Here is a 110,052-nt window from a genome sequence, read left to right on the forward strand (position 1 = left end):
AGGAACAGTAAATAGGGTTTGGAAGTTACTTCAGAAAGGATTCTGTATGCCAATCATTTGATCTGAGTTTGTTCAGTGAAGTTATACCTGCATTTGCACTGTGGAATTATTTCCAAGAACCTCCTTCGCTGAGGAGTGAAGAGCTGTGGTAGTGTGGTCGATGCATTCGTAGTTGTATAAACCCTTGTAGACTGACTTTCGTAACTGCTCCCATGCATTCTGGACCCATTAAAAATACAAGAATTGTACTGTAGGCCCACAAAATGCAGCTCACCAATCAAGAGGTTCATAGGGGACCGGCTACATATAGATGATGAGATGAAAACATAAGGCGATTAAACACCTCTCTGAAAAGCTTGACACTAATGAAAATAGAGGTGAGTAAGAATCCTGGGCCTAAAAAAAAAATTGATGAAGGAACGGTACAGTAGAATACGCCCTGAGACATGACGTTAAGACGGAACACATAATGAGGCTGTAATAGACCCAAGCTGGTCCAGAACTGTTATCTATTGTCTTCATTTAATTTGAGGATTTATAAACCACACCATATTATTGGAGAAACTTACTGGCTAATATTCACAACTATTTAACCACCCAAAAATGGCTCCTGGCCGGTTAAACAGTGCCTGGTAAGAGCCTATTTTAGAACAGAACCTAGGCACCTGAATTCTTACAGAATACTAGCGTAACCCAGTATCAGCTTGCCTACTACAACTTATACCAGCCAGTCAGTGCCGAAATGCAGTGAGGATTCGCCTAAGTTACAGCTGGGGACGCCATGATCGGGCCGGGGCAGCCCAGCTTCAGCGCCCGCCGCCGCCGCCCCAAAGGGCCCGCCTTTGCTTCCGTCTCTCCCGGCTGCTAACACTTGTTGTAGTATTTAGTGAAGGACGTCCATAAAGGCTTTGAAACGGATCGGATGAGTGTGTGCTTTTCTCTAAACCATGAGTGATTTACCTGGCAACCTATTTCTACTCAGCTAAACCTTTTACACCTAGGCATGCTCGTCAGGGACATCCTTTTGAGTGAAGGACGTCCATAAAGGACGTCCTTGGCTGTTCTGTGCATGCTCAGCTGGCCGACTGGCTTGGAAGAAAATCGCATGCAAATGAGCTGGCAGCGACCAGCTCATTTGCATGCGATTTCCTTGATGCATGCCCGTTTCTTACCGATTCGCTAAGTAATCGGTGAGGGAAGGGCTCTTCCGTGGAGTTTAGTGCATCTAGTATTCGGTAAGTTGCAGGCCTTGGTGGGAGCCCTGCCTATATCCTGCCCATTCTTTGCCCATGTATAGAGCCTTCATTTCAAATACATGCTATGCAAGTAGTCACCTATTACAGAATAGCGCTGCTACTACTACTACTACTATTTAGCATTTCTATAGCGCTACAAAGCATACGCAGCGCTGCACAAACATAGAAGAAAGACAGTCCCTGCTCAAAGAGCTATGTAATAAAAGTGAGCCAAGTATAGGACAATCAAGCCATTGTGACATCACTGATGAGGTTGGCTCTTATTGGTGGACTGAGGCATTATGACATCACAATATTAGCTCTGGTTACAAGAGATTACTACTACTACTACTATTTAGCATTTCTATAGCGCTACAAGGCATACGCAGCGCTGCACAAACATAGAAGAAAGACAGTCCCTGCTCAAGAGCTTACAATCTAATAGACAAAAAATAAATAAAGTAAGCAAATCAAATCAATTAATGTGAACGGGAAGGAAGAGAGGAGGGTAGGTGGAGGCGAGTGGTTACAAGTGGTTACGAGTCAAAAGCAATGTTAAAGAGGTGGGCTTTCAGTCTAGATTTAAAGGTGGCCAAGGAAGGGGCAAGACGTAGGGGCTGAGGAAGTTTATTCCAGGCGTAGGGTGCAGCGAGACAGAAGGCGCAAAGTCTGGGCAGTAGTGGAGAAGGGAACAGATAAGAAGGATTTATCCATGGAGCGGAGTGCACGGGAAGGGGTATAGGGAAGGACGAGTGTGGAGAGATACTGGGGAGCAGCAGAGTGAATACATTTATAGGTTAGTAGAAGAAGTTTGAACAGGATGCGAAAACGGATAGGGAGCCAGTGAAGGGTCTTGAGGAGAGGGGTAGTGCTCAGGCAGCACCCTGGGGTATGTTCGCATATGTGCGTACCTACCTGCGTTTATGCTAGCGTTTTAACCACGTGTTGACATTGGAATGTAGCATACTATGCCATACTTTGTATTGTTATTTGAATATTTTTGCTGCTGTAATTGTCTTTGGTCTACGTTTGTCTTATTCTTAATGTACACCACCTTGAGTGAATTCCTTCAAAAAGGCGGTAAATAAATCCTAAGAAATAAATGACCACGGATATTCAGTGGGAGATAACTGGTTATCTGCTGCCGAATATCCGCGGTTAGTGGCTAGCCGCTAAGTGGCTATATCACGCAACATAGCCGGGTAGGTACAGATATTCAGTGCCAAATTGCAGTTACAATAGGCCGTGTAAAAATAGCGGGCCTATCTTTAACCGCTAAGCACGTAACTGGTTAGTGTTAAATATTGACTTAGGGGTCCTTTTACTAAGGTGCGCTGAAAAATGGGCTGCGCTAGTATAGGTGTGTGTTTCGGGTGTGCGCAGATCCATTTTTCAGCACGCCTGTAAAAAAATGCCCTTTTAAAATATTTGCCGAAAATGGACGTGCGGCAAAATGAAAACTGGCACGCGTCCATTTTGGGTCTCAGACCTTACCGCCAGCTATTCACTTAGCGGTAAGGTCTCTCACGTTAATTGTGCGGTAATCGCCTCTGCGCGTTGTCAGAGTTACTGCCCGATTTTCACCGCGAGCCAGAAAATAAAATATATTTTCTGGCGCACATAGCGGACGCATGTAAAAAAAATGAAATTACCGCACGGGCCATGCGGTAGCTGGGCGCTAGCTCCAAATTGACACGCGTTGGGCACTCATAGGCACCTATGCGACTTTGTAAAAGGGCCTCTTAAACGGTTAAGTTGCTGTGGTCAAAAATTAAACCAGACATTCAGTGCCGGTCGTCAGAAATTTGCCCAGCATTGAATATCCAGGTTGAACACAGGTGGCAGGCAGTGAAAGCGCTGCCTGCCTTCGGCTGAATATGGGGGGGGGGGGGGGGGGGGGGGGAATAGAGTCCACGCGTTTGCAGTCTAAAATGATGAGAGGATACAGGTACACCAGGTAAATACAGATTGTGAGATCAGATATCGTTTTATTAAGGAATCCCTGAGAGAGGTACACATTACCATAGGCCTGGTACACTGTTCTAATACTCATTAGATTGAGTTGAGGGGGAGGGGGTATCTTCTCACATTTGGCTGCTTTGTAGAATGGGGAGATCTTGATAGAGGTTTCAAATGAGTTGTCTATTCTAGAAGAGGGGTTCTCAACCCTGTCCTCAGGACACACCCAGCCAGTCAGGTTGTCAGGATATCCATAATGAATGTACAGGAGATAAATTTGCATGTAGTCCCTCCATTGCGTATTAATATTGGATATTCTGAAAACCTGACTGGTTAGGTGTGTCCTGATGACTGGTTTGAGAACCATTGGATCTAGAACCATCAAGATCTCCCCTTTGTGCAAAGCAACCAAATGTGGGAAGAATCTATACCCTGATGTCGGGTGTTAAAATTCAGTTTATATCTAGATGGTTTATGCAGCTGTTGGAAGGGGCTGGATTTGTAGATTTATGGAGGTCTCTAAACAGGAATAAAAGAAACTTTAGATACTTTTGCTTCTTGCATGATGCTTATTTCAGAATGAGACAATATTTTGGAGCGAGCTCCTTCAAATCAATAGAGTTTCTAGCATTCAGATTATGTGCTGATTTCAATTTCCCTTATGGGATGGCTTAGTAGTAAAAGTCACAGACACTGGAAACTCGCAGATGGTCTTCTAAAAGAAACAGATAATACTCTTTCAGCTTGAGGATGACAGTCCTGAGTTGGGGGCCCTGCAATCATTAAGTCGGAAACCAGTAGGTGATTCTATAAAGTGGTCACATACCTGCATAAATTACCGCTATGGCTGGGGTAAACATTTTCCCCTGCAACGTTGGCATACATTAGCCAACTTAAGCTACTGTTTTATAATGAAAAGTAGGCGCCTAATTTTCTTCTTAAAATAATGACTTTGTAGTTGCCTCTCTGGGTGCCTACCCTTGGTGCCCTGTTATAAAATGACTCTCTACATTTCATGCTTAAGCAGTGAGGATAACTCCCTTTTCCTAGGGTTCCTGTGGCATCCCTTGCCTTAGCTACAACCTCAAGTTGAGTCTTCCTTTTCCCTGGAAAAGTCCATAAACCATTACTAAGGTAGACCTGGGTAAAGCCACTTCTTGTCCCTGAGGTTATGTAGCATGGAATCTTGCCTCTTTTTGGGACTCTGCCAGGTACTTGAAACCTGGATGATCCACTGTTGGAAACAGGATACTGGGCTAGATGGAACCAGTTGGACAACTCTTATGTTCTTAGTTTGGTTGGGGCTGTGGATGCTGCAATGACCAGATTGGGGAGGTTGGGGCACATTTAAAATGAGGGATGGATCTCCTAGATGTTTGTAAGACAAAGAAGCAGAAGGAAACTGCCAAGTCTACAATTGGTGGCTAAAGAAAAAGAAGAGAAGGGAAGAAGAATACACACATGCAAAATAAATATGGGCCTGAAACAAGACTCCCTGAATTGCCAGACCTTGGAAAAGTGCATGGGCTGCACTGTCCTGTCATTGATCCTGCCCCCATTCTAATTCTAATTCATCTTAAAGGGTGCATTTTCATTGGCTTATGTTATGATTGACATTTTGCAAACAATGCTGAGGAATCCGCCCACAGTTTCGCCTAAACAGCTTTTTCCTGCCTTAAAATGTTATTTTACTACTTGGGTAGAGTTATTAATCGGTTCTGGTTTGTTTGTTTTTTTTTCATGTTAGACTGATTCAATCTTGGTTTTGCCTTTAATACATGTATACTTTTGATTTCCCCAAAAATGTAAGCTAGAAGTCCACACATGTCATAGAGAAGAACCAGGACAGAGTCAACATGGTTTGAAAAAAAAATAAATGAAGACAGCTGGTAACCCTATTTAATATAGACAGAGCTCCAACACTTTGCATTTGCTACCTGAAGATCTAATCCTTCTCTACTTCTCACACATACGTGTGTGCAGAGAGTATTTGGCTGAACAGCTGTAGTATGAATGTACTTGATTAGCTCAGCTTTCAAGATTCAGAGTTACGATGTGGAATGTATTCTGCCATTTCTGAAAATGTTCTTGAGAAGTTGTTTTAGGGGGTGGAAAAGGTCCTTGGAATGTACTATGCCTTGAACTGCTGTCTGAATTTTTGTCTGCGGAAACAGCAGAAAGAAAAAAGTCCAATGACAATTATTGATAAGATTAACACAAAAGCTAACACAATGAAAATGTTCATTTTCTTTAGATTTTCTTTTTCGCAGACTTCAGGTCTGATATGGCTAATTAATATGTCTTCTTGATATGCAAACGTTTTAGAATATTGACATGACATAACTTCTAAGTCAGGAATGTCCACCAAACCCTTCTGAATCATATGTGAAAGCCAGATGTTTCCACAACAGCTGAGGGGGTTCCCACTGAGATATAGCTTCTTTAAGGTCTTTTCCAATGCTGTAATATCAGAGGTCTGCAGATCACTAAAGCTATTATTTCGAAGATCCAGAATTTGTAAGGTACAATCTTTATTCCAAGTAGGTAACCAAGTGAGTTGATTGTGGGATAAACTTAAATGCTTGAGGTGAACAAAATGAGGCAGGTCAACATTCAATGTGGAAAGGCCATTGCCGTCTAAATGCAAATATTCTAGAAAGGATTCTAGTCCAGACAATGCTTGGGCCTTCACTTTAAGCCCTTGATTCAAGGATAGATCAAGCATGGTTAGTGGTGTCTTATGAAAGGCATACTCTGGTAGGTTCTTCATCATGTTATCACTCAGATCTAAATATTGAAGAGTAGAAATACTAAATAATGACACACAGCCATTGTCATCTTTACCAATTCTTTGCTTTGCTACCCCTGAATATGTGCTACAGACTTTGATATTATTGCTTTGGAGATTAAGCTCTTTGATGTTAGGGAGGCCTTGAAATATATCAAACTCTAAGGCCTGTAGAAAATTACTTTGAAGGTAGAATGTCTGCAAACTAGTAAGTGTGTTGATTGCTATTGATAAGTTCTGCAAGACATTGTAGCTTAAATCAAGAGTGACCAATGAGGTCAAAGCATAGTTAGAGGTCACCACGTAAGTCTGAAGGCAGTTTTTGCTGAGGTTAAGAAAATGGAGCGATGACATGGTGTCAAAAAACCCATCAGGTATTGATTTGATCTCATTATAACTCAAGTCTAAATATACAAGCTTGGATAGGTTTACTGAACTTGCATTTTTGACAGTGGTTTTTGGAGTCTGGTTTAAAATCTGGAAAGAATCCTTCAACCAATCCTCTTCCAAATAGTTAATGTCATCAGGAGAAGATTCAGAACCCAACTGGATTAAATTCTTCGATACATTTAGGGAGATCAACCAGTTTTTTTTAGGCAACACTGGGAAATCCATGAGTTTATTCTCACTTAGATCCAACTCTTCTAAGTTGTACTCTTCCTCTGACTCTGTGGTGTGAAAGGTTTCAATACTGTTCTTGCTTAGGTCAAGGATGTGAAGTTGCTGGAGGTTATAGCCTGATATGCAAGTCAGAGAGTTCATGGAAAGATCAAGCTTGAAGAGATGTGGTAGGTTTTCGAAAGCACCCTCCTCTATGTCCATGATAATATTATTATGGAGATCAAGATCAGTGAGACTTGGTGACCCAATAAACATTTTGGCAGAGATTGTGGTAATGCTGTTACTCGCCAGTGAAAGGTGGGTTAAAGATGGTGCTTTCTCTATGAAGTGTTCAGCCATGCCATTATATAGGCTGTTGCCTGATAAGTCCAAAATTTTGACCTGTGGTATAAGCCCAATTCCTGGTTTGCTTTGTTGCACAAATTGATCTAATTGGTTGTTAGAAAGGTTTAAAATGTTCAGGCTGGTCATGTTTGCGAAAACACCTGAATAAATAAAGCTGATTTTGTTTGAACTTAAATCCAAATGTTGAACTGCAGTGTAAAATGTTAGTGGCCTTTCAGCGACTCTCTGGAGTTGATTTCTAGACAAATCTAGTTTCTCTATAGTTGGATAAAGATTTGGAGGAATCTGGAAAAGATCTTTTTCTTGGCAAAATGCATCCATCTTTATCTGTAGGACAAAGTAACAAGAAGAGAAGATAAATCAACACCATCCAAAGCTCACTCAAATGTTATAAAGTAGATATGAGTATTCAGCGATTCAGTTTGCTTATGTACAGAGATATTTTAAAATGATTGTTCTAGTATACCATAGCACTTTTTATTTTAACAGAGACCCCACATATTATGGTGGCATAGACAAGCATCTGGGATGTGCCACACTTTTTAAAATACAGACTACCAAGGCCACAGGTTCTCCACGAAAGTTGTCCTCAAAAGTAGTTTCAACTATCCATCCTGGACTGACGCCTACGGATTTTATAGTGTCAATGAGAACATTTGTGACCGTCTCTGGGAAAAGGTGACTACAGGAGAAGATCCAAATGTTGAGAATGGTTGATTTTTCATGACCGCGGTCCATACGTAGTCTGAAAAAGTTACATGTTTGAACTTCTGTAACTTTTTAATTTTTTTCACATAAAAGGATGGAATTTGGATTGTTGTATTAGCAAATTATTTGCTCTAATATAATTTATTAAAACCTCATGTTCTGTTTCTGGTGACTTTAGTCACCTTTCCCAGGGATGGTCACATTTGTGTCTTGGTACCTTAAATGTCAGCTTCCCACTCAAACATATGAAAGTTTTTTTGGACCAGGCAGTGGCATTCCTAGGGTGGGGGGCGGTGGGTGTGGTCCGCCCTCGGTGCACGCTGCTGGGGGGGCTGGGGGGGTGCCGTTCGCGCCTGTCCTTCGTTCGTTCCATGCTCCCTCTGCCCCGAAACAGGTTACTGTTCCGGGGCAGAGTGAGCATGGAACAAACAAAGGACAGGCGCGCGCGGCACCCCCCCCCCCAGCGGCATGCACCCGGGGGGAGGGTTCTTTCACGGGGGGGGGGGGGGGGGGTGTCCTTTCACGGGGGGGGGGGGGGGGTTGCGCTGCACCCGGGGGTCGGGGCACATCGGCGATCTGCCCCGGGTGTCAGCCCCCCTAGGAACGCCACTGGGATCAGGCAGTTTTCTACTAGGCCTAGGGACTGATGTCATGGTCCTTCATTTACAACTGCTCAGTCATTTATCTCCCCCTTTTTAAATCATCCGCCCAGTCATTTCAATGATACTATTTGGTAGGGGTCAGGCATCAGGGGATAGTTTCCAAGCCCTGCAATCAGGTGCCCTAAATCCAGCTACTGTCCCCGGATTCTACATAGGCTACCCAAATTTGGTACAGATACACGCACAAATTAATTAGTTAGTGAGCCGTTAACAATCAATAATTGGTATTAATTTGGACTTACGTGCTCATCTGTCTACGCAACTATTCTATAACGCTGTGCGCCTAATGGGCTATATATATATATATATATATATATATATATATATATATATATATATATATATATATATATATATATATATATATATATATCTACATCTACTATAATAATTTGCACCTCCAATGTTCTGAAGCTGACTGCCAGGAAGTTGAAGGCCAGTTCGTGATGTCACCGTGTTGCCTGGGAAACCGCGACGTGACTCAAGCACAGGCGCTACGAGTTCGCACCACCATCTCCATCCCCTCCCAGTTCAGCAGTCCGCACCCCCCCCCCGTACGTCACCCCCATCCCTCTGTCTCTGTGGCCTCTGAGTGCAAGGAGGACGTGTGCGAGTGCCTCAGCCCTTCGTACGTGGCAGCTGCTGTTTAAAAAGTTTTACCTCCTGCTCGGCCGGCAACACTCAAGTCCACCAAATACAGACACCACTTCAGACAGGCTGTGGTTCGCTGTTCCTATGGTCCCGCCCTTCCGCAAACAGGAAATGAGGGTGGGACCAGAGGAACAGCGAACCACAGCCTGTCTGAAGCGGCGTCTGTACTTGGTGGACTTGAGTGTTGCCGGACGAACAGGAGGTAAAACTTTTTAAACAGCAGCTGCCACGTACGAAGGGCTGGGACACTCGCACACGTCCTCCTTGCACTTGGAGGCCACAGAGACAGAGGGAGGGAGGCGTTGGGCAGCGGAAATCGGAGAGGGGGTCCTGAGACGAGGGGGGGTCCTGAGACGAGAGAGAGGGGGGAAGGGGAGGAGAGGGAGGGGATGGAGGTCGTGAGATGAGAGGGGGGAGGGGAGGGGGTGGGGGTCCTTTCGGGAGGGGAGTCGGGGGGAGGAGAGGGGTGATGAGGAGGGGGAGGAGGAGGGGGAGGGAGGGGGGAGGGAGAGGAGGGAGGGGGCCCTGGAACCTTGCTAGCGCCCATTTCCTTTCTGTTTGAAACGCGCCTCTTTTACTAGTATATATATATGGTGCACAAAAATTCCACGCAGAAAAAAAATAAGCTTAGGTATATTCTGTAAAGTATACTTACATTTTATAGAATATGCCTAAAATTCTGCGTGGTTTATAGAATACACCCAGCATCCATCTGCACACCTAAATATAATTACAGCAAGTTACACCAAGTAAAATTTGGTGTAAATGCAGACACCTAAATTATGCACAGATTGGGTGTATTCTATAACAATCCACATAAATTTTAGAAACGTCCACAACATGCCTAAGGCCATGCCCTATTATGGCGACTTAGAATTTAGGCGCATCACATTACAGAATACACTTAGACAGTTGTGCACATAAATTCTAATTGATGCCAATTAGTGTCAGTAATCACTGCTTAGGGGCAATTATCAGCACTGATTAGCCTGTTAACTAATTAAGGAGCCCTTGTACTAAGGTACATAGGCAACTATGCACATACAACATGCATCAAATGAGAACTGCTACCCGGCTACTGAGTGCCCCGGGCGGTAATTCTAATTTTTTTACGCACATCCGATACGCATGACAAAAAATAATTTTTATTTTCTACCACATGGTGCTAATCGGGTGGTAATTTGCAATGCGCGCTGATGATTACCTCCCAGTTAATGCGTGAGACCTTACCACTAAGTCAATGGGTGGTGGTAAGGTCTCAGGCCCGAAATAGATGCGCGCCAATTTTTATTTTGCTGCATGTCCATTTTTGGCCACAAAAAGGCCTTTTTTGCAGGCGCACTGAAAAATGAACCTGCGCGTGTCCAATACACGTGCCTACATCAGCGCAGGCAATTTTTGGCTCACCTTAGTAAAAAGGCCCCTAAGTTGCATGTGCAAATCCAGAATACAGATTGCACTAGCTTAAATTAGAATGCCAAATTCATTTAAAAATTGTCTGTATGGTCTATAAAACTTTCTATGGTCTAAACTCTGAATTTGTTTGGAGGGCTTCTTTTATTTACAGTTAATAGAAATCATTTGAGAAGTTGGAAAAGATTAACATTGGACTTTCCCTCCGTGAAGTGCTTAGGTGGAGGAGTGGCCTAGTGGTTAGGGTGGTGGACTCTGGTCCTGGGGAACTGAGTTTGATTCCCACTTCAGGCACAGCCAGCTCCTTGTGATTCTGGGCAAGTCACTTAACCCTCCATTGCCTGCCGCATTGAGCCTGCCATGAGTGGGAAAGCGCAGGGTACAAATGTAATAAATAAAAAATAAGTTCCAAATTAATTTGGGAACATTAATTTATATTTCAAAGTGCTAAGATATGGATTAATATTCCTGTTGACCTTCATCAAATTATGCCATATTTGTCTTTTCATAAGGCCCTGTTTTTAAATCAACACTCTTAAATTTGTTAGGTTGTTGGAGATTTTATGTTCGGTATAATGAAAATGGTAAGTTCCTTCTAATCGGAGGTCTTCTTGAGAATGTAATCTGCTTTGCACTATTTGGATGAAGATGGAATAAAAATCAACATTTAGGATGAGGTTAAGGAGGCTCAGGGAAGGAAGAACTAAAGCCCAAATTTATGCTTTTACTAAATGTGTTTAGCTGCTGCGAGGCTGTGACCTGGCTGAGATAAACCAACTCTGTTTCTTGTTAATCAAAGGATGTATTGCCTTCAAAATCTGTGCCATGGCTCACAAAATTCTCCACGGAGAAGCCTTAGGATACATGACAGACCTCATCGACCTACCAACCAGAAACACATCTAAACCATCATGAACATATCTAAATCTGCACTACCCTAGCTGCAAAGGCCTCAAATACAAATCAACGTATGCATCCAGCTTTTCCTACATAAGTACACAACTGTGGAACGCACTACTGAAAGCCTTGAAAACAACATACGACCACCTAAATTTCCGGAAATCACTAAAGACCAACCTGTTTGAAAAGGCATACCCTGCCGATCCTAAAAGCCTGACCTCTGCAACACAACAAAAGTAAAGTACGTAATGGACATAACACAACTCTTCCGTTGAGTGCTTCACACAAACTTTTGTTACCACAACACCACTTTGTATTTGTTCACACTGGAGTCTGTGAATGCATCTCCGGCACTATGTAAGCCACATTGAGCCTGCAAATAGATGGGAAAATGTGGGATACAAACAGTGGTGTGCTGGTAAAATTTTAACAACAGGCTCTCTCTGTGAACCACCTCTGCGCCCCCCCCCCCCCCCCCCACCAAATTAAAACATTTGCAGAGCTGGCTATACCCGGGGAGAGAGCGTGCTTTCAAACAATCCTTACATCCAAATTTACCTTCTTTTAATGTAAAAAAAAAAATCCTTTGTCCTCCATCTTTTAAGACACTGCCTACCTGCTGGATAGTGATGGCACACTAGGAAAGCAAGTGAAGACGAACTCAAAATAACCTGGCTGTTCCTTAGCTGGGCCCTAGTATTACCATATTGAAAATGCAACCATACCAAGCCTCTGTGGTTATGCTCCACTAATAAGTAAAAAGATTAACTGGATTTCTTGAAAGGATTATATAAACTTAGGATGCATCATGATTAGGGACACACACATATGCTTATTTATTCAATATCACAATTCTTCATACAGCCACAAAACAACCTCTTAGGGTAGATAGCGCTCACAATGAGCTCCTTTTATTACCGACCAGACGGAGATAAGAGTTTTCAGTTGCCACAGTATAAGTTATCACAAGAACAAAATATAAGAAAACCAATATGGGCTTATATATAGCCCATTTATTTATAAACAAAAGAAATCTGCATGAAACAAAATATTTATTTTGACTGATAAAGCCACTTCCCCCTGAAACATGTTCAAAAGAGAATAATCCATTTGTCTATCTAAAAGGTAAACTTCTACAAAACAGATGAAGACCTGATTCCATGTGTGCCCCAATGAAAGGAGAGTTTAATTCTACTTCCATTTAATTTCAATGTATTCCATCAACTTTATAACACCAGGCTTCCCATGGTAGATTACAACAACAACAACTAAGACACGAACCCATCAGGAAACACAGGATATCCTCACTGAAATTTGGCCATTCACCATTGCCATTGCCCTCTTTCTCTCCCATCCAGTGTTCTATCTTGCCCCCCCTTCCTTTTCACACTTTATGATCATTGATCCCCCATCCCCCCCGGCTAAATATTAGATCGCTGTGGGGCCTAATTACCTGACGCTGGCTGGAATGGAACTGAAGATCGAAGATTCTTCTGCAGACGAGGAGGCAGCGGCAGGGGTGTGGAGGAGTGCACTATCAGGAAGCAGAACGCGCTACTAGCCCGTGGCTGCAAGAGTGCCGTGCACTGCGGTCGGCCGCGAACTGGGACAGACAGAGCAGGTGCAAAACACCTGCAGGAGCCGTTAGAGAAGTGGGAAGGGCGCAGTCACTGGTTCGCAGGGTGCCGCAGAGGAAGGCGTCGTGACGTTCATGGGCGGGACTCGAAGACCGGAGAGCGAGAGGAGCCATATGGGGAGGAAGGAAGGCATCGTGATGTCGACAGATGGGCGGGACTCGGAGACTGGAGAGGCCGAGAGAGAGCGAGAGGAGCCGCTGGGAGGAGACAAGTGAGTCGCAGTCTCTCTGAGGTAGGTCAGGTCAGCGGTAAGGCGCGCGCCGGTGCAGCACGGACGGAGCAGAAGTTAGAAGAAGGAAGGACACACACCCACTTGGTTTGCACCGCCCCGCCCTCAGTACGCCACTAGAACCAGCTCAATGCAGCACGAGGAGGCCTCCCTCCCGCTGTAATTTGTAGGGGGAAAAAAACTTTGCTGCGTCCCTGCTGACAGAGACAGCTGAACAACCAGCTCGCAAAATTCTTCAAAACGTAACAACCAGCTCTGCAGAGCCGGTGCGAGCCGGCTCCAGCACACCACTGGATACAAATGTAACAAGTAAATAAATAAATAAAATATAATACAATGCAATATAATACACACAGATTTTGGGTACCTAGTTTATAGTGCCCTTTACAGAATTGCCACCTATACAGATTTGTGCTTTTAAATATTGGGCCTTCAGATTTGTTTTACTAAAATTACTGATGTAGGGAAGCGGACAGTTTCACATAGCGCAAAAAAAAAAATAGCACCTAATAAATCGTTTCCCGTTTGTGCCCATTCCGTCTAGCCGACGATTCCTGCATGTACTGCTGTAGCTAAAGATATATCCCTGCTCTCAATCATACAGCTTCGACTGCAAGATATGGCTTCTTATCCAGATCAATTTTGTCATGTCCCCTCTTTTGGAATTCTGGGAAGTTGAGCACACAAATTTCCATACCTAACCCAATCTTTTCCTTTTGCTCACCCACTCAGTTCTGATGTTATTGTGGCGCAGTGGCCTAGTGGTTAGTGCAGTGGCCTGAGAGGTTCCAGGGAACCAGGTTCACTTCCCACTTCAGCTCCTTGTGACTCTAGGCAAGTCACTAAACTCTTTATTGCCCCAGGTAGAAAAATAAGTACCTGCCTATAATATGTAAACCACAGACGATATACTGCCTTTCTGTGGTTTACATATTATATGAAACAAAAAAAGTGAGGAAAAACCAAGTGAGGATGCCAAAAAGCACTTTATTGTATTAAAAAACAACCCGACACGGCCGTGTTTCGGCCCTAAGGCCTGTCTCAGGGGTCTTGAACAATCTCGGATGATCTAGTGTATGAACATACACTGGTAAATGTTTACTTAAATGAAGACTTCTTTGGTCTCCTCTCTTCTAGAATATCATATATTCAGTTACCAACTGATTTTGAAATGGCGATGCCGAAAAAAGCCTCCTCTCTTCTAAAATATCATATGTTCAGTTACCAACTGATATAAAAAGATCATCCGAGATTGTTCAAGACCCCTGAGGCAGGTCTTAGGGCCGAAACACGGCCGTGTCGGGTCATTTTTTAATACAATAAAGTGCTTTTTGGTATCTTTACTTGGTTTTTCCTCACTCTTTTTTTTCATATCTCATGGTATCGTGAGGGTTTTTACCTCCTTTTTTTTTTGTTTATTTAGTTTAATATTATATGCAGGTACTTATTTTTGTACCTGGGGCAATAAAGAGTTTAGTGACTTGCCTAGAGCCACAATGGCAGATCAAATGGGCATAGATCTCATCGTATTTTATAAGATGCACGCGTTAATGCTTGACACCCCCATGTTTCACTCATACTCCTCCCCCATGTGCACTCCCTTCCCAATTACATACTATGGCACTTAACACACAAGCTCACAGATTTGCATTTAGGGGCAAATGTATGTGTGACACATAAATCTGCATTCATGCACGACATAAGCCATTGTTCAAGTCCCTTTCCCTTGCTTCAACCTTTTGTTATCTGTGTGAAGCATAAATTCTGTCATAATTGGTTTCCACCCATTTCTGCTGGTAGATTATTCCAAAACACTATCACCCTTTCAGTAAGGAAGTATTTCCTTGCAGGATCTCTCAGGTTGTGTGTGTGTGTGTGTGTGGGGGGGGGGGGGGGGGGTGCTAGCATCTCTTCAACGCTGGACATATGACACTCAGGATTACTCTCACTTTCAAGGGTGATTGACCTTTGCGTTATCAGAGGATGCTGGCTTCCAGCACAGTTCAGTTTTGGATACTTGCCTTATCTAGAGAACAAAGAACAGAAGGAAAGGAATTTCAGCAACAGGTGACCTGTCAAGACTAATGTATTGTTGGAACTAGCACTGATGTAGCTATCTCTGTAGCTGCCATAGAAGGACGTTTACAATTCTAGAAACAGAATGGAGGTGTGTGGTTGATTTGAGAAGACTGGGCTTTAAGAGGCCAAACATAATGGCTGCTGGTACAGTAGAGCCCCTGAAACAAGACAGATGCAACCCTGATCTACAGACAAACATGATTTTGGGGAATCACTAGAACATGAGAAGGTAAGAACATAACAGAAACCAAGCCAAGTCAGACCAAGGCACATTGGGAGAGATTCCATATATGGCGCTGATTTAATTTAGGTGCCAATTATAGAATATACTCAGTTGATATTTCAGCGCCTAAATCTACGTGCATCCATTTACACCAATGAAAACATGGCGTAAATCTCAGTTCGTAGATTTAGGCACACTGGGCCATATTCTATCACTAGGCGCCTACATTTGGACCACCCAGGAAATGCCCATTTCTCCGCCCATAACCATGCCCCTTTTTGCCTGTATGCATTAGAGGTTCGGTGCACATCGTTACAGAATACGCTTAGCGAGTTGTGCCCCTATATTCTAATCAGTGCCAATTAGTGCTCATTATTGCTTGTTAAGTACTGTTATCAGCGCTCATTAGCTTGTTAAATTGCGTGCATTGTTATAGAATCCACGCCAATTTTGTTGCCGATCTCTAGGCACGCTATATAGAATTGGGGGTATTGTGTCCAGCATCCTGTTTCCAAGAGTGGTCAGTTGTAGTTACAGGTACCTGGCAGATCCCCAAAAGTATTTTATTTTTAAGAGCTCATTTCTAGAGCTAAGCGCTGTCTATCTCAAGTCTACCTGGCTAATCAATTTTATTTATTTATTTAGCACATTTATACCCCACTTTTTCCCACAGATGTGCAGGCTCAAAGTGGCTTACAATGTAATGATAAGGCTATCGCTAGATCAGGTGCTATACATTTACAATCAAATGAGATAGGATAGAAGGAACAAGGTAAGAAGAAAGATGGAAAGGGCAAGAGAGTCTAAAATGGTCCATGGAGATGTTGTTAGGAAGGACTGTTGGTGATATGATGAATCCTAGGAGTAGGCTATCCAAGATAGGCTGGTCTGAGGTAGATTCCTGATGCTGAGATGATTATGAGTGATTTAACAGCTTTCAGCAAGACAGTCTATAATGGAGAGCTGTTGTAGTACCTTCGGGACTAGTTGAGATAAGTTTGCCTTCGATGTCAGGAAACGAGGTGAATCGTCTGGACAGCCCAAGCTGACCCTGCATGGTGGTAAGGAAGCTGAAATCTGCTCCTCCAACCGTCCACTCCAGCCCCCATATGATTTATACACATCAAACATAAAGGACATATAATAAAAAACCAGCGAAGTGACCACAACTGTTATATAACGATTGTTTGGTTGATCGTTATACAACAGTTGTGCTCACCTTGCTGGTTTTTTATTATATGTCCTTTACCTTTGATGTGTATAAATCGTATTTCCAGTTGGAACATTGTTTCTGCACAGTCAATAATTTAGCCCCTGACACAGCCCTCTTGGGCGAAACACGGCCTGTGTCGGGCAATATTCTGGTATATGATATCAATAAAATCTTCACGTTTATCTCGATCTGCTGTTTTGTTTGTCCACATTGGAGTTTGCAGATCGATTGCCTTGCTGTTTTTTTGGGACCCTCTATGATGTTTGCATTCCACACGTGGTCATCACTGGTGTCTATTAATAAGGTTAAGTTTAGTTCCCCTGACTGTTTAGTACATTTAAGGAAATCACATCATTACTGTGTGGGAGAGATCGTTTATTTTAAAATTCCACCTTCTCTGAATTTTCATAAGTAAGATGGGTGCAAGAGGAACGGAAGACTTCTGTGAGATAATGAGAAATGCATTGCTACAGAACTCTGCTTCCTGGTATAAATTCCCAAAATACTTGCTTTCTTTTCTAAGGCTCTATTGCATTTTTCCAGGATGAGGTAAGAACTTCACTTGGTCAAATGGGTGAATGAAGTTTATATTACAGCTTCAGAAGGAAGTAAATGTTTGTTTGCTTTGAACTAGTTTGTATCAATTATTCCAAGAGGCCAGAAGGAGCCTTTATAACTTTTAGTAAGTCCCACATTTTGGAAAAAATAATAATAATTAATTGAACTAGGTCATCTCTGTTTTTTCTTATTAAATCTAAAAGAATCTTTTATAACAATTTTTTATGTGCTCTGAAAATAATTCAGTGCCCAAAATAGTACCTTAAGTGTGAGGCACCTTTATCTCTATCATTGCGTATAAGCTGCAAACTCCTCCTGCATTATTAATATCCATATATTTGTATGTATTTATATCAGATTGATACAGTCCCAACTCCTTCAAACAGCTGATATAAATCTGATTTCATGCAGCAATGTCTCAAAACTCCAGTGAGATAGCAGAGGTACTCACATCCAATATAATAAAACTCACCCTCAACGTTCTGTGGACACTGACGTCACTGTCAGGTCCTCCGGGCACTTCCTTCCGGTTCGAAGCCTTCGTGGTGGTGAAGCCACCGAAAACACTGTGTTGGGGCCGCGCCCTCGCATCAAACATGATGACGTCGAGGGCGGAGCAATGGCAGCAGATTGAAAGTGGCGTGCAAGGTCAGCAACAATGGTGGACGAACGCCGACGGAGTGAGTACGGATGGGGGGGGAGGTCCGGAAGGAAACCGTGCTAGCGCCCGTTTCATTGCCGCAAGAAACGGGCATGTTTTACTGGTTTATAATATAAGCTTTACGTCCCAATAAGGATCAATGTTTCACTGGCAAAGCAGGATTCTTCAGGGGGAAAAAACTTCCTAAGTACTCAGGACGGGCTACTCCACCTAATGCCACAGGGGTTCAACCGTCAAATTCTGGAACCTGGAATTCAAGCCTGTCTAAGGGCTGCATGCGCGTGTGCTAATGTAAGGATTCCACTTCAATATTTAACACCCCCCCCCCCCCCATGTGCTAGCAGCTACCAGTGCAGTAATGCCGACACAGCCCATTCAAATAATGGACTCTGTCGGCGTTGCCGTGGGATTGGGGGGATTGGATCTGGAAGGTGGGGGATGAAGGGATGGGGGAGAGATTGGATCATGAGATGGGATGGCAATGAGGTGGGGCTGAGCAGCACTTGATACCTGTGGCCTCCTCTTGAAGTGATGGCAAGTGCAGCTCTGATATCGGCAGTCATGACAGCTAATGCACAGGAATGACCTGCATGCTAACTATCACAGCAGACCGCTCTCCTGCTACACCCCAGTCACTTCCGCATTAGACAGGTACCTTTTTTTTTTTTTAACCATACTGCCTTGTTCATAGTGCAGTACATATTGGAATGAGACTATGCTAATGTCTACCGTGTGGTAAAACCCGCCCAAGCTGCTTAACGCAGCTTAGTAAAAGGGCCTCATAGTTTGTTTTTCTATCAATTTTTTTTTTCTGGAGGGATTTCTAGGCCTTATCAAAGAGAGATAATTTGCTTTCGGAAAGAGTAATTACATTCCCAGCAGCTATACAGAATGTTCCAGAGGGGAAGTTGTAGTATGGGAGTTTTACCAACGGATGGCAGTGCAGACTCCTAGTGAGGAGGGAAACATTAGCCCCACTTTCCCTTGGTGGGAAAGGAGCTAGGAAGGCTGGTCCACTTCTCCCCTGAGGGGAAACTGGAGAGAAGCCTGACCTGTATGCGAAAGATTTCAAAATCATAAGCTATGTCCCCAGGGGACTAACGGAGGCTCAGTGTTAAGTAATGACTCTTGGGACTGAAAAAGTGACCTTGGGATTCCAGTAAAGAAGGAGTCCTGAGACTGGAATACACAAGGTTATTGCTAAAGTCAAGAGTGTTAGTTAAATTAGTTGAAAGCCAGGGAGGACATGGCATTCAGAGAGAAGGAAAGGCAAAGGCAAGGAGCTGCACTAGCAAAGGTATTTTCAACATCCAATGACTCTTGCAGGAGAGGGGTGCGGATGATGTTGTGTCAGCATGCGGATTATGTCTGCCAGCCTTTTCAGTGAATAAAATTCATGTGGAAAAGTTATACCTGTGCGATGATTGTCTCTAACCTCATCTTGCCTTAGAGCAAATGATTTGCTGTAAATATTTTCACTGCAGTGCAGAGACTGTTTTTCTTGAGAACCACAAATTCCAGTGTGCTGTGTGTTATTTGGATGAGAAAGATAGCTGGAGTACTGTGCCGTTGTTCCAAGCCACGTGAAGGCCTGAGATTTATTTTCCCCTGTACAAAGAACCTGGTATTATTACACATTGCTTTGTGTATGAGTGACGGACTGAGCTGGGTGGATTGCATTCTTTTTATTGTACGTTATATATAAACAAACAAGATATCGAGAAAAGCAATCATAGAATCTGTAAACAATAATTATTCCATTATTGGTATATTCAAGTCTCTGTGATGGAGGGGAGGAAATAAGACCAAGGAGGAGGTGATCCACTGAGGTGGATGAACACTGACTCCCACGAGAAAACAATAGTTAGAGGAAAGTGGGAAGTGGACCAATGACTCCAGGGAAACGGGATACTAATGTATAAAGTACCACTTTATTCACAGACTCGACACAGTACCATGTTTCGGCCACAGGCCTACCTCAGGAGTCTAAACAATAGGTCAAAAAATATAATGATTAAAAAATGCACATATATATACATACACATATAGGCAGGCCTGTGGCCAAAACACGGTACTGTGTCGAGTCTGTGAATAAAGTGGTGCTTTATACATTAGTATCCCGTTTCCCTGGAGTCATTGGTCCACTTCCCACTTTCCTCTAACTACTGAGGAAATAAGACCAGCATATTGTCCCCAAATATTGCCAATATAAAAAACAAACAAGCCCAAAACTCAAGCAACGAAAAATGCTCAGTCCATCAGAGAGTTTTAAAAGCAGATTTTGTCTGTATTGCATTGAGAAAATACGAGCGGTTTCTGTCATTTTGCCTGGCAGCTACCCTGTGCAGTAGAAATATATCAGTTTAGATTGTAAGCTCTCTTGAGCAGGGACTGTCCTTCCCCATGTTTAAACTTGTACAGCGCTGCGTAACCCTGGCAGCGCTATAGAAATGCTAAGTAGTAGTAGTAGTAGTTTCATGAATTGTTTACATGGCTGAGCTAAGCAGAGAGGGAGCTGGGTAGTACCTTACATTAATTATTCACTGAAGGAGAGACAGACAGATGGATGGATCACATTTATTCACTAAGGTCCATATTCTGTAAAGGTTATGCTCCTAAATTTATGCTTCTAAAATTTATGCTCCTAATTTAGGAGCAAATTCTATTTTGGACCATAGAGTATGCTTGTAATTTAGGAGCTTAAATTTATGAGCATAAGTTATGCTCATAAATTTAGGAGCATAAATTTTAGGAGCGTAAATTTAGGAGCATAAATTTAGGAGCATAAATTTTAGGAGCGTAAATTTAGGAGCGTAAATTTTAGGAGCATAAATTTAGGAGCATAAATTTTAGGAGCGTAAATTTAGGAGCGTAAATTTTAGGAGCGTAAATTTAGGAGCATAAATTTAGGAGCATAAATTTTAGGAGCGTAAATTTAGGAGCGTAAATTTAGGAGCATAAATTTAGGAGCATAACCTTTATAGAATAAAGCCCTAAAAGGGATAGAAGTACAATGGATTTACTAAGGTAAGCACAAAGAGGAAGGATAGCTGAAGCTAATGGGGGGGGGGGGGGGGGGGGGGGGGGGGGGGGGGGGGGGAGGGGGGGTCAGAGAATTTACTCACCATAATTTCTTCTTGTAACCTAACCTAATTTGTCCCTTTACCCCAACTATGTGTTTCTCCTATCCGGAACTGGTAATCATCACTTACGGAATTATGTAAGCCACATTGAGCCTGCAAATAGGTGGGAAAATGTGGGATACAAATGTTATAAATAAATAAATAAATAAATAAAGAAGAACATACTGACAGTGACCTGGTGACTGGGAAGAAACATCTGGATCTTAGATTCTGTGCTTGGCCTTTTGGTTGAGCCAGGAGGTTGCTCTTTATTGGGGAACCCTATTACTGCTGGTTGCAGAGCTCTGTTAAAGACTGGTATACTGGACCACAGCAGCGAAAAGTACCCTATGGGTTCCTCCTGAACACCAGCAGAGAAGAGGTTGTCTTCTTCATTGGGGGCTGTTGGTGGCAGAGCTGTGTTAAGAGATGGTATTCTGGGCCACAGCAGGACCTCTAGACGCACCTTGAGAAGCTGGGAAGATCAGTCACTCATGGGAGATGCTCAGGATAGTTGCCAGCGGCAAAAGAGGCCCTTGGGAATGTGTTTGGGGTGTATCGGTCCATGGAAGCCAACTTAGGGCAAAGTCTTTGGAGGCACAAGTGGGTGCCCAAGGCCCAGCAGCGGGAAGCTGCCAGAATGTGGTCAGCACTGGGAGCAGAGCTGCAGCTTACTGGGTACAGATTGGCACAGGAGCCCAACAGAGGAGGTAGCTCCAAGGAGCACAATCAATGCCCGGAACTTGGCACAGGGATTGGCAAAGCCAGCCCTGCTCATCTTTCCTTGAATGTCTAGCAGCCATGAGCCTAGAGTGCTCCAGTAGAAAGGTGAGACTTGGGGACTGGGGGAGGGGGGAGGAAGGACCAGGGAAACACATAAGAAAGGAGTAAGGGGTGGGACATAGGCCACATGGCTACATCTACACAAAGACTCAGGCTAGAGTGACAAGAAGGAACCACAGGAGTTGATGCTTAGGCAAATGTACTAATGGATTCAAAGAGTGTTGAACTAATTGATTAAATGAATACTGGCTTTGAGAAGAAGTAATTGGTTAAGAGTGTTGGTACTTTGTGGTATATGGTTTTTATGGGCCGATGATCAGAAGCAAACATAGGTGCTAGAGGCTTTTAGCGCCATACTAGTGCCTGCATTTGCTACTACCCATGATCAGAGCCCCTGAGAGGGTGAAACAATGTGCTCGCGGGCTTTGAATGCAACTAGCATGCAAATGCATGCAAAACAGGGCTCTCAGTGCAAGTAGCATGCTAAACCTATTCATCTCCAATGATCAGCAACCAGTGTGCCAAAGACTGGCTCGCTGGCCGCTACAAACCTTACGCCAGCTCGGAGCTGGGGTTAGGGTTTCCAGACCTTGGGGGAGGAATGGTGAGCCCTGTCCAGCATGCATTTGCATGCTAGCTGGCCCCCATTCCTCCCAATGCAGCAGCTCTCTGCAGAACCCCAACCCGACCCCCCCCCCCATCAACAAGGGGTTTGAGGTCCAATGGATCTTTGGTCCTCAGGGATCTGTCCTTGGACCCCTTCTTTTTTCAATCTACACCTCTTCCCTGGGCTCGCTGATCTCATCTCATGGTTTCCAATATCATCTTTATGCTGACGACACCCAGCTTCATCTCTCCACACCAGACATCACTGCGGAAACCCAGGCCAAAGTATCAGCCTGCTTATCCGACATCGCCGCCTGGATGTCCAACCGCCACCTGAAACTGAACATGGCCAAAACCGAGCTCATTGTCTTTCCACCTAAACCCACTTCTCCTCTCCCTCCAATCTCTATTTCAGTCGACAACACTCTCATCCTCCCCGTCTCATCTGCCTGCAACCTCGGAGTCATCTTCGACTCCTCCCTCTCCTTCTCTGCCCATATCCAGCAGACAGCCAAAACCTGTCGCTTCTTTCTCTATAACATCAGCAAAATTCGCCCCTTCCTCTTCGAGCACACCACCTGAACTCTCATCCACTCTCTCATCACCTCTCGCCTTGACTACTGCAACCTACTCTTCACTGGTCTCCCTCTTAACCATCTATCCCCCCTTCAATCCATTCAGAACTCTGCTGCCCGTCTTATCTTCCGCCTAGACCGATATGCTCATATCACCCCTCTCCTCAAGTCACTTCACTGGCTTCCAATCAGGTACCGCATACAGTTCAAACTTCTCCTACTAACCTACAAATGCACTCAATCTGCAGCCCCTCACTACCTCTCTACCCTCATCTCCCCTTACGCTCCTACCCGTAACCTCCGCTCACAGGACAAATCCCTCCTCTCAGTACCCTTCTCCACCACCGCCAACTCCAGGCTCCGCCCTTTCTGCCTCGCCTCACCCTATGCTTGGAATAAACTCCCTGAGCCCATACGCCAAGCCCCCTCCCTGCCCATCTTCAAATCCTTGCTTAAAGCCCACCTCTTCAATGTCGCTTTCGGCACCTAAACATTGGACCTCTATCCAGGAAATCTAGATTGCCCCAATTTGATTGACTGCATTTTTGTCCTTTAGATTGTAAGCTCCTTTGAGCAGGGACTGTCCTTCTTTGTTAAATTGTACAGCGCTGCATAACCCTGGCAGCGCTTTAGAAATGTTGAATAGTAGTAGTCCTCCCGACTCCCCCAACACAAATTCAGGGGGAGGTGGAGATCCAGTGGATCTCTAGCCCCCCTAACCCCCCAGCATCCCTCTGATATCCTTGGTGGCCCAGCAGCCCTTCCCCACCCCCTACCTGCAGTTCTTCTATCAGCGCCGCCTGGAAAATGGCAGCGCCCAGCTCTGCCCAGTGCATCCTGGGATGTGCTGGGCAGGGATTCACACCATATAAGGTAGTTTCTGTTTAGCAAAACCTGTACACAGTTCAAAAAAGTTGTTAAATCTTTTGTTTAAAGCCTTGTTCACTGAGGTAATTTTGGGGTTTTCCTAGGGGGAAAGAGGGTAAACCCACCAATTAACCCTTCCCAGGATGAGGTACCAGGCGCCAAACACCTTCAAGCAAAGAAGTGATTCTTCTCTGCTAGGCGAATGGACTATGTCACAGGGAAAAAATTCATTTTTGATTATTATATTTTAATTGTGTTAGCAAATTCATCTTCAGCATCAAAGTGATTTATTTGTGTTAAAAGCATTTTACCCTGCTCAAGTTGGCTCTCTGAAAATTGCCCACACATGAATGTGGGCTACGGTTAAGACATGTTATTTTACCACTCATTTGTGCTATCCTACCACAGGTCCCATTTTATGCACTGAGACCTAGTTACTAATCACTGGGGCTAACAGAAAATAACTTCTTAATGATACTCAGGTTGATAACTTCCCCCTTAATTAAAGAAAAAAGGAAATGTCTATAGAAATCGAAATCATTGCTACATGTAATAAAAGTGAGCCAAGTATAGGACAATCAAGCCATTGTGACATCACTGATGAGTTTGGCTCTTAGGCACTGGTGGAATGAGGCATTATGACATCACAGTATCAGCACTAGTTACCAGAGACTGAAACTCTAAGGAGGAAGTTATCAATATGGGCTACTGGGGGGGGGGGGGGGGGGGGGGAAATTAGGGTAAACCCACCAATTAACCCTTTTCTTCCCCAGGTTGAGGCACCAGGCGCCTACTCAAAATTTTCAGATAGCCCATTTCCAAAGTGTAACTAACATTTTACCATGGAAAAGCCTTTGAAAATTGCCCTTGTAAAAATACATTTCTTATCCCTGGCCAATAGATGAGGTATGTAAAACAGTTTGTGTGCTGAGTAGGCAAGAAATACTATGGAGTCCAGAGAAATTAAAATCAGGTATCAAGGGTTAAGGGTGAGGCTTCTTTCTGTTATCTGAGACATCAGCTTGAAGCATTTGAATAAACTTGAAATTTCCAAAATCAGATCACAGCATGATTATTTCAACCTATTTTCCTCATGGAATAGATTAAATAAGAATGAATTTAAGTGTAATAATAATCAGGGCTGCTTTAATTTAAGGGCAAAAGGGGCAGCTGCCTGGGGCCCAGTGGGGGCTCATAGATAAAAGCAACCTTGAGTACCATCTTCCTTCTCCCTTCCCTGAGTCCAGCAGCTTTCTTAATTCCCCCTTCCCACCAACCCTGCTGTTTTCTGTCCAAAAAAAGTGTCATAAAGTTGTGGAGCAGCTGTCTAGGCCACACTGCTGATGGCTCTACTGTTCCACCCCTCAGAAACAGGAGGACAGAACTGGCAAAGCCACCAGCGGCCCAACCTCAACAGCCGTTCTGCTATTTTATGCCACTTTTTTTTTCCGCTGGGAACTGGCTTGGCAAGCAGGGGCAAAAGGAAGCTGCACTGCTGGACCACAGGATGTGGTAACAGTGGTTAGTGTATCTGGCCTTAAAAAAGGTTTGGACCAATTCCTGGAGGAAAAGTCCACAGTCTGCTATTGAGAAGCCACTGCTTGCCCTGGGATCTTGCATGGAATGTTGCTACTATTTGGGTTTCTGCCAGGTACTGGGCTAGATGGACCATTGGTCTGACTCAGTGTAGCTATTCTTATGTTCTTATGAGTGGAGGAGGGGGGAGGGGGGAGGGTTGGAAGTGGGAGGAAAGGGTACTGCTAAACTGGAAGCTGGGGGGGAAAGGATGCTGCTGGATCAGGAGTAGGAGGAGGGGAAGAGGAGAAGGGTGCATCTGGACTGGTGGGGGGGGGGGAAACCATCCATAAAATTTAGCCCAGGCTCTGTAGATGATTAAAGCTGCCCTGATAATAAGATAGCAATTTTTTTCTATAAGGATTCTTTATATAAGATTTATATAATGGTCTTTGTCTTCTATGTTTTGGATATGAGATAACTTCATATTAAATCAGACCATGTTTCGGTAACTCAAAATGAATTTCAAGGTTTGTGCACAGTGTTTTGTCACTCTTTCCTCTCCAGCTGTTGAATGAAATATCCAGACATCTTCCAGGAGTTCTTTTTATAAAGTTTAATTCTAATTTTCCTGGAACTCAGGAAGTGCTGTATTTCTAAAAAGAACAAGTAGGAAAGGAATCTTATCCCATATGGGAAATTGTAAGGCCAACAAACTAATTTCTTTTAGTAGGCTTGACCTTTGGAATTAGTTTGTAGCTTAAATAATACAAAATAATAAAACAATGTAGCTCAAAAAGTTCTTTTCTTCCATATGATCTGACAATGATATGTGATCAAGAGCAGATTTTGTGCACCTATATCATGGCAGAACCCCCCCCACCCCCCTCCAGAAAAAAGGCAGGAGTTATAGAACACAAAAACAGAACAATGAACTGCACCAAAATAAAAACAGAAAGAATAACTCAAAATTAAAAAAACGTACATGGCCATGTTGCAACAAAAATCTGTATTGGGGCCAGCAAAGCCATTGTGTACCCCGAGCTGGCATGGGCAGGAGTGACTGAGGTTTGCTCCTGCCTGGGCTACACCCAAGACCACCAGAGACACTAAGGTAAGCCTGGGAAAGCCTACAGGGGTGTCATGATGATGGGGGGAGGGGAATTCACAAGGAAGAAGACAGCCTTTGCAGGGCTGGAAGGGTTTGGGGGGGGGGGAGTCCAGGAGGGCTGCTTCTCTTGGGGGGGGGGTCTAGGAGAAGACCAGGCTTTTCTTGGAGGTGTCAGGTATGAACTGGTTTGTGGGGATTTGGGCCCTCTACTCGGAGGAAGGGGTGTGGGAATGGGGATTGGAATGGGGGGGGGGAGGGGGGAATAGATAGTTCCCCTTATGCAGGTTCTGGCTGAATATCAACCAGGACCCGCATAAGTGGCAGAGGCCAGCACATGTCCAGTCATGCCCAAATATTTAATGCTTGTGCCTGTACTTGTCCCAGCATTGAATAGTATGGTAGTTGCAGAATCAGACATGGTTAATGGAAGATAATAGATATATATATATATATTTTTTTAAATTTAAATTAATTTTATTGATAACTCAAAGTTAAGCAACACAACACACAACATACTCAATATTGCCAACTTACAAGCAATAAGATACAATGCATGAACCATACAGCTTGTAAACCGCCCTTTCCCCCTACCCCACCCCACCCCACCCCTCACCCTCCCATTCCCTCCATCCCAACCCCTGTACCACTCATTTCCAAAGTCTCAGGAACCTTCCTGTTGCTATCCGTGTTGATTCAAGGAAGTACAACAGGACCAGTAATCCGGACCTTTTGGCAGCCCACAGACTACGCGATTACCTTTGTACACTAGGAAAAGCAGCTTGCTACAGGGCAGAGAGGAGGTGGAACCCCCCCCCCCCCACACCCACTCCTCATCCAAAATCAACAAGCATTAGTAAGTAAACTCCGACCCCTTGGGCTTAGAATCTGAAGATAAGGCATCCATATCTGGAGAAATTGTTTTCTACGTTTAGGCAACGTTTTGGAATCTCTAGCCTCCCAAGATGCATGCAAATCATTCTCTGGGGTGCTTCCAGGATCTGTTTTGGGAACCACTGGCATAAGGATTTTAAATTGAAAATGATAATTCACAGGAAGACACCTTCTTGCACTGCCTGCTCATAGATTGCTACAGCCATGGATTCCACACCAACGCTATCAAGTTCATGCTCTGGTCATCCAACATATTGTCTAAAAATACTGTTCTAAACAAGCACAAACATTGTCAGAAGAACATAATCCATGCTAGGGACAGGAATTTTCACGTCAGTCAATTTTTTGTTACTTTTCAATGTGCACTATTTGAAATTAGTACATGCTAAAATAAAATAGAGAATGCAAACATGAAATAACAGTGACCATAAAGAAACAAAAAAATAACACAACTTCAATGAATATTCTCACACTGGTTTAGGAGTGGAGAAGTAGCCTAATAGAGCAGCAGACTAAGAATCAGGAAACCAGGGTTTTTTTTTTTTAAACAGGAAGTATTAATATATACCAGGAAATATTATCATTAAACTTTTGCCCATCATATTTTGGGAACCAAGGAGGAAAATATAATCTAAGGAAATTAAAAAAAAAAAGAAGAGGCTACAGAGTTTCAATGACGGCTGATTAAGGATACTCAAACGATTTAACCATCTCAACTGATAATTTTCTCTCTAACAAAGATTCTTCTAGCCGCTTAAGATTACAAAAAGGTAATTAAGAACATAAGCGTTGCCATACCGGGACAGACTGAAGGTCCATCAAGACCAATATCCTGTTTCCAACAGTGGCCAAGCCAGGTCACAAGTACCTGGCAAGATCCCCCAAAAAGTACAAAACATTTTATGCTGCTTATTCTAGAAATAAGCAGTGGATTTTCCCTAAGTCCATTTTAAGAATGACTTATAGACTTTTCTTTTAGGAAATTATCCAAACCATTTTTAAACTCTTCTAAGCTAACTGCTTTTACTACATTTTCTGGCAACGAATTCTAGAGTTTAAAATTACACGTAGAGTGAAGACATATTTTCTCTGATTTGTTTTAAATTTACTACTTAATAGCTCCATTGCATGCCCTCTATTCCTTGTATTTTTGGAAAGAGTAAACAAGCGATTCATGTCCACCCATTCCATTCCACTCATTATTTTATAGACCTCTATCAAATCTCCCTTCAGCTGTCTTTTCTCCAAGCTGAAGAGCCCTAGCCTCTTAATTAATCGCACTATAGATTGCAAAACCTCTGCATGAAAAATATAAAACATTATTCCAGCCAGGGTCTAAATCCCACTGCAGCCCCTTGTGATCTTAGAAAGTCACGAAGTGGGTCTTTTACAATTTTCGTTCTCGGATGAGATGGCAAAATTCATGAAACCAAAAGTTGAACTTAGCTTGTGTGGCAATCTGAGGCAGTAGAATCATCCCAACTTCAATTGTTCAACTTTTAGTTTCATGAATTTTGCCACAGATGATCAATAGAAATCAAATCAAATAAAACATGGAAAAGAAAATAAGATGATCCTTTTTTATTGGACACCTATACATAATATTTTTCATAGTTGAAGATTATTTGCACCAACAACAATCTTTCATAAAAAATTGCTTGTTGGTTTGGCTGGCGGGGGTTGTGAACTGTGAACTGTGATTTGCATGCTGGAATTTCACATTATAATATTATAACAGCATTCTGAGGATACCATAGCCATCTGAGGTTTCCCCCCCACCCCCCCCCCCCCCCGCCATTCCTTTATGGTGCTAGATTACAGAGTGTTTATTCCTCACTCTAGCTTTTGAACTGAGTTTCGACACTTACTGGATAACAATATCAAATAGCAAATGAAGAAAATGATCACTGCTAAGAAGTTTACACTCAAAATAAATTGATAGTGATCAATCCCAACACACTAGTCTGTTCAGGGGTCTTTATAAGCAATTATTCTTCATCTTGACATTTCGTCCTTTAGATTGTAAGCTCCTTCGAGCAGGGACTGTCCTTCTTTGTTCAACTGTACAGCGCTGCGTAACCCTAGTAGCGCTCTAGAAATGTTAAGTAGTAGTAGTAATCTTTTGCTGTGGATTCTTGCTGAGCAATATAAATGGATTGCTGTGCTACTGGTGAATATATACCCCTGTATTTCAATCTAATATACATGCGAGCATATTTTTGAGGACTGATTCTATATTTTTTCTATGTTTTAGAGAATGAGACTAATTGAGGACTTCCCCTGAAAAAGTGATGGTGAAATGGGCTCCCGTTGGGATAGTCAACAAGATAAGTCTCTCTTATGCTCAACATTTAAAAAAACTGCTGTATGATTGAAAAGTACTTGGATGTTTGATGGGACCCACTAGATGTGTTTAGGAAATAAAGGGTTTTAACCCTTGCAAAAAAGTTTTTGATAAATAAAATAAAAAAAGAGAAAAAACTTGATATTTGATACAGAGTTTTTTTTTTTTGAGCCAATGATTAAATGCAGCCGAGCTGAAAACGCATAACCATGCAATTCTAATGAATGCTATCAGGCTTATATTCGAAAGTGATTGCCGGCGATCTTCCAACATAAATTGGGAGATGGCCGGCGATTTCTCAAAAGTGGTGAAATCGGTATAATGGAAAGCAGCTTTTTTGACACCATCGTCGCTTTCCCGTTGCCGCGCCGGCGAAAGTTCAAGGGGGCATGTCGGCGGCGTAGCAAAGGCAGGACATGGGCGGGCATGGGCGTGGCTACCAGATGGCCGGCTTTCGTGGATAATGGGAAAAAATGCGGCATTCATCAGTATTTCGCCGGGTTTACTTGGTCCTTTTATTTTCACGACCAAGCCTCAAAAAGGTGCCCCAACTGACCAGATGACCACCGGAGGGAATCGAAGATATGGTTCCGGCCAGCTGTTGCACCGCCGCCAAAATAGATCACCGGTGACTTATTCAGTGGCGACGTTCGATTATGCCCCTCCACGTTAGCTTCAGCAACAACTGAGGCTCTTTTTCCTTCCATTAATGATAAAAATAACAAACAAACAAACAAAAAAAACCCAGCAAAAGATGAAGAGTAATTAAGAACTGCTTATAAAGACCCCTGAACAGACTTGTGTTGGGGTTGATCTCTATCGATTTATTTTGAGTGTACACTTACTGGATAACACAGATTTAAGGTGGGAGCACTTAGTGCTTCCTAAATACTTTTGTAAGTCTTGCACCAGGGGCATAGCTACGTGGGGCCCCATAGATTTGGCTCTGGCCCCCCCACCGCCAACCCCTTCGACCCCCCCCCTCACCACCAACCCTCCCGCGCCACTGCCATCGCCATCGGGTACCTTTGCTGCTGGGGGTCCCCAACCCCTGCCAGCCGAAGTCCTGTTGTCCAGCGCGGCTGCGTTGCTGATCTGCAAGGCTTCTGTTTCTGTGAGTCTGAGGGTTGGCAGCAGTGGGAAGAAGGGTTGAAAGGGTTGGCACCGGAGGGGGGGTGGTCAAAGGTGGCGGTGGCGGCGGTGGCGGGGGGGGGTCAAAAAAGGCAGGGGGGTCAGCACCTTTTCTCCAAGCTGAAGAGCCCCAGCCTCTTCAGCCTATCCTGATAGGGAAGTCGTCCCATCCCCTGTATCATCTTTGTCGCCCTTCTCTGCACCTTTTCCAATTTCACCTTTTTTGAGGTGCGGCGACCAGAATTGAACACAATACTCGAGGTGCGGTTGCACCATGGAGTGATACAACGGCAAAATAATATCCTTATTTTTGTTTTCAATCCCTTTCCTAATGATACCCAACATTCTATTTGCTTTCCTAACTGCAGCAGCACATTGAGCAGAAGTTTTCAAAGTATCATCAATGATGACACCTAGATCCCTTTCTCGGTCCGTGACTCCCAACGCTGATCCTTGCATGACGTAGTTATAGTTTGGGTTCCTCTTTCCCACAAGCATCACTTTGCACTTGCTCACATTAAACGTCATCTGCCATTTAGACGCCCAATCTCCCTGTCTCGTAAGGTCCTCTTGTAGTTTTTCACAATCTTCCCGCGATTTGACTACTTTGAATAACTTTGTGTCATCGGCAAATTTTATGACCTCACTAGTTACCCCCATCTCTAGATCATTTATGAATATGTTAAAAAGTAGAGGTCCCAGCATCGATCCCTGAGGGACCCCGCTAACTACCCTTCTCCATTGCGAATATTGACCTTTTAATCCTACTCTCTGTTTCCTCTCTTTCAACCAGTTTTTAATCCACAGTAAGACACTATCTCCGATCCCATGCCCCTCTAATTTCCTCTGTAGTCTTTCATGAGGGATCTTATCAAACACCTTCTGAAAATCTAGATACACAATATCAACCAGCTCACCTTTGTCCACATGTTTGTTTACCCCTTCAAAGAAATGCAGCAGATTGGTGAGGCAAGACTTCCCTTCACTAAATCTATGTTGACTTTGTCCCATTAGTCCATGCTTTAGAATGTGCTCTGTAATTTTGTTCTTGATTATAGTCTCTACCATTTTGCCCGGCACTGACGTCAGACTCACCGGTCTATAATTTCCCGGGCCTCATCTGGAACCTTTTTTAAATGTCGGCATTACATTGGCCACCCTCCAATCTTCTGGTACCATGCTCGATTTTAAGCAAAAATTACAAATCAATAACAGTAGCTCTGCCAGCCCATTTTTTAGTTCTATCAGTACCCTAGGGTGAATACCATCCAGTCCAGCAGCTTTGCTACTCTTCAGTTTGCAGAACTGCTCCATTACATCTTCCAGATTTACAGATATTTTAATAAGTTTTTACGACTCTTCAGCTTTGAATACCCTGTCCAGCACCGGTATCCCATCCAAATCTTCCTTGGTGAAGACCGAAGCAAAGAACTCATTAAGTTTTTCTGCTATTTCTTTGTCTTCCTTGATCGCCCCCTTTTACACCCCGGTCATCCAGCAGGCCAACTGATTCTTTTGCCGGTTTCCTGCTTTTAATGTATCTAAAAAAAATTTTTACTATCAGTTTTCGCCTCTATCGCTTTCTTTCAAAATCTCTCTTTGCCTTTCTTATCAGCGCTTTGCATCTGACTTGATATTCCTTATTTCAAATGGAAAATTAAGGGCGGTAAAAGCCCAACCTATAGTGCATCTTGATAATTTTGCACTAAATAATTTTATCACATGCTAAATCATTTTAGCATATGCTATAGGGTTTTAGAACGCACTATAGATTTTTAGTGCACTTTATAATGACAGAAATAAGAGGAGATGTTTTTCGTGTTGTTTTGGATAGGAAATGACCCAAAATGGAACAACCATAAGAAAAAGCACATCTGGGCCTTCAAGACTGAGACAATAGAAATCCTTTATTGCTGAAAGACCCGACACGGGCCGTGTTTCGGTGTGAAGACGCCTGCCTCAGGGGTCCACAGTGCTTAAAAAGGAACACTTTAAAAACAGGCTCCTTGTTGTTTTCTAACCAACGGCGTTCACCAAATACTTGTGGAAGTTTGCGTTTATTCCAACATTGGGAGATATTTAAACAACAAGGAGCCTGTTTTTACAGTGTTCCTTTTTAAGCATTGTGGACCCCTGAGGCAGGCGTCTTCACGGCGAAACACGGCCCGTGTCGGGTCTTTCGGCAATAAAGGATTTCTATTGTCTCAGTTATTAAGGTCCAGCTGTGCTTTTTCTTTTGGTTACTTTGTATTGTGTACTGTTTTTCACCCTCTCTTTTCTTACTCCAAAATGGAACAAATCATGGGGCTGGTGGTTGGGAGGCGGGGATAGTGCTGGGCAGACTTATACGGTCTGTGCCAGAGCCGGTGGTGGGAAGCGGGACTGGTGGTTGGGAGGCAGGGATAGTGCTGGGCAGACTTATACGGTCTGTGCCCTGAAGAGCACAGGTACAAATCAAAGTAGGGTATACACAAAAAGCAGCAAATATGAGTTATCTTGTGGGCAGACTGGATGGACCGTGCAGGTCTTTTTCTGCTGTCATCTACTATGTAACTATGTAAAATGACAAAACATCCCAACAACTTACAAGTTGTGGTGTAAGAAGTGTATTTGAGGGGCTAGGAGTAATCCCGGATAATGAAAGCATTCTGCTGGGAATCCTCACACAATGAAAATGGCATGCAGCTAAACAAGTTACGTCTAATGCTGTAATTATCATTTCGGTCACGACACAGAAAAATGCTCTGTATTTTTACAGGATTGCTATGCAACTGTTTTCCAAACAACCACGAAGATTAATGACCTGAGAAAAACAAATGGGCCTACTTTTTTTCTCATACTTACCCTAACTTTTACTTCACCCTTCGTATAATAAATGTTGTTACCGGGAGCCAAGGATTGCGCAACTCATGCAAGGTTTATGTTACAAAGGGGCCAGTGGGCTGTTTGTAAAAGATACCACAGATTCCAATGTCATCAAGAGTCAGCACTACATTAACTTATATCTTACACTAAAGGAGCACAATGATGGGGGAACTTTGTAGTCTGAGTACGACAGAAAGCTAATTAATGAGACAGGCTGAGGGAGTAACAAGAACCCAGAACCCATTCGAGAGCAAAGCCTGCAGCAATCATAGCTCACAACATTTCTTTCTCATACCACCAAAAAATTTCTGCATTTCTGCTGTTTGAATTTTCTCATGTTAAAGCATAATCCTTCTCCTAGTTAGCCCAGAAAGTAAAATACTGAATACCATGCTAACCCATGAAATTCAACCACACAGTTGAGTTGGCAAATGAGTGTTTTAACATGCTGCACTCTTCCCCAAGAATGGTAAATGGATCTTAAGAGAAAGGGGACTTGATATAGTGCCTTTCTGTGGTTTTTGCAACTATGTTCAAAGCAGTTTACATAGTATATAGAGGTACTTATTTGTACCTGGGGCAATGGAGGGTTAAGGGACTTGCTCAGTCACAAGGAGCTGCAGTGGGAATTGGACCCAGTTCGCCAGGATCGAAGTCCGCTGCACTAACCACTAGGCTACTCCTCCAGTAGCAACATTCCATGTAGAAGCCTGCCCTTGCAGATCAGCCGCATAGGCTTCTGTTTCTGTGAGTCTGACGTCCTGCAGCTGCGTTGCTGATCTGCAAGGGCAGGCTTCTACATGGAATGTTGCTAGTGGAATAGCAACATTCCATGTAGAATCTCCAATAGTAGCAACAGAATCTCAATAGTAGCAACATTCCATCTAGAATCTCCAATAGTAGGAACATTCCATGTAGAAACTCAAAAAGTAGCAACATTCCATGTAGAATTTCAAATAGAGAGTTGCACGGGGACAGAAATCTTACCCATCCCTGCCCGTCCCTGCTGGAATCTTACCCGTCCCCACCATCCCCACTGGAATCTTACCCATCCCCACCCATCCCCGCAAAAATTTAAACCATCCCAACCCGTCCCCACCCGTCCCCGCAAGAATTTAACTCATCCCCACCCATCCCCGTAAGAATTTAATAGTACATAAAAGAAAGTTCCAGTCAGCTCCCTCAGTCTCTCTCTGGATTTGAGCCACAGCACTGTAGGCAAGAAAGGAACGGAAGTTGGAACTTGGAACACTCTGGTGCGCACATGTAAGATTTGTCTCTGATTCACTGGCAGTGTGTGCTGAGAGGTCGCCACATGCACGCGCCAGTTGGTCAGGTGAAATCTGATTCTCGTGCCTGTGTCAGAGCTGAGGTCTGTGCACCAGCCTGGGAGCAAAGAGGATTAATAGTAACATAGTAAGTGACAGCAAATAGACCTGAACAGTCCATCCACTGCCCAATAGTAACACTCATGATCAATTTATCATTAAATCAACGAGTGTGATATTATCTACTTGATTATGGTCTTTCTTTCGTGTTTCTGGAACAAAGACCACAGAAGTCTATCTGGCCCCATCCTTATGTTCCAACTGCTGGAGTTGCCATCGAAGCCCACTCCAGCCTATTCATGTTCTCATTTGTGGGACACAGACCATAAAAGTCTGTCCAGCACTGTCCTCATGTTCCAGCCACTGAAGTTGCTGTCTAAGCCCTTTCCAGCCCATCCTACACCAGATTGCCATGTATGAGACACAGACCATATAAGTCTGCCAGGTATCAGCTCTAGTTCATCACAGCCAGAGTCGCCATCTAAGTGTCACTTGACATATCCACACACATGCAGCCATTTAAGGTTAGCACGCCTTTTTGAATTCCGTCATCATTTGTGACTCTACCACCTCCTTAATGGAAGACTTTCCACATTTATGCTGTTAAAGCAAGGAAGAAGAGGAGGAGGAGGAGGAGACAGCACTCAAATAAATTGGTATTCGGTAGATGAGAGGCTGGTGCAGGTGCAGCTTACACTTCCACGGGAAGCCCACAGAACTGGTTCCATCCCCGCGGGAACCCTGCAGGAACTGCCTCCGTCCCCGCGGGAACCCCGCAGAACTGCTTCCATCCCCGCAGGAACTGCCTCCATCCCCGCGGGATTCCCGCGGGGACGGAAGCCGTGCAGCTCTCTAATTTCAAATAGGGAAAGGGAAATGGGACTTGATATATAGCCTTTCTGAGGTTTTTGTAACTACATTCAAAGCAGTTTATATCATATATACAGGTATTTGTTTGTACCTGGGGAAATGGAGGGTTAAGTGACTTGCCCAGAGTCACAAGGAGCTGCAGTGGGAATTGAACTCAGTTCCCTAGGATTGAAGTCCGCTGCACTAACCACTAGGCTACTCCTCCACTAGCAACGTTCCATCTAGAAGCCTGCCCTTGCAGATCAGCCACGCAGGCTTCTGTTTCTATGAGTCTGACGTCCTGCAAGTACATGCAGGACGTCAGACTCACAGAAACAGAAGCCTGCGCGGCTGATCTGCCAGGGCAGGCTTCTACATGGAATGTTGCTAGTGGAATAGCAACATTCCATCTAGAATCTCCAATAGTAGCAACATTCCATTTAGAATCTCAAATAAGGAAAGGGAAATGGGGCTTGACATACCGCCTTTCTGAGGTTTTTGCAACTACATTCAAAGCGGTTTACATCATATATACAGGTACTTGTTTGTACCTGGGGCAATGGAGGGTTGAGTGACTTGCCCAGAGTCACAAGGAGCTGCAGTGGGATTCTAACCCAGTTCCCCAGGATCAAAATCCACTGCACTAACCACTAGGCTACTCCTCCACTTTAAATTGAATGCCTTCATTAGTCCTCAACCTTTCTGTATGTCTTTGCATTGTATTTATTAGGAACTCACATTCGAAAGCAAGGGAGAGATATTTTTTGGTAGAAATGGGAAAAATGATCAAAGAAGGACATTTGCAGTCATATTTGCTCTGGATCCTTAAATAGCAGTTTCAAAGAATTTTTTTCCTAATTCTGAGAAATATGGAAACCCAAGACGACTGAATTATTTAGCATGATGTGTGAAAAATCAAATCACATCTCTTTCAAATGTCTCCAAAACTGAACAAGTGACATCTTGAGGAAATGCTAAAATGGTTAGGGCTCTTCAACTTGGAAAAGAGACGACTGAGGGGAGATATGATTGAGGTCCACAAAATCCTGAGTGGTGTAGAACAGGTAAAAGTAAATCAGTTTTTTACTCTTGATAAAAGTACAAAGACTAGGGGACACTCAATGAAGTTTAGATTGTAAGCTCTTCAGAGCAGGGACCGTCCTTAGTTATTAATTTGTACAGCGCTGCGTACCCTAGTAGCACTCTAGAAATGTTAAGTAGTAGTAGTAGTTATGTGGAAATACTTTTAAAACAAAGAGGAGGAAATATTTTTTCACTCAACAAATAGTTAAGCTTTGTAACTCTTTGCTGGAGGATATGGTAACAGTGCTTAGTGTATCTGGGTTTTAAAAAGGTTTGGACAAGTTCCTGGAGAAAAAGTCCTTAGTCTGCTATTGAGACAGATATGGGGAACCTACTGCCCGCCCTGGGATTGGTAGCATGGAATGTTGCTACTATTTGGGTTTCTGCCAGGAACTTGTGACCTGGCTTGGCCACTGTTGGAAACAGGATACTGGGCTACATGGACCATTGGTCTGACCCAGTGAAAGAGGATGATTCATATAGCTGCCTTACGGGGAAGTTATCGACTTGGGCCACTGTTAAGATGTGTTATTTTGCTGTTAACCCCGGTTATTAGTAACTTGGTCTCATTACATAAAATGGGACCCGTGCTGAAATAGCATGAGTTAGTGGTAGAATAGCACATCTTAAAGGTAGTCCTCGTTGGTAACTATGCCCCTTGGGAGGGAGAGTTATCAATGGGGGATACAGTTAAAAGTCAGGTTATTTTACCACAGAGTCCCATTTGAGTAGCCCAGTGGTTAGTGCAGTGGACTTTGATTCTGGGGAACTGAGTTCAATTCCCACTGCAGTTCCTTGTGACTCTGGGCAAGTCACTTAACCCTCCATTGCCCCTGGTACAAAATAAGTACCTGAATATATGTAAACCGCTTTGAATGTAGTTGCAAAAACCACAGAAAGGTGGTATATCAAATCCCATTTCCCTTTCCCTATTTGAGATTCTACATGGAATGTTGCTACTATTGGAGATTCTACATGGAATGTTAATGTTGCTACTCCACTAGCAACATTCCATGTAGAAGCCTGCCCTTGCAGATCAGCAACACGGCTGCGCAGGCTTCTGTTTCTGTGAGTCTGACATCCTGCACGTACATACGTGCAGGACGTCAGACTCACAGAAACAGAAGCCTGCGTGGCTGCATTGCTGATCTGCAAGGACAGGCTTCTACATGGAATGTTGCTAGTGGAGGAGTAGCCTAGTGGTTAGTGCAGTGGACCTTGATCCTGGGGAACTGAGTTCAATTCCTACTGCAGCTCCTTGTGACTCTGGGCAAGTCACTTAACCCTCCATTGCCCCTGATACAAAATAAGTACCTGAATATATGTAAACTGCTTTGAATGTAGTTGCAAAAACCTCAGAAAGTCCCCTTTCCCTTTCTCTTTATGCTAAATGTAACCTGACTTGTAGTAAAATAACCCAACTGAGCTGTAGCCCCCATTGATAACTTACCCCCCTTAGGGGCCATTTTACAATGCCGTGGTACAGCTACCGTGGTGTTGGCATGTGCCAATCAGGCACTACTGCAAGGCTACCGCAGGAGCCCAGCCCCCTCCATATACCATTTCTGGCATGCCAGTTTTTAAAACAATGTTTTGCACCAGGGGCTTACCTGGCAGTAATCGGGCAGCACTGCCCGGTTATCACCGGGTTAAATGCAGGAGCCCTTACTGCCTCCTAAATAGGTGATGGTAAGGGCTTCCCTGGGAAATGCCACACAGCTAGTTCCTTTAAAACAAAAGAAAATGCCTTTTACCTGCTGCAGTAAAGGGGGGCTTCGTCACTGTGGGCCCTCTTTCACCACGCTGTGGCAAAAGGGGCCCTTAATGTTTTAAAATGAAAAATGTATTTTCTTAGTGAACAGGCCCAACTGACAAAAATGTGACCAGTGTATTATGCGGGGATTTTTGGAATTATAAAGACAACATATTTTATGACTCAGCCTCTGAATCATGCAATTAATGAATTGGTTTGTGAATTGATTCAGCTGACCTCATAAAACTCAAATAGCCAATAGCAATAACAGTTTCAGGAAGTGTGTTCTCGAAACTTTGTGTTTAATTTTTTTTTTTTAAAGCATGATTATTCCTGGCCTGAAGCCCCGTTGCATAATTGCATAATATCCAGATTAAGAACATAAGAATAGTCATACTGGGATCAGACCAATGGTCTGTCTAGCCCAGTATCCTGCTTCCAGCAGTGGCCAATCCAGGCAACAAGTACCTGGCAGAAACTCAGTTAGTAGCAGTTCCTGAAACTAGCTTCTCATTCTGCAGAGGCGGTCTATAGAAATATCTCATAGCTATTTAAAGCACCTGTAGACAAGAACAAATTATTCTACTTAGAGAATATTTGAAGACAGCATAAACTTTGGTCTGAATGTATCCGTTGCTCAAGAGATTGATAGGTCATGAACAGCGGGTGCACTGAAAAATGGCCTGAGCTAGTGTAGGTGTGTGTTTTGGACATGAACAGATCCGTTTTTTAGCGCGCCTGTAAAAAAAATGCCCTTTTTCGTCCAAAAATGGATGTGCGGCAAAATAAAAATTGGCGAGTGTCCATTTTGGATCTGAGAACTTACCGCCACCCATTGACCTAGCGGTAAGGTCTCATGTGTTAACCGGGCGGTAATGGTCCATGCTCATACATTGGCAATTATCTCTCGGTCAGTGCTGCGCACAAGAAAATTTCCGGTGCGCTTAGTGGACGCGCGTGAAAAATGAAATGATCACCTGGGCCACGTGGTAGCTGAGCAGTAGTTCAAAACTGACATGCGTAGGGCAAGCGTACGCGCCTACGTGGCTTAGTAAAAGGGCCCCTCAGGTTTCAAAGACCCTGCTTTTGGTAGTGTGTCTTTAAGTCCTTGAAAAATAGCTCGTGAGATTCCTTTTGTGTGTCTTCTTAATGAATTTGCTTGTAACCTCGGTTTCTTACTGTGTCTTGCTTAGTCTTAACCTAACCACATACTTTGCTTTCATTGCTTTATTGTAAACCGCTTAGCTAATTACTATTTATAAGCGGTATGTCAAATGAACTAAAGCATAAACCATCTTAGAGACCCCCAGATGTTCTAAACCCTAGTGAGCTGTGCAGGAGGCATCAGAAGGGCATCCATCCCATCAGGTAGGCTCCTGCCTCATCTAGGGAAGATTCCAGTTTACCAACCTACTCCTAGGTCGGACTTTTGCTTTGCCTTCAACAGGAAAGATGCAGTGCAACCATGTAAGTCTCATCTTTCCAAGAGTAATATCTTGGATTTCTGCATCTGATAATTCTGAGTAGACTATCTTTCCAACTTAGGGTTGAGGGAAAACCAGAGCCCTAGAACTGAGCTGTGTGAATTTTTCTGGGATGTCATATCTTAGAAGATGGCTGGTCTAATCATGAATTCTATCTTGGTCAAGCCCTGAATTGTAATTTGGTTAAGTGCTACCTAGAAAATGTGCCTCAAGGGATATAAAAAGTTGTATTACCGCTCAGAAGTTAAATACATTTACTGCGGATTGGAGCTGTAAATATTATTCTCCTCTGTAAATAAAATAGACCTATTCTGGGAATGACAGCTGAAGTAGTGGCTTGAACTTAATTTCTATTTATGTACTCATTAGAGTCTAACAATATGGTTGTTAATATTTGCCAGCAGTCTGCAACTTCAGAGCGGAATCTCTATCCAAAGACAGATCTGGTCAACCTTGTAGCTCTAAAAATTCACCATAGGTCCACTAAGACACCTGATCGACTACTGTCCATAAAAATCCCTTAATTTGGACATGCCTAACACCCCTGAAGAATTTGGTTACATAGTCATTATATATTTTGTTAAAACCAGATCTGTTGGGTGACCCTCAAAGAGTGAGCAGGGAACCATTGAACAGCCACAGAGGACACTGAAGATATCACAGTGATGAATATGTTGAAAGGCGAGAGAGAGTCAGAGAGAGAGTGTCAGAAAGAGTCAGCATTTTTTAAAACACTGACTGTTGCCGGCTACATTAGCGTCAGATATTCAATGCCAGACCATGTCTGGGCACCAGCACTGAATATTGGGGGCTGGCCACCGGAGCTTATGCAAATTCCAGCTGATATTCAGCCAGGCCCACATAAAACAATTCTGTGGGCTGTGGCTGAATATCAGGCTGCCACCCACGTAACTTAAAAATCCACCTCCCCAGGCTCCTGAATCCACCTTCCGATACCCCTCCCAATGAACAGGTCCCCTCCCCAGACTGGCATCCACATAACTTAAAAATCCACCTCCCCAGGCTCTCCAATCCCCTTTTTGATCCCCATTCCAATGAGCAGGTCCCCTTCCCAGACTGGCATCCATGTAACTTAAAAATCCACCTCCCCAGGCTCCTGAATCCGCCTTCCGATACCCCTCCCAATGAACAGGTCCCCTCCCCAGACTGGCATCCACATAACTTAAAAATCCACCTCCCCAGGCTCCTGAATCCGCCTTCCGATACCCCTCCAATGAACAGGTCCCCCTCCCCAGACTGGCATCCACATAACTTAAAAATCCACCTCCCCAGGCTCTCCAATCCCCTTTCTGATTCACCCCATCCCAATGAACAGGTCCCCTCCCCAGACTGGCATCCACATAACTTAAAAATCCACCTCCCCAGGCTCTCCAATCCCCTTTCTGATCCCCATCCCAATGAGCAGGTCCCCTTCCCAGACTGGCATCCACGTAACTTAAAATCCACCTCCCCAGGCTCCTGAATCCGCCTTCCGATACCCCTCCCAATGAACAGGTCCCCTCCCCAGACTGGCATCCACATAACTTAAAAATCCACCTCCCCAGGCTCTCCAATCCCCTTTCTGATCCCCATCCCAATGAGCAGGTCCCCTTCCCAGACTGGCATCCACGTAACTTAAAAATCCACCTCCCCAGGCTCCTGAATCCGCATCCCAATGAGCAGGTCCCCTTCCCAGACTGGCATCCACGTAACTTAAAAATCCACCTCCCCAGGCTCCTGAATCCGCCTTCCGATACCCCTCCCAATGAACAGGTCCCCTCCCCAGACTGGCATCCACATAACTTAAAAATCCACCTCCCCAGGCTCCTGAATCCGCCTTCCGATACCCCTCCCAATGAACAGGTCCCCTCCCCAGACTGGCATCCACATAACTTAAAAATCCACCTCCCCAGGCTCTCCAATCCCCTTTCTGATTCACCCCATCCCAATGAACAGGTCCCCTCCCCAGACTGGCATCCACATAACTTAAAAATCCACCTCCCCAGGCTCTCCAATCCCCTTTCTGATCCCCATCCCAATGAGCAGGTCCCCTTCCCAGACTGGCATCCACATAACTTAAAAAACCACCTCCCCAGGCTCTCCAATCCCCCTTTCGATCCTCCCCCCAATAAGCAGGCCTCCTCCCCAAATAAGCAGGCTCTTTTTGACCCCCCTTCTCCCTGAAATGATTCCCCAACCCTCCCCCACCTGCCATCACCATAGACCCTCCCTGGCCAATCCTGGTAGTTCAGTGGGACATTAGGAGCAGGAGCAAAGCCCATTCACTGCTGCCTCTAGTGGTGGTTTCCAGGAAGTGACTGCCATGACCTCTCGCGCCTTGCAGTACTGCATTTCTAGAATTGTTTTCTATGTCCATTAAACTTATGCATGTAGTACAACCATATGGAAACATTTATGTGCAGCTATAGATATTCCTTGGATGGGGTTGACACTTATGCATATACAGGGTGAGGGGAAGAAAAAGTAACCCTCTACAGTTTTTTGCAGTTTTCTCAGCAACTGCTTTGAATTTCAATGAGAAATTTTAATGTACTTATTTAGTCATCATACTTATGTATTACTATTCAACAACATTCAATTATTTTAAGCTATGTTGATGTCACTGACATTTTAATGATTTTTGCGAGTTAAAAATGTTCGAGCCAGGGGCGTATCTGAACTGCGGCGGTAGGGGGGGCCAGGGCCAGAGTGAGGGGGCACATTATAGCCCCCCCGCCGCCGCCGCCGCCGCCATTGCCGATCCCCCTCCCCCCAGCCGCTGCCATTGCCAATCCCCCCCCCCCGCCGTTGCTGTCGCCTATCTTCGCTGGCGGGGGACCCCAACCCCCGCCAGCCGAGGTCCGCGTCCTCCTGCCGCTGCCGTCTGCCTTCAAAAGAATTCCGTCAGCTGGCGGGGGACCCCCAACCCCCGCCAGCCAAGCCGAGGTCCTTTAATTTCTTCTTCCAGTAAAGCTGGCGCCGAAAGTTTCTTCTGAGTCTGACATCGCTGCACGTTGTACGTGCAGGACGTCAGACTCAGAAACATCATTCTGTTTCTGAGTCTGACATCCTGCACGTACAACGTGCAGCGATGTCAGACTCAGAAGAAACTTTCGGCGCCAGCTTTAGAAATGAAAGGACCTCGGCTTGGCTGGCGGGGGTTGGGGGTCCCCCGCCAGCTGACGGAATTCTTTTAAAGGCAGCCGGCAGCGGCAGGAGGATGCGGACCTCGGCTGGCGGGGGTTGGGGTCCCCCGCCAGCGAAGGTAGGCGACAGCAATGGAGGGGGAGGGTTGGCAGCGGTAGGGGGGTCCAGGGCGAAATCTGCGGGGGCCCAGGCCCCTGAGGCCCCACGCAGATACGCCCCTGGTTCGAGCTAAAACAGAGTACAATAACGTCATTCAAACGATACAATTAACAACGTGTTGTGATAAGGCTAAGCACACTGATCAATGCCAAGGGCAGGCAGGTCCGGAACTACCCTACCCAGAGTTCTTTAGGAGGCCTAAAGGAAAGGGTATACCGGAAATCCCGGTGTGAATTCCTGAGAATTACTGGAAGGGAGGCAGCTCAGGAACAGAAATGCCATTGAAGTCAGTCACCAGTAGGGGGCTTACAAAAGATGAAGCCCAATTTCCTTGGGTTGGTAATCAGTACCGGATACCTCCCAGCTGTGAAAGGGGGGAGGAGTGGGATTCCCTGAGAACAGTGAGGGGGAGAGGGAAGGTTGGAAGGAGAGGGCAGAGCCCATTGACTGTGTGGAAGAAGGGAGGGAGTCCCCTTTTGAATGGCCCTGCTCAGAGGATCCTGCACATATGGACTGGGAGGAAAACAACTAAAAGGTAACCTTTCCAGCACTGAGCAGCAGAGCCTGGGTGGTCACAGAAGTGCAAACTGTGAAGAGGGTGGTGCTCTGCTAGGCCTGCATTGCAGGGGTGTAGCCAGACAACAGATTTTGGGTGGGCCTAGGCAAGAATTGGGTGAGCATCACGTGTTCTACCCCCCCCCCCCCCAAAAAAAAAAAAAAAAATTTATCTCAGCTGGTGGGAAAATGCTTCTTTCCACCTTGGCAGCAGGCATGCACTGAAAACTGAGCGTGCGCAGGTGCCGGTGTCATAGAGAGTAGCGTTTTCGTTACCATCAGGGGAAAATCTTCAGCTGGCGGAGCGTGGGATTCCCTCCAGTTACCACTAAACATGTGCTACTGTTGGGTGGGCCTGGGCCATAAATGGGTGGGCCCTGGCCCACCCAAGCCCACCCGTGGCTACGCCACTGCTGCATTGTGCAGGGGACAAGACTGAAAGACTTTAGTTTGAACTTTTTGGTATTAGTGTTTGAGGAAGTAAGTGAACTGAACCCTTTGGCCTATTTTCCTTCCTTTTTGGAGGTTTGTGGATTGCACTTCAGCTGACGGGTAGAACTGTGCTGAGCTGAAGTGATAACCTGAGTGGGTTTTTTTTTTTTCTGTTGGACTTAAGCAGGCCAGCACCTGGCTCAGGACAGGAGGAACTGGTAACCAAGTGAGTTGGAATTTTTCATCTTTTGTGTTTCGCTTTAAAACCAAGTTGGATTACAGTGTGGTGCTTAACCCCATCTGGAGGTGAACACTGGACTGCAGGAGCCCATTCCCTGACCTGTGAGTGAAGGAGACCTTGACAATGTCAAAGTTTTGCAGTTACTGTGAATAATCAAAGTGTCCATCCCCAGCTTTAACACAGGCCTTCATTCGCTTTTGGAAGTTCTTAGACAGCCTTGTCGATCGATCTTTATGGCAGACTGTCCCAGATTATCTAAAGCGCTTCCTTGAGTTCCTCCATTGTTTGGGTGGAGCTTGTGACAGGCCTCCAACATTGCTCCCCAGACAAAAGTCTATGTCACTGTGGCATCATTAACAGTAAGCCAGTCCCCCATTTGTTTCCCAAATAATGGTAGTTTTACAGTGCAAACATTTTTGAACGTGCAAAAATCACTGGGTAGTCACACTAAAATGTCTGTAACTTTGCCGTGCTTAAAGATAATCTCATTCCACTTGGCGCATAAATATAGATTGTAACAACAAATAAAACTGTACAATTCCACACTGAAATTCCAAGCACTTGCTGGGAAAACAGCAAAAACCTCTAGGGGGTTACTTTCTTTTTTTTTTTTGCCTCACCCTGTATTTGCACTTACGTTTATATAGGAAAAGGGCCACACAAGTAGCAGGTCTAAATTTGTGCACGTGCTTTTCCTGGCTCAATTTTCAAAGGGTCAAACTTTTGCTTTGAAAATTGGTATAAGGTCTGTGGGTAAAAAGTATGCACAATGTCACACCTTACATGCCAATTCTGAAAATTGCCTCAAAAGAAAAAGATGAAAGCTAGAAAACAAGTGGGTGATGGGTTACATAATAGAACTGATAATAATAAACAGCAGACTTTTTTTTTTCCTGAGCATTGTTCTTCCTCCCCATTTGCTTATTTCCAATTTGATCTCACTGTTCTAATTGTGTATTATGCAGACATTTGGTCATTGTGCTAGAGTTATTCCATTACTATCATGTAGGCTGTCTATAAGGGGCATAATTGAACGGCGCCGGCCATCTATTTTGGCGGCGCCGCAAAGAGCTGTCCGGAACCGTATTATCGAAAAAGATGGCTGACCATCTTTTATTTCGATAATACGGTTGGGGCCAGCCAAATGCCATAGATCGCCAGGCTTGAGATGGCCGACTTTGTTTTTCAGCGATAATGGAAACTGGAACCAGCCATCTCAAACCCGGCCAAATCCAAGGCATTTGGCTGTGGGAGGGGCCAGCATTCGTAGTGCAATGGTACTTCTGGATATTTAGATCTTGCTGATCAGTTATGTTATGACTTACTTGTTCTGGAGTGCTGTATTTTGTGATACTGTTCTGAGAAATGTTCAATAAAGGCTTCATACAAATTAAAAAAAGTCCCTGCCATGCATTTTCCCTTGATGGCCGTCCCTGACGTGCACTTCCCTTAATGGCCGTCCTTCTCCCCAAAAATCAAAACTGTTCTTGCTCACAGCATATTTTTAGTAGTAACAGCGGGATTTGAACCAGCCACCCCTGTATTACAGGGCCAGTGATGTAATCACTTGGCCACAGCTCCACTTCCTTGGCTGTCCCTTCCTTTTGATTATGCCCCTCCAGGTCTCTCTCAGCCACTCACAGACAGCTAAATGCGCTGTGATTGGCTGAGAGAGATTTGAAGGGGTATAATCAAAAGGGAGGGGCATCTAACTAAGTGGAGCTATGGCCAAGTGGTTACATCACTGGTCTTGTAATATAAAGGTGGCTGGTTTAAATCCCACTGTTACTACTAAAAAAAGCTATGAGCAAAAACAGTTTTGATTTTTGGGGAGAAGGACGGCCATTAAGGGAAGTGCACGTCAGGGACGGCCATCAAGGGAAAATGCATGGCAGGGACTTTTTTTTTAATTTGTATGAAGTCTTTATTGAACATTTCTCAAAACAGTATCATAAAATACAGCACTCCAGAACAAGTAAGTCATAACATAACTGATCAGCAAGATCCTTTTTTTTTTTTACGAGCTGGCCGACTGGCTTCCCCTCCTAGGGAAGGAAATTCGCATGCAAATGAGCAGATCCTTAAGGGAAGGACTCTTCCGTGCAGTTTAGTGCACCTGGCTTTAAATCTGCTCCAGGGACCTGCATACTGCTGTCATGGAGCTGGCTGGCATAGAGGCTGGCAAAAAAATGTTTTAAAGTTTGTTTTGGGTGGGAGGGGGTTGGTGACCACTGGGGGAGTATGGGGAGGTCATCCCCGATTCCTTCCGGTGGTCATCTGGTCAGTTTGGGCACCTTTTTGAGACCTGGTCGTGAAAATAAATAGACCAAGTAAAACCCGCCAAATGCTCGTCATCGCTGTTTTTCTTTATTGCATTATCAGCTGAAGCCGGCCATCTCGTAAGCACGTCCACGTCCCACCTTCGCTACCCTGCTGACACACCCCCCTTGAAGTTTGGCAGCCTCCACGACGGAATGCCGGCGAGTGTGTCCAAAAATTGGCTTTCGATAATACCGATTTGGCCGGTTTTAGGAGATGGCCGGCCATCTCCCGATTTGTGTCGGAAGATCGCCAGCGATCTCTTTTGAAAATAAGCCTGCATGTCAAGTCATACCTATTGTATACCACCTTGGATAAATGTCTTCATAAAGGCAGTTAATAAATCTTAATACATAATAGATACATTGGCGCTTTTTGTCTTACCAGTTCACAAGGTAAGTACTCCAGAGGTCGATAGGTAGACGTCCCTCCATTCACCACTGAGAGAAAGAGTAAAAGGTACAGTCGCATGGCTCTGAGGAAAAAAGAATTCATATTAGATTTTAAATTCCACACAATCAGAACAGCCGTCCTGCTTACAGACAAACTATAAAAACAACTCCTAAAAAAATTGAAAAATGCCCCAAAACTAAACCTCCAAACAATGAAAAGAAACAAAAATGAAAAATAAACAAGTCTGCACACCCTTACTAGTGATATTGGAGATAGGGTAACCTTCAAATGCACTCGATCTGTAGCCCCTCCCTACCTCTCCACCCTCATCTCCCCTTACATTCCTACCCGCAACCTCCGCTCTCAAGACAAATCCCTCCTTTCAGTACCCTTCTCCACCACCGCCAACTCCAGGCTCCGCCCTTTCTGCCATGCTTGGAATAAACTCCCTGAGCCCATACGCCAGGCCCCCTCTCTGCCCATCTTCAAATCCTTGCTCAAAGCCCACCTCTTCAATTTCGCCTTTGGCACCTAACCTCTACACCTCTATTCAGGAAATCTAGACTGCCCAACTTGATATTTCGTCCTTTAGATTGTAAGCTCCTTGAGCAGGGACTGTCCTTCTTTGTTAAACTGTACAGCGCTGCGTAACCCTAGTAGCGCTCTAGAAATGTTAAGTAGTAGTAGTATAGGGTGAACTTAGGGGTCCTTTTATTAATCTGTGTTGTGGTTAACGTGGCTTCATGGCATTTTTAAATCATTTTTATTTTGCAGGTTGTGTACTAATGTTGTCATTAGCACATGGTACCTGCATAGAGTTAACGTGGGAGCACTGACTGTCTCCTGTTTAAGAGGCCCTAAGGGGCGAATTCTATATATGACACTGAAAAAAGTGCTATTTTATAAGCCGGGCTTAAAGTTAGACACAGTTTATAGAATAACGCGCACACCCAGGAATTGCTATTTGCACTAACTGAAACGTGGTGCAAATGTATGCACCTAAATTAAGTGCATATCCCCATCCCCCCTTATTCTATAGCAACACATGTAAATGCTAGGAACACCCCATTCCACCATGACCCTCCCATTTCTGTGTCCCCTTTTGAACTTGTGCATAAAATTTAGACATGGATCCCATGCCTAAATTTACATGCTTTTATTTTAATTAAATCTAATTAGTGCTAATTGCTTGTTAAAAAGTCAACTATTGGTGCTAATTAGCTCATTATTTAATTTAATTGTGCACACAAATTGTGCACATGCCCACATTTTTGGTGACTTTTATAGAATTATGGGGTAAATGCTTCCACGTTAACTCTGCATTAGCCACTTAGCTTGGGTTAAGTAATGCATTTATGCCCAGTCTCCACCCATACCATGCCCCCTCCCAATAATATCCTTGGAAATTCAGTAATGCATCTTTTAGCATGCGGAAACATGACATCATAAAATGTTTAGTGAGCTTCTGCACTAGGCCACTTTTTACTGCAGTTTGGATAAAGGACTCCATAGAAGTTAATTTACCTAAGCATGTGCTCTCTTGGGTCCTGTGGTCACATGAACATAGGTTGTTAGTTCTTCCTGATGCGAGGGCTTTTAGATTATGGTGGGCTTGAGCCTCTGCTTTTTCTTGCATTATTCAATTTTTTGGAATTATTTGCCATTAGCCTGTTTTCACATGGTAAATTCTAATGCCTTTTAGTAAAAGGGTCTCTTACTTCTTTGCAGGTCTTCAAGTTTCTTTTATTTGGCCATCACAAGAATTATCCAATGATACAGTGGTTCTAGGCCAGTCCTAGATTCCTGACAACTGCACCTGTTGCCCTGTTTGTTGTTCTTCTCTGTACCTTTTCTAGTTCTGGTTGTGTCTTGTTCAACATAGGGTGACCAGATCTGCCCATAATAGGCAAGGTTCAGTCACCTCATGGCTTGATACAAAGATGTTATTATGTTATCAGTTCTTTTCTCCATTGTTTCCAAGTAATTCCTAACATTCTATTTGCTTTTTTGACCTTGGCAGCTGAACACCGAGCTAAGGATTTCAATGTATTATCCACAGTCAGGCCTGATATTCCAAAGAGGTTATATATATTCACTGGCAGCCTGATTTTGCTTAGGGTGTCTAAGTTGAAAATGTCCCACAGAACAACTCAGAGAAGGTTCAAAGCACAAAACACAACCTGAAACACAAAAAGTACCAAGAGCCTTCAAAATGGGACAAGTCCTTTTATTCCACAGCAAAGATCAACCTTGTACATTAGTGACCCGACACGGGCCGTATTTTGGAACACAGCACCTGTGTTAGAGGTCATTTAACATCAAAAGTCCAATAGGAACATGTCCAGCATCTCAGCTGAAGACAAAAAAATAGGAACCTTGACCAAACATAGTATGTTGATCCTAACAAGGGGTTGGGAGGGTCACCGCAAGGCCACTGGAGGGGGGAGGGTCCTTGTCAAGGGACCCACTGGATCACCAGGGCCTTAGCTATTGGGGAGTGAGGGGTTTGGGGTTCGCCAGAACACCAGGGCTAGAGCTGCACCTGCACTTGAGAGGTCATCCCTTCCCCTGCGGCTCAGCCCGCACAACCCTAATGACAGCTCCGAGCTGGCATAGGGTTTGCCGCAGGAGGAGCGCCTTTGTTTGGCACACTGTCCACTAAACATTATGGAGGAATACTTAATGACCTCTTTAGCATGCATTTGCATGCTCACTGTACTCTGAGCCAGTGAGATCATTATTTCATATGCTCGTTGGCCCTGAGCATTCGGCTGTAGCAAATGTGGGCAGTAGTCCGGCGCTAATTGTTTTTGAGCATGGGGGCCTGAGTGATGTAAGTTTGCCTCATGAACAGGTGAAGGATAATCCCTGGGTGGGTGAATTGTCCCCTGACATTGAAGGTGATTTGGCATTCACTGATTCCACTGCTTTCAGCTTTCAATCCCTTCCCCGATTGGGACTTACAGTTGTCGGCAACTTCAACCTTTGCTTTCTCTGACTTATGTCCAGGATCCAGTATTCCTGTGACCAGACCTTCTTCCTTAGGGCACTATGGAAGGAGTGCCGATTAGAGCATATTATCAATTATTATTAGCTGCAATTTGTGCCTGAGTTTGTGTAATCTATACAGAATTTGGGGGCATGCACCTCAGAGGGATAGCTGTGGACCAGACTAACCTTTCTAACCAGTCCAGTGCAAGTGAGAAACACTGGCTCCGGTCCTTACGGCTCCAGGGCACAGCTAATTAACAGGCTGGCAGCTCCTGTGCCGCTATTTTTACTTCTCCTCTCTTACGGCTCTGTTTACTAAGGTGCGCTGAAGCATGGCTTGCGGTAGTGTAGGCGCAGGTTTTGGGTGCGCACCAATCCATTTTTCAGCGCGCCTGTAAAAAAGGCCTTTTTAAAACTTTTGCTGAAAATGGACACGCTGCAAAATCAAAATTTCCGCGCGTCCGTTTTGGGTCTGAGACCTTACCGCCAGCCATTGCGTATCGGCCGTGCTCCAAAAATGAAATTACCGCAAGAGCCACGTGGTAGCCATGCAGTAACTCCATTTTGGTACGCGTTGGGCTAGCATAGATGCTTACGCAGCGTAGTAAAAGGGCCCCTTAGTGTTTTTAACACACCTACATTAGCGCGCGTGCTAACCATGTAGGCACCTATAGGGATATTAAAGGCGTGTACATGGTTAACGCACGTACATAGTTAACGTGCATTAAAAACGTTAACATCCCTATAATGTTGCTTAGTAAACAGGGCCCTTAGGGGTCCTTTTACAAAGACGCAATGAGAAATGGCTTGCGGTAGTGTAGGCGCGGGTTTTGGGCACACGTCGATTTTTTTTTTGCCAAAAATGGACGTGTGGCAAAATGACAATTGCCGCGTGTCCATTTTGGGTCTGAGACCTTACCGCCAGCCTTGCCCTAGCGGTAAAGACTCACGCGGTAACTGAGTGGTAATGACCTACATGTGCCAAACGCTACTTGGCGCGCGTCCGGTATGCGCGCCAGAAAATAAAAGAATATTTTTCAGATGCACATAGCAGATGCGTGCCCAAAATGAAATTACCGCAAGAGCCACACGGTAGTCGGGCAGTAACTCCATTTTGCAACGTGTCGGGTGCGCGTTGACGCTTTCGCGGCTTAGTAAAAGGACCCCTTAGTCTCTTGTGCAGGGAAGTCATGCTCTGGTGCCCCCCCCCCCATACTGCTCCTCTACATCCTTCTTTACTGGACTCCCCCTAGGAGAGGAAAGGTACTACTTCCCCCTTATTCTTAGGTTCTATCTGGTCCTCCAAAAGCTCAAACTAAACTCCTATTGGATCAAACGCTCTGAATAAACCTCCTTCTGTTATGCTTTGAATGACACCTCTTTTCTGGAGCAGGAACCTAGAATGTTCTTTCTGCAGCTGCAGTTCAGAGCATTTTTGCAGCCTGTTGCATGTATAAGCTGGGTACTGTTGTAACTGCACGCACAGCGAAAGTGTATGCGCATAATTTTCTTTGTTTGGACAATGAAAAATTGGCAGATGCAGAGAAATAAAAGTATTAATACATTGCATGACATCCAGGGCACGGAGGGATCAGCTGCAAAACAGCCAGCGGTAAAGCGAGATTGTGCCAGACAGTACTAACCTAATGAGGCAAACCTGCCTTGGGTTATCTGAATTGTTTTGATAAGCATAAATCATAAAACGACCCCTTCCCTCCTCCCTCTCCCCCGGGTTGTTTACAAGCAGAAACTTCCTGCTCTTCTCGATAACTTGTCATTTGTTCAGTGTATAAAAGCAGGAAAGTTAGGGTTAGGAGTCCGATGATGGATTTCCTGCAGTGGTTTCCCTGCATGACCTCTGACTCCTGATCAGGAAGCCAGAATTTTATAGGGCTTTGAAAGGGAAAAAACAAAAATGACGGCTGTGGAATGCTCTTATCATAACTTCTACCGTGGTAAGATTTTCTTGCCAATCCGAAAACAATGGAATTTCATTTCTCGCCTTCTTTCCAAGAAATGTTGTATGCCTAAAGGAGAAAAGATGCTTAAGAAGCCATTTCTCTTAAATTCCTACAGTATAAAAGCAGAGCTGTAAAAAATGAACCTAGAACAAGCTGAGCAAAGCATCCTGGAAATGCTGTTGTCTTGATCTCATAACCTCGATTTGGAATTTAGACATTACTCGCCTTTTCCGAAGCTGAGCTCAAGGTGAGTTATGTAGTCAGGTATGTGAGCTATTATTTCCCTGCTCAAACTGGCAAACAATTTGCACCCGAAGTGATGGAAAGTGAATTGACTTTCTCAAGATCACATGGAGGCGTATTTTCAAAGCATTTAGGCTTACAAAGTTACGTAGAGGGGCATTTTCGACATGACATCTAAGTCCGATTTTGCACAAAACATCCAAAATCCGAATAGGAAAGAAGGTCATTTTCAATTTTTTTTTTTGAAAATACTGTTTTGAACAAGGTTTTGCGCTTTGTTTTTTTGGTCCATTTTTGAAAACAAAATGAGTAAGTGCAAAACGTAGAGATTCGTGCCATTGGGATGTAGGAGGAGACGGCATTTTTAGTAGACTGGTCCCCCAGACATCCCAGGAGAGCAATGCGGCACCCTAGAGGGCACTTCTGTGCACGTAATAAAAATGCTCCCAGGTACACATCTCACCTTTCATCCCTTATTTTGTCCCCTGAGCCATCCAAACACACCCAAAATCCACTGTCCCACAATGTACACCACTACAATAGCCCTTATGGGTGAAGGGGGCACCTGTATGTAGGTACTGTAGGGTTTTGGTGACTTTGGGAGGGGTCCCAGTTTCCACCACAAGTGTGACAGGTAGAGGGAGATAGGGACCTGAGTCCCCCATTCCATAGTGCACTGCACCAACCACTACACTACTCCAGGGCAGTGGCGTTCCTAGGGTGGCTGACACCCGGGGCGGATTGCCGATGCACCCCCCCCTGGGTACAGTGCCCCCCCCCCCGGTGAAAGGACACCCCCCCGGGTGCATTTTTACCCTGTTCTGGGGCAGAGGGAGCACGGAACGAGCGAAGCCAACAGGCGCGTGGCACCCCCCCCCCCCAGCAGCGTGCACCCAGGGCGGACCGCACCCACCGCCCCCCCCTAGGAACGCCACTGCTCCAGGGACCTGCATGCTGCTCTAATAGACCTGACTTTAACATCTGAGGCTATCATAGAGGCTAGTAAATCATATTCACATTTTGGGGTGGGAGGGGGGGGTATTAGGGGGTCACCCTTGATTCCTTCTAGTGGTCATCTGGTCATTTAGGGCACCTTTTTGTGCCTTATTCGTTCTGAAAGCAGGTCTAGACCAAAATGTCTTAGTTTTAGTCCTGGACGTTTTGTTTTGTTACATTATGGCTGTGAAATGTCCAAGCGTTCGGCACATTCTAATCCCGCCTTCAAAATGCCCCCGACGCATCCCCTTGCGATTTGGACACACTGCAGACGAATTGCATAGATAAACGTTTGCAAAATAGGTTTTGAAAATATCGATTTGGACGTTGTGAGAAGAAAAACATCCAAATGGTGCTTTATGACACTTTTTTGACGTTTTTCTCAGTCAAAAATGAGCCCCATTATAACCTATGGAACTTTGTAAATTAACCCCATACAGTGGCGTAGCTGCGGGTGGGCCAGGGTGGGCACAGACCCACTCATGCTTGGCTCAGGCCCACCTATCGGCAGCACCCCACATCAACATCTCTCCTCTGTGGCATCCCGTCATCTGCCCACCTGTCGCTGAACCCCGTTCCTTCCTGGTGTACCTTACAGGCGTCCCCGGCATCTGCAGTGATTCATTATTTTTGCCTGCACCGGCCCTGCAGGCTTCCATTGGCCGGGTCCTGCCCTAGCTTTCATCGTTTCCTGTCTGGCAGGACCTGGCTAATGGAAGCACAGGCAGCAATAATTGAATCACTGCAGGCACTGGGGACGCCTGTGAGGTACTTCAGGGAGGGACGGGGTTCAGTGATGGGCGGGCAGATGCTGGGATGCTGCAGAGGAGGAGACATGTTGATATGGGGTAGGTGAAAAAAATGTATAATTTAAAAAAATATCTCGGGGTGGGGGGGGGGGGATGCTGTGGAGTGCCGCGTCGTGGAAGGGCCCATCTAAGTTAGCTCTGGGCCCATCCAAAATACTGGGTCTGGCTATGCCACTGAGGAGCATAATTGAACGGGGCCCCGCCCATGTTTTCCCTGTGGACGTCTTCGCAGGACGTCCCCGCGAAGGCACAGGGAAACCCGTATTATCAAAACAAGATGGGCGTCCATCTTTCGTTTCGATAATATGGTCGGGGACGCCCAAATCTCAACATTTAGGTCAACCTCAGAGATGGTCATCCTTAGAGATGGTCGTCCCCGATTTTCGGCGATAATGGAAACTGAGGACGCCCATCTCAGAAACGACCAAATGCAAGCCCTTTGGTTGTGGGAGGAGCCAGCGTTTGTAGTGCACTGGTCCGCCTCACATGCCAGGACACCAACCGGGCACTCTAGGGGGCACTGCAGTGGACTTCAGAAAAAGCTCTCAGGTGCATAGCTCTCTTACCTTGTGTACTGAGCCCCCCAACCCCCCCAAAACCCACTACCCACAACTGTACACCACTACCATAGTCCTTAGAGATGAAGGGGGGCACCTTTATGTGGGTACAGTGGTGGGTTTTGGAGGGCTCACATTTACCATCACAAGTGTAACATGTAGGGGGGGATGGGCCTGGGTCTGCCTGCCTGAAGTGCACTGCAGTACCCACTAAAACTGCTCCAGGGACCTGCATACTGCTGTCATGGAGCTGGGTATGATATTTGAGACTGGCATAAAGGCTGGAAAAAATATTTAAAAATTTTTTTTTAGGGTGGGAGGGGATTAGCGACCACTTGGGGAGTAAGGGGAGGTCATCTCCGATTCCCTCCGGTGGTCATCTGGTCATTTAGGGCACGTTTTTGTGGCTTGGTTGTAAAAAAAAAGGACCAAGTAAAGTCGTCCAAGTGTTTGTCAGGGACACCTTTCTTTTTTCCATTATCGGCCGAGGACTCCCATGTGTTAAGCACGCCCCAGTCCCGCCTTCGCTATGCTTCCGACACGCCCCTGTGAACTTTGGTCGTCCCCGCGACGGTAAGCAGTTGAGGACGCCCAAAATCGGCTTTCGATTATGCCGATTTGGGCGACCCTGTGAGAAGGACGCCCATCTTGCGATTTGTGTCGAAAGATGGGCGCCGTTCTCTTTCGAAAATAAGCCTGATAGAGTCTCAGTGGAAGAAATAGGATCTGAACCCCCCTGGCTTCACTGCTTTGCAGCCTTCTCTAACTACTAAGCTACTCTTCCTCTGTTGTTGATAGCTTAACCTTTAGGCTTCCTCACGCCCCATGGTCCTTGAGTGTTCTGTACACATGTTCTCTTCTCAATTTCTGCCAAGGCACATGCTCTGGGCAGCACTCACGACATCCCGAGCAAGCCCGTTGACGTGGAAGTGAAAAGGAAATGAAGGGCAGATGTTTGCATTGTTTGCACATGCAAAATGTTCCAGGCCATTAACTGGAGCTTAAAATAATGGCAGGCTTGAAGGGCACTGCAATTGCCTCGGTCTAATTAAATAAATAAAAGTAAAGGGGGAAAAAACAATCAGAGATGGGTTGCTTTTAGGGTAGGTGGAGGAGAAACTCGGTGAATAAAACAGCAGCATGAAAACTAGCAAATTCCTCTCACGTTCCTTGTGACCTTGGGCAAGTTACTTCACCCTCCATTGCCAGAGGCGAGGCAGGGGTTTTCCAAAAAATTGTGCATGTTGTTACGGAGAGAGTAGTGGATGCTTGGAATGCCCTCCCGCGAGAGGTGGTGGAAATGAAAACGGTAACAGAATTCAAGCACGCGTGGGATAAACATAAAGGAATCCTGTTCAGAAGGAATGGATCCTAAGGAGCTTAGCTGAGATTGGGTGGCAGAGCCGGTGGTGGGAGGCGGGGATAGTGCTGGGCAGACTTATACGGTCTGTGCCAGAGCCGGTGGTGGGAGGCGGGGCTGGTGGTTGGGAGGCGGGGATACTGCTGGGCAGACTTACACGGTCTGTGCCCTGAAAAGGACAGGTACAAATCAAGGTAAGGTATACACAAAAAGTAGCACATATGAGTTTATCTTGTTGGGCAGACTGGATGGACCGTGCAGTTCTTTTTCTGCCGTCATCTACTATGTTACTATGTTATAGAAAAGCACCATTCCTGCAGCCAAATGCCAAGAACTGGGTACACTCATATGAATATCATTTGTTGCTGCAATTGCTTAATATCTATCAGCTGTTCGTGCCCGGAGTTGGGATTGGTGCCCTACGTTATTTGCGATTGGATTGGTTATAAAATCAATTGAAACGTATCAGCAGCCATCTTTGATGCCGTCTGTCAGAAACACTCTTGGTGAGTAAAGGTCAAGACGTGTACTAGGACATAGTATTATTACTATCTGCTAAGAATTAATAATTTTTTATATGGCACTACCTTGAAACAGCGTTGATACATAGTATCATAGTAACATAGTAGATGATGGCAGAAAAAGACCTGTACGGTCCATCCAGTCTGCCCAACAAGATAACTCATATGTGCCACTTTTTGTGTATACCTTACCTTGATTTGTACCTGTCTTTTTCAGGGCACAGACCGTATAAGTCTGCCCAGCACTATCCCCGCCTCCCAACCACCAGCCCCGCCTCCCACCACCGGCTCTGGCACAGACCGTATAAGTCTGCCCAGCACTATCCCCGCCTCCCAACCACCAGCCCCGCCTCCCACCACCGGCTGTGGCACAAACCGTATAAGTCTGCCCAGCACTATCCCCGCCTCCCACTACCGGCTCTTGCCACCCAATCTCAGTTAAGCTCCTGAGGATCCATTCCTTCTGAACAGGATTCCTTTGTGTTTATCCCACGCTCTGTAAGATTCTCAAAGTCAATAGAAGAAAAATCATGCAAGCCACCTCTGTGCTATTCCATCTCAGAGAATGGCTCTTGCAGGTTAACCTTTACAGATTAAATATATGTAGTACAATTGAATGTTTTGAATAGTATGACATTTACGCGAAACATGGATCTATGTCGGTGACATCTTGTCTCCAATACTGAGAACTTAATAAAAGCTAAGTACTACTTTGAAATTGCTATAAAGATATAGTATATATGTATACAAAATTTGAAAAACTGAAAGTAAAATGCTAAAAATGCTAGAAAAACACTAAAAAAGTATAATAATTAAAAAGAGTAACAGTTTAGGATTGATGAGGATTGCGATACTACCCTTGAAAGAAATATGCTCGGCTCATTTTAGCCAAAATAAGGGAATGTATGCTGATCTGATAGATCCTACTATGATTCGTTGACTCTCTTCAAACTCTTGTTCATGATCTTCTTATTTCAAGATTGGATTATTGTAATGTGGTCTACTCCAGTCTCGATAAAAGACAATTATGCCATTTCCAAATGCTTCAGAATACTTCCACTCATTTCTTTAGCTGCGCGCAAAAATTTGATCATGTTACTCTCCTCCTACTTGCTTTACATTGGTTATTGTGGAGGAGTGGCCTAGTGGTTAGGGTGGTGGACTTTGGTCCTGGGGAACTGAGGAACTGAGTTCGATTCCCACTTCAGGCACAGGCAGCTCCTTGTGACTCTGGGCAAGTCACTTAACCCTCCATTGCCCCATGTAAGCCGCATTGAGCCTGTCATGAGTGGGAAAGCGCGGGGTACAAATGTAACAAAAATAAAATAGATAGTATTGGAGATTCTACATGGAATGTTGCTACTATTGGAGATTCTACATGGAATGTTGCTATTCCACTAGCAACATTCCATGTAGAAGGCTGTGCAGGCTTCTGTTTCTGTGAGTCTGACGTCCTGCACGTACGTGCAGGACGTCAGACTCACAGAAGCAGAAGCCTGCGCGGCCACATTGCTGTGACTCTGGGCAAGTCACTTAACCCTCCATTGCCCCATGTAAGCCACATTGAGCCTGCCATGAGTGGGCAAGCGCAGGGTACAAATGTAACAAACAAAAAAATTATCAAATTTAAAATTCTTTGCCTTTTCTTTGTCTTATCATTTGAATACCCCAATATACCTTTAAACCAAGGTCATTTCATACACTCCTGCTTGGACACTTTGATCTATAGACTCTCGCCGACTGGTTCTACCAGCACCTAGAAAAGTAATTTATGAATCCAAAAAGAACTCTGCATTTTTCTTTTTGGATCCAAAATTATGGAATGCTCTTCCGCTGTATATTCATTCAGAACTATCGTTTTCAAAATTTAAGTCCCATCTTAAAACCTATTAATGATTTAGTTTATAATTAGTTAGATTACTGATTGGTATCTGGGTCACATGGGAACTGAGCAGTTGTTCTTTTTTCCCCCATTAATTTTAGACTACTAGGGTGAGTGCCAGCTCTTGTATTTTAATGGAGTTCTTTTCACAACCCTTGGAATTTTTGTTATGTAAACCGCTTTGACCTGGTTACAGAAAGTGTGGTATAACAAGCATGTTTTATAAATAATAAAAAAATCCAAGGTACCCTGTTATAAGGCTACCTTCCATGCAGGCAATTCTATAAAGGGTCACCTATCTTGATCCTATTCTAAGAAGAAAATTAGGTGCCTATTTTCCTTTATAGAATAGTAACTAGCAGAGTGTGTAGACAGAATAGCATTTTAGAAAGTATGTACAATCAGAACTGAGATATTCTGGTTGAGGTGTCTCAAGTTCCACTAGTATTTTAGAACAGGATCTGCTCATATAGAGTACTATAAGTTATCCACCCGATATTTAAAATAAAAAGGCCACTAAATGCTGAATATCGTCGGATAGCGGCTTAAAGATAGCTGGTTACATCGCGCGATATTACCGGCTATCCCTCGATTTAAAAAACCCGACCGGCCAAGTTTGGCGGCCATATTTGGCCATCACAATATGGCTAAATATGGCGGTCAAGTTTGGTGGCCATATTTGACCATCACAATAGCTAGAATAACTTTGACATGCCTCACGTTAATTGGCCAGTGCTGAATATCAGTGTGGCCGGTTAAAATCGGACTGGTCAAAGTTAAATCGGATATTCAATGCCGGTCACTGGAAACGGACTGGCACTGAATATCCGGGCTTGGCGCCAACCGCGGGAGACAGCCTAGCTTTCTCCAGTGGTCTGACTATCGAGACATATGTGCGTATCACCAGTTAAGTTTTTGGAGACTGTATCTTACAAAGGATGTAAAAAGACTTGAAGCGGTTCAGAGAAAAATGACGAAAATGTTACGAGGTTGAGTTGCAAGACGTACGAGGAGAGACTTGCTGACCTGAACGTGTATACCCTGGAGGAAAGGAGAAGAAGGGTTGATTTTGCGGAGAGGGTGGTAGATACCTGGAATGCCCTCCTGTGGGAGGTGGTGGAGTTGAAAATGGTAATGGAATTCAAAAATGTGTGGGATAAGCACAATGGAACCCTGTTTAGAAGGAGTGGATCCACAGAAGCATAGCGGAGATTAGGTGGCAACACCGGTAATTGGGAAGCAGAGCTAGTACTGGGCAAATGTATACAGTCTGTGCTTTGATCATGGCTGGACAGATTCAGCTTCAGAAGTTGGAGAACAAGGACAGTGTTGGGCAGACGTCTATGGTCTATGCCCTGAAAATGGCAAGGACAAATCAAGATCAGGTATACATGTGAAGTATCACATACCATATGTAATTAGTTTATCCTGTTGGGCTAACTGGATGGACCATACAGGTCTTTACCATCATCTACTATGTTACCAGAATTTGGGTGCACACATGCCAGCTCTATGCCTGGTGTAAGTGCTTCTGTCTAAGCGTGTTTACCCTTCTATAACATATGCTATATTTAGCTGCTTGAAAACAAAAGTGTCTTGTGTGTGCTTAATGTGAAACAGAGAAAATGATAAATTTATTTATTTATTTGTTGCATTTGTATCCCACCTTATCCCACCTCTTTGCAGGCTCAAAGTGGCTTACAATACATCATGAAGTTTAATGTGCTTATTATAAATCAGCAAAAGTAGAGGCTGACAAATGTACAAACCAATAGGGAGATAATATCAAAAACAGTTTATTCAGAATTTTCATATCAAGGACCCGACACGGTCCGTGTTTCGGCACCAAAGCGCCTGCCTCAGGGGGTCACAAACAACTTTCTCTGTCACAAGGTGTTTTTTGCTGATCGGTTTGCTGGTTTTTCTTCTCTCCGTGGATTAACCTGTTTTACAACCACGGGTATACATTAAGGATTTATTCAAGCCAATCAGCTACTTTTCAGAGAAAGTTGTTTGTGACCCCTGAGGCAGGCACTTTGGCGCCGAAACACGGACCGTGTCGGGTCCTTGATATGAATATTCTGAATAAACTGTTTTTGATATTATCTCCCTATTGGTTTGTACATTTGTCAGCCTCTACTTTTGCTGTTTTGTTTTGATTTTCCGTGGAGGCTCTTCCTGTTTTTTTTGGACATTATAAATCAGCAATAATATATCTAACCTTTTTTTTTTAACTGTAACGGAGTAAAGTATCAAAACAACAGTTTGGCATTCAAGAAGATCTTACAGTCCATACAAGTCTGTCTCATTTCATGCAATAATTGCGCCTACGACACTTTTCCTTTCAGATGACGACAGTTCTAAACGTAATTCCTAAGCCTGAAAGTGTTCATCAGAGCTGAAGAAATGAATCTTGACAAGTCTTTCTTCTGCAGGCTTTAATCAAAGCCAAGCCTTCCTCTATTATTTACCCTGATGCACATGGTCTGTACTGTACCTCCGTATACTGCATGAATGCAAGCCAAGGACACAACGGGTAACAAATCCAGTGAGATGCACACTCTGCTTTTTTTTTCATAATGAGCTTACAAGCAGTTAACATACCTTATTCTTTCCCGATAAATATTTGCACAGCACCGGTATTAAATTTTTCCAGAATTTGCCAAGCACACTTTCTTACGTTTCATTTTTTGGCTTCCAGCGAGAAATGGTCGCCCCTAGGGCAGCCTGTCGTTCACGGGACGTAAACAAACATAAAACAGTTTGTAGTTTACCTTGCTTTTTAAGTGAAAACTATTTGGGTTCCCTGATCCTGTGAGTCATCATGGTAGACCTTGTGATCCACAGAGTTCGTGTAACTTTCCACCCGTTACCATCCTTACGTTGCACCATCACCAGTAAGGCTTGCGGCTGTGGGAAGCTTTGCTCACAGCTTCTAAGTCTGCACAGGGACCTTGATATTTTTGAGGGAAATATCCTGGCGTCCATATATGGGATGCCGTCTGCTTTGAATTATGCTGCTGGACTTTGCTTCTGGTTGCATGCTTGCTGGGTCTTAATGCTAGGGGTGTTACTAATGTTTTGCTGACCCTCATCCTGTTAAATTCATCTCTCAGCAGGGAAACACTTTTACTAGTAGACTGTAGAATAAGCCTGAACCAAGGCTACAAAATCTACACCAAGTCCAACTTGCTTTCAGTATCCACATATTAAGCGTCCATGATAACTTGATATTGCTACACTCCCCTTCTGTTTATACGGTGAACCCGGCAACAGTGGAAGATATAGATATGAACAGCTTAAAGAGAACAAAGGAGGGCTTATAGTCCAACAATGATGAAGAAATGAAGTGAACCTTCTAACTATCAATTTGTAACTATAAACTTTCCATGTTAGGGAACCAAAGAAAAAGATGTGAACAGTGAAAGACCAATATGTTAACTAGGCCTTGTTACAAGCTGAGCACAAAAGGCTACCTACTGTCATGAAAGTCCGCCATCAGCCATGTTGAGTGAGACGGAGCGAGGTCTACTGAGCCCAGCACCCTGTCTTTAGGAGTAGTCAATCCAGGTCACAACTACCTGGCATATCCCCAAAATTAGACCTGTGTTTTATAGCTCATTTCCATGGATGAGTGATGGCTTTTTCACTCTCAAGTCGATCTGGCTATTAATTTATTTGTTGCATTTGTACCCCACATTTTCCCACCTATTTGCAGGCTCAATTTGGCTTACATAGTACCATCAAAGGCGTTTGCCCAGTCGGTGGATAACAAATACAAAGTTGTATAGTGATCGAATGAGGTATAAGTGGAGGGTCGGAATGGATGAAGATTGTGTGATGTGATTGCGTGATTGCGTGTGTAAAATTTAGGTGTGGATCCTGCACCTAAATTTATGCATGTATATTTTACGTAAATCTAATTAGTGCCAATAATAGGTTGTTAACAAGCCAACTATTGGCGCTAATTAGCTTGTTATTCAATTAAATTGTACATACAATTTTTAGTGACTTTTGTAGAATTCGGGGGAACTGAATGGCATTTGGGTGCCTAGACTGAGGCGCCAATTTATAGAAATATCCTGAATGACTTTTGTGTCTTGATTTTATTTCAGATTATTGCATCAGTCTGTTTTTTACCCAGTGTCTAACTTTTGAGAGCTTATAGGGAGTTTACTGAAACTCTTTCTTTATATTATAATTGATGTTTGCATTTCTTTTTTTGGCTTTATTTTGTTGTCAGTACTGCTCTGTTGCTGTACCTGACCATAAAAATGGTCTGAAGCAGGTGTGAAATTTTAGGATTTGCCAAGTGCTCAGGAAATAGTGGGTGGAAGAAAGCATATCACGCTATTTAGTACACTTGCTAAAACTTAATTAACCTAGGATGTGCCTTCATTTAGATGTGGGTAGATACTAATTTTAGCATATGTCCACTAATGTCTTTGAAGACTCTGTTACACTCATACCATGCTGGGGTTTTTTTTGCAGCAGCAGCTTAAAGGAGGAATTTATCAGTGTGATCTACTGTTGTTGTGTTATTTTACTGTTAACCACAGTTATTAGTAACCAGGTTTCATTGCATAAAATGGGACCTGTGTTAAAATAGAACAAGTTAGTGGTAAAATGACCCATCTTAAAAGTAGCCCATGTTGATAATTCCCCCCCCTTAGTGTGAAGAGTTTCTGCTAACCAGAGCTGAGATTGTGATGTCATAATGCCTCATTCCACCATTGCCTAAGAGCCAAACTCATCAGTGATGTCACAATGGCTTGACTGTCCTATACTTGGCTCACTTTTATTACATATAGCAGTGATTTAACCAGAGCTGAGATTGTGATGTCATAATGCCTCATTCCACCATTGCCTAAGAGCCAAACTCATCAGTGATGTCACAATGGCTTGATTGTCCTATACTTTGGCTCACTTTTATTACATATAGCAGAGCAGTGATTTCGATTTCTAGAGACATTTCCTTTTTCTTTAATTAAGGGGGAAGTTGTCAACATGGGCTACCATTAAGAAATGCTATTTTACTGTTATCCCCAATTATTAGTAACTAGGTCTCATTGCATAAAATGGGACCTGTGCTAAAATAGCATGAGTTGAGGTAAAATAGCCTGTCTCAATGGTAGCCCACCTAAATGGCCTTAGAATTCATGTTAAACCTTCATGGATTAGCCTCGTAGGTGTTATTTTTAGTGTGAATAGTTTTGATCTACATAGGCTTCATTTCTAAAATAGATATCAATAGAAATCAAACAAAATAAAACATGGAAAAGAAAATAAGATGATACCTTTTTTATTGGACATAACTTAATACATTTCTTGATTAGCTTTCGAAGGTTGCCCTTCTTCCTCAGATCGGAAATAAGCAAATGTGCTAGCTGACAGTGTATATAAGTGAAAACATTCAAGCATTACTATGACAGTCTGACAGGGTGGGAGGAGGGGGGTGGGTAGGAGGTATGCATGGGGACATCAAGGATCTGGGTTCCTAGCCCATTATAAACCATAAAGCTATATTTCTCTGTTGATCACCCCACCCCTCACCTATCCACACCCATCCTGTTAGAATATCAATGAAATGCTTTGATGTCCCCATGCATACCTCCGACCCACCCCCATCCTCCCACCCTGTCAGACTGTCATAGTAATGCTTGAATGTTTTCACTTATATACACTGTCAGCTAGCACATTTGCTTATTTCCGATCTGAGGAAGAAGGGCAACCTTCGAAAGCTAATCAAGAAATGTATTAAGTTATGTCCAATAAAAAAGGTATCATCTTATTTTCTTTTCCATGTTTTATTTTGTTTGATTTCTATTGATAACCTTAAGAGTGGACTAACACGGCTACCACACTCCTCTACTTAAAATAAATATAAATGTTTGCCCATTTCTTCTCTCCTCATTATTTATTTATTTATAACATTTGCATCCCACATTTTCCCACCTATTTGCAGGTTCAATGTGGCTTACATAGCTCCGTAAGTGGTGATTACCAGTTCCGGAGAGGAGAAATACATCGTTGAGGAAGAGGAGATGTGTTTAGGTTACAGGAAAGAATTATTATCTAATTATTATCTAATTCCAAACTCCAGGTACCCATATCAAATTGTCAGTGCTACTGTTTGGCAGCAGGGGGCGATCATAGTACCAATGCCTATCTTCTCTCCCTCTCTGAGGTGTCCCCACCAAACCAAACCAAACAAATGCAAACCTTAGACCTAAATTCTTAGAAACACTGCCCCAAAAAGCAAAATATGTTACTGTTTCTGGGCCAAGTCTCTCGTAAAAATAGGTGAAAGGATTTTTTTTTCCTGAAATTCACTAGATAGATAAAAGATTTTACTTCCCTCCCAAGGTGTGAAATCTAGGAAACAAATCCTGAGCTATTTTGCTGAAACAGGCTTGCATACAAATCACAATTTAACATGTGGGTCATTAGAACTGTAGGTGACACATTCCTGTATTTTTTTTTTAAAGTTTAAAGTAATTTTATTGATAACTCAAAGTTAAGCAACACAGCACACAACATACTCAATATTGCCAACTTACAAACAATAAGATACAATGCATGAACCATACAGCTTGTAAACCGCCCATTCCCCCCCCACCCCACCCCTCCCCTTCCCAACCCCTGTACCACTCAATTACCAAAATCTCAGGGGTGCTATCCGTATTAATTCAAGGAAGTACAACAGTACCAATAATCCAGAACTGTTTGGCAGCTCTGTACTCTAGGAAAAGCAGCTTAGTACGGGGCAGAGAGGAGGTGGAACCCCCCCCCCCCCCACTCCACATCCAAAATCAACAAGCATTAATAAGTAAACTCCGACCCCTTGGGCTTAGAATCTGAAGATAAGGCATCCATATCTGAAGAAATTGTTTTCTACGTTTTGGCGACATTTTGGAATCTCTAGCCTCCCAAGATGCTAAAAGGTGCACCTGATTACGCCAATGCCAGTAGGCGGGCGCTTCCGAAGAGGTCCAATATTGCATTATACACTTTTGAGCTACCAAACTCAGCTTTCTGCATAGCATAGTTGCAGGAGTGCTCAAAGAGGCAAAAGCCTTTGGATGGTCTAGCAAAAACTGTGCCTCCGTGCCCTCAATTTTATTCCCAAGCTTGATCAGAAACCCCCGGACCCGCTGCCAAAATGCTCGCACCCTTGGACACTGCCACAACGCATGGTAGAAGGAACTATGACCCCCCCCCCACACTTAGAACAAGCAGCATTAACCGTCTCTAACACATGAGCCAACTGCACTTTAGACATGTAACCCCGAAGAACTATTCTATACCCGCATTCTCTCAACCGTTCATCCGTTACTAATAGGCGAATGCCTTTTAAAGTAGTCTCCACATTCCATGAAGTCAATGAGAACCCCAGATCCTGTTCCCATTTATGCTTAAGACCCTCATATGTTCTCCAAGGCCTACGCTCACACATTTCTGTATTTTTACTGACTACATTTTACATTAAAAAAAAAAAGCGAACAAAATTTGGGGCCCTGTTTGCTAAGCCACGCTAGACGTGCTCTAGTGTTTTTAGCACGCAGTAAGCATTAGCGCTCACTAACCTTCTAGATGCCCATAATATTCCTATACGCATCTACATGGTTAGCACGCACTAAAAACGCTAGCATACCTTAGTAAACAGGGCCCTTAGGAGGAGATTCTATATATTGCGCCTAAAATTCGGCGCTGAAATCAGTTCTAAGTGTATTCTATAATTGGTGCATAGTTTTAGGCACCGATTATAGAATATGCTTAGTTCATATTTCAGTGTCTATCCTGCTTATTTTCGAAGGAGAAGGGCGGCCATCTTCCGACACAAATCGGGAGATGGCCGGCTTTCTCCTAATGGCGGCCAAATCGATATAATCGAAAGCCGATTTTGGCTGGCTTCAACTGCTTTCCATCGCAGGGCCGGCCAAAGTTCAAGGGGGCGTGTCGTCAGTGTACCGAAGGTGGGACGGAGGCATGGTTGCCAGATGGCCGGCCTCGGCCGATAATGGAAAAAAGAAGGCCGGCCCTGACGAGCATTTGACCGACTTTCAGTACCCTTCTCCACCACTGCCAACTCCAGGCTCCGCTCATTCTGCCTTGCCTCACCCTATGCCTGGAACAATCTTCCTCAACCCCTACGCCAAGCCCCCTCCCTCCCTACCCATCTTCAAATCTCTGCTTAAAACTCACCTGTTCAATGCTGCTTTCGGCACCTAACCTTTCGAGAAATATAGTATGCCCTATCAGATTGACTCTACACTTGTCTTTTAGATTGTACACTTGTCTTTAGATTGTAAGCTCCTTGAGCAGGGGCTGTCCTTCCATGTTAAATTGTACAGCGCTGCGTAACCCTAGTAGCGCTTTAGAAATGTTAAGTAGTAGTAGTAGTAGTAGTTCACGATCAAGCCTTGAAAAGGTGCCCGAACTGACCAGATGACCACTGGAGGGAATCGGGGGTCACCTCCCCTTACTCCCCCAGTGGTCACCAACCTCCTCCCACCCAAAAAAAAAATGTAAACACATTTTTTTGCCAGCCTCTATGCCAGCCTCAAATGTCATACCCAGCAGTATGCAGGTCCCTGGAGCAGTTTTTAGTGGGTGCAGTGCACTTCAGGCAGGCGGACCCAGGCCCATCCCCCCCTACCTGTTACACTTGTGGTGGTAAATGTTGAGCCCTCCAAACCCCCCAAAACCCACTGTACCCACATGTAGGTGCCCCCCCTTCACCCCTTAGGGCTATGGTAGTGGTGTACAGTTGTGGGGAGTGGGGTTTGGGGGGGGGTTGGGGGGGCTCAGCACCCAAGGTAAGGGAGCTATGCACCTGGGAGCAATTTGTGAAGTCCACTGCAGTGCCCCCTAGGGTGCCCGGTTGGTGTCCAGTGCACTACAAATGCTGGCTCCTCCCATGACCAAATGGCTTGGATTTGGCCGGGTTTGAGATGGCCGCCATTTTTTTCCATTATCGGCGAAACCAATTGCGGCCATCTCTATCGCCGGCGATCTCTAGGGACGGCCCAAATGTTGAGATTTGGCCGGCCCCGACCGTATTATCGAAACGAAAGATGGCCGGCCATCTTGTTTCAATAATACAGTTGGGTATGCCGCTTTACGGGGCCGTCATTATAGATGGCCGCCCTTATAGTTGGCCAACCTCGTTCGATTATGCCCCTCTATATCTACATGCATTCATTTACACCAGTGAAAACATGGTGTAAATCCCTGCATGTAGATTTAGGCGAACTGGGCCATATTCTATAACTAGGCGCATCAATTTTGGAATGCCCATGAAACTCCCATTTCTCCACCCATAACCGCGCCTGTTTTTGCCTGCACACATTAGAACTTCAGCGCACATTACAGAATACGCTTAGCGAGTCGTGTGCCTAAATTCCAATCAGTTCCAATTGGTGCTCATTATTGCTTAAGTGCTGTTATCAGTGCTCATTAGGTTAAGCTTGTTAAGTTACGCTCTGTGCTGATTTCGGCGTAGATTTCTAGGCGCACTATGTAGAACCCGGGGGTTAGTGTCCCAAACTTAACAAAACTTTGTTCTGTTAGGGGTATATAGCAAATAGCTGATAAAAATAATCCAATACAGTATAACAATTACATAGGCAAAATCTTTCAAGACGCTGGGAGTATGGTAGCGTTGACGTAGGACCGGGCTCTGACGCAGCTTTGCTAAACATGTCATGTTGGTGCAGGTCCGAGACAATTAAGTGACTGATGAAGTTGTTAAAAATAAGTGTTTTTCTAAATTTTAAATTATTTTTATATACATAATTTTTCATATAAAGAATGTTTGATATTGATTAAAGTGAGTGACTGTGAATGATTTTGAGACCAATGATGGATATTGGTGAGTTGTCGGGCAGTGTTCCTGGTATGAAACGAGTCACTGCCGAGGTCTCTGTTTCAGTTTACTATACTCTCGCCTATGTAATTGTTCTACTGTGTTGGGTTATTTTCATCAGCTACATTTTAAATTTAGAATTTAGACATATTGTAGATTGTGCATTATCCATTTTAACTGCAGATTTTCATTATGACAGGGTAAAAATGTTTTAATGGAAAATGGGTCAGCGGTATTTCTGCATTAGCGAGCGGTGGGCTTACCGCCGCTCCGTAAAAGACCCCCCCCCCCCCCGAATTTCTGATTTTTGAGGAGCCGGCTAACACATAGCTGGTTAAGTTGATATTAAGCACTTTACCGGCCATGGATTATCACATAAAGATAGGACTGTGGTTTATGCCGTCCTACTTTTCTTCACTCTGGAATTCGTTGCCAGAGAATGTGGTAAAGGCGGTTAGCTTAGCGGAGTTTAAAAAAGGTTTGGGCGGCTTCCTAAAGGAAAAGTCCATAGACTGTTATTAAATGGACTTGTGGAAAAATCCACTATTTCTGGGATAAGCAGTATAAAATGTTTTGTACATTTTTGGAATCTTGCCGGGGTATTTGTGACCTGGATTGGCCACTGTTGGAAACAGGATGCTGGGCTCGATGGACCTTCGGTCTGTCCCAGTATGGCAATACTTATGTACTTATGATTACCCTGGCCAGTTAAGGGGCCCTTTTACTAAGGCGTGTAGGCACCTACGCGCATGAAACGTGCGTCAAATTGGAACTAACGCCCGGGTGGTAATTCCATTTTTGACGTGCGTCCACAACATGCGGTAGAAAATATTTTCTATTTTCTATCACGTGGCGCTTACCTGGCAGTAATCGGCAGTTTATACGCACTAATGCTTCCTACCCAGTTAGTGCGTGAGACCTTACTGCTGTTATTGGGTGGTGGTAAGGTCTCAGGCTGACAATAGATGTGCACTGGTTTCTAATTTTGCCGCACATCCATGTTCAGACACATTTTAAAAAATGCCTTTTTCCAGGTGCGCTGAAAAATGGACCCACGCATGTCCAAAACACGCCCCTACACCAGCGCAGGCCACTATTTGGAATGCCTTAGTAAAAGGGACCCTAAGTGCTGAATATCAGCCCCGGAATGCCCTCCCCCAAAGAGTCGATTTTCACTTAGGTGCTAACTGCCGATTTTCAGTGGCAAATTTAATCAGTTAAGTAACATAGTAGATGACAGCAGAAAAAGACCTGCATGGTCCATCCAGTCTGCCCAACAAGATAAACTCATATGTGCTACATTTTGTGTATACCTTACCTTGATTTGTACCTGTCCTTTTCAGGGCACAGACCGTGTAAGTCTGCCCAGCACTATCCCCGCCTCCCAACCACCAGCCCCGCCTCCCACCACCGGCTCTGGCACAGACCGTATAAGTCTGCACTTTCCCCGCCTCCCACCACCGGCTCTGCCACCCAATCTCGGCTAAGCTCCTTAGGATCCATTCCTTCTGAACAGGATTCCTTTATGTTTATCCCACGCTGAAAATTAGCGGATAGCTCCAAAAAAAGGGATTTAACCGGTCAGTAGCTGCTTCTGGCCTGTTAAATCGTTTTGAATATTGACCAGTAACTTTTCTCAGCTTTGCTTCTGAGGGTCTGCTGCCAGCATGCCTGAGTGAATGGAAGAAGAGACGTCCTGGATCTACACAGGATTATCCTTTAACTACTTAACAGGGGTAAAGTCAAGGCTGAACCTGTGCCTGCGAGGGGCATATTCCACAACAGAACTCCTATGTGAAAAATTCACAAAATTGGTTAGTTATCCAGCTCATTTTCGAAAGTGATCGCCGGCCATCTTCCGACACAAATCGGGAAATGGCCAGCGATCCCTGAACCCGGCCAAATTGATATAATTGAAAGCTGATTTTGGCCGGGTTCAACTGCTTTCCGTCGCAGAGCCGGCGAAACTTGGGGACGTGTTGGTAGGCTAGTGAAGGCAGGATGGGGGCATGCTCACGAGATGGCCGGTTTCGCCAGATAATGGAAAAAAAAAGCCAGGCTTGTAGAGCATTTCGCCGGCTGTACTTGGTCCCTTTTTTTTCACGACCAAGCTTCAAAAAGGAACCCGAACTGACCAAATGACCACCAGAGGGAATCGGGGATGACCTCCCCTTACTCCCCCAGTGGTCACCAACTCTCTCCCACCCCCCAAAAAAATTAATAAACATTTTTTGCCAGCCTCTATGCCAGCCTGAAATATCATACGCAGCTCCCTGATAGCAGTATGCAAGTCCCTGGAGCAGTTTTTAGTGGGTGCAGTGCACTTCAGACAGGTGGACCCAGGCCCATCCCCCCCTACCTGTTACACTTGTGGTGGTAAATGGTAGGGTTACCATATGGCTCCAGAAAAAGGAGGACAGATTGAGCCAGCCGGGTTTTACTTCCATTGCTTTGAAAGCAATGGAAGTAAAATCCGGCTGGCTCAATTACTTCCATTGAAAGCAATGGAAGTAAAACCCGGCTGGCTCAATCCGTCCTCCTTTTTCTGGAGCCATATGGTAACCTTGGTAAATGGGAGCCCTCCAAAATCCCCCAAAACCCACTGTACCCACATGTAGATGCCCCCCTTCACTCATAAGGGCTATGGTAATGGTGTAGAGTTGTGGGGAGTGGGTTTGGGGGGATTTGGGGGGGGCTCAGCACCCAAGATAAGGGAGCTATGCACCTGGGAGCTATTTTTATTTTTTTTTATTTTTAGAAGTGCCCCCTAGGTTGCTCGGTTGGTGTCCTGGCATGTCAGGGGGACCAGTGCACTACAAATGCTGGCTCCTCCCACGACCAAATGCCTTGGATTTCACCGGGTTTGAGATCGCCGGCATCAGTTTCCATTATGGCCGAAAACCGATGCCGGCCATCTCAAACCCGGCGAACTCTGACATTTGGCCGGGCCCAACCGTATTAGCAAAAAAAAGATGGCCTGCCAGCTATTTGGCCGTTCGATTATGCCCCTCCATGTCTAATTTACTTAAAGGCAATTTAAGAAAAAGGTTATAGGCTGTAATTTGATTCCAAATTTCAAACTTCCATCAATCTCAAAAACTTAAATAAAATTGCCTCAGAAGTACCAATATATATATATATATATATATACATATACATGGAGTCCAGAAAAAATTAGACCCCCCCCCCCCCCAACATTTTCAGAAGTAACCCGGAAATGTCCTACTTCAGCAGAAACTTTTGCCTGAAATTCGAGGCATTATCCGAGTACTTTATTATTCAACAGGATGGACTTCCAGCACATCGAGCTCGCAAGTCAATTGCTCACTTAATTAACGAAACCCCAGAATTCCTTGAGCCAACTGCTCAGTGGCGTTGAAGACTTTGTGAATGTGTCAAGGTTGAAAGAGGACACTGACCACAAACTATGAATTTACTAAGAAAAAACCCCCCAAAATTAAAAGAATGTGTTTTCAAAGGTCATACTAAAGGTTTAAACAATTGCAAAGTATTTTGAAACTATGTAAGGAGTCCTGTTTTTTTCCAGACACTGCGTATATACAGCAGAGCAATGAAGAACGTCCATCACCCAAACTTTATTCACCACAAGAAAATTAAAACAATAAAAAGCCCAACACAGCCATTTTTCACCCTCCTACGGTATGTCTGCAGACTTTGCACACTGTATGTTAGCTGTAGTCTGCCCTAGGACACTCTCCCGGTCTGTTAGAATGCAGAGAATCCTTACCATTTGCTTCATTCTACTACATAAACCATATAATCTTTTTTTAAATTAAGTTTTCATATTTTTTGCAGTATTCCATTTTGCTGTCACCTAATTCCCTGTACAGCAAAACTCTCAGAGGACTTTCTTTAGAGCACTATCCCCTGGGGATATATGTATGGTCTAAATATTAACACCCTACGACTGTTTCCCATCCCTTAGAACGTGTCTCTGCATTAGGAAGTGTCCTGCTGTCTTTGGTTTTTAACTCAGTGGTGTAGGAGCAGTAGCAGACGCACAGTGCACCGCTCTCTCCACAGAGGCATAATCCCAGCAACCTGTACATTTCCCCCGTGCCACACGATTACATACCTGCTGCCCTGGAGAGGATTCACTTCTGCTGTGGGGAAGCTCTGGAATCAATCCTCTGGACTTTGTGAGGGCTGGGGCAGGGCTTCCTAAGGGAAGTAGCTGTTCAGACCACTGGCTGACTCAAACTCTGGGAGCTGGGGGGGGGGGGGGGGGGGAATAATAGTTAAGTCATAGAAACCTCCAGGGAAGACGGCACTTTTATGACATATTCATCCCCTGGCAGCCACTGAGAATTACATTCCTGAAGTTACTGCACATGGATTGTTTTTAGATGCTTGTATATGAGTCCTCAGATGCTCAGTTCATCTCTCTCTTCTGGGTAGCTTGTAAAGTTTAAAAAAGCGTGATGGTATCTAAATAATGCCCAAGATAATGCTAATTGCAGGTCCAGTGTATTACCCAACGCAGGTGACAGTGAAAGACTGGGCTACTACCCATGTTAATATTAAAATGTGGCATGTGCGTAAAAATAGTCGATCGCAGTGTCCCCCCCCCCCCCCCCCGGCCGCCAGCGAAGTGACGTTATGTTTTCCAGACAAAAGACTAGCTGTGATAGATCCATCATCTGTCAATGTGGTTCTCTGAACTAGTGAGATAAAAAAAAAAAATACCACAGCACAGAGATTACTTGGCACTTTTGGTCACGTCCTATTATTAGTAAGCAGCAGTTATGTGAATATATGGACTCTTTAAAAACACCTCGGGCCAAGTCAACAGGATGGGTGACACCAACACCTGCAGTATTCTGAAGAACCTTTTGTAGATCAGACCAAAGAAAGAAGGTTTTTTTTTTTTTTTTTTGTCTGTTCTAAGGACAAGTTACAGAATGTTGCCTGCAGTTGGTGCGGGCTGTGTTTCCATTGTCGTTCTTTTCTTCTTTCAGCCTGAAGGGGCGAGAACTGCCTGGCTGCAGTTGTACCTTCCAAGGTCTGAAATGTTAGCCTGTGTTCCAAATGCAGTGCAAAGTGTCCGGCTACCTCGAGGCTGCCTAGCCCATCTCAAGGACAGGCTAGGTCACTCCTGGTTTTCTGCCTGGCGTCTCTGTGGAACTGGAGCTGCGCGTCCGTGCACGCTGCAGAAGTAAATCCAGGTCTGGCTGGGTCTGTCCTTTTACGAATCGATCTCAACACTCTTCCTGTGTAAGTGTGTGTGTGTGGGGGGGGGGGGGAGCGCTACGTCGTCTTCAAAAAAGTACCCAGTTTGGGGATATTTATATCTGTTTTGTGCTCGGCTTTTATAAAATGACTAGTAAAAAAGGCCCGTTTCTGTTTGAAAGGAAACGGGCGCTAGCAAGGTTTTCCTCTGAGTGTGTATGTTTGAGAGAGTGTATGTGAGAGTGATTGTGCGAGAGAGGCTTCTGTTCCTGCTGCTGTGCATTCCCAGTGTTGTGCTGATTCGCTGCTCCCTGTACTGTGGCTCCGCCCCTCTCCCTTCTACTGGCCAATCTGGTGTGGGTTGTGTGACGTCACTATTATCTACTACATGAGGGACACCACCTCCAGCGGAAACAATGGTTCCAGGCAGCCTCAGAATGTTGGAGGTGAGAATTATTATATAGGATGACCCCACAGGGTGTACACATGTATGAAGTTGACAAGGAGAATGGCTGCACTTACTTGCACGCATCTTGAGTGTAGCCGCATTCACGGAGTTTGGACAGCATGCAGGCCGAACTGCATATGTGTTTTATACTATCTCCCAAGCTAGTATATGTGGCTGCACTTTAGCCATGATCGTTGCAGGTCTTGGATGCTATTTTATAAGGCACCACGACATAATAGCCCTGAGAAAACAGCCTTGTAACAAAATAGCCCTTGACAAAATGACCCCTCCCACAAAATAACCCTTGACGAAATAGCCCCCTAGAAAAAAATAACACATCACAAAAAAGGATGATAATCTACAAGTGAAATCTTCACTGATAAAGGCTCCTACCAGCATTGTATTGTATAAAGCATATAGAAATAAACAAATTTCTATAGCTACCGTACCAACTGATCTATTCTGCTGTTTAAGGAAATTATTCTTCCATCAACATGCTAATTTAAAAAAACCCAATATTGTCATCATTTTCATAGTTTTACCAACCTTATCCTGTTTGGCAAGGTAAGATTATTAGGAAAAAAAATGCAGTGCCATATTCTGGGCAGCCTGATCGGGCCCTTTTGTTGGGGGGGGGGGGGGGGGGGAAGGTTAATTTGTCAAGGGCTATATTGTGGGCAGGCCGTTTTGACAGTGGCTGTTTTGTCAGGGGCTACTATGTCGGGAGCTTTTTTGTCGGGGCTATTTTGACCGGGTACCATTTTATAAAGACATAGACCCTGATATTCAAAATAAGCTAAATGCCCAAATGTGGAATGGGACTAAAAAGGGATGTACAAAAGCCAAAATAGACCTCCAATGAGCAGAAACCAAGAGATGAATGTCCAAGGGTGTCTGAAATTGACAATGGATGGCCAAAAAAATATGGTGGATGCATGGCAGGCCCTTGCAAAAATTGGAAGGTCAAGCATGACTAAATGTTCGGAAACGATATATGATGGATGGTCGAAATGGACAGCTCATGATATGTACTTTGTACATTCACTGTGTCAATTGCAAGGGGCCTCAAGCTTCTGTTTCTGGTTCACACCACACAACACCCCTTTTAATGAGCATAACTTACATAATTGTCACGTTGGCCAGGAGGGAACCTAATTTTGCCCGATCAATAACACAACAACAGAATGCTTATTCATGATACAATGTTCTACTATTGGAGCTTGTCTTCTCTCATGGTTAAGGCAGCCTTGATGCTCAACTAGTTGTATCTTGAATGAACGCGTTTATTTATTTATTTATTGCATTTGTATCCCACATTTTCCCACCTATTTGCAGGCTCAATGTGGCTTACATAGTTTAGTTATGATATTGTTAGAAGGTGGACTTTCATAACTGGATGGATTGGTGAGGTGGATTGTTGGGGCTATGCAAAACTTTGGGCAGATAAAATGATCATATAAATTACAAAGTCAGGGTCACATGTACTTGGATATTTCAATAAAAATCTCCTGCTCACCGGTACGACTAGCTGAATATAAAAGCTGCCTTAATCATAACAGGCTCCATTAGTGGAATATTGTATCATGAATAAGCCTACTTTTTCTTCTCTACTTTGTAGTGTTATTGATCAGGTACAGGAGGGCGTGACTAATCCATAGAAGTACTACTACTACTACTATTAAACATTTCTATAGCGCTACTAGACTTACGCAGCGCTGTACAGATGAACATGAAAAGACAGTCCCTGCTCAACAGAGCTTACAATCTAAATTGGACAGACGAACAGACAGCTAGGGGTGGGGAAATTGCAGTGGTAGGGGTGATAAGTGAGGGTGTTGAGTAAGAGAGTCATGGTTAGGAGTCGAAAGCAGTAGCAAAGAGGTGGGCTTTAAGCCTAGACTTGAAGACAGCCAGAGACTGAGCCTGACGTACTGGCTCAGGGAGTCTATTCCAGGCATAGGGAGCAGCGAGATAGAAGGAACGGAGCCGGGAGTTAGCAGTGGGAGAGAAGGGGGACGACAGGAGACATTTACCCAGCGAACGGAGTTCATGGGGAGGAGTGTAGGGAGAGATGAGAGCGGAAAGGTACTGAGGAGCTGCGGAGTGGATGCACTTGTAGGTCAAAAGGAGAAGCTTTTATTACAAAGAGAACAACAATGGATCTTTGATTTAAACACTGAAGAACCGAGATGATCAAACCAGAAGACTGAGTGGAAAAGCTTCTTCTGATGTACAATATACAGTGAGCACAGCACAGGAAATGACATCATTATTTTCAGTTTTAAAAGAGAAGGTGCCCTGCGACCATGTTAGGGGAACCTGGTGATGCTGGCAATATGCTGGCAAGTACTTGACTTTTTAAGCAATATTTTAGGTATTTTTTTTTTAATCTGGATTACTGATATATTTAAGCACCAATAATTTATTTTATATGTTTTTTAAGTTGGACACTCATTGTTATGTTTTTTAGACAAATGATCCTGGACACCTTGAAACAACCACAGGTGAAACTTTGGCCACAGTTGGTGGGGTCTACAGCAAAAAATCTTTAAAGCACTTTGTTTTAAAGATAAGTCACTTGTTGAAATAATCATTTTTGTGGGTTACCAGTAAATCGGCATTGCACAAAGCCTGAATAGTTTCAATGGGGAGGTTTTTTACGCCTACGATGTTCTTGCCCGTTAATTCCTGTTGCTAAGTAGAGTGAAGGTGGGGTTCTGAGGCTTTTTCCTCTCTATTACTATCATACTCTGCTGTTGTTTGTTTGATTTTATTTATTTATTTTATTTATGACATTTATATCCCACAATATTCCCGCCCATTGGCAGGCTCAATGTGGCGTACAGTAGTTAATAAGCAAACAACAATATCAATAGTACAAAGTACGGTAGACAAGGTCACAGGTGGGAGAGAGAAAGAACTGATGAGGAAAAGGAAGAGAGGGTAGGTGATAAGTCATCACAGAGTGAGCTGCGGGCTAAAAGGGTGTGGCTCCTGTAGGGCTCGTGGCGTATGCTCTGCCAAAAAGGAAGGTCTTGAGGCGCTTCTTGAAGGTCGGGTGGTCTGATGTTAATTTGAACTCTCATGGCAGCCCATTCCACAGTTGACTGCTGAGATAAGGGAAAGAAGAGCCATAGATGGTCTTATATTTGAGGCCACGGGGAGCAGGGTAATGGAGATTGAGGTACGAGCGGGCCGATCTTCGGGAGTTCCTGGGCGGCAGGTCAACGAGAGTGTCCATATAGGAAGGGACATCTCCATAGATGATTTTGTGCACCAATGCGCAGGTCTTGAACACGATGCCGTCCTTCACAGGAAGCCAGTGCAGCTTTTCACGTAATGGTTGATTGATATTTAAAGTGAATTTTTGAAAGTTGTTAGCCATTGTAAAGAGGAGTAAATGATAGGTGGGTGCCAAGGGATGCCTATGACTACAACCATTCCATATTACACACTAGGTCATAGAGGCAACAACACACGTGGGGCCCCTTAACAAAACTTGCAACTGTCATTCCACAGAAAGCTGCACCCTAGGTATGACAGGAATAAACACATGGGAAGGGCTTTTTAATGAGTATATCCTTGTCACAATGCTCCTTCAGAAGATTCCACACATGGCGAGAGTTTGAAGTCCTAAAGGCACACTTCAGAAGGTTGTGCTGGGAGAAACCCCTATTGTTATGCAGCATCAAACAGCAGCTGGCTGAAGAAAGTGGTGGACTTTGGTCCTGGGGAACTGAGGAACTGAGTTCGATTCCCACTTCAGGCACAGGCAACTCCTTGTGACTCTGGGCAAGTCACTTAACCCTCCATTGCCCCAGGTACAAATAAGTACCTGTATACAATATGTAAGCCGCATTGAGCCTGCCATGAGTGGGAAAGCGCGGGGTACAAATGTAACAAAAAAAAACCATGTGTTCCATATATCTCTGACCCCCATCTAACCTCTGACCTCGTGCCTGGCATTACCAAGCCTCACCAATGTACTCTCGTGTGGAGAAAAACACACCCAGGTATCATTCCAGATAATACCCCGTACAGTACACACTGCAACAGCTATATAGGCATATTTTCAAAGCACTTAGCCTTCCAAAGTTCCATAGGTTTTTATGGAACTTTGGAAGGCTAAGTGCTTTGAAAATATGCCTCATAGTCACCCCATATACTGCAATGAGCTGTGCCGTGTCCCAGACTTCAAGGGCGGTACAAAGACAAAGAGATATATGGGGAATCGAAGCAACATGTGCATGAGGGGTATTGATAGTAAGGTATGTCAGATCGGATGCAGGGCTATAAATTCAGATCTGTAGGTGCCTGGGCTGTAATAGGACACACATTGAATAGCCTAAACAACCACATGTTCCTCATATCACCCACAGGATGGTCAACGTGCCTGTTAGCCAAATATGAGTTTCTGTTCACATTTTGCATAGGCCAACATATTCCTGTACCTGGTCCTAGGTTTATCACATTGGTAACTAGAAAGACAGTTCTTGTTTTGTCATCTGCACTGATTGCCAACCACACAAACTCTAACACACTGAATGAGGTGTGACAGAATAACACATGTAAAAGGATGATTACAAGCAATGCTGGATACAACCCCCTCTTATCTTTCCTCCATGGGCTTCCTTAGTCTTCTAAATGCGCCACAAATTTAGGAGCCTAAAATAGGAGCATAAATTTGGGGGTTCAGCCCTTTTTTTTATACCAGGGTCTACGTTTTCAGTGCCATCAAGTCAGTGTTGACTCATAGTGACCCTCTGGATTGTTACTCTGAAATGTGGTCTTCAGTCAGGTGGCAAATCATTGATAGAGTGGCATCCACAGCTGTTGTTATTCTATCAGTCCATCACATTGCTGGTCTTCCTCTTTTGCATTGAACTTCAGCCTTGCCAAGCATGATGACTTTCTTTAATGATCTGTCTCTTTGCAGGATATGTTTGAAGTATGAAAGCCTTGCCGTTTGGGCTTCTAAGGAAATCTTAGGTTTGATCTCCGATACCGATTGATTTATTCTTTGGGCATTCCATGGTATACACAGTATTCTTCTCCAGCACCATAATTTGAAAGCAACAATTTTCTTCCTGTCTTGCTTCTTCACTGTCCAACTTTCACATCCATATGACATTTTTGAAAATACCGTGGCTTGGACGAGTCAAGTCTTTGTATGCAGAGATACAGCTCTGCACTGGAAGATCTTGTCTAGATTCTTTATAGCAATTCTGCCAAAAGCAATACATCATTGGCTTTCTTGACTGCTTCTTGTTTTATTATTTATTATTGAATCAAGCAGGTTGAAGTTGTCTCTTATAGGACCCTGCTGCTGATGTCATCAATAAGAGTAGGGACCAGCCAAACTTTTATACGCTAACTGCAGATTCTCAAACAACCAACATAAAGTGCTAGAGGTCTAGCAAGAGCAGAAAATCAATCGGCAATTACACGTATAAATTTATATCATCTTTGGAACACGGTATACATTTCTGTGTTGTGTTTGCGAACTTTTGGGGCTGGTTCTGGGTGCTTCTATTATAAAGGCACATAGGTGCCTATGTTGAATGCATAAAGTAGGTGTCTTTGTGGAAATTAGCATCCTACTAGACTGGGTGCCTGGTGGAAGCCTATTCAATAAACGGGTGTAGCATAACAGTGAAAATACATGCTTATAAGATACAGCCATAGAGCTGGCATAAATGTGTGTACTGAAGTTCTATATTAAGGGACATCATTGGTCTGTATTTCCAAAGCAAGTTATCCTGAACAAGATGAATTAACATGATAGTCTGCTAGAATTTGATGTGCAGTCAATTAAAATGACCTTGAAAATGCCCACTAAATTTGTTGATCTATTTTGTGTGGGTTCGCTTTCCATTGAAAATGACGAGAAGCCACGCTACGCACACATTTTAATTAAACAATGAGGTAATTAGTGCCAATAATTGGCTTTATAACAAGCAATTATTGGCACTAATTTGATTCAATTAACATAGATGCGTGTAAATTTAGGTGCAGGACCCGTGCCTAAAGTTTACGTACAAGTCATAAAAGGGGTTGCGGAAATGGGAGGCCCATGAGTGGATTGGAGCAAATCGGGGGCATGACTTTTAATTATGTGCTGAGTCTAAATGTAGGCATGATCCCTGGGCTTAAACACTATTCTATAAACTGTGTCTAACTTTAGGCATGGTTTATAGAACACTGCTATGTGATTTTTTTCAGCACCAATTACAGGGGGTCTTTTACTAAAGCTTAGTTCGATTTATCTGCAGCAGGGCCCAATTTATTCCTATGGGCCCTGCTGCAGATAACTCGAGCTAAGCTTTAGTAAAAAAAAAACCATAGAATTTCCCCCTGTAGTGCTAAGAGCCTCTTAGATTATGAGCTCACTAGGAACACAGAAAGTTCCTGCTTATAATAAATATAAAATCATTTGTGGAAGTATATCAAATCCTTTACAGACTGAATTCTATAAATGGCGCCTCAATTTGTTCACCCAAAAAAAGCATGCTAGACTGTCATAAAATGCCTAGCCACCTGCCTGGGCTTCCCTGCGACCACTTAGAGGGTCTATTCCCAGCACAGCTCAGGTCCGCCTACACCTGCCATTTGTGCTGTCCACTAGCACCCTTCTCCCACCAGCTGGGTCCCAACCACCTCTAGGCAAGTCTCCCGCTCTCAAATTAACCCCAGTGATTTCTAGGTTACTGTGGCCACACTCCCAGTGGTCTCACAGTTGCCAGAGAACACTCACAGACCCAACACACAAACCACCAGAATTCTTAGTCAATCCAGACAAGCAGAGGCAATAAACTAAAAAAATGTTTATTGTCATGAAAAAATTAGAACAATGAACAGAAAAGGTGCAATGAGCAAACAGTAACAGATAACTGAAATATGGATTAATTATAACACTAACTAAACATTTGTTTACTATCTAAATAGTACCTGGGGAGATCAGGACATATAGCTGCTCACAAGTTATCAAATATAACTTTTCACAGGGCCTCCGCAAAGAGATCCTTCTCTATTTTCTCCCTGGCTAAGACTGGAGCAAAAGCAGTACATTCTAGATGAATTGAGCTCCTGAGTAATCAGAGCCCAGGACAACAAGTTTTAAAAATAACTGGCCACATCACTGCAGGTTACCTCTTATCTGTGTTAACTAAAGAGGGAACTGTCACGTCAGTTCTCTGTAACAACTTTAAACATAAATATGCACCACCTCCTGGCCAAACTGGAGAAATACACTTCAAGAAATAATACAAGTTACAGGCTTAAAACTTGTCGCATAGGAGCTATTCTATAAATGGTGCTCAAAGTTGGCCATCATTTATAGAATAGCACATAGCACCAGGATCTATTCTGCATCCAATTTTAGGTGTGAACCCTGGTGTAAATCCCTGTGCTAAATTAGGCATGGATCTCTTAAATTCTATGACACTGCATGCAAATCCTAGAAACAGCCCTGACCTACCCTTGTCCCTCCCATGGCAATGCCCCCTTTTCGGATCCACACGGAAAAATTTACGTGCACATCTGTGTAGAACAGAGACTATAAACATGCATAAATTCAAATTATTGCTAATTAAAGCTGATAATTGGTAGCGCCCAATTAGTGGCGCTAATTGGCTCATTGAGCAATTAAATTGGGCACTTTATTTGGGCATGCACCCAAATTTGCATGTGTAATTTTGAGTGCTATATATAGAATTAGGGGTTAACTATATAGAATACCTGCCATCCACCAAGGTAAGTGTTAACATCCATATAAATAGCAGTAGCGCACTTAGGAGTAGAGTCAGTAAAAGGCACCTTAAAAAAATCAGTGCCGAAAAACACGCTTAAGTGTCATTCCATAAGCCACACCTAAAGTTCAGTGCAGTTTGTAGAATAACGCTTAAGAGTTATAGTCAAAGAAATCTTCAACGAAATCAATCAAAGTCTACACATCATGAACACATGGGCAGACACATTCCATCTGAAATTAAATGCAGAAAAAACTCAATGCCTGGTACTCACCTCCCAATACAACACTAACGAATTCAACGCGATAAATACACCAAACCTAAACCTTCCAATCTCAGAAATGCTAAAAATCCTTGGAGTCACTATCGACCGCCACATAACACTTGAAACCCACGCAAACAACACAACTAAGAAGATGTTCTACTGCATGTGGAAACTAAAAAGAATAAGACCATTCTTCCCAAGATTCGTCTTTCGTAACCTAGTGCAATCCCTCGTCCTCAGCCATCTGGATTACTGCAACTCATTATACGCAGGCTGCAAAGAGTAAACACTGAGGAAACTTCAAACAGCCCAGAACACAGCAGCCAGACTCATCTTTGGAAAACCAAAATATGAAAGGGCAACACCACTACGAGAGAAACTACACTGGCTTCCACTTAAGGAACGCATCACTTTTAAGGTATGCACACTAGTCCACAAGATCATTCACGGTGAAGCCCCAGCCTACATGTCCGAGTTGATTGACCTACCACCCAGAAATGCTAGGAGATCTTCCCGAACATACCTCAACCTCCATTTCCCTACTTGCAAGGGCATGAAATACAAGACGCTACACGCATCAACCTTTTCTCACACGAGCACGCAGCTTTGGAACACACTGCCGCGCAACTTAAGAGCGATCCAAGAACAAGCATCCTTCCGCAGATTACTGAAGACCCATCTATTTGAGACAATTTACGGAAAGAACCAAAACACATAGAGTCCACACTCACTGTTCATCAATGCATCATACATCCACTTATGATCTCTCATCCCCCATAATTCCACATTACTCATACATTTACTCACAGAAATATGTACACCATGTGCCTTTGTGTCTTAACACTGCCCTTAAGCTTCCCATTGTCTCCTCCCAATGTCTCAATGTTGATGTCCCATTGTGATATTCCTAATGATAATTCGATTATCTCGCATAACTTGTACAATGTAACCCATAACCAAGTTGTAACAAAGTATTTTCATTATTCATTTCTTATTGTAAGCCACACTGAGCCCGCAAAGAGGTGGGAAAATGTGGGATACAAATGCAAACAATAAATAAATAAATAAATAGTCGCATGTAAATTTAGGCATGACCTTTTGCACCAACAAAAACATGGTGTAAAGTCACACCCCGTTCCACCCCTAAACACCCACGACTGTCCCCTTTCCATGCCCCCTTTTTCGGGCTGCACATAAGATTTACTTGCAGATCCCATGCTTAACTTTAAACACGTACCACCCAATTAAATCTAATTAGTGCCAATAATTGCTTGTTAAAAAGCCAATTATTGCACTAATTGACTTATTCTGTTAAATTGCGTGCGCAAATCAAGATCATGCTTAAATTTCTACTCACAGTTTTAAGTGACCTTTATAGAATCACTAGTAAAAAAAGCCCGTTTCTCATTGAAATGAAGTGGGCGCTAGCAAGGTAATGACCTTCTGCCATTAATGTTCTCCCCCCTCCTCTACCCCTCCCCCTCATCTCAGGACCCCCCCTGTCATCTCAGGGCCCCCCTCCCTGTTGTCGCAGCACCCCCTCCCCCTCTCTCTCATCTCAGGACCTCCCTCGTCTCAGGACCCCCCCTCTATCCGGGCCCCCCTCTCCTCCGATGTCCGCACCCCCCCTCCTCCCATTTTCGCTGGCCAGTGCCTCCCTCTGTCTCTGTGGCCTCTGAAAGCAAGAAGGACGTGTGCGGGTGCCCCGGCCCTTCGTACGTGGGAGCTGCTGTAAAAAGTTTTACCTCCTGCTCGTCTGGCAACACTGAAGTGCAGCAAGTACAGATGCCGCTTGTTTCAGCTGGTCCTCTGGTCCCGTCCTCATTTCCTGTTTGCAGAAGGGCGGGACCACAGGAACTGCAGAAACAGAAGCGAAACCACAGAGTTCCCTCGAGGGTGGGGCGATTACGAACCCTACGAACACTACACGGCTTCACTGCCACGCTGCCACGGAGTCAGCTTCAGAACGTTGGAGGTGTGAATTATTATATTAGATGGAGGCTAGCACTATTCTAGAATTATGAGCTAAGAGGGCATAGTAAGTAAATGTTTGAGGGGCATTTACAGGGAGGGGAACGGGCAGGGCATAAGCAAGGCTGACATTTACACAGATTACTTAATAATGTAAGTTACAAGTGCAAATATCACATTTAGGTGCTAACAGTTATGCAAGCCATAGTCCTGTCGTACATATTCATCCTAAATTTTGGCTTGTTGTTGCAGCTTTATGAGCGCAAGTTCTCATATAGAATTGTTAATTATTTTTTTTTTTATGCAGGAGGAATTTAATATAAAGGGTGAGGTTAAAAAAAAAAAAAAGTAACTCCCTAGAATGTTTTGCTGTTTTCTCAGCAACCACCAGTCTGCAAAATTTGTTGAAATTCGTGAAATTTTGCAGCTTTATTTGATATTACTATCTATGTTTTTGTGCCGAGTGGAATATTATTTTTAAATATGACGAAGTTACGGACTTTGTAGCATGACCACCCAGCCATTTTCATGTGTTCAAAAATGTTTACACTGTAAAATTACCATTATTTACCATTACTGTTAATGATGTCAAAGTGATGTAGACTTTTGTCTGGAGAGTAATGTTGCAGGTCTATCACAAGCTCCACCCAAAGCCACAAACAATCACCAAACTCAAGGAAGCACTGCAGATGATCTGGGACAGCAGCCTGCCACAGGGATCGATCAACAAGGCTGTTAAGAGCTTCCCAAAGCAACTAAAGGCCGTGTTAAAGCAGGAGGTGGGCATGTTGAGCGTTCACAGTGACTGTGAAATTCTGACTCAGAGAAGGGCGACGAAAATGATAAAGGGGATGGGACGACTTCCCTATGAGGAAAGGCTAAAGTGGCTAGGGCTCTTCAGCTTGGAGAAAAGGCGGCTGAGGGGAGATATGATAGAGGTCTATAAAATAATCAGTGGAGTTGAACGGCTAGATGTGAAGCGTCTGTTCACGCTTTCCAAAAATACTAGGACTAGGGGGCATGCGATGAAGCTACAATGTAGTAAATTTAAAACGAATTGGAGAAAATGTTTCTTCACTCAACGTGTAATTATACTCTGGAATTCATTGCCAGAGAATGTGGTGAAGGTGGTTAGCTTAGCGGAGTTTAAAAAAGGTTTGGACAGCTTCCTAAAGGAAAAGTGCATAGGCCGTTATTAAATGGACTTGGGGAAAATCCACTATTTCTGGGATAAGCAGTATAAAATGTTTTTGGGATCTTGCCAGGTATCTGTGACCTGGATTGGCCACTTTTGGAAACAGGATGCTGGGCTCAATGGACCTTTGGTCTTTCCCAGTATGGCAATACTTATGTACTTATGTACTTAACTGTAATGTTTGAATAACATTATTTTGAGGTGGGTTGGTGAATTCAGCTTGATTCAGTTTCTGACCAATTATCGTATTCTATTGTTTTTCGGTAATTTGGGTGGTTAAGTTGATTCATTTAGAAAGTACTTTCTGAAAAAGTATGCCTTCAGATGTTTTCGGAAGGTTACGTAATTATCCTTGAGTTCTAGGTCTTTCGCTAGTGTGTTCCAGAGTTTGGTGCTAACATAGGAGAAGCTTGAAGCGTATGATGATTTGGATTTAAGGCCTTTACATTTAGGAAAGTGGAGGGTTAGGTAAGATCTTGTTTCGGTATTTGTTTTGGGGTTTTTTTTTTCCACGAAATTTTATTAAGTTTTTCATATAATGTACAATGAAATAAAATACAGAAAGCAAAAAGAATAAAGCTTATTTCAGGTATGCAGATTAGAGAAGTGCTCTACAGTATATAATAGTATTAAACTTATTTAAAGTTATTTTCAACATGAGTCAACATATTTCTTTAAAGAGGACCATATCAAAGCTTTTTTGTTGATTGTTCCACTGAGACAGGCTGAAGCCGTTTCAAATTTGTGGTATAGTAGTACTGACTGCCACCACAAATGTTCGTTAAGTATTGAGGCATTCTTCCAGTTTGCAAGAATCATATATTATCCAGTAGTAATCAAGATGTCAAATAAATTCTTATTGTGTTCAGTTAGATCGATTTCAGGTGAACAAGATTTGAATATAATCAGTGCTGTACTGAGATGGATATTAATTTTGAATATACAACATATAACTTTCCAAATATTGTGCCAAAATGCCTTAATCTTACTACTACTACTACTACTATTTAGCATTTCTATAGCGCTACAAGGCATACGCAGCGCTGCACAAACATAGAAGAAAGACAGTCCCTGCTCAAAGAGCTTACAATCTAATAGACAAAAATAAAGTAAGCAAATCAAATCAATTAATGTGTACAGGAAGGAGGAGAGGAGGGTAGGTGGAGGCGAGTGGTTACGAGTCAAAAGCAATGTTAGAGGTGGGCTTTCAGTCTAGATTTAAAGGTGGCCAAGGATGGGGCAAGACGTAGGGGCTCAGGAAGTTTATTCCAGGCGTAGGGTGCAGCGAGACAGAAGGCGCGAAGTCTGGAGTTGGCAGTAGTGGAGAAGGGAACAGATAAGAAGGATTTATCCGTGGAGCGGAGTGCACGGGAAGGGGTGTAGGGAAGAACGAGTGTGGAGAGATACTGGGGAGCAGCAGAGTGAGTACATTTATAGGTTAGTAGAAGAAGTTTGAACAGGATGCAAAAACGGATAGGGAGCCAGTGAAGGGTCTTGAGGAGAGGGGTAGTATGAGTAAAGCGACCCTGGCAGAAGATGAGACGGGCAGCAGAGTTTTGAACCGACTGGAGAGGGGAGAGGTGCAGTCAATTGCGCATTATGCATTTTCCGTGGGGGTCCGTACAGCCCTTTGATAAAGAAAGTACATAGATTGCATAATGTTAGCTGATGCTAATGACCATCTTTAAATCTAGATTGAAAGCCCACCTCTTCAACATTGCTTTTGACTTGTAACCACTTGTACCTCTCGCTTCTACCTACCCCCCTCTCCTCTTTCCTCTACACATTCATTGATTTGCTTACTTTGTTATTTTTGTCTATTAGATTGTAAGCTCTTTGAGCAGGGACTGCCTTTCTTCTATGTTTGTGCAGCGCTGCGTATGCCTTGTAGCGCTATAGAAATGCTAAATAGTAGTAGTAGTAGTCTCTTGTAACCAGAGCTAATATTGTGATGTCATAATGCCTCAGGCCACCAATAAGAGCCAACCTCATCAGTGATGTCACAATGGCTTGATTGTCCTATACTTGGCTCACTTTTATTACATAGCTCTTTGAGCAGGGACTGTCTTTCTTCTATGTTTGTGCAGCACTGCGTGCGCTTTGTAGCACTATATAAATGCTAAATAGTAGTAGTAGTAGTAATTAAACACCTCCTTATTCTAGGATGAGTTGAGTCTGGGATTGTTTGATTAGTATCTATCTCCCATAGTTCTTTGGGGGAGGAATTATGTTTGTATTGATAAGAGAGCAATATTTTATATAGAGAGGAGGCCATATGCCTATTATTAATCAAGAATTTGACAGTTTCATAGATACTGGGTTCATAAGAACCAGCAGTTTTCAGTATGTTTGCTCCTTTAACACAATGCGCCAGTTGTAACCATTGCAAATATTGCGTGCTAGGAATATGTGATTTGGTTCGTATCTCCTTGAATGTTAACAGGGTGTTTTGACCTTTTATACATACTCTGTATGTCTGTTATATATACTCTGAATTTCCATTCCATCAATGTGATTGTAGTTGTATTATATTATAAGCCACATTGAGCCTGCAAATAGGTGGGAAAATGTGGGATATAAATGCAGAAAATAAATAAATAAATATCTTTTACAGTCCAGATTCCAAGATTGGCCCAATTTTTCCAAAATAATTTTTTTTTGTTAGTATGACATTTGGAATTGTTCCAAATTGGTATTTGAAGGGAGGAAAAGATAGTGTGATCCAGTAATTTATCTAAATTTGACAAACATGTTCTTGTATTGAGCAAAACTTCTAAGGAAGCAAGAGTCATGTAGATGGTTATATGTAATGGGATTGGAAAGGTTGTAAGTTGTTCTAATTGAAGCCAGATAGGTGAAGGAAACCAGTAGCAACCTTGTTGTGTAATGAAAGCAGGGAGCATCAGACCAAGTTTCTCCTTGGGAGCTTTGAGTTTTTTGAATGATATTTTAGGTATTTTAGATTTCCAGATAAAGAAGGTTAAAAGTCTCTCTACCAGCTTGTAGAATGAACTTTGGAACGGTATTGGGATCATACTTAGTATAAAATGTATTTTAGGGGTAACCATCATTTTAATGGTCTCTATTCTGCCCCACCAAGATATGTGCAGGGGCTGCCACTTTAGAAGGAGGTCTTTGAGGAATCTAAGTATGTTTTCATCGTTGTGCTTAATAGTATCCTGTGCTGTATAATGCAGATCTATGCCTAGATATCTAAGTTTCTTGGAAGACCAGATTAAATGAAAGGGTTGTACTAGGCTAGGTACTGCATGAATGTTCAGTGGTAGGACTTCTGTTTTAGTTTGATTGATTTTATAATCCGAAATTGTGGAGTAAGATTGAATTAGAGAAAAGAGTGGAGGAAGAGAGGTCTCGGGGTTAGACATATATAACATTATATCATCTGCATATGCAGATATTTTAAATTGCGTATTTTTATATAGTATTCCTGTTATGTTAACTTGAGCATTGATAGCTCGAATGAGTGGTTCTAAAGCTAGGTTGAATAGATATGGTGAGAGAGGACACCCTTGACGCGTGCTTCTTTGCAAAGTTATTGTTGCAGATAAATGATTGTTAGCAATAATTTTGGCTGTGGGCTTTGAGTATAATATTTTAATTTTAGATATAAAGTCTGATGATGCTCCAAACCTCTCCAAAATTTTAAATAAATAGTGCCATTCTACTCTGTCAAAGGTTTTTTCTGCGTCGAGGGACATAGCGATAATGGGGCAGTCCTCAGATTTGGCAATATGTGATAATTGAAAGAATAATCTAGAATTATCCGATATAAATCTATTTGGCATGAAACCTATTTGATGTGGAGATATCACTTTACTGATCACAGTCTTTAATCTGTTGGCAATCATTTTTGCATAGATTTTGTAGTCTGTATTAAGGAGAGAGATGGGCCTATAATTTTGTACAAGTTGGGGATCTTTGTTAGGTTTAGGAATCACTGTGATGATAGCTTCTGAGAATCTACTGAATGAAACAGTTAAGGGGTCTAGTGAATTATACATTTGTATGAGTGTAGTAGAGAAGGAATTTAAGAATGCTTTGTAGAATTCAGTAGGGATGCCATCTGGACCAGGTGCTTTGTGGGATGGAAGATCTTTTAAAGCTTGTATCAGTTCTTCTGTATTAAATGGTTTTGAGAGTGTTTTATTGTCTGAGGGGGTCCATTGTGGGCAATCAAGCTGAGAAAAAAAACTATTTATTTTATCAGTATCTCTATCTGCCTCGGACAGGTATAGCTTACTGTAAAATTGATGAAATTGTTCTAATATCTCGGAAGGTGAAATTGCATTTTTATTTTTGTTGTTTCTGATAGTTGGGATTTGTATTTTAGATTTCTTAGCTTTAAGCTAATTGGCTACGGTTTTGCCACTTTTGCTGCCACTAGCGAAATATTGGGATTTAGTTTGAAATATCTCTTGTGTTGCCGTTGCAGTGGCAATTTTGTTATATTTATATTTGAGTTGGTAAAGCTTACTTAAAAGTTGTTTATCTTGTGAAATAATAAAATTATTTTCACATTCTTTAATTTGCTTTTCTAAGTTTTTAATTGTTTTAGTTTGTTCTTTTCTTTTAAAAGCTTCTATAGAAATGATTCCCCCCCCCCCCTTAATATTGCTTTAAAAGCTTCCCATATAGTAAGCAATGATATTGTTTCTGTGGAATTGTTTTGAAAAAAATTCAGATATAAAGTTTGAAACGCGGTCTCTGATTTTTTCTTCCTTTAGAAGATTGGCATTAAGGCGCCAAATGGGTGATTTACCTGCTTATTTTCAAAGGAGAAGGTCGGCCATCTTCCGACACAAATCGGGAGATGGCCGGCCATCTCCTGAACCCGGCCAAATCGGTATAATCGAAAGCCGATTTTGGCCGGCTTCAACTGTATTCCGTCGCAGGGCCGGACAAAGTTAAAGGGGGAATTTCGGCAGGGTACGGAAGGCAGGACGGGGCGTGATTACGAGATGGCCGGCTTCAGCCAATAATGGAAAAAGGAAGGCCAGCTCTGATGAGCACTTGGTCGGCTTCACTCGGTCCATTTATTTTTAGGACCAAGTCTCAAAAAAGTGCCCCAACTGACCAGATGACCACCGGAGGGAATAGGGGATCACCTCCCCTTACTCCCCCAGTGGTCACCAACCCCCTCCCACTCAAAAAAAAAAATTTTAACATTTTTTCCAGCCTCTAAGCCAGCCTCAAATGTCATACACAGCTCCATGACAGCAGTATGCAGGGCCCTGGAGCAGTTTTTAGTAGGTGCAGTGCACTTCAGGCAGGTAGACCCAGGCCCATACCCCCCCTACCTGTTACACTTGTGGTGATAAATGTGAGCCCTCCAAAACCCACTACAAACCCACTGTACCTACATGTAGGTGCCTCCCTTTACCCTTTAAGGGCTATGGTAGTGGTGCACAGTTGTGGGTAGTGGGGTTGGGGGGGGCCTCAGCACCCAAGATAAGGGAGCTATGCACCTGGGATCAATTTGTGAAGTCCACTGCAGTGCCCCCTAGGGTGCCCGGTTGGTGTCCTGGCAAGTGAGGGGGACCAGTGCACTATAAATGCTGGCTCCTCCCACGACCAAATGGCTTGGATTTGACCGGGTTTGAGATGGCTGCCATTAGTTTCCATTATCAGCGGGAAACCAATGGCGGCGATCTCTAACGCTGGCCCAAATGTTGAGATTTGGCCGGCCCCGACTGTATTATTGAAACAAAAGTTGGTCGGCCATCTTGTTTTGATAATACGGCCGGGTATGCCACTTTCTGGGGCCGGCTTTAGAGATGGCCGCCTATATAGGTGGCCGGCCCCATTCGATTATGCCCCTCCATGTATGGTTGTTGTAAGGAAGATATATTTAGAGAAATAGGAGCATGATCTGATAGGACGATTGGGTGGATTGCAGCCTCTGTGATTGATGAAAGCAAGTTAGTAGAAATAGGAAATAATCATTTCTAGAAAAGCTATTGTGAGGCGGGGAGAAGTGCGTGTAGTCCCTTGTGTCCGGGAAGTTTGTTCTCCAAGGATCTATTAAATTAAATTGAGTAATTAGTGAGTGCAATGTTATGGCAGCATTGACAATAGGCTTAACAGTACTAGAGCTTCTGTCTAGCCGTCTGTCAAGGGGGAGATTAAAGTCTCTGGAAATAAGAATTGGAAGTGGATCAAATAAGGAGAGTGTATGGGCTAGTGTATGAAAAAAGTCTGAAGAATCTGCATTTGGGGCATATATATTTACCAATATTAACTGTTGTGTAGAAAATTCTGCTTTAACAATTAGCCAGCGTCCCTCGTCATCAGCTAACTGATCAAGTATATTGACGTGAAGATCTTTGTGAAAGACTTATACAGTCTGTGCCAGAGCCGGTGGTTGGGAGGCGGGGCTGGTGGTTGGGAGGCGGGGATAGTGCTGGGCAGACTTATACGGTCTGTGCCCTGAAGAGCACAGGCACAAATCAAAGTAGGGTATACACAAAAAGTAGCAAATATGAGTTATCTTGTTGGGCAGACTGGATGGACCGTGCAGGTCTTTTTCTGCCGTCATCTACTATGTTACTATGTATTGAAACTCCATGTCTTCTCCCTATTGAGGGGGCATCTATGGATTGTGATGTCCATTTATATGGTGAAATCAATTTGATTAGATTGGGAATGTGGGTTTCCTGTAGGAACATGATATATGGTCTAAACTTCCATAGGTGTGAGAATATTTTCTTGGGTTTAATAGGGTGCTTTAAACCATTTACATTCCAAGATACTATATTAAGAGCTGGACTTGAAGAGTTATCAGCCATTTTGGGTCAAATATGTACTATTAAAATGTGGCCTGCTAGATGCCAAAGGCTGAATTGCAATCGATTTTGCACTGATGAAAATGTGAAATTGCAATTCAGTCAGTGGTGTCTAGCAGCCACATTTTCCACTGTTCACTAAGGGTCTCTTTTAAGACCAGTACGTGATTTACCAGAGACTCTATTCTAGCAAAAGTCTCGTCTACTTACTCTCAGACACAAAGTACCAAGACTCCTGAAGAAGGCACTTTACGTGTCGAAACAGGGTACCTTGTAGAGTCCTTCCTCAAATAAACTTCAAATTTCAAATATTGGACGTCTTCGTTCCCACTCCTTCCTGGATTCCGAGAACTGTGTATTAATAAACCTGCAGATGAAACTTTCGAAGTGTTAGCAGCATCTCTTTTCTCCCCTATGGCTCAATATCAGCTTGAATGTTTTTGACTGGCTATCATTCTTATGCGCCATATAGGGTCTACGTACTGCATTACATATGGTACATTATTGTCATCTTTAATCATATTTCATATTTGACATGAAGCCAGAAAACCCATGCTTTCTTTAAATCAACTAAATCTAGGAAATATCCATCTATATTGAAAATTCTGCATCATCCCAAATGGTTTTATGTGTGTGTGTGTTTTTAACAAATTAGAGTTATATTGCCTTTTAGCCCTGAACTCGGACACATGGGTGTGGTTGTAACACATGTAAGAATTTGTCATCCAAAATGTACGTAATCCAAACTTTTCCCATAACTGCAAGAGAAGTTGGGAATTCACTGCATTGTAGAAATATTTGCGGTGTGAAGAAATGTGTTAAATTGTGCCATGATGTCAATGTCATTCTTAAGTTATTCTAATCCATGATCTAGGCCTATTTTTTTTCACTCTTTTTAAGTGTAAGCTTAGAAAAGAAAATAAGATAATACCTCTTTTATTGGACTGACAATACATTTTTTGAGTAGCTTTCGAAGGTAGCCCTTCTTCGTCAGGTCAGAGATAAGCAAATGTTGATAAATAGTATATATAAGTGAAACATCAAAGCACTTCAGTGACAGTCTAACAAGATGGGGGTGGGTGGGTTAGGTGAGAGACAGGGAGAGCTGAGTGGATGAGGGAAAGGGAGATATGCATGGTGATAAGAGGGTGACGTGATAAGAGGGTGACGAAGCTTTGTCACCCTTATCACCATGCATATCTCCCTGTCCCTCATCCACTCAGCTCTCCCTATCTCTCACCTAACCCACCCCACCCTCATCTTGTTAGACTGTCACTGAAATGCTTTGATGTTTCACTTATATATACTGTCATCTATCGACATTTACTTATTTCTGATCTGACGAAGAAGGGCTACCTTCGAAAGCTAATCAAAAAATGTATTGTTAGTCCAATAAAAAAGGTATCTTATTTTCTTTTCTCTGTTTTCTTTTCTTTTATTTCTATTGATTATCTTTAAAAGTGGACTAACACAGCTACCACATCTCTCTACTTTAAGTGTAAGCTTCAATCTACGTATTACAGTTTTGAATAAGATTTATTCTTTTCATTTGTTTTAATAAAGGTATTTGTGAAAAGCTAATCAATGAGTTTCCCTTTATGGTTCTGTAGTATTCAGCTGAATCTCTGTCCAGGATACTGGCCAGGTCTTTCGTGAAAGCTGTGTTGCTTGGATAGCCAGAACAAGGACACAAGGTCTGGACCATTGAAACAAGACCCATAAAACTCCTGGACACAAGTCCTACTGGCTATGTTCAAAGCTTGATTTTAGAACAGGGCACCTATTTTTTTTACATCATCAAATACAAAAATACCTCAGTTGGAGACTGGGCAGCTAAAGGGCAGATGACATTTAATGTGAGCAAGTGCAAAGTGATGCATGTGGGATGATGCAAGGTTCCACATTAGGAGTCACTGACCAGGAAAAGGATCGTTGACGATATATTGAAGCCCTCTACTCAGTGTGCAGTGGCATCTATGAAATCAAATAGAATGTTAGGAATTATTAGGAAAGGAATGGAAAACAAAAATGAGGATGTTATAATGTCCTTGTATTGCTCCATGGTGTAACCATACCTCGAATACTATGGGTAATTCTGGTCACCGCATCTCAAAAAAGATAGAAAAGGTACAGAGAAGAGCAACAAAAATGGTAAAAGGGATGGGATGACTTCCCTATGAGGAAAGGCTGAAGCAGCTAGGGCTCTTTAGCTTGGAGAAAAGATGGCTAAGGAGATATGATAGAGGTCTGTAAAATAATGAGTGGAGTGGAACAGGTACACGTAAATCGCTTGTTTACTCTTTCTAAAAATACTAGGTTTAAGGGGCACACAATAAAGTAATTAAGTAGTACTTTTAAAACTGGAGAAAATATTTCTTCACTCACTCCCTGATTCTATAAAAGTCGTCAAGAATTGTGAACATAAATGCAGGCATGTCCCTGATTTCCACACACAATTTAATAGAATAACGAGCCAATTAGTGCCAATAATTGGCTTTTTAACAAGCAATTATTGGCACTAATTAGCAGACTGGATGGACTGCCGTCATTTACTATGTTACTATATTAACACATATAAATTTAAGCACAGGATCCCTGCCTAAAATTTACATGTGGCCTGAAAAAGGGGCATGGAAATGGGAGGATCATGGGTGTTTTGGGGCAGATTGGGGGTGTGGTTTTGAGTTAAGTGCATAATGATAGAATTATGGTATTCTATAAACCATGCGAACTTTAGGTGCAGCTTATAGAATACTACTTAAGTGGGAGGAGGGTTTATGTTGATATTTTTGGTACCATTTATAGAATTTAACCCCTAATGTGTAATTAAACTCTGGAATTCGTTGCCAGAGAATGTGGTAAAAGCAGTTAGCTTAGCAGGGTTTAAAAAAGGGTTGGATAACTTTCTAAAAATAAAGTCCACAAGCCATTATTAAGATGGACTTGGGAAAATCCACTGGTTATTTCTAGGAAAAGGAACATCAAATCTATTTTACTGTTCTGGGATCTTGCCACAGTTGGAAACAGGATACTGGGCTTGATGGGCCTTCAGTTTGTCCCAGTATGGCAATGCTTATGTTCTCGTGTTCTTAAAATGGAAACTAACAACACTACCAATGAGCTAAAGCATCCAGCCCCCATAACCAACATAAACACTCCAATTCTTAAAGAAACAAAACTGTCAAAATAGGGATAATCAGAACAGAGCTAAAAGCAACTTTATAAATGCTGTAATAAATAGAAATAAATAAAAATATAGAAAAGAAAATAAGATGGTGCCTTTTTTATTGGACTAACTTAATACATTTTTTGATTAGCTTTCAAAGGTAACCCTTCTTCTTCAGATCGGAAATAGTCCAATAAAAAAGGTACCATCTTATTTTTTTTTCTATATTTTAATTTATTTCTATTTATTACCTTTAAAAGTGGACTAACACGGCTACCACCCACTTTACTCTTAAATGCTGTACAAATTTCTCAGTACAATCAGCAATCAGTCCCTTAAATTTCTTTTCTTCTCAATGCAGCTAAAAGTTCTTTCTGAAGCTGTAACAGCAATGTTCAGTTTACATTCTATCATGGAAAAATCCAATTGATTGTAAAGTGAAGTGTCCATGCAGAACTTATGTCTGGCTGCTACTAATTCATGTCAAAAGTATGCCATCAACATGTATTCATATTCCAAAAAGCGCACTGATACTTACCCATTGTGTCATTATCTCATTCCGACTTGGTGCCAAGTTTCGTTAAACAACTGCCTTAGGGAATGACATCATCATGGTGTCATAACTGGCAGACGACACAAAACTATTCAAGGTTGTTAAAATACGTGCGGATTGTAAAATATTCCAGGAAGACCTTAGGAAATTGGAAGACTGGGCATCCAAATGGCTGATCAAATTTAATGTGGACAAATGCAAGATGATCACATTGGAAAGAATAATCTGAATCTACTAATACTACTTATCATTCCTAAAGCGCTACTAGACGTACGCAGCGCTGTACACTTGAACATGAAGAGACAGTCCCTGCTCCGCAGAGCTTACAATCTAATTAGGGCAGACAAACAGGACAAACAAAAGATAATGGAATATTAAAGTGAGGATGATAAAATAAGGGTTCTGAACAAGTGAACAAGGGTTAGGAGTTAAAAGCAGCATCAAAAGGTGGGCTTTTAGCTTAGATTTGAAGACGGCCAGAGATGGAGCTTGACATACCGGCTCAGGAAGTCTATTCCAGGCATATGGTGCAGCAAGATAAAAGGAACGGAGTCTGGAGTTAGCAGTGGAGGACAAGGGTGCAGATAAGAGAGATTTACCCAGTGAACGGAGTTCCCGGGGAGGAATGTAGGGAGAGATGAGAGTGGAGAGGTACTGAGGAGCTGCAGAGTGAATGCACTTATAGGTCAATAAGAGGAGTTTGAACTGTATGCGGAAACGGATAGGAAGCCAGTGAAGTGACTTGAGGAGAGGGCTAATATGAGCATAACGACACTGGCGTTATGCTCATATTACCTGATAGTTACCTGATGCTAGGGTCCACCTTGGTGGGGGTCAGCACTCAAGAAAAAGATCTGAGTATTGTTGTAGGTAATAAGCTGAAATCTGCTCAGTGGGTGGCGGTGGCCAAAAAAGTAAATAGGATGCTAGGAATTATTAGGAAAGGGATGGTGAATAAGACCGAAAATGCCTTTATATCGCTCCATGGTGCGTCCGCACCTTGAGTAATACATTCAGTTCTGGTTGCCTTATCTAAAAAAGATATAGTGGAATTAGAAAAGGTTCAAAAAAGAACAACAAAAATGATAAAGGGGATGGAACTCCTCTCGTATGAGGAAAGGCTAAAGAGGTTAGGACTCTTCAGCTTGGAAAAGAGATGGATGATGGAAGATATGATTGAGGTCTACAAAATCCTGAGTGGTGTAGAATGAGTAGAAGCAAATCAATTTTTTACTCGTTCCAGAAATACAAAGACTAGGGGGACACTCGAGGAAATTACATGGAAATACTTTTTAAACAAATAGGAGGAAATATTTTTTCACTCAATGAATAGTTAAGCCCTGGAACTCTTTGCCAGAGGATGTGGTAACAGCGGTTAGCGTATCTGGGTTTAAAAAAGGTTTGGACAAATTCCTTTAGGAAAAGTCCATAGTCTGCTATTGAGACAGACATGGGAAGCAACTGTTTTCCCTGGGATATGTAGTATGGACTGTGGCCTCGATTTTGGTTTCTGCCGGGTACTTGTGACCTGGCTTGGCCACTGTTTGCGAAACAGGATACTGGGCTAGATGTACCATTGGTCTGATCCAGTATGGCTTCCCTTATATTCTTATTTTACTGCTCAGATTACAGGGTTACAGCACCATTAAATCTGCCATAAAGGAAATACCAGGTTTTTATTCTGCTTGCAATGTCACAACTTTTTTCACATTGTGAAGAACAAAATTAGCTTTATTGAGACAGCTCAGGAAGTTGAAAAATACCCCCCACCAATCCTAAATGCATTGCTTTCAAAATCTGCACTCTGGTTCACGAAATTATCTACGGTGATGCTCCGGGATACATGACAGACTTGATCGACCTACTAACTAGAAACACATCCAAATCAACACGAACATACCTAAATCTGCACTACCCAAGCTGCAAAGGACTCAAATACAAATCAACTTACACATCCAGTTTTTCCTACATAAGCATACAACTGTGGAACGCATTACCAAAAGCCTTGAAAACTGCGAACGACCACCTAAACTTCCGGAAAACACTAAAAACTAATCTGTTTAAAAAGGCATACCCGGACCGTCCTTCCTTGTTTATTTTGTACAGCGCTGTGTAACCCTAGTAGCGCTCTAGAAATGTTAAGTAGTACCGATCCAACATAAATGCCTGATCTTTGCAACACAACAAAACTAAAGTATGTAATGGACAAAATCCAACTCTTCCGTTGTACGATTCCCTAGTGTGGCTGGGCCACATGAACTGTATCTTACCACAACATCACTTTGTATTTGTTTACACCGGAGTCTGTAACGCCTCTCCGGTACTATGTAAGCCACATTGAGCCTACAAATAGGTGGGAAAATGTGGGATATAAATGTAACAAATAAATAAATAAATAAAACAAACAACAGCCCTAATAGAATGCAAAATTATTTTTGTTACGTTTGTACCCCGCGCTTTCCCACTCATGGCAGGCTCAATGCGGCTAGGCACAAACTTACATGCATGTTTGCATGTTCTTTATATATGTATAGAACAAGAAGAGAGATCTCCACGGAATACACAAAGGAAAACAGAAAGTGGAGACGGCCAAGAATGGAGGCATAACCACAGGTCCACATATGAAGCTTTATTAATAACTGACCTAACACGGCTGTGTTTCGGCACAATGCCTGTATCAGGAGTCCTATTAAACAAAATAATAACACATAACTATTGTCAACTATCTTTTTCACTTACTTTTAATTGTCACATGTTCATATAATTTAAGATTCATGCATCTTTTAACATCATGTTTATAGGAAGATTTTATACAATAAGTTTTTATGCTTATTTATTTATATCATTTTTGTCAATAGTTATGTGTTATTATCATTTTGTTTAATAAGACCCCTGATGCAGTACTGAAACATGGCCATGTCGGGTCAGTTATTATTAAAGATTTCATATATGGACCTGTGATTACGCCTTCATTCATGGCCATCTCTGCTTTCTGGTTTCTTTATACATGTACCACATATAAAATATGCCTCTATGCCACAGCTCCACCCCTGCGCCTCCTATAACATTCCTGACAGCACCTATGCATGGTGCTTATAGAATAAGTACCTGGGATCTTATTGGTGTGCATATTTATATGTGTGTATTAGGCCAGTTTCCGAAGTCGGTCCTGGATTACCCCCTTGCCAGTCAGGATATCCACAATGAATATGCATCAAAGAGATTTGCCTACAGAGGAGGCAGCATATGCAAATCAATCTAATGCATATTCATTGTGGATATCCTGAAAACCTGACTGGCAAGGGGTACTCCAGGACCGGCTTGGGAAGCACTGTGTTAAGCCATGAGGTTTTAGAAAAGTTCTGTTCTTTTACATGCAGAAAAAAAACGTTATAAAATTATCTCCAGCACTGTGTGCTCTGGATTCTGTTACTGTTTTTAATTTTATTTTATAGCAGTGTTTATATCCCACATTTTCCAGACATGTTCCGTTCTATGTGACTTACAAAGGGGCCCTTCTACTAAGCCACGTAGGCACATACACACGTCCTACATGCGCCAATTTTGAACTACCGCCTGGCTACCGCATGGCCCGGGTGATAATTTCATTTTTACGTGTGTCCACTAAGTGTGCCAGAAAATATATTTTATTTTCAGGCATGGCGCTGATCGGCATTGTATGCACGTAGACTATTACCGCATGGTTAACACGTGAGACTTTACCACTAGGTCAATGGGTGGCAGTAAGGTCTCAGGCCCAAAATGGACGCGCGCCAATTTTTATTTTGCCGCACGTCCATTTTCGGCCCCCAAAAAGGTCTTTTTTTGCAGGCATGCTGAAAAATGGATCTGCGCATGTTCAATACACGTGTCTACACCAGAACAGGCCATTTTTCGGCACACCTTAGTAAAAGGATCCCAAAGTTTGGTTTGTAGGTTGAGAGTTACATTTTAGTCTTAAGTAGGGACAGAGAGCGGGAGAATTACATAATAGAGAATTACATTTTTAGGGAGCGAATAGAGAAGAGTGTATTCAGACACTGAAAAGGGAAGGAGAGGATCTAAGGAGAGCTTTTGGTGATAGAGTGAGGGGTAGACGGTAGACTTAGGGAGAGGAAGGGGAACTCAATTAGCCTGATTTTCAGTAGTAGCTCAAGGTGAGTTACATTCAGTTACACCGGGTATTTTTGCTGTCCCTGGCGGGCTCACAATCCAATTCTGCACCTGAGCAATGGAGGGCCAAGTGATCCACCCAAGATCACAAGGAGCAGTAGTGGGATCCGAACCAGCCACCTACTGGATGTCAAGACTGGCGCCCAAACCGTCAGGCCACTCCTCCACTTTAATGCGGCTCATACCTGCATTAAAGGGCCCGATTCTATATATGATGCTTATAATTAATGCGCATTAGGCAATCGCACCTAAGCGTATTCTAAATACCATGCATAAATCTACACGCAGTATTTAGAATACACTTAGGCATAGTTCATATGCGTAAATCTATGCACGTCCATTTATGCCAATGAAAAGCTGGTGTAATTATAACAACACGCGTAGATTTTGGAATGCCCACGAAATGCCCATTTCTATACCCTAACCACGCCCCTTTTTGCTTGTGCATGTTAGAATTTAGGTACAGTACATTACACAATACACTTAGCAATATATGCCTCCTCGGTAGAAAATAGAAAATAATTCTCTACTGCAGGAAACAGCATGCACCAACTTCGAAAGTAGTGCAGGGGGCCTGCACCAGTGCCAATTTGGTGCGCGCTACCAGTCACCTTCACTGTGTTTGCTTTTCTGTGTCAGATTCCAACAGAACAGAACTCAACTGTACATTTTCCCTATCCTATATAATAAAAAGCACCTCCAATGTTCTAAAGCTGACTCCGTGGCAGTGAAAGGTTGAAGGGTTCGTGCTGCCTCTAACGCTGTATCCATCTCCTGAATTGGCGTCACGTACTTCTGGATTCATCACAAACAGCACTCACCAACCACAGGATAGCAGCACGAGGCACAACCTCAACGTCTATAGCCTTCCCTTTGAGTTTGTTCCCTTAGAGTCCTGCCCTCGCGGAAAGAGGAAATGACGTCAGCAGGCGGGACTCAGAGGGAAAGAAGTCGAAGGGAAGGCTACAGACGGGCAGGGCTTTCAAAGACGCGGCCGCTTCGACGGAGGTAAACAGGGGAATGAGGAGAATCGATGGGTGATTGGGGGGGGCAGGGGAGCGAGGAGAATCTCTGGGTGGCTGGAGGGGGAGCAGGGGAGAATGGACAATTGCTGGGTGCCTGGAGGGGGAAGCAGGGGAGAGAGGAGAATCGCAGGGTGGCTAGAGGGGGGCAGGGGAGACAGGAGAATCGCTGGGTGGCTGGAGGGGGGCAGGGGAGATAGGAGAAGCACTGGGTGGCTGGGGGGGGGACAGGGGAGAGACGAGAATCGCTGGGTGGCTACAGGGGGGGCAGGGGACAGAGGAGAATCGCTGGATGGCTGGAGGGGGAACAGGGGAGAGAGGAGAATCTCTGGGTGGCTGGAGGGGGGGGGGGCAGGGGACAGAGGATGCACACTCGCACCCAGCGGTCTCACTCTCTCTCTGTCACATACACACACTCGCACATTCACTCTCTCTCACACACACACAGTCACTGTCACACATACACACTCGGAGAAAAACCTTGCTAGCACCCGTTTCATTTGTGTCAGAAACGGGCCTGTTTTAAAAAGAGAACATGAAATGTTGATGACGAATGAATTTGATCGAAAGCTTCTTTGGTGTCAGAGATCGACACACGAGCATGAAGTCAGTTTTTCTATAGGAAGCTAGGTGCAGAATGTACCAAGCAGGCAAATAAATGTTAATTTGCAATTTAGCCATTGATATAGGTAAATAGTGATTATTTGCAAAAATTAGCTTTATGAAATCTATTGTCCTTCAGTGTATCTGGTGCATGCATTTTTAAAATCACATTTAGAATGGACATTCCTGGGGGGTCATGTTTAGGTTGGAGGGGGAAAGTAATTGGGCTATAACACCCTGCATGGTACTTGCATATTTTCTCTTTGGAAATTGATGCAAAACTCCACATGTACAGTGACTCTGGTCTTAAAAGTGCCCTGCTAAACAGCAGCACCAGAGCACAAAAGACACATTTAAGTCTAGGGGATTTGATAGGAATATTTGAAAATGAAATAGTTACATGTTTGCAGTTTTCCTATCTTGGCAGTTACTCAGGAATTTAACAAGGACCTGGAAGCTGAAAGAATGGATCTGCTGACTTGTGATGGAGAAACAGTATATAGACAATTTTGTCTATATATCTTGTCTGCCCTCTAGTGGAAAGTGGTTGCACACCAGTTAGAATCAGCAATGCTTCCCAAATTGTGGATCACGAACCCACTCCCACACGTGGAGGGGCATTTTTGAGATGACGTCTAAATCTGATTCTGGATGTTTTGCTGAAAAATGTCCAAAAATCAAGTGGCGAACATAGCAATTTTCGAACCAGAAAACATCTATCTTTTTGTTTCGAAAATGGCCATTTGTTAGATGTTTTGTAGACGTTTTCCCCCAGATCCTATATATGGTGCCTAGATTACGCATGGAGATATGTGCGTAACTTAATTGGCATAACAAGGTAATCAGCATTTTTAATAGCACTTAACAAGCAATAATGAGCATTAATTGGCAATAATTACAATTTATGCATGGAAATCGCTAAGTGTATACTATAATGAACTGCGCCTAAATTGCAAAGTGTGTAGTTCAAAATTAATGCACACAGCTTAAAAGGAGCGTGTTTATGGGCGTATTTATGGGCATTTAGTGGGCGTTCCAAAATTTCTGCACATAATTACAGAGTATGGGTCAGTGAGCATAAATCTAGGCGCTGGGATTTACGCCAAGTTTTTATTGGCTTAAATGGACGCATGTAGATTTAGGCGCTATGGTATCGACTAAGCATATTCTATACGCTGCACCTAAATCTTATAGAATACTCTTATTTCCGCGCAGATTTTTTTTTTTAGGTGCCATATATAGAATCTAGCTTTGTGCTCAGTGTGTTTTTAGTTTGTGACCATTTTCAAAAAAAAAATGTCCACGGGAAAAACGCACAAAAACAAGCCATTGGGACATATAGGGAGATCACCATTCTTAGTAGACTGGCCACACAGACATCCTAGTAGAGCAGGGGGCACTGCAGTGGACTTCGCATAAAAGGTCCCAGGTACACCTCTCACTGTTACCCCCTTATATTGTATGGAGGACCCACCAAAAAGCTACTATACCCAATTATACACCAGTACAATAGCCCTTATGTCTGCAGTGTCACCTATATATGTGGGTACAGTAGGTTTTTGGTGGGTTTTCGAGGGCTCACACTTTCCACCACAAGTGTAACAGTTAGAGTGTGATATGTGTTGGAATAATGTATTGTGTTTTACATGCATTGTCTGTCAGCAATGTTTTTTTTTTCTTTCTCTGTGATTACTCTGTGACCTCTGATGTGAATTGCCTAGAGAGGTCACACCCATGCAACTTCCTGTGGGTGTGATTAGGCACAGCACATGGAGCTCATGATCTCTCCTAACCTGAGGATCTATGGTGTGAGCATCCATTACCATCTAAGCACATGGAAAGAGCTGATAAACCAAATGTATTATATTATGTATATATAAGCCTGCTGAATATATATCTAACTACAAACTGTGAGTAAACAGATGTTTTGTTACTTCAACTTTAAAGTGACTCAGCAGTGAATTATTCTGAGGTGTATGTGAGAGAGATGAAGAAAAGAAATTAACATTTCTAAAGCTGAAGCTGTGTGTATAAAAATCTGCTAATTATTTACTACAAATAATCCAACAAAAGGGTTATGGGCCCAGCCCAGGAATTGAAAAAGGAAGAAGAGAAATATTACTAGGCAGTGAAAAAGCCAAATTTTTCTCTTAAGTTTTAAAAGAAAGATTCAGTCTGTCTCTCTCTCCCCCCCCCCCCCCCCCCCCCCCCCACACCAAACAGTAAGCAATGGCTGAGGGAGGAAATTCACCATTTTTTCACTCTCTCAAGGTGCCTAAATTAACTGAATATAATTATCAGCAATGGGAGCTAAGATTCAGATGTCTCCTTCAAGCAAAGAAATTAAGTATATGTTTAGACCAAAACAGAACAGCTGAAAATATGGCTGAATGGGACAATGCAAACTATTATGTGAAGTGCATGTTTTTTGAAGCTCTCTCAGAGAAACAAGCCATATTGGTGGAGGCAAAAGATACAGCAAAGGAAATTTTAGATAAACTGAGAACTATGTATGCAACTACATATGCAAAACAGCAACCAATTTGGTTGGCAGAGTGAATGAAACCAAATAAGGGATAAAAGTAAGTGTAATGATCACATTATGCATCTTATGTCTTCATTTCAAAAGCTAGAACTTTCTGGAATTCCCATGTGTGATGCATTGAAAAGAGCATTTCTTTTTACCTCACTATCAAAGAAGTTTGATGTTTTTAGGTCTGTAAATGAAGCCATTGAAGGGCAATCGTTTGAACAGGCAGCATCAAAACTGAGGCAGGAATGCATGATTAATGATTCTGAGGAGATGTGTTCTCAAAGACAGTCAGAGAGAAATGAAACAAATTTCTTGGCAAAGAATAGAGGAAGGCGGAGCTATGGGAAAACTCCACCCAAGGGCAAGCTGATTTGCTACTCATGTGGAAAGGAGGGACATGTATCTAAATGGTGTAAGGAAACACAAAACACCCCCTCTAGCTCACCTAAGCCAATGGAACAAAAGAATTTTCCAAGCAGGAAATGTATGAAGGACAATGATAAACATAAGAGCTTTCTAATGGGAGAAAAATCTTTGACTATGGTAAATAATAATTCAAATGAAAGTACTTGGATTTTGGATTCGGGGAGCACATGCCATTTAACCAATTGTAAGGATTTCTTTCAGGAAATGTGTCCAGAAGAAGGTATTCTTAATACTGCAAACGCAGGGACTGCTAAGATCCAAGCAAAAGGCATTGGATTCTTAAAATGCAAAGTGTCTAATGAAGTTAAAGAATTTCCTGTAAGTGATGTCTTGTATATTCCCCAAGCAGTTTGCAATATGCTTAGTGTATCTACATTAGATAAGAAGGGATTTGTGATTCATTTTGAAAACAGTAAGTGCACAATCTCTAAAAATGATGAAGTGTATGCTGAAGCTTTTATGCATAATGATATTTATAAACTGAGCATTTCAGGTGAAGCCTCACATATGGCGCAAGTAAGGAAGAATGATGGTAAATGTAGTCTGGAAATCTGGCACCGCCGCCTGGGACATCGTGATTTTAAGGTGATCCAGGATCTTTACAGTAAGCAACTTGCTACAGGCATTCAAATAAGTGCAGATACTGGTAAAATGGAGAAATGCATAGACTGTGTTACTCAAAAAGGTGTGAGACCCTCATTTCCTGCATACACAGGAAATAGGAGTAATAAAGTGCTGGACTTAATACACAGTGACTTATGTGGACCGTTTAATATCCCATCATTGGGAAATAACAGATTTGTGCTAATATTCTTGGATGATTTCTCTAGATACTGTGTGCCCTATTTGCTGAAAGAAAAAAGTCAAGTCACAGACATGCTGAAGAAATACGTAGCCATGGTGAGCAATAAATTTGAAAGAAAACCAAAGGTTCTTCAGACCGACAATGGTGGTGAGTTCACTTCACAAAGCATGCGCACATTTCTAGAACAAGAAGGCATTCAGCATATCACAACAGTAGCTTATATACCAGAGCAAAATTCTGTTGCAGAGAGAAAATTTAGGTCACTTGTGGAAATGACCAGATGTATGCTGTCAGATAGCAATCTCCCTAAAAGACTATGGGGGGAAGCCATTCTCACAGCAGTGTACCTACAAAACAGAATGCCAACTAAAGGCGCTGAGCGCACACCACATGAGACATGGCATGGTAGGAAGCAAACCTGTCACACATAAGAACATTTGGAAGTACAGCATATGCTCATGTACCAAAGCAAAGAAGGCATAAGCTGGATTCCACAACAGAAAGGGGCATTTTAGTTGGCTATGCTCCAGGACACAAAGGATATAGAATTTTGAATCTGAAAACTGGCATTGTGGCATAAGACATGTTACATATTTTGATGAAAACAAAGGGTTGATAAAGGCTGGATTATCCCAGATGAGCCTTATCATCCAGAATATGAAACTAGAACCATAATAGACATGCCAGTGTATATAAATGCCATACCAAGGCAGATGTCTGAAAGCAACTCATCTGTATCTAACGAGGAACAGGCAGAGGAAGCAGACACAGAAAGGATCATTGCAGAAGACAGTACAGTTGGAGAAGGGGAATCAATTGGAGAAGGACTCTCAGATTTAGAGGATGCGGAAAGGTCAGACCAACTGTTGTCAGACGCTCATCCAGGGAAAACAAAGGTGTTCCACCCCCAAGACTGTCTTACCTAACAAAGTCAGCAGAAGCTCAAGAGCCCTTAACATGGGATGAGATTGAGAAAATGCCAGCAGAAGAAGCTGCTGAATGGCGTAAAGCTGCACAAGAAGAAATTGATGCATTGCATAAAAATAAAACTTGGATTCTTACAAAATTACCTCCTGGCAAGAAAGCTATAGGATGCAAATGGGTATTCAAGTTAAAAAGGAATGCACAAGGAAAAGTGGAAAGGTATAAAGCCAGATTAGTCGCAAAGGGATATCTTCAAAAATATGGAGAAGATTTTGATGAAGTGTTTGCACCTGTAGTGAAACACACGACAATTAGAACACTTCTGAGCATTGCAGTCTCAAAAGGCATGCAAGTCAACCACATTGATGTGAAAACAGCATTTCTTCATGGAGATATAACTGAAGACTTGTACATGGAACAGCCAACAGGTTTCATAAATACAAAACAAAGACAGCTAGTGTGTAAATTAAACAAAGGTCTTTATGGATTAAAGCAAAGTGCAAAATGTTGGAATGACAATTGCATGAAATATTGACAAATTTAGGATTTAAGCAAGGTGAAGCAGATAAATGTTTGTACACTAGGTGCAGAAATGGACAATATGCATACATTTTAGCTTTTGTTGATGATCTGCTCATTGCAAGCAAAAGTGAGCAAGAGTACAAGGACATTGTAAATATTTAAACCTGAATGTTGAGATAAAAGAACTTGGTAATGTGTCATACTATCTTGGTATAGAAATTGAGAAACAAAATGATGGTTCTTATCTTCTAAGCCAGAAGCAGAAAATAAATGAGCTTATTGAAAGTTTAGGTATGCAAGATGCCCAAGTTGTAAGCACTCCCATGATCACTGATTTTCTGAAGGATGAAACAGTAAGAGAACCTTTACCAGATAACATCCAATATAGATCAGCCATAGGTAAGCTTTTATATCTGACTACCACATACAGGGCTGATATAGCAAATGCAGTAGGAATTTTGAGCAGAAGGGTCAGCTCACCTACCAAATCAGATGGACTGCAGTTAAAAGGATGGTAAGGTATTTAAAAGGTACCATTGATTGTAAATTAAAGATTTCAGCCAATAGTAATCCAAAACTAATATGTTACTGTGATTCAGATTGGGCAGGGGATCATTCTGATTATAAATCCACAAGTGGATATGTGTTTATGTATGGAAATGTACAAATTTCTTGGGCCAGTCATAAACAAAGTATTGTGAGTCTGTCTTCTACAGAAGCTGAATATGTGGCTGTATCAGAAGCATGCAGAGAACTGATGTGGATTGAAAAACTTTTTGCTGGATTTTGGAATAGATGAACAGAGACCAATCCAGATAATGGAAGATAATCAGAGCTGCATCAGGCTGTCACAGAATGACAAGGTTCAGTCACGCACCAAGCACATCGCAACGAAATATCACAACGTGCGAGAGCTGGCGAAAGAAGGGGTTATCAGTCTAGACTATTGTCACACCAGTGAGATGACAGCTGACATCATGACCAAACCGTTACCCAGAGAACGTTTGAGAATCTGCGAATAAAGCTTGGACTTTGTATGAATAATACTTGCATGACAGTTATGGCATGAGAAGGGGTTTGTTGGAATAATGTATTGTGTTTTACATGCATTGTCTGTCAGCAATGTTTTTTTTTCTCTCTGTGATTACTCTGTGACCTCTGATGTGAATTGCCTAGAGAGGTCACACCCATGCAACTTCCTGTGGGTGTGATTAGGCACGCACATGAGCTCAGATCTCTCCTAACCTGAGGATCTGGTGTGAGCATCCATTACCATCTAAGCACATGGAAAGAGCGGATAAACCAAATGTATTATATTATGGATATATAAGCCTGCTGAATATATATCTAACTACAAACTGTGAGTAAACAGATGTTTGTTACTTCAACTTAAAGTGACTCAGCAGTGAATTATTCTGGGGTGTATGTGGAGAGAGATGAGAAAAGAAATTAACATTTCTAAAGCTGAAGCTGTGTGTAGAAAAATCTGCTAATTATTTACTACAAATAATCCAACAATATGGGCCTGGTCTCTTCTCTACAGTACACTGCACCAACCAGATGGGCTATTCCGGGGACCTGTTTGCTGTATAGGACTGGCAAAACATCTGGGAGCTGTCATAGAGGTTGGTAGATACTGTTTCTTTCTCATCTTTGGGGGGTGGGAGGGGATCAGTGACCACTGGGGGAGTAAGCGTAGTTGTCCCGTGGGTCATTTGGTCATTTAGAGGGGAATAATTTGAACGTCGCGCCGGCAAAATAGGTCGCCGGCGATCTATTTTGGCGGCGGCGCAACAGCTGGCCGGAACCGTATTTTCAAAAAGATGGCCGGCCATCTTTTTTTTTCGATAATACGGTGTGGGCCGGCGAAATGCCTTGGATTTCGCCGGGTTTGAGATCGCCAGTTTGTTTTTCCGCGATAATGGAAAAAACTGCCGGCGATCTCAAACCCAGCGAAATAATCATTTGGCGTGGGAGGAGCCAGCATTGTAGTGCAATGATCCCTCACATGCCAGGACACCAACCGGGCACCCTAGGGGGCACTTCAAACATCTTTTATAAACAACCAAATTAGCTCCAGGTGCATAGCACCCTTCCCTTGTGTGCTGAGTCCCCCAAATCCCCCCCAAAACCCACTGCCCACAAGTGTGCACCTACCCTAGCCGTAAGGCTGAGGGGGGCACCTACATGTGGGTACAGTGGGTTTTGGAGGGTTTGGGAGGGCTCACCATTACCCACCACAAATGGAACAGGTAGGGGGGGGATGGGCCTGGCTGGCCTTTCGCAGTCCACTGCAACCAACAACAACTGTTCCAGGGACCTGCAACTGCTGTCAGGGTGCTGGGTATGACTTTGAGGCTGGCATAAGGCTGGCAAAAGAGGTTGTATTTTAATAATTTTAGTGTGGGAGGGGTTGGCGACCACTGGGGTGAGTAAGGGGGAGGTCATCCCCATTCCCTCCAGGTCATCTGGTCAGTTGGCACCTTTTTGAGGCTTGGTCGTGAAAATAAAAGGACCAAGTAACCCGGCGAAATATGCTTATCCGGTTTTATTGTTCCATTATCCGCGAAAGCCGGCCATCTGGTAGCCATGCCCAAGCCTGCCACATGTCTCGCCTTCGCTTCGCCGCCAACACGCCCCTTTTGAACTTTTGCCGGCGAGGCCGAAGGGAAAGCGGCAAAGCTATCACAAATGTAGCTTTCGATTATACGCTTTTCGCCGCTTTTGCGAAATTGCCGGCCATATCCCGATTTGTGTCGGGAAAATAGCCGGCAATTACTTTTGATTATAAGCGGTTAGTGTACCTTTTTGTGACATATTAATTTTAAAACTGATAGTAGATGCAGCAGAAAAGACTGCACGGTCCATCTAGTCTGCCCACGATAAACTCATATGTGTATACCTACCTGATTTGCTGTACCTGTCTTTTTCAGGGCACAGACCGTATAAGTCGTCCAGCAGTATTTCCCGCCTCCAACCACCGTCCCGCCTCCCTCACGGCTCCGGCACAGACCCCGTATAATTCTCCCTCCCCCATCCTAGCCTCTCAACCACCAACCCTCTTTCCCCTGCACCCAATTTC

At 43.3% G+C, this 110,052-nt stretch overlaps 1 protein-coding gene and 1 long non-coding RNA gene across 4 annotated transcripts in view; one reads left to right on the forward strand and one right to left on the reverse strand.

Moving 5' to 3' along the window:
- Positions 1–4,957: 4,957 nt before the first annotated feature.
- On the reverse strand, positions 4,958–72,822 carry LRRC32 (leucine rich repeat containing 32). Of its 3 annotated transcripts, none has more exons than XM_030200056.1 (3): positions 72,720–72,822; positions 47,427–47,517; positions 4,958–7,275 (listed from the first exon to the last, which is right to left on the reverse strand). In XM_030200056.1, exons 2-3 carry the CDS (start codon positions 47,511–47,513, stop codon positions 5,326–5,328), a joined length of 2,037 nt encoding a protein of 678 aa, XP_030055916.1. In that variant the 5' UTR covers positions 47,514–47,517; positions 72,720–72,822; the 3' UTR covers positions 4,958–5,325. The 3 variants fall into 3 exon arrangements, with proteins under 3 accessions (XP_030055916.1, XP_030055915.1, XP_030055918.1); XM_030200055.1 differs by lacking the exon at positions 72,720–72,822 and adding an exon at positions 61,530–61,673; XM_030200058.1 differs by lacking the exon at positions 72,720–72,822 and adding an exon at positions 49,252–49,256.
- Positions 72,823–97,354: 24,532 nt separating this feature from the next.
- The window catches only part of LOC115467840, a 16,604-nt gene continuing 3,906 nt past the window's right edge, over positions 97,355–110,052 (forward strand). The window contains exons 1-2 of the long non-coding RNA XR_003941769.1: positions 97,355–97,485; positions 104,934–104,939. This is a non-coding gene — a long non-coding RNA (uncharacterized LOC115467840). The remainder of the gene's footprint in view (positions 97,486–104,933; positions 104,940–110,052) is intronic.

Source organism: Microcaecilia unicolor, chromosome 4 (assembly GCF_901765095.1).
Source record: "Microcaecilia unicolor chromosome 4, aMicUni1.1, whole genome shotgun sequence".
Taxonomy (NCBI): domain Eukaryota; kingdom Metazoa; phylum Chordata; class Amphibia; order Gymnophiona; family Siphonopidae; genus Microcaecilia; species Microcaecilia unicolor.

What these genes read in the sequence shown, in the direction of transcription:
- LRRC32 (XM_030200056.1), bottom strand. Translation starts at nt 47,513, where the DNA reads ATGCGACTGTACCTTTTACTCTTTCTCTCAGTGGTGAATGGAGGGACG. An exon ending in AGTACTTACCTTGTGAACTG is followed by an intron (nt 7,276 to 47,426) that starts GTAAGACAAAAA and finishes TTTGTCCTACAG; the next exon opens with ATAAAGATGGATGCATTTTG.